This window comes from Salmo salar, chromosome ssa16, assembly GCF_905237065.1.
Source record: "Salmo salar chromosome ssa16, Ssal_v3.1, whole genome shotgun sequence".
NCBI lineage: Eukaryota > Metazoa > Chordata > Actinopteri > Salmoniformes > Salmonidae > Salmo > Salmo salar.
The window spans coordinates 37,799,101-37,943,279 of record NC_059457.1 but is presented as its reverse complement, the minus strand read 5'-3'; the positions used below and the strand labels follow the sequence as shown (position 1 = coordinate 37,943,279).

The following is a 144,179-nucleotide window of genomic DNA, read 5'->3' as shown; positions in this document are numbered from 1 at the left end:
CACAATCACTCACCGTCCAGGCAAAGACATCCCTGTCGCAGACACACTCTCCAGGAAGTTTCTTACCTACAAGGACAGCAGCCTCAGTGAGGGCATGGACATGCAAGTGCACACTGTGTACAGCAACTTACCAGTTAGTGACACGAAACTGAAGGAGATCCAAGCTGAAACAGACAAGGACTCACAACTCACACAGCTGAGGGAAGTCATACAGGATGGATGGCCTGAGGAGAGGAGAAAATGCCCTCAGAGCGTCTCAGAATTCTGGAACCATCGTGATGAACTATCACAGATCAACGGAATCATTTTCAAAGGAGAGAAAATCATTATTCCTACCAGTCTCAGAGAAGAGATTTTGACAAAGATCCATGCTGGACACATGGGCATGGAAAAGTGCAAACAGAGAGCACGGGACATTTTGTTTTGGCCTGGAATGTGCAAACAAATAGAGGACATTGTTGGTAGATGCACCATCTGTCTTGAAAGACGCCCCTCAAACACCAAAGAGCCAATGTTACCTCACTGTATCCCAGACCGACCCTGGCAGGTTGTGGCAACCGATCTGTTCACCTGGAACAACGAGGACTACATTGTAACAGTGGACTACTACAGCAGATACTTCGAACTCGACAAGCTTCACAGCACCACATCTGCAGCTGTGATACACAAGCTGAAAGCAGCCTTTGCCAGGCATGGCATTGTAGAGACTTTAATATCTGACAATGGGCCCTGTTACAAATCAAATGAGTTTGAATCCTTCACAAAAGCATGGGAGTTCACACATGTCACCACAAGCCCACATTACCCTCAAAGTAATGGCCTTGCTGAAAAATCTGTGCAGATTGCTAAATCACTCATGGACAAAGCAAAAGCAGACAAGAGAGACCCCTACCTCAGTCTCCTTGAATACCGCAACACTCCAGTTGACAATTTCAAATCACCAGCCCAGCTGTTGATGAGCCGCAGACTTCGCTCAACCCTTCCCAGCACCAACCAGCAGCTGCAACCTGAGGTCGTCAGCTACAAGGAAATGCATGAAAAACGTGCACAGAGACAACAACAACAAAAGCGATACTACGACAGGTCAGCTAGACCACTGCCACCACTGATCGGGCGGAGAGTCAGTTAGAATCCAGGAGCATGGCCTCTGGAAACCAGCAGTCGTCATCCAGCCAGCTGACACTGAACGTTCATATCACGTCCGCACAGCAGAAGGAGCAGTGTACCGCCGCAATCGTCGTCACTTACTGAACACAAAAGAACAACACACTGATGAGATGAACTGTTCCCCTGAAAGAGAACGTGATGGACTAAACACACACACAGCACAACATACACCACACTTACCTGCAACACCACAAGAGCTGTTGACTGACACAGAAGCATGCTCAACATCATATCGCACAAGGTCAGGAAGAGAGGTCAAGCCCAGAGCTGTCCTCGACCTGTGAAATGTCAAAGGGTGTAGGCGGATCGCTGCCCTAAAAGCGTTCCAGACTGTAAACTTGTTATTGAAAGTTCACTTGACATGCTTTGGTATTGTATTTGTTTGAAATGTTAAGATGTCATTTCTACAGTGAAAGCTGAGTTGCTGAGAATCCCTTGTTTGAAAAGTTGGATCATTGTTTCAGAGTCTATGTTGATTCAGTTGGTGTATTATGCAATATAAATGGTTACTTACCTTGAGTTCAAACTACAGAGCATGTATCCAAAAGAAAAGCTTAGAATATGTAAAACATTTGTATTTTGTTTAAAAGAAGGGGGATGTAATATTCATATGTGAATACATACTGAATTATAATTGGATGCATTTTACCGCCGTATCATACTGTGCGGTGATTGGTTAAGACCACCCAGACGGTTAGGTCATGGGCAGTTGATCGTGGTTGGAGATAGGCTAACATGTAGTTGTAACTAGTTAATAAAGAGTTATGTTAAGAAACATCCTGTGGTTCTGCGTTTTATTATTTTGTACAAAGCGTACAAAACAAAACACTGACGGTCTGAAAGGTATGAAGTAGAACCATTATATTCACCAAATATTCAAGGGGCCGCTCTAACAATGAAAAGAAATGTCTTTAAAAATGTTAGGCAGTCGGGAAGAGGCAAGATCAGGTGGAACCATTCTAGCCAAGGAGAGGGCAGATATGCCTGTGAGCAACAGGCACAAAATCAAATCAAATCAAATTGTATTTGTCACATGTGCCGAATACAACAGGTGTAGACCTTACAGTGAAATGCTTACTTATGAGCCCCTAACCAACAATGCAGTTTTAAAAAATACGGATAAGAATAAGAAATAAAAGTGACAAGTAATTAAAGAGCAGCAGTAAAATAACAATAGTGAGACTATATACAAGGGGGTACCGGAGTCAATATGCGGGGGCACCGGTTAGTTGAGGTAATATGTACATATAGGTAGAGTTATTAAAGTGACTATGCATAGATGACAACAACCGAGAGTAGCAGCGGTGTAAAAAAAAGGGGGGGCAATGCAAATAGTCTGGGTAGCCATTTGATTAGATGTTCAAGAGTCTTATGGCTTGTGGGTAGAAGCTGTTTAAAAGCCTCTTGGACCTAGACTTGGCGCTCCGGTACCGCTTGCCATGCAGTAGCAGAGAGAATAGTCTATGACTAGGGTGGCTGGAGTCTTTGACAATTTTTAGGGCCTTCCTCTGACCGCCTGGTATAGAGGTCCTGTATGGCAGGAAGCTTGGCCTCAGTGATGTACTGGGCCGTTGGCACTACCCTCTGTAGTGCCTTGTGGTCGGAGGCCGAGCAATTGCCATACCAGGCAGTGATGAAACCAGTCAGGATGCTCTCGATTATGCAGCTGTAGAACCCTTTGAGGATCTAGGGACCCATGGCAAATCTTTTTAGTCTCCTGAGGGAGAATAGGTTTTGTCATGCCCTCTTCATGACTGTCTTGGTGTGCTTGGACCATGTTAGTTTGTTGGTGATGTGGACACCAAGGAAATTGAAGCTCTCAACCTGCTCCACTGCAGCCCCATCGATGAGAATGGGGGCGTGCTCGGTCCTCTTTTTCCTGTAGTCCACAATCATCTCCTTTGTCTTGATCACGTTGAGGGAGAGGTTGTTGTCCTGGCACCACACAGCCAGGTCTCTGACCTTCTATATAGAGATTGCATCATCTGTGGATCTGTTGGGGCGGTATGCAGGGTTTCAGTACACGTCCTGGTAATCCGTATGGCCCTGCAGCCTTGTGAATGTTGACCTGTTTAAAGGTTTTACTCACTTTGGCTGTGTAGAGCGTGATCACACAGTCTTCCAGAACAGCTGGTGCTCTCATGCATGTTTTCAGTTATTTGCCTCGAAGTGAGCATATAAGTAGTTTAGCTCGTCTGGTAGGCTTGTGTCACTGGGCAGGTCTCAGCTGTGCTTCCCTTTGTAGTCTGTAATGGTTTGCAAGCCCTGCCACATCCGACAAGTGTCAGAGCCGGTGTAGTAAGATTTGATCTTAGTCCTGTATTGATGCTTTGCCTGTTTGATGGTTCATTTGAGGGCATAGAGGGATTTCTTATAAGCTTCCGGGTTAGAGTCCCGCTTCTTGAAATTGACAGCTCTAGCCTTTAGCTCAGTGCGGATGTTGCCTGTAATCCATGGATTCTGGTTGGGGTATGTACGTACGGTCACTGTGGGTACGACGTCATCGATGCACTTATTGATGAAGCCAATGACTGATGTGGTGTACTCCTCAATGCCATCGGAGGAATCCCAGAACATATTCCAGTCTGTGCTAGCAAAACAGTCCTGTAGCGTAGCATCTGCTTCATCTGACCACTTTTTTATTGATCTAGTCACAGGTGCTTCCTGCTTGAATTTTTGCTTGTAAGCAGGAATCAGGAGGATAGAATTATGGTCATATTTTCCAAATGGAGGGCAAGGGAGAGCTTTGTATGCGTGTTTTTTTCCCTCTGGTTCCACATTTAACATGGTAGAATAGAAATCAAATAGAAATTTGGCAAAACGGTGAGCGTTTTCTTGTTTGCTTATGGCGGGATACAGCTCATTCATTACTGTCTTAGTGCCAGCCTCTGACTGTGGTGGTATGTAAATAGCTACGAAAAATACAGATGAAAACTCTCTAGGTAGGTAGTGTGGTCTACAGTTTATCATGAGAACCTCTACCTCAGGCGAGCAATAGCTCAAGACTTCCTTAGATATCGTGCACCAGCTGTTATTTACAAAAATACATAGTCCGCCGCCCCTTGTCTTACCAGACGCCGTTGTTCTATCCTGCCCGTGCAGCGTATAACCAGCCAGCTGTATGTTGATAGTGTTGTTGTTCAGCCACGTCTCCGTGAAGCATAAGATATTACCGTTTTGAATGTCTCGTTGGTACTATAATCTTCCACGTAGGTCATCTATTTTATTGTCCAAAGATTGCACGTTTACTAGCAGAATGGAAGGAAGTGGGGGTTATTCGATCGCCTACGAATTCTCAAAAGGCAGCCCGCCCTCCGGCCTTTTTTTCTCCGCCTCCACTTCACGCAAATCACTAGGATCTGGTCCTGCTCCCGAGAAAGCAGTATATCGTTTGTGACGGCCTCATCAGACTCATTAAAGGAAAAAAAGGATTCTGCCAGTCCATGGTGAGTAATTGCAGTCCTGATGTCCAGAAATTATTTTCGGTCATAAGAGATGGTAGCGGCAACATTATGTACAAAATAAGTAAAAAAATAAGTTACAAACAATGCAAATAAACAAACAAAAAAACACAATCGGTTGGGGGCACGTAAAATGTCTGCCTTCTTCTCCAATATAAACAGTTTTTTCTCAAAGCCGGGATGTCACGTGCCCTACTTATGTCAGTACACTCGTAACAAACTAAGCTTTATGAAACTTCTATTCGATCAAATAAATGAAGGTGTGGCGGAGGTGTGTCTACAGATACACAGTATTCTGACCTTGACTTAATCCCTAATAATTCCACCAGTTTTACACGCGAGGAAACCATGAATAAGGTCAGCGAACCTACCGGTTTCCAGTGGAAAAAGCATCTACTTAAAAAAAAATCTATGGAAATAACACTATTCTCCACGCACTGTAATTTACAAACTTATAAGAGCTATTGATAAGCGCTAGGTAAATGAGTAATCCATTTGAAGAATGGAATTGTAAATATAAATCACACTTATTTTAGATCAATTTGACCTGATAGTCGCTAGAGACAAATGTGAAACCAGTCATATGGCAACAAACTGATGCATACCGTATCAACATAGAAACTTTCCCACAGTAAAGTTTATGAAATGCTGTGCCATTATGCATAATTTAATTTGTACAGTCTTTTAACTTGTCTTAATTATAGACTACCCGGATTGTTTTCTATTTCTATGATGTTATATATTTATATATATTAGCCACCATCAGTATCAACCATCAGTCGGCCTAATAACCACACATATTCAACTGCCAATTTACTGTTAGTTCCTTTTAGTTGGTATTGCCTACATTATCATTCCATTTAATTCCATTTACCTTAATTTGCTTCCGCTGTTAACGCCGTCACGGCTGTGTGGTTGTTGCTGAGGATCATTAACAACAGTTGATAATATTTTAAGGCTAATTCAATAGTTATAAAGTAGAGTGCAGACCAAGCTGCAACAGTTTGAACCCGACACATGGCGCAATACTTGGTCATTTCATCACACAGTTCCATGGTTAGTGCAGGCAATAGACAAGGGTATAGCCTACTATTCTACACTATTCTCCCTATTATAATTATATGTACACTAATCTTCCAACATTACCTTGGATCAAATAACAATGTGGCAATTTTCAGAATTAATCAAAACACTGTATTTTTTTCATGAATCAATATATTTTGTGCATAAAGGCTCTCCAAACCAATTTTGTATAATTCATAAAGACTTTCCCTAAATAATTTACAAGATCAGAGTATTTTTTTATGTACAAATTGGTGCTGAAACAGAAACAAATATGCATATATTTAGATGGTTTTCTTACATTGACCCCTACTGCATTCTGAACCCGTTCTCTCGATTTATTCTAGTGAGTCTGTCAAAACAATCCTAACTAAAAGGTACACTGTATTTAAAGGGATGGCTTAAGATAAATGTACTGAAAACTCTATTGAATTAAAACTCCAGGAGAAATCTGTTGGCCAGCAAGTCGGAGGGTTTTCAGGGTTGAATTACATTTATTCAGAGCGCTCAAGGTAGCCACACCCACAGAACGCCTTCCGTGACTGAATAAGGTAAGTATGAATACCAAATACTGAGAAGTGTGTGGGAAAGACATGTATCTGAATGGCATACATTTCCTAAATCAGAATAATTAATTTTGAGTCGTCAGGCAACTTATGGACCGGGTTAAAAATGCAGTCAGTGACACTTTCAGTACTGCCTTGCACACTCGTACCTGCATCTAGCTGATCTAGTGTGTAAAAATTCATCCAAACGTTTATATTGGCCGAGAGTTTATATTGGACAAGTTCAGGTAGGTACATCCCCGTTTCATTCCATTTCCTTCCTTTTAAGAAAAGTTTTGCAATGGAATCGACAGAATGAATACACCTCTGATCACCTGCACACACAGTTAACTTTGATAGCAGACATACAAACAGCATCGTCACATCTGCGCGCTCTCCTCCTCCCACATTTTCCCTTTGCTTGTGCACAACACAACAGCTGTCTGTGACCAGGCGAAAAACTCTCAAAGCCAAACCTTCATATCATAACCAATACATCGTTGTCACCATATTAGCTAACGTCATAGTCAACATAGCTACTATAACTAACGTGTTGGTAAACCCACAATCCCATCCATGTGTACAATCGCTCATTACAGTGTACAGCAAGCTGTGTAGTTAACAGTTACACACGTCGGCCCCGGTGGCAATAAATTAATACAACTGAAAGCTTACTTTGACTTGGAAGAGTTGGAGTGTTGGATAGCCTTAGCAGCTAGCTAACATAAATAGCGTTCCACTTTGTTTGTGTCAGGTTGTTGAGTAGGCTAAATTAACTTTATTAGCGAGCTAATTAGTAAGTGAAAGTGAAAAGAATACAACAAAATATGTATCTCTCTTTCTTCTCTCTCTCGTTTTCTGCTTGTAAGGAGGTGGACCAGCTGGAGAGGTGCCAAAGGACTGGACAAGAGGATCGTTGATTTTATTTTTATTTTCAAGCAAAGGTGAATGGCTTAAAGTGCTAGAGTCCCAAAAATAAGAAAAATCTAACGTGTCAAATCAGAAAAAAATGATAAACTATAAACTCCAAGCATAAATATAATAAACTCAAATAAAAACAAAACCCATGCACTGCGTTAGCTTAGCATTAGACTAGCATAGCTGGGAGGCAGGCCGGACTGCTCTCTTGGCACTCCAGCTCTGACTGGTCCTGCCCAGCCAGTCAGACTCTTTATACCATGACAATGTGGAACAATGCAACATATTCGTTAACTTCAACATTCACCAGTTTACATGTTACCTCATTATCCTTTTCATATGTTAATATTTAACAGCTATACAATGTTGACAAATAATATTAAACATAATGACTATCAATTAAGTCTAGAAATACACATAATCACTTTTCACTACTGACTTGGCGGGAACACATTCATAAAAAGTGTCTGAATTTCACTTCCTTTACAAAACACAAGATGAGGTGAAGCAAATGGAAGGCACATCACTGTAAGTACACAGCTCAGCTTCTGAAATGCAAACTCAGTTAGCGAACAGATATTCATATTCAGAGCACAATATAAGAGATTGCTAAAATGTGTTGTCTGAATGTTCTGTTATAGATTGCTATGTGCCCACTATGTCTTCCCCTGGCTCCCAACACCTTGTGCATACGGCGGTATGCTGCACCTTACACACCAGTGCTCAATAAACAATTAAATAGTACCTTGTAATTTGTGATAATTTCTTATAGATGGTGACAGGAATGAGAACCATCACACTGCTAGTTCTCCTTAATTTTAGAAGAAATTAATTTGTTCAAAACTGTTGTCTTTCACTTTGAGTCAACTGCTCACCACATTTTATTCACTGCAGTGCTAGCTAGCTGTAGCTTATGCTTTCAGTACTAGATTCATTCTCTGATCCTTTGATTGGATGGACAACATGTCAGTTCATGCTGCAAGAGCTCTGATAAGTTGGAGGACGTCCTCCGGAAGTCGTCATAGTTACTGTGTAAGTCTTTGGAAGGGGGTGAGAATCTTGAACCTCCTTGGTTTTGTGTTGAAGTAAATGTACCCAGAGGAGGACAGAAAATAGCTGTCCTACGGCTACACTATGGTGCTAACCTACAGAGTGCTGTTAAGGCTGTTTAAATCAGTTATTTGGTGACAATAATATATTTAGAATAGTTTTATCTTTAATAATGTTTCACTAAGCTGCTTGTGACTCAAAAGTGACTTTTGACATTCAATTTGTTTCTCTGCATCTGTGTCAATTCCAAGCTGTGCTGTTCATCAGACTGTTCATGTACACTGAGTATATCAAATATTATGAACACCTTCCGAATATTGAGTTGCACCCCCCCTCTACTAGGTGTCGAAAGTGTTCCACAGGGATGCTGGCCCATGTTGACTCCAATGCTTCCTACAGTTATGTCAAGTTGGCTGGATGTCTTTTGGGTGGTGGATAATTCTGTTGAGCATGAAAAACCCAAAAGCGTTGCAGTTCTTAACACAAACTGTTGCACCTGGCACCTACTACCATACCCTGTTCAAAGGCACTTAAATCTTTTGTCTTGCCCATTCACCCTCTGAATGGCACACATACACAATCCATGTCTTAATTGTCTCAAGGCTTAAAAATCCTTCTTTAACCTGTCTCCTCCCCTTCATCTACGTTGATTGAAGTGGATTTAACAAGTGACATCAATAAGGGATCATAGCTTTCACCCAGTGGTGGAAAAATGACCCAATTCAATTGTCATACTTGAGTAAAAGTAAAGATACCTTAATTGAAAATGACTCAAATAAAAACAAAAGGCACCCACCGAAATACTTCTTGAGTAAAAGTCAAAGTATTTTGTTTTAAATATACTTACATATCAAAAGTAAATGTAATTGCTAAAATATATTTAAGTATCAAATGTAAAAGTATGAATAATTTCAAATGTCTTACTTTAAGAATAGGCAGGGGCACACTCCAACACTCAGACATCATTTACAAACAAAGGATTTGTGTTTAGTCAGTCCGCCAGATCAGAGGCAGTAGGGATGACCAGGGATGTTGTCTTGATGCGTGTTTGAATTGGACCATTTTCTGTCCTGCTAAGCATTCAAAATGTAACAAGTATTTTTGGTGTCAGGAAAAATGTATGGAGTGAAAAGTACATCATTTCCTTTAGGAATGTAGTAAAGTTAAAGTAAAAGTTGTAAAAAATATAAATAGCAAGTACAGATACACAAAAAACTACTTAATTAGTTATTTAAAGTATTTTTAGTTAAGTACTTTACACCCCTGCTTTCACCTGGATTCACCTGGTCAGTCTATGTCATGGAAAAGACAGGTGTTCTTAATGTTGATTGATAATATTCTCACCCATCAGACTATTGTCAGTTTAATCTGGTTGTTAGACTAACTCTATTATTATATGTGTGAAATTATCCTGAACAAAACTACAAACCCAACATGCACAACAATTTCAACATTTTTACTGAGTTACAGTTCATAGAAGGAAGTCAGTCAATTGAAATAAATTAATTAGGCCCTAATCTATGGATTTCACATGACTGGGCAGGGGCGCAGCACAGGCCCACTCACATGGGAGCCAGGTCCACCCACTATGGAGCCAGGCCCAGCCAATCAGAATGAGTTTTTCCCCACAAAAGGGCTTTATTACAGATAGAAATACCTCTTAGCAACCCCCCCGTCCCCGTCCCCGTCCCCGTCCCCCTGTCCCTTTCTCAGACGATCCCACAGTTGAAGAAGCCAGATGTGAAGGTCCTGGGCTGGCGTGATTACTCATGGCCTGCGGTTATAAGGCCAGTTAGATGTACTGCCAAATTCTCTAAAATGACGTTGGAGGCGGATTATGGTAGAGAAATTAACATTCAATTATCTGGCATCAGCTCTGTTGGACATTCCTGTAGTCAGCATGCCAATTGCACGCTCCCTCAAAGATATCTGTGGCATTGTGTTGTGTGACAAAACTGCACATTTTAGTAGCCTTTTATTGTCCCCAGCACAATGTCCACATGTGTAATGATCATGCTGTTTAATCAGCTTCTTAAAACGCCATACCTGTCAGGTGGATGGATTATCAAGGCAAAGGAGAAATGCTCACTAACAGGGATGTAAACAAATTTGTGCACAAAATTTGAGAGAAGTAAGCTTTTTGTTTGTACGGAAATATTTTTCTGGGATCATTTATTTCAGCTCATGAACACTTTACATGTTGCGTTTATAATTTTGTTCAGTGTAGTTTCAATATAGTTTGGGTGAGGTTTAGATGGGCCATCATCAGCTGTGCAAGCGGCGACATGGGGAAAAAATAACTACATTTAGAAATGGCAGAGTAATTAAAAAAGTAAATTCATTTTGAGTCAATATGACGCTTTCGGCTCACCTAGTGTTATGGTTACATTTGTGGCCGCCTAGCCTACTATCTCCTGGTCGTTGAGCCAGTGATCTGAGAGGTTGACAAGCCTATTGTTTCAAATGTCAAGTTTTAATGTCACGTGCACATGTACAGTGAAATGCCTTTCTTGCAACTCCAAACCCAACAATGTAGTAGTCAATATCAATGTAGCACTAAAAATAGCATAAGATAGAACAAAAACACATTAAATAAAAATAAGAAATAAGAAGAACACGAGAAAGTAAGAAGCTATTGTATATTCAGGGTAATTTACAATGTGCCGGGATACTGGAGTGATAGAGGTAGATATGTATAGGGGTAAGGTAACCAAGCGTCAGGACATGTGAGAAATAGAGTATCAGCAGCGTAAATTATGACTGTATGTGAGTGTGTGTGCATGTGTGTAGAGTCAGTATAAATGTGTGTGCATGTTATGGGCTGATCTGCGCATACTCTGAGAACACACCCTGGAATACCGTCTGGCCCCGCGGCCTTGCGAGTGTTGATCTGAATAAAGATCTTTTTCACATCTTATGACTTAGAATATGTGGACAACTACAAATACCTAGGTGTCTGGTTAGACTGTAAACTCTCCTTCCAGACACACATTAAGCATCTCCAATCCAAAATTAAATCTAGAATCGGCTTCCTATTTCACAACAAAGCATCCTTCCCTCGTGCTGCCTAACATACCCTCGTAAAACTGACTATCCTACCGATCCTTGACTTCGGTGATGTCATTTACAAAATAGCCTCCAAAACTGGATGTAGTCTATCACAGTGCCATCCGTTTTGTCACCAAAGCCCCATATACTACCCACCACTGCGACCTGTATGCCCTCGTTGGCTGGCCCTCGCTTCATATTCATCGCCAAACCCACTGGCTCCAGGTCACTATAAGTCTTTGCTAGGTAAAGCCCTGCCTTATCTCAGCTCACTGGTCACCATAGCAGCACCCACCCGTAGCACGCGCTCCAGCAGGTATATTTCACTGGTCATCCCCAAAGCCAACTCCTCCTTTGGCCGCCTTTCCTTCCAATTCTCTGCTGCCAATGACTGGAATGAATTGCAAAAAATCACTGAAGCTGGAGTCTTATATCTCCCTCACTAATTTTAAGCATCAGCTGTCAGAGCAGCTTACCGATCATTGCACCTGTACACAGCCCATCTGTAAATTGCCCACCCAACTACCTCATCCCAATATTGTTATTTATTTTTTTGCTCCTTTGCACCCCAGTATCTCTACTTGCACATTCATCTTCTGCACATCTACCACTCCAGTGTTTAATTGCTCAATTGTAATTGTTTCGTTACTATGGCCTATTTATTCCCTTATCTCCCTAATCTTACTACATTTGCACACACTGTATATAGATTTTTCTATTGTGTTATTGACTGTACGTTTGTTTTTCCCATATGTAACTATGTGCTGTTTGTGTCACACTGCTTTGCTTTATCTTGGCCAGGTCGCAGTTGTAAATAAGAACTTGTTCTCAACTGGCCTACCTGGTTAAACAAAGGTTAAATAATATTTTTTTTAAACGAGAGAGCCAGATCACCCAGTACTCTGGGTCGGTGAGGACCCTCACGCATGGTACAGTGTTGTTATTGTCAAAGCGTTGAGTTTGTCTGGAAGAGAGGCATCGTTGGGCCGATCACGGCTGGGTCTTCCTTTGTATTCAGTAATGGACAGTAGCCACTGCCATATGCAGCGGGCAGTTGAGCCTGTGTAAGATGATTGCATCTTATTCCGATATTGTCCTTTTGCTCGTTTGATGACTGTGAAGGTCGTCCTCAGCTGTAGCCTGAGGGTTGTCTGCGATAGCCCTGTTTGCGGTAGTCCTTTAGCTGAGTGCCGCCGCCAACATTGTTAATCCAGGGCCTTTGATTGGGTAAATTGCGAACCTTCACTATTGGGACAACGTTCCCGATGCATTTCCTTGTGAAGCCGGTGACAGAGGTGTTTAACTCGTTGATGTTATCGGCGAAGTCAGCGCTAGCAAAGCAGTCCGGTATTGTGATTAATACTTTCGTATCAGGGCATTATGGTCTAGTCTCATAGTCTATTAATTAAGATACACTAAGTGTACAAAACATTAGGAACACCTGCTCTTTCCATGACATAGAACGACCAGGTGAATCCAGGTGAAAGCTATGATCCCTTATTGATGTCACCTGTTAAATCCACTTCAATCAGCATAGATGAAGGGGAAGAGACAGGTTAAAGAAGTATTTTTAAGCCTTGAGACAATTGAGACATAGATTGTGGATGTGTGCCATTAGGGTGAATGGGCAAGACAAAAGATTTAAGTGCCTTTGAGGTGCCAGACACACCGGTTTGAAAGTGTCAAGAACTGCAACGCTGCTGAGTTTCCTATGTCTATCAAAAATGGTCCACCACTCATAAGACGCTGGATGTCTCACAACCGTGAGAAACATTGGAGTCAACATTGGCCAGCATCCCTGTGAAATACTTTCAACACCTTGTAGTCCATGCCTCGGCCAATTGAGGCTGTTTTGAGGGCAAAAGGGTGTGCAACTCAATTTTAGGAAGGTGTTCCTAATGTTTTGTACACGGTGTATATCGGCCTATGGTTTATTATGTATAGGTCTATGTGAGTCGCATGTTAAATGCAATAGTAATGGATTAACGTAGGCTTACGACTATTTTGGTCTTTAATGCGAAATCACATTAGATGGTTTGTTGTGTGCAATCGATTACAGTATGGTTTAGGGTAGGTTATGTTTTTTTGATAATTTAATGATAATTTAAGTGTCTAAATTTTGTCCCACATAAATCTTTGCTGGCCATGCCATCAATGGATTTCTGCCTACGCCACTGCTACATACCCTAATTTAGCCAAACTAGCAGAAGAAGGCCACCTTTGGTCTGGCTGTGTTCTCGGCCTTCAGCTCCTCCAACTCTTTCTCACAGGCTGTCACTCTGGCTTTCAGGGCTGCATTCTCTCTCTCCAGCTCATCCACTTTGTTATTCTGGAACTGCAGTTCAATCTTAGTGATGCTCACCTCCTTTTTCTGCTCCTTCATCTACTTCTCACTGGCTGTCACTTTGGCTCCCATGCCTGATAATTCAGCTGCTTGGGCTGTATTCTCGGTCTTCAGCTCCCCCATCTCCTTCTTGGTCAGCCTAAGCTCAAACCGTTACTCGTCTGCCTGGTCAAACCGTTGCTCGTCACTGTCTTTCAGTCTGGCCTCCATGTTGCTCAGCTCCATTTTCTATTCCACCACCATGTCTATGAGTTCCTGACGCTGCAAAAAGCTGTGGGAGAACTCAACTTTTTATTTATTTGATGTTCTCTTTTTATCTCTATAAAGCCTCTACATGTTAGCCCTGGGCTTAGTGCAGTGTGAACACAGCTTTTGTGGATCAGACAAATCAACATTTTCGAAATACTGTCTTGAGTGAGGTTTATAAATCGAACACTTTTATTCTTAGGTTTATAATCTCTCTAAACTGAAACACTAGACGTCATGAAAAATATATTGCTGAATGTAGAAATATACTTATACTGATAGCAGTGTCAACTGTCTCCCCAGCCTCCATACAGTGGAACGACAGCTACACCACTTGTTCTGATTTAGTACTGCTACTAATATATTGGTCAAATCACTGTAATTCCCAACCATGCTCACTAGATGGCACCAAGAAAAATATATCTAATCAATATCAAGTGCTTGCCATTTCAAAAGCAGGATGTGTTACCATTAAGCTGTGGGTAAAAAGCCCATAAACCTATCAGTAATTCACCATAATATTAATGAATGTATCTTAACAGTAGGTACATTGTCTGTATTTATGTGAACTTCGGATCATGACAGACCGGGAATGCTTCATTCTTGAAATCATATATCATATCCCAATGATTAAAATACAGTCAATTGTCATGGCTCCTGCAAAGGACAAATGAAGATTGTATAATGACAACAAGTCTATTATTGTAAGTGACTTATTTGACACTCAAGGAGAACTGTCACTATGAGGCTTGTACAGCATTATGTCACAGTATTTTATACGGGTGGGTCTAATCCTGAATGCTGATTGGTTAAAAACGCATTCCAGCCAGTGTCTATTCCACAAGTTACCACCGGCTAAATCTATGACATTAAAATTCCAATTTACTCTGTTCCATCTGACTGCGCAATCCACTGTCTCATCAGCCAAGCCAGGCAATTTATGAACTTTATCTCCACTGTAAAAAGCATCTAGACATTATCTCACATTTCTTTTAGACTAACATTTAGTTTTCAACAGTGGAGATTTGTATAAATCTTGCTGTCTGTCTCTCCGACATTTGCAAAATTGTTTCAATATTCAAATTCGATCTCCAGCTGTCCCGTAGTAATGAATGTGTCAGGAGTCAGGACGAGACAGACAGGCAGACAGCTTTTCTCAGCTAGTTGAAATCATGAATCAGCATAACTTTTATGGATATATACAAAACTATCGATAGAAAACAAGTCAAACCAAACGAAGTGCAGCTAGTTTGCTGTCTTTCCAGCTTCAGTTTGAAGTGATTGTGTTTGTTGTGTTGTTGGCTAGCTCCTCTGAACAAGTGTCCTGACAAGAGAGAACATTTTCTATGCCAGGCAAAATTCTGCATCAAATCACATTTGATTTGCCGAATACAACCAGTGTAGACCTTACAGTGAAATGCTTACAAGCCCTTAACCAACAGTGCAGTTTGATGAAAAAAAAGTGTTAAGAAAGTATTTACTAAAAGAAACTGAAGTAAAAAAATTATAAAATAAAACATTTAGAAGAAAAATAGAAAATAAGAAATAATTAATGAGCAACAATAAAATAACAGTAGCGAGGCTATATACAGGGGGTACCGGTACAGAGTCAATATACAGGGGGAACCAGTAAGTCGAGGTAATTGAGATAATATGTACATGTCATTAGCTCATTGTTTTGGATGTATCCAAATAAATGTCCCTAGAAAACAGATTAAAACAAAAGCAAATGCAGCTACTTTGCTATTATTCTGGCTGCACTTTTTGACGTAAGTTAGCCGTAGTTGGCTAGCTAGCAAGCAAGAGATAAAAACGTTGCCAGCCAGTATGGCAATGGAACATTTAGAACGAACGATTGGGTAGCGTCCATAGATACAGAAGAAAAAGACTGAACGACTCGGTCGCGTCTCTGGGCAAACGAACCGATAGAACGAATGACCAGCCGGCTTGGGTAGCAACCTTAAAATTGTGTCGGGACTATATCTTGTGGAAGGATTAAATTGTATGAATAAATGAATCAAAATAAAGTTTTTAATGAAAATATGTCAATCATTATTTGAGTATGTTGGTAACCCATTGTATAAAAGGGATAATGCCCTCGAAGCCAGTGTTTGGAGGATATAGTGGCACAGTTTGCCGGCCCTCGACTTTCTTCTCGGGCCTAACAACACCTGTGCCAATATATCCTCCAAACACCGGCTTCTCTGGCGTTATCACGTAAATATCCCAGAGGAACCGAGAGGAGCTCTGGGGACAGAGAATAGCCATTTTCTCCAGCTAGTTTCCAATTTGACACAAATACCCCGAGGTAGCTACCAACATTGACTATGATTGCTTAATGCTGTAGCCTCTTTGATATTAGTATTGCTAGTTGCCAACATTATAGCGAGGGGGTGAATTCCCAAGAGCATGGTTAGGCTATGTATGCATCCTCCATCTGTCTACTTGTTGAATGACTTTATTTTCCTGATGGCACTTTAGGAAATTATGACTTGTGGCCAATACAAAGTAATTACACTTATTGTGCCTCGGCCCAGATGAGATTCAGCATTAATAATGAATTGAGAGTTGGAGGCTCTCTCTCTCATACAGCAGATGTGCTTCCTTGGAACAGTAGTCATACAGGAAACAACAACTTGGTTTTATTGACAATGGCTGCCCAGGGCTATCAGGGATAGATTGAAGAGTAGATATATCAGCTGAAGATACACAACAAGAAGTTGGGGTATGTAGAATATTTGTCATAGATTCACAACAGAGCTTAGAATATAATTATTGAGTGATATTTTTTACAACCAGGAAATTATGGATGCTTGATGAATGATGCTTAACATCTTATTAAACTAAGATGTAACCTAAAATGCATTTATTGTAATTGCACTAAACTAAATTGTTTGTTATTCAATAATAATTTCCCCGCAACTCAATTCAACCAAATAAGGATGCCACTAAGTTGGGAAGAGCTGGATCAAGTTTTAATTTTCAAAGTTTATTTGTCACGTACACAGGATACAGCAGGTGTAAAACAGTACAGTGACATGGTTACTTGCAAGCTCTTTCCCAACAGTAATTTTTTCAGAGTTCTATATGCTCAATTTAGTGTTGATATATTTAACTCTGTGTCATTGTGTTTCACTCTGTGCAGTATTATTGAAAAAATAACAGTCATTTTAACTCTGCAGTGTTGTTCAGTATTTTAGAGTTAGTTATTAGAGTAATGTAACTCTCAAAATATAATCACAAGAGTGAATTCAACCCCTATGCAGTCAAACAACACTATTTGTGGGTTTACATGGTTCGATATGAGGTGTAAAGTCTCATTTAAATATATCTTACTGTGTCATATTATGGTGTCTTGCAATGTGACATCCAATCTCTATTAGTATCCATTTAAGAGGGAGGATGTCCAGCAATTTTACATCACCCACAATTTACATTCACAATGCATGTCAGTGCAGAGACCAGATTACTATTGTTAGAGACTACCTACATCATGTCAACTGGAACAGCCTTCTCAGTAACGGTTGCAATAAATCCAACCAAATACAGATTAGATTAGTTTAGAAAAATGTATGCTACATATCAATGTGTCGCATCAGATTTTTTAAAATCTATGTAAATGTGAAAACACCCCTCCCACATCTGTGGATACGCCATAGTTTTAACTCCCAGTCACGGTTTACTCTTATGGAGTGAAAAGTACTCCTTCTCAATCAACACTAACTCCAGGCAGCGTATGACTCTGTTGAGCGTTAAGATAACTCCAGTAATTTTAACTGTAATTTGTTCAAATCTGTGATTTCAACTGTCCTTAATTTACTGTGTGGCTGTTGAAAAAAGAAAAAAAGCAAGAGATAAAAACGTTGCCAGTCAGTATGGCAATGGAACATTTAGAATGAACGACTGGGTAGCGTCCATAGATACATATGAAAAAGACTGAACGACTCGGTCGCGTCTCTGGCAACCGAACCGATAGAACGAATGACCAGCCAGCTTGGGTAGCAACCCTAGAATTGTGTCGGGACTGTATCTTGTGGAAGAATTAAATTGTATGAATAAATTAATCAAAATTATGTTTTTAATGAAAATATGTCAATCATTATTTGAGTATGTTGTTAACCCATTGTATAAAAGGGATTAAGCCGGTGTTTGGAGGATATATTGGAACAGTTTGCCGGCCCTCGTCTTTCTTCTCGGGCCTAACAACACCCGTGCCAATATATTTGGTTGAGGTTAGGAGATTGTGGAGGCCAGGTCATCTGATGCAGCACTCCATCACTCCCCTTCTTGGTCAAATAGCCCTTACACAGCCTGGAGGTGTGTTTTGGGTCATTGTCCTGTTGAAAAACAAATGACAGTCCCACTAAGCCCAAACCAGATGGGATGGCGTATTGCTGCAGAATGCTGTGGTAGCCATGCTGGTTAAGTGGGCCTTGAATTCTAAATTAATCACAGACAGTGTCACCAGCAAACCCCCCCACCACCATAACACCTTCCCCTCTATGCTTCACGGTGGGAAGTGCAGAGATCATCCATTCACACACACCGTGTCTCACAAAGACATGGCGGTTCAAATTTGGACTCCAGACCAAAGGACAAATTTCCACGGGTCTAATGTCCATTGCTCGTGTTTCTTGGCCCAAGCAAAGTCGCTTCTTCTTATTGGTGTCCTTTAGTAGTGGTTTCTTTTCGGAAATTCGACCATGAAGGCCTGATTCACACAGTCTCCTCTGAACAGTTGATGTTGAGATGTGTCTGTTACTTGAACTCTGTGAAGCATTTATTTGGGCTGCAATTTCTGAAGCTGGTAACTATAATGAACTTATCCTCTGCAGCAGAGGTTATGCTGGGTCTTCCTTTCCAGTGGTGGTCCTTATGAGAGCCAGTTTCATCATAGTGCTTGATGGTTTTTGCAACTGCACTTGAAGAAACCTTCAAAGTTCTTGACATTTTCCGTATTGACTGACCTTCATGTCTTAAAGTAATGATGGACTGTCATTTCTCTTTGCTTATTTGAGCTGTTCTTGACATAATATGGACTTTTACCAAATAGGGCTATCTTCTGTTACCACCCTTACCTTGTCACAACACAACTGATTGGCTCAAACACATGAAGAAGGAAATAAATTCCACAAATGAACATTTAACAAGGCACACCTGTTAATTGAAATGCATTCCAGGTGACTACCTCATGAAGCTGGTTGAGAGAATGCCAAGAGTGTGCGAAGCTGTCATCAAGGTAAATGGTGGTTACTTTGAAGAATCTCAAATAAAAAATATATTTCCCTACCGCTGAAAAACATCCACACAGCATGATGCTGCCACCAGCCTGCTTCACCGTAGGGATGATGCCAGGTTTCCTCCAGACGTGACACTTGGCATTCAGGCCAAACAGTTCAGTCTTGGTTTCATCAGACCAGAGAATCTTGTTTCTCATGGTCTGAGTTTCCTTCAGGTACCTTTTGGCAAACTCCAAGTGGGCTGCCTCTTACTGAGGAGTGGCTTCCAACTGGCCACTCTACCATAAAGGCCTGATTGGTGGAGTGCTGCAGAGATGGTTGTCTTTCTGGAACGTTCTCCCATCTTCACAGAGGAGCTCTGTCAGAGTGACCATCGGGTTCTTGGTCACCTCCCTGACCAAGGCCCTTCTCCCTCGATTGCTCAGTTTGGCTGGGTGGCCAGCTCTAGGAAGATTCTTGGTGGTTCAAAACTTCTTCCATCTAAGAAGGATGGAAGCCACTTTGTTCTTGGGGATGGAGACCACTTTGTTCTTCGGGACCTTCAATTTTGCAGACATTTTATGGTACCCTTCCCCAGATCTGTTCCTCGACACAATCCTGTCTCGGAGCTCTACGGACAATTCCTTTGACCTCATGGCTTGGTTTTTGCTCTGACATGCACTATCAACTGTGGGACCTTAAAATGACAGGTGTGTGCCTTTCTAAATCATGTCCAATCAATTGAATTTACCACAGGTGGAATCCAATCTATTTGTAGAAATATCTCAAGGATGATCAATGGAAACATGACGCACCTGAGCTCAATTTCGAGTCTCATAGCAAAGTGTCTGAAATAATTAATTTCATACATTTTGTAATAAAGCTGTAATGTAACAAAATGTGTCTGAATACTTTCCCGAATGCACTGTATGTGTGTATGTCCTCTATATATGTTTATATACACTACTGATCAAAAGTTTGGGGTCGCTTAGAAATGTTCTTGTTTTTGAAAGAAAAGCACATTTTTTTGTCCATTTAAACAACGTCAAATTGATCAGAAATACAGTGTAGACATTGTTAATGTTGTAAATGACTATTGTAGCTGGAAACGGCTGATTTTAATGGAATATCTACATAGGCGTACAGAGGCCCATTATCAGCAACAATCATGCCTGTCTTCCAATGGCACGTTGTGTTAGCTAATCCAAGTTTATCATTTTAAACGGCTAATTGATCATTAGAAAAGGCCCATGTGAGAAATTGCAAAGAAACTGAAGATCTGGTACAACACTGTGTACTACTCCCTTCACAGAACAGCGCAAACTGGCTCTAACCAGAATATAAAGAGGAGGGGGAGGCCCCGGTGACCAACTGAGCAAGAGGACAAGTACATTAGAGTCTCTAGTTTGAGAAACAGACGCCTCACAAGTCCTCAACTGGCAGCTTCGTTAAATAGTACCCGCAAAACACCAGTCTCACCGTTAACAGTGAAGAGGTGACTCCGGGATGCTGGCCTAGGCAGAGTTGCAAAGAAAAATACATATCTCAGACTGGCCAATAAAAAGAAAAGATTAAGATGGGCAAAAGAACACAGACACTGGACAGAGGAACTCTACTTAGAAGGCCAGCATCCCGGAGTTGCCTCTTCCCTGTTGACAGAAGAGAAAGTTGGACCTGTAGCTAACTCTAGTGCTGGGTACGTTCCTAGCGGTTTGAACGTTCTGCAAACACTAGGTGGAAGATGGTGGACAAGAAAAAAAAGAAGGAAAGTGGAAGATAGTATGAGTAAATATGGAGTGTGGGATTGCACAAGCCCTTTGGAAGATCTAATGAAGGAGAAGATGGCGGACAAGGTAAAAAAGGAGAAGTGAGTTTTGAGTGAATATGGAATGGAGGATCACACAACTTGACGAGTGTGAGGATGAATTAAATGAGGTGGCAGGTGCAGTGATGACCACCTAGAAGGAGCTAAGTGTATAGGGAAGTGGTGTGGTGAGGAAGGTTCGTGTCAAGTATAAAAAGAGGGATACGTGCTGCAGTAGCTCAGAGATGGAACCTGACGAGAGTAAGGAAGAAGTACCTGCGTTGAGGACCGCCGAGTTCAAGCATCCCAATGATACGAAGGATTCTGGCCCAGTGTGGGTGAGCTTTGGGGAGAGAATGGATCCTTGTATTCTGGCTGATCCATATGTGATGTCAGGTTGAGTGGAGAAGAGTTTGGGGACTGATGAGTTGTTTAAAGTAACGCGAAGTGGATTTGTGGTGATGTTTTTTGTGTCTTCCATCCAGCGGGCTCCGAACCAAGCGACTAGGGACAAGAATTTACTTGCTTTGCTCTCCAGAGAAGAGCACCTTTGAAAGGAGTGATAACGGGAGTGGCATTAAATGTTGAGGAGGATCAGCTGAAATGGAAGATTCCTGGTGTCTGTGATGCCCGCCGTTTGGTGCGACGCAGACCAGATGTAGAGCGTGGTGAAACGGAGAAGACATTGTCTGTCTTGCTGATTTTTGATGCAGAGTATTTGCTCGATCAGGTCAAGGTAGGCTTTGCCAGTTATGCCGTGAGAGCTTTTGTTCCAATAATATTACAGTATTTTAGATGCCAAGCTTATGGTCATGTTGCAGCAGTGTGTAGGAGGGGGATTTGTAGATGTGAGAAGTGTACAGTAGGGAATGAGACAAAGGAATGTGTAGTATTGGTGGAGAAAGTTGTGTGTAAACTGTGGGAGTGCCCATGGGGCTGGAGATCGGAGGTGTCCGATGAGAGAAAGGCAGGTTGTGGTTACCAGGGTCAGAGTAGTACAGAAAGGGTTGTATGCTGAAGGAGTGAAGAGAGTGGTAGAGAAAGATGGGGTAAGGGATCCTGAGAGGATTCCTGTGAGTAGGCAGAGACCAATATAGAGGGATGGGAATAATATGTGCTTCAGGAAGGTGGGTGTCTTAGCATTCATAGTCATGGTTGTCAATTTAATGCAGAAATGGAATATAAGTCACAGAAAACAGAGGTTGCGGTGATAGCTGCAGAGAGTACTTGGGATTGCGAGGTTTTACTGCAGAACAGTTGCAGGGGTGTTGAGGGGTCGTGTTCTGTCCTCCCAGACCATTGGCCTAGAGTAGGATTAGACAGAGTTAAATAGTGGAATGGGTGGTGGGTTTTTTATTGAGGGTTATTAGCTGGAAGGTTCATTTTCCTTTCCCATTTTTTATATGTTCTATAACTGGAATTGAATGTAGGTAGGCCGTGACTGGCCTCACACTCCAGTACAGTAGGTGACCGTAAATGCACCTACAATTAGGATGTGATCCGCCAACCAAATCCCAAAGAAGGAGAAGAGACATAGATTATGTATGTGTGCCATTCAGAGGGTGACTGGGCAATACTAGATTTTTAAGTGCCTTTGAATGGGGTATGGTAATACTGTAGGTGCCATGCGCACTGGTTTGAGTGTCTCAAGAACTGCAACACTGCTGGGTTTTTCATGTATCAACAATGGTCCACCACCCACTGGACATCCAGCCAATTTGACACAACTGTGGGAAGCATTGAAGTCAACATGGGCCAGCATCCCTGTGGAACGCTTTCATCACCTTGTAGAGTCCATGCCTCGACGAATTGAGGCTGTTCTGAGGGCAAAAGGGGATGCAACTCAATATTAGGAAGGTGCTCCTAATGTTTTGTACACTTTAATGCGCGTTTTGGATTAAGGCCAGTTCAAGGCATTTTCAGCCAAAGACCACAAGGGGGCTTATTGGTCCTATTTCATTGGCTATATTCTCCTTTCCTTCCCACCCTGAAAGCGGGTACCCTCGCTCGTGCAGACTGCTGAACAGAGCGTCTCGGGGACTGGTGAAACTTGTTTCGTTACAACTAGGCTATTGCCTACCCACTTGTGTTGCCAACGGACCGATGCCTGTGTAACAGACCTGTAACGGAGTTTGTACTGAATGGAATAATATCTCTGGCGTCCAAGTTCTGAATCTGATGCGGTTTTCACAGGTGTGGGATTTGTAACACTGCGCTGGTGTGACATCGTTCGCATGTAAACCGATTGAGCAGGATTGACTCTTGGAAGTGGACAAAAGATGGACTACTGTTAATTTTTATTCACAATGGGATTAAAAATATTTATTTGCCTCGGTTTATTCTGCGTCACCTCAGGTAGGACACACATTTGCCATTGACCATAATGTCTTGTAGATAAAAATGTAAATGACTTGAGACACCCATTTTACAACAAAGTATGGTATAGGCTTTCATAAAACGGTATTGTTATCGTCCTGTAGTTTAGTTTTTATCCTATCCATTTTCACCTATTATTCCAAATTGCTGGTTTAAATATCAGCTGGAATTCTGTACAGTTTGATGCGCATCTACCTAGCACCAATAATCGTTAGGAAACAGGTCACTGAATTGATGCTATGAATTGTGTCCATGCGTACTGTGTTTGTTTCTGTAACTTAAGTTTTAGGGTTCGGGATTGATCCTGCTCTATGCATCAATGTTTTCGATGAATTGACGCTTGGAGATGGTTTTGATGGAGTTACTCAAGTCCAGGGCTTCCACAGCGAGTCTCGGGCGTTCCACTTTCAAGGTAAGATGCACCCATAAAGAAACCTAATAGGCTATGCTATGTGGTATGTTGAAGGCGAGAGGGCAACAATGGTTAGTTGCAGTTTTTTCCTCGTCAGAATGAGACAACAAAACAGCAGGCATTATGAGTTCAAAAATTCATGGCAAGGGAAAAAACGTGTTTCTTCCCATATATTATTAGATTGACTGTCATGCGTGGTGAATGGGTGTTGATGCTTTTGGAAGCTCTCACATAAAAGGAAAACATTCCATTTATACATATTGTCCACAATACAACCTGTTTGTTTGCAGAACCATTTATTTTGACATACTTATCCTAGTGTTGTCATTTTCTCTCTGAATGATGCCAGGGGCCCTGGGATGCCACCTGCCCAAAGCAAAGAACAGTGTTCCCACAAGAGAGGGGGACACAGACATGCAAAGAATTATGGAAAGACTGGACATAATGAGAAGTCAGCAACATAACCCCAGGCTCATGGCGATGTATGGAGTGTGGTTGATGTTGAATGAGCCACTCTACAGGCCCCAGCCAGACTGGACCTTTAATGACCACCCTTTGTCTGAGGTCTATGGGTTGTCTAGCCTGAACCTGTTGTTGGCGATTCCTACAGAGGACCAGTATGAAAATGTATTACTACTGTAAATCGCTCTGGATGAGAGAGTCTAGTAAAATGTAATTCTATGCTCTAGTTGTACATCCTACTGCTCTGCCCTCGCACCTCTCAGAATATCACTACATGATACATAATGTTTCCATGGATAAATTCTCTGGAGAAGAATTTCAACCTGGACAAATTGGCACCTCAAGCTGTAAGCATCCAGATCAATGTATATAAAATAATGAGTTATGGCTTCAAAAGGAACGCTTGCCATCTTATAGCACATCATCCTATATAAAAGTAAAAAACATTGTTATAGGAATACCTAATTTCCAAATCCTTTTACGTGTACCTCGTATCTTCTCCTGCCTATGCTCACATCTACTTCTCTGTAGCGACGCCAGCACAGTTACTGTATGTATAGTGCAGCTGGAGCCCCTCTTCCTCTTTGAAGACAGGGGGACATGATGTCCCGTCCTCTACTCCAACGCTTATGCATTCCACCAAGGCGGGGTTCCACCCGCCCTCTCTCCTTCAGTTTGCCATTAATGTCAGAAAATGGAAACATGACTCGGACATCCCCGTACATTCTTCAGCGTTGCCCCTTGTTTCATTTAGGATGTCTCTGTTAAGTAAGTAATGCTGGGTGGAGGCGCGGTGCGGAGCGGCAGTCAAACCTGCTGGCCTCTGTGTAGTGTAGTCACTGAGCAGGCTGTCTAGAGCGAGGGGAGCTGTCTGAGTCAGGAGAACATTCCCTAAATGTCAAACAGAAATTACCCAGAACGTGGTTGCCATGTTCTCAGAATATAAGATATTAATGTTCTAGACACGTTTCATGGGAACATTGCAAGAACATTCCTGTGTTCAGTTTTCTGAGGGTTAGGGGAATATTCCATCAATGTCCCACCAAACATACACAGACCATAGTTGCCATGTTCTCAGAACATAAGATATTATTGTTCTAGACACATTTCATGGGAATGTTGCAAGAACATTTCTGTGTATCAGTTGTCAGAACGTCACCTGATGGTCCCAAAGAACTGTTCTCCCCAAAACATTTTGTTTTATTACTGTTGCTGAACCCATCAAGACCCTGATGAGTTTACCGCTGATCTATTCACAGCTCTTTGTCAGTTGGCAATGTTAGGGACACGCATGGTGCTTTTAACAGTGCATTCTATTGACATACATGATTACATTGCTCATGTTCATTTAGAGTAATTATTTTTCAGCATGTCCTCAATTGGGATTTGAACTCAGAACCTCTTGGTTCACAGCATTCCAATTGTTCTGCTACGCCACCATGTCTGTCAGTTATCAGTTAATCTGACTTTTCTCATTGATTTGATTTTCTTATTTCAGCTATTTTGGTGTTGGTGGGGCATTTTACCCTGTTTTAATGTTAGTTCCTGATTCACTATGATCAATAAAATAGTTTTTATTGTGTATACTTTTAAACAGAGCTGAGATTTACTTCAAAGTGTGTTTCAAGAAGATGACGGAGAGATGCTCAGCTATATATAATTAATAAATACTCATAAATTATGAGAGGTAGTGGAAATGCCATTTGTGCTCAAGGGGTAATCTTACAGATTCCCTTCTTACAATGATAAACTGATTTTAATTAGATCAGTTAGGGGTGTTGTATATGTTACCAAATAATGACATTAACATGCATTGCTTAGAAAGTGAGAGTAGTGTGACACCCCTTGCGGGTCTCAAACCCATGCCACCAGCACCAATGAAGAACAACCTAGCCACTCTCCCAATAAGGGAATTCCCCTAGAGTGTACAGTATGTGCTTATTGGGCCAAAATAGTTAGGTCCTGTCCTGAAGCCAACCCTAACTCCTTCTCCCTAGGCACTTGTGTAGATCTGAAACTGGGTAGATATAAGCAATAGGGCAAATTAACTTTGAAGTAAATCTCAGCTCTGTTAAAAGTACACAACAAAAATGATTTTATTAATCATTAAAACAGGGTTATGCCCCACTAACATTATACAACTACCGTAAATTCCGGACTATAAGCTGCAACTTTTTCCCAGGCTTTGAACCTCGCGGCTTAAACAATGACGCGGCTAATATATGGATTTTTCCCGCTTTCAAATTTTTTTTCTCTCCAAAAAAACACATTCTGTGACGTGCTCAGTTTTTTGGCGGCATGAAGTTTTCATTAGACCAATGAAATTGCCGAACGGGTAAAGGTCAAACAACTTTTTGGTTTACTGTTTAGATTAAAACGAGCGCTCTCAAACTTCCCATCATTCTGATTACGGTAGTCATTTTGTCACCCTCATCATGGCAAAGACACGGAGAAATGCATATGATGCAGCTTTCAAGTTGAAGGCGATTGATCTGGCTGTTGGAAAAGGAAATAGAGCTGCTGCACGGGAGCTTGGTCTTAATGAGTTGATGATAAGACGTTGGAAACAGCAGCGTGAGGAATTGACTCAGTGCAAAAAGACAACTAAAGCTTACTGCTAATTTTTTATTTTTTGTTACAAGCTGTGTTTCGTTATAGCCTATTTATTTTTGTTACAAGCCGTGTTTCGTTAAAGCCTGTGTAAAGTTCATTTGTTTCAATGTACCGGTAGGCACCTGCGGCTTATAGACATGTGCGGCTTATTTATGTTCAAAATAAAAAAATTAAAAAAAATCAGTGGGTGCGGCTTATATTCAGGTGCGCTTAATAGTCCGGAAATTACGGTATACAAAAGCCCTTAAATTGCTGAAATAAGTAAATCAATTCAATGATGAGAAACTGCTCATTAACTGATACAGACATGGTGGTGTAGCAGGATGATCAAAATGCATTGAACCTGAAGGTTGAGAGTTCAAATCCCAGGGCTGGATATTTTGAATAATAATTACTGTACAAATGAACATGCACAATATAATAATTGATGTCAAATGTAAGTTAAACACTGTTAAAAGCATTGTTTGAGTGTACCTAAACTTGCCAACAAACAAAGAGCTGTGGTTCACCAATCAGCCTTGATGGGTGTTTCTAGTCCCGTGTGGCTCAGTTGGTAGAGCATGGTGTTTGCAATGCCAGGGTTGTGGGTTTGATTCCCACGGGGGACCAGTACACAAAAAAATGTATGAAATGTATGGATTCACTACTGTAAGTCACTCTGGATAAGAGCATCTGCTAAATGACTAAAAATGTTTTAAAAAAAGAAGGTAAAAATGTAATGGGCTTGGCCACAGTAACAAGGGGTGATGTGTAATGATGAAACAAACATCTTTGGGGACCATCAGGCAACATCCTGAACACTGATACACATTAATGTTCTTGCAACATTCCCATGAAACGTGTCTAGAACATTACTATTGAATATTCTGAGAACATGGTAACCAATTCCGGGTAAGTTATGTTTGACATTAAGGGAATGGTCTCTTGGAAACAGTCCTTGCATGTCACTGGAACATTCCTATGAAAACGTTAGGTAATGACCTAATGAGACTCTTAAGGGAACGTTCTCTAAAGTTGTTTCATTCTTAAAGTTGTGTGAACGTTTGTTGTTAGCTGGGTGCCTGATTGCCCATGGGGATGGCTGGTATCTCTAGGAGGGGGGAGAAGAAGGATATGTGTGTGTGCACACACTGGCTTGCATGAACTATGTGTGTGTGTGTTTGTGAGAGAGCTGGGAAGGTGGGGATTACATTTTAGAACTTCTCACCTGCTGCAGATTGCCTTTGAAATGACTTGTCAGCCGTACAGTGAGTGGCAGTACTGTAGGTAGGCTTCGGACTGATATGATAAAGCTGGAGGAAGGAATGTCCCTGTGCTACATTTGAAGCAGACGGCCACAACCAGAGCACTGAACTAGGATCAGACTCTGTCCTAACTGATCCTGGAAGAGGAGCCTACCATGGTCACGACAGCAAGCAGCCAATGAGCAGTATCCTATCTACACAGCTGCATGCATGTGAGCCCAGAGACCCACGTGCTGATTTTATGTCATCACCAGTGTCAGAAAGGCATTCGTTGTTGTTGAGTGTTTGAGCACTGAGCAGCACTGCCGGTGAAGTGTTTCTGTGGTGGTGGTTATGCTCCTAACTGCAACTGCCCTGGAAGGTAGCGGGATGGAAGAGACTCATTTGTTATACAGCAGCGCTCCCTGTGTGTGTGTCAACCAAATAGGAGGCAGCTAATGGGCTAACCTCTGGGGCTACAGCCACCAATGGCAGCTACCAAAGCTATTCTGGCAAAAACACTGCATTCCTTTCTGACTGATTCTATGATAGGACTTGTAACAGTAACTTGGAATCCAGGTGTTAGCCCTCTTAGTCCAACCAGATCCTTTATTCCAGAAGTGCTTATGGTGGTTGAGTGATATTTGTGTCATCTCCGGGCCACCATAAATAGAGTGTTTACACTTAACCTTTTATTTAACTGGGAAAGTCAGTTAATAGCAAATTCTTATTTACAATGACAGCCTAGGAACAGTGGGTTAACTGCCTTGTTCAGAGGCAGAACAACAGATGTTTACCTTGTCAGCTCAGTGATTCAATCTAGCAACCTTTCGGTTACTGGTCCAACGCTCTAACCACTAGGCTACCTGCCGCCACCATAGATATAGGACTAGTGGCTGACACCAGCTGAAAGACTCTGAATGTCAGACAGCCAGTGGCTGACGGTCAGTGCAGAGTCGATCAGAGAATTTGGGAGAAAGTGCTGCCCCAGCAGTCCTGGAGGTGCCCTTGGCTCAGTTTAGTATTTGTTCCAGTAGAGCGGACACACAGTGGAGGGAGAGACCATCCTCCGAATGCAGATTTCCTGAGCCAGTCGGAGCTGGAGCTGGTATTGGAATATTCAGGGTGTAGGCTAGCAGAAAGGGGGCTACGTGAGGGTTTGGAGTTGCTGTTGAGTTTATTATTAATGTAATCCCCCTAGAGAGATGTTCTCAAGCCCAACCCTCCCACGCAGATGCCTCAGCACCGATGTTTAAAGCAGAGTGTTTTGAAAAAATGCAATGTCATTTTCTAACTGGCAGTGTTACGCAATGTTGAGTGAGTCATGAATATATTTATTGTCTACCTGTGGTAGAGCTCTGCTAGCCGACATTATACATTGTGTAGGGCCTGTTTTTTTCCATCAATAACTAGGGTATAGGTAGCGCTCGGGCATCATTAAATTGATCACTAAGATTTTGAAGCTGAGCCAGTACAGTCATATCTTACTAAGATCAAAACATGGTGTCCGAAGTGCTTCAACCTCGTCAAATATAAGACAGGAGAGATTATTTCACAGAAAATAATAATGTTCCTTGAGTTTTGTCTGGGTTTACAGTGACAAAAAGTAGTTAACAGCTCACTGCTCTGTCTCGTCATTGAGCAGAGAGGCCCAAGCGGAGCTGTTGCTATGGTTACTCACAGACTCAGAGCCGCCATGAGCAGAATGCATGCAGAGCGAGCCTCCTGCGCACAGGGAGCCAGTGACCAACAGAGAGGAGCGGCTAATGGATTTACGGTCATGGCTAGAAGAAATCCAGCTTTTGTCAAATTACCTTCAGATTTGACTTTTCGTAGCAGGTTAGGAGAATTAACGTAGCAGGTTACGTGAATTAGGTTAAGGTTAGGAAAAGGCTTAGGGTTATTATTGGCTAAACAATTGAACTTTTGACGATAATTCTACAAAAGCTGGATCCCTTCTAGCCATGAGTTGTATTTACTAACTGAGGAAGTCATTTCTGATTTCAGGCAGGGCTGGACTTTAAATTTGGCAGAAGCAATCGGACCTGGGTAGGGTAGGGCCTGAATGTCGCAGGCATGGGTAGGGGTCGGGCTAAAAATTAATGCCTATGCAGAGCTCTAATCTGTTGTATATTATTTGTTCTCTAATATGGCTGTTTAGGATTTTTTTATGTTTGGACTGACTGGTCACACTTGGTCATTCTGTGCCAAGGATATTTATGCAACTCACAATAATAGCATTTCATAATAAACAAATTCAAATACCCTGGGTTAAATAATCTATGGGTCTATTTCAATACCTCAGGTAAAATCACGTTCTCCCTTCTATAGTATCAATTATCACCAGTACAGTTCAATTCAGAAAATGACATTCAAATACAGATACAGTATTTCAGTCTTATCACATAACATGGGGTGATCAGTTACTGTTCAATTGAATGTTAGAATGGGCTAAACGAGTGACTTAAGTGAATTTGACTGTGGTATGATCGTCGTGCTAAGCACGCCAGATTCGGTATTTCAGAAACAGCTGCCTTCCTGGGCTTTTCACACACACAACAGTGTCAAGGGTTTACATAGAATTGGACGACAAACAAAAAAACATCTAGTCAACGGCTGTCCTGTGGGCGAAAACAGTTAGTTGATGAGAGAGGTTCGAAGGCGACAAACACAGTAGAGCTGTGGAGAATAGTGTACTTCAAGAAAAGGTCCTCTTGAAAAGATGTCTTCAGATGTCTTCTTTGTTCTGCATGCAATGGCAGATGTCGTTCTCTCTGGGTAGGCTCGCCATCCAAGAAGACTCAAACTCCATCAAAAAAACGGCCAAAACTTACACTCATGCATACTATGGATTAATAACCTGTACTTGGCTCCAAAAGGGGGCTTCGCCCCATACCGCATTGGTAATAAATCATAATTTGTTCGACCACAACTTCTGGGGTAGCTAGCTTTAGCTTGGTACCTAGCTAGCACCAATACAACCAGAGTGAAAACAAAGACCAGTAGAAACTGCAGTCATTTTCATTATTCTTAGCAATGATTTAGGAATCCTTGTGAGTAAGTATTAGCTAGGTTGCCACTTGTTGTTCGCATTTTGAAATTGAACTTCAGTTCATGAAAAATAAATAGCTAGCCAGCTACTTAACCCTGTTGCCCAAAGCTAACATTATAAGGAGCCAGCTAGCTTCATCTGGCTAGTGAGGCTTGACCGGGTTTTATGTTGTGAAGCTCGCCACAATAAGGATTAGGCACAATAATGGAATTTGTGGTTTGCCTTCAAAATAAAAGTATATCATTGACAGTGATGCAAATGAATACAAATAGTATAATTATGCCAGACTTTTATTTTGAAGGCTAAGCGCAAAGTCCACTATTGTGGCTAATCTTTATTGTGGCTAGCTTCACATAGATGGGTCCGACCACCATTAATCAAATGAGAACTGTCTTATAAATTAGGGTTATTTTAGATGATGACACCTAGCTATATAGTTAGCTAGCTAGCTAACTATATAGCTACTGAAACAGGTTGTCGTTTTGCTATGTTTTTGGGGAAGAACATTGTTTGCATCCATGAGCTAGCTAGCTTTTTTTTATGACCAGCGCTGTAGGTGCGCGAGACAACTTTACCACCATCATAGCATACGTATCAATGAATTGTTGTGACATAGTAAATACGAATGATTGTGTAATAACTACAGTTGAAGTCGGAAGTTTACATACACTTAGGTTGGAGTCATTAAAACTCGTTTTTCAACCACTCCACAAATTTCTTCAAATTTCTTGACATCTACTTTGTGCATGACACAAGTAATTTTTTCCAACAATTGTTTACAGACAGATTAATTCACTTAATTCACTGTATCACAATTCCAGTGGGTCAGACGTTTACATACACTAAGTTGACTGTGCCAGCTTGGAAAGTTCCAGAAAATGATGTCATGGCTTTAGAAGCTTCTGATAGGCTAATTGACATCATTTGAGTCAATTGGAGGTGTACCTGTGGATGTATTTCAAGGCCTACATTCAAACTCAGTGCCTCTTTTCTTGACATCATGGGAAAATCAAAAGAAATCAGCCAAGACCTCAGAAAAAAATTGTAGACCTCCACAAGTCTGGGTCATCCTTGGGAGCAATTTCCAAATGCCTGAAGATACCACGTTCATCTGTACAAACAATAGTACACAGGTATAAACACCATGGGACCATGCAGCCGTCATATCGCTCAGGAAGGAGACACGTTCGGTCTCCTAGAGATTAACGTACTTTGGTGCGAAAAGTCATGTTGTGGGGGTGCTTTGCTGCAGTAGGGACTGATGCACTTCACAAAATAGATGGCATCATGAGGGTGGAAAATTATGTGGATATATTGAAGAAACATCTCAAGACATCAGTCAGGAAGTTAAAGCTTGGTCGCAAATGGGTCTTCCAAATAGACAATGACCCCAAGCATACTTCCAAAGTTGTGGCAAAATGGCTTAATTACAACAAAGTCAAGGTATTGGAGTGACCATCACAAAGCCCTGACCTCAATCCCATAGACAAGTTGTGGTCAGAACTGAAAAAGCTTGTGCAAGCAAGAAGGCCTACAAACCTGACTCAGTTCCACCAGCTCTGTCAGGAGGAATGGGCCAAAATTCACCCAACTTATTGTGGGAAGCTTGTGGAAGGCTACCCAAAACGTTTGACCCAAGTTAAACAATTTAAAGGCAATGCTACCAACTACTAATTGAGTGTATGTAAACCTCTGAACCACTGGGAATGTGATGAAAGTAATAAAAGCTGAAATAAATCATTCTCTCTACTATTATTCTGACATTTCAAATTCTTAAAATAAAGTGCTGATCCTAACTGACCTAAGACAGGGAATTTTTACTAGGATTAAATGTCAGGAATTGTGAAAAACTGAGTTTTTATGCATTTGGCTAAGGTGTATGTAAACTTCCGACTTCAACTGTATATACACTGCTCAAAAAATAAAGGGAACACTTAAACAACACAATGTAACTCCAAGTCAATCACACTTCTGTGAAATCAAACTGTCCACTTAGGAAGCAACACTGATTGACAATAAATTTCACATGCTGTTGTGCAAATGGAATAGACAACAGGTGGAAATTATAGGCAATTAGCAAGACACCCCCAATAAAGGAGGTGGTGACCACAGACCACTTCTCAGTTCCTATGCTTCCTGGCTGATGTTTTGGTCACTTTTGAATGCTGGCGGTGCTTTCATTCTAGTGGTAGCATGAGACGGAGTCTACAACCCACACAAGTGGCTCAGGTAGTGCAGCTCATCCAGGATGGCACATCAATGCGAGCTGTGGCAAGAAGGTTTGCTGTGTCTGTCAGCGTAGTGTCCAGAGCATGGAGGCGCTACCAGGAGACAGGCCAGTACATCAGGAGACGTGGAGGAGGCCGTAGGAGGGCAACAACCCAGCAGCAGGACCGCTACCTCCGCCTTTGTGCAAGAAGGAGCAGGAGAAGCACTGCCAGAGCCCTGCAAAATGACCTCCAGCAGGGAACAAATGTGCTTGTGTCTGCTCAAACGGTCAGAAACAGACTCCATGAGGGTGGTATGAGGGCCCGACGTCCACAGGTGGGGGTTGTGCTTACAGCCCAACACCGTGCAGGACGTTTGGCATTTGCCAGAGAACACCAAGATTGGCAAATTCGCCACTGGCGCCCTGTGCTCTTCACAGATGAAAGCAGGTTCACACTGAGCACATGTGACAGACGTGACAGACTCTGGAGACGCCGTGGAGAACGTTCTGCTGCCTGCAACATCCTCCAGCATGACCGGTTTGGCGGTGGGTCAGTCGTGGTGTGGGGTGGCATTTCTTTGGGGGGCCGCACAGCCCTCCATGTGCTCGCCAGAGGTAGCCTGACTGCCATTAGGTACCGAGATGAGATCCTCAGACCCCTTGTGAGAACATATGCTGGTGCGGTTGGCCCTGGGTTCCTCCTAATGCAAGACAATGCTAGACCTCATGTGGCTGGAGTGTGTCAGCAGTTCCTGCAAGAGGAAGGCATTGATGCTATGGACTGGCCCACCCGTTCCCCAGACCTGAATCCAATTGAGCACATCTGGGACATCATGTCTCGCTCCATCCACCAACGCCACATTGCACCACAGACTGTCCAGGAGTTGGCGGATGCTTTAGTCCAGGTCTGGGAGGAGATCCCTCAGGAGACCATCTGCCACCTCATCAGGAGCATGCCCAGGAGTTGTAGGGAGGTCATACAGGCACGTGGAGGCCACACACACTACTGAGCCTCATTTTGACTTGTTTTAAGGACATTACATCAAAGTTGGATCAGCCTGTAGTGTGGTTTTCCACTTTAATTTTGAGTGTGACTTCAAATCCAGACCTCCATGGGTTGATAAATTGGATTTCCATTGATTATTTTTGTGTGATTTTGTTGTCAGCACATTCAACTATGTAAAAAAAAAGTATTTAATAAGATTATTTCATTCATTCAGATCTAGGATGTGTTATTTTAGTGTTCCCTTAATTTTTTTGAGCGGTGTATGTGTTCTATTCTACTGTATTTTAGTTAATGCTAGTCCAACATTATTCAACCTAATATTTATATATTTCTTAATTCCGTTCTTTTACTTTTAGATTTGTGTATATTGTTAGATAGTACTTCGCTACTGGAGCTAGGGACGCAAGCATTTCGCTACACACGCAATAACATCTGCTTAAAATGTGTATGTGACCAATAAAATTTGATTTGATTTACTCTTCGAGCTCCTTCCCTGACTGCAGTCAGAGACTGATCTACCTTGCAGCTGCTCGTATGCATTAAAGATTTTTTCTATCTTACAATTAAATAGTCTCTGCCTTAATCTTTGGATCTAATTTTCCACAATAATAACAATGAAATAAATGTACAAATAGAATAAAATGCTATTAAAATGTCTTCTATGGTTACACAACATGTGCATCTCAAAAGTTACCATGAAATGGCATCTGACAGCCTGCATTAGCTAGTGCTTTGTACGGTTCAATGTGTCACTCAACTAACAAATAACTTTGAACAAAGTACCAATAAGTTTACTTTTCTACAATATATTATTGACACCAAATGCATCCATTTGATATATTGTTCACTTGGGGAAATTATTATTACTGCTACAAAAGTTTGCTTAGCAATTAGCATAAGTTATACCATTTACATTCACTAACATATAGAAAAGTTAGCATTGGCCCGCTAACGTGGCGCTAATACAATAGCTTCATTAATGAAAATAAAACTCATCAAGTAAATGGTCCACAAACGCATTCAACCACTTCTCAAGATGTTGCAATGAATAGAGCATCAATTATCAGTGTTTTTCTGAAGATATATCCATGTTTTACTCATTATTTTTGCTTTAGAGCATAGGAGAGAATGTGCCATAAATGGCGCTTCCTCTACATGGCTTGCTCGACATTGCAACGATTGAACTGTCAAAGGTGGGACCTAAAGGATTTGCACACTTCTGATTGGGTGATAATTGAATTGGGTTGTTTGCTCACAATTACATAAATATTTCACCCATTGTTTTGACCTGGGTTACACACAGTTGCATTTTGAGAGCTGGAGAGATGACATGAAATGTTGGAGAGGAGTGTTATAAACATGACCAGTGTTATTTCGATCAGAACACTGCTGCGATCTTTTACTTGCTGTTGTTGCTTTGTTATGGGTAAAGTCAGGCATCTTCATAATTTGAAACCAGGGCGAAATTTATTTAAATGTTTCCCAGTGAATTCATATTGACCTTGAGAGGCTGTTTACATCTCAATAAACTAAGTTCTTCCCTGTACAGTATACAGTAAAGAAGTCACTCTGAAAATACAGGAAGATATGGGAGCAGAAAAGATTATGTGATAGTTCGGTTAATGTACTGTAGGGCAGCTTTTCAAATCGAGCTTTTAAAGGCACCTTATCTAAATAGTAAACATATGAACCATTGATGAGATTGGCTGTATTTATTTTGCAATGGCAGGGAAGCATTCACTGTTGTACACGGATTTAGAGTTCAGACCGACAAAATAAGGTATTATTACTCAGTGACAGATTAGAGTCAATACCTATGATGGAGACTATCGCCTGGTATGAAACCATTTAAAGCTGTTTATACTGGATCCTGCAGATAAGATTAGCGTGCCGGCAAGGTTACCACAAAGCTGTGCTTCCCAGGAACACTTTGAGACTTTGGACTTCTCACTCTGTCAATGCATTTCTTGATTCCTGAAAATGTAAATGTTTTCTTATTTTTTTCAGTAATTATCTGTGTGCATTAGTTTTCATGACACATTGAAAGCGGTGCTGATGTGAGATAAGGTATGCCGATGTAAATTGATTGGTATTGATTTGGTGGTGGGGGTTGGATCTGGCCCTCTCATCAGAGCAGAGTCTCATCCACTCCTCTTTCATGTGGAGGGTATTTGGGAGGGTGACTGGTAGGGTACTACTGTCTGGTGGTAATCTTATGCCATGAGTGAGCAGCACCGATGCAGGGGTCCTATCTCTGTGCTTTAAATGCAGGCTTCTCCAAGGACAGCCGTGCTTATCAGTAAGTCCTAGTAAGGGGTCCGGTGAGCCCCACTATGCCCCTCCCCCTACTTGGGTGTCTCCCCATCCTTCATGGGGAGGCAGGCTGTGTCCTGGAGAAGAGAAGCTACTAACAGATCAAAGGCTGATGGCTTTCTGTGGAGCCCTGTGGTGAGGCTCAGTCCCAAGGTCCCTCGGCCCAAACTGCCCCCTAACCATTGTGTCTGGGATTGAGGTATCACTGTGGTCCTCCCCTTGCCTTGCCCAGTCACACCCGTCATGCTTAGGTCTGGCACATGACTGACCAGCACGGCACTCTACCATCTTCGGGCTGTAGTCTTTTGCTTGACTTTAGTTTTGTTTCAAGTCTGACAAATGGCTTATTGTATTTCTGTTGTAGAAAATGCCACGGGATCTGACTGCAATTGTATCATTTTTCCAAAAGGGAAAAAATGCACCAAACCCTTTATGGGTCACTCTATTTGATCTGTAATTGTGATTCAATGAGGTGGTCTACTAAGATACTTCAAAGCATTAATCATTTCCACCAATATACTACATTATTATGAAAAGTGGTCACTTATATTCCAAGATGGCGGAGCAGTCAGATGTCTTGTCGTGTCCCATGTGTATATGTATATTTACATCTTTTCTTCGCATATCTTTTTATATCTTTTTTTCTAAAAACTCAACCTCAAAACACTCTCCTGCAACCCGCCTTACCAATTTAAAAAAACAAACAAATAAAAGGATTATTTACCTAAAATCTGAAATCTACAACAGAAGCTAGAGCGGTTAGCCAGAGGTTGGCCAGTTCACTGGCTAACGTTGGAGTTCAGCTAGCCACGGTTGGCGGTCATCAGCTATCCCTTAGCTCGAAAAGCTATCGCCAGTTTTGTACAGCGTGACTCAGACCAGAGCATACTGGACCTATTTTCTACTGCAGGCTCTGGACATTTACACCTGGATCTTGCAGCTAGGTAGCTGCTACCCAAGTGACTATTGGCTAACGTCGGTCCCGGAGCTAACATCAATTATTGCGGAGCTAGCCAGCTGAAGAGTTCCATCAGCCACTCCTGGGCTACAATCACCTATCCGGACCCGTTTTTACTGCCGATGCGGAGCCCCATCGGGCCTTCACGACTGGACTATCGACGTTATCTGCCCGAGGGAGTTATCCAACTGGCCCCTCCGTCGCGACGTAACCTGAACGCCCATCTGCGGCCCGCTAATCGTTAGCTGTCTTATCGGCTGCTATCTGAATAGGTCTATCGGACAATTTTCTTGGGCCACTATAACTATTTTGACAATTGGACTGGTCCCCCCTACCACACGGAACCCCACTAATCTACAGACGGAAACGCACGTGGTGGCTAAAAACAGACCTCCCTCCATCTTCTGCCAGCTGCACCTATGGCCCTGCTAGCTGTCTGAATCTCACGGGACCCTTGTGATCACTCGGCTAAGCATGCCTCTCCTTAATGTCAATATGCCTTGTCTGTTGCTGTTCTGGTTAGTGTTTATTGGCTTATTTCACTGTAGAGCCTCTAGCCCTGCTCATTATAACTTATCCAACCTTTCAGTTCCACCACCCACACATGCTATGACATCTTCTGGTTTCAATTATGTTTCTAGAGACAATATCTCTCTCATCATCACTCAATGCCTAGGTTTACCTCCACTGTATTCACATCCTACCATACCTTTGTCTGTACATTATACCTTGAAGCTATTTTATCGCCCCCAGAAACCTGCTCCTTTTACTCTCTATTCTGGACGTCATACACAACCAATTCTCATAGCTTTTCGCAGTACCCTTATCCTACTCCTCCTCAGTTCCTCTGGTGATGTAGAGGTGAATCTAGGCCCTGCAGTGCCTAGCTCCACTCCTATTCCCAGGCGCTCTCTTTTGATGACTTCTGTAACCGTAATAGCCTTGGTTTCATGCATGTTAACATTAGAAGCCTTCTCCCCAAGTTTGTTTTATTCACTGCTTTAACACACACTGCCAACCCGGATGTCCTAGCCGTGTCTGAATCCTGGCTTAGGAAGTCCACCAAAAACTCTGAAATCTTTATCCATAACTACATCATTTTCAGACAAGATAGAACGGCCAAAGGGGGTGGTGATGCAATCTACTGCAGAGATAGCCTGCAGAGTTCTGTACTACTATCCAGGTCTGTACACAAACAATTTGAACTTCTACTTTTAAAAATCCATCTCTCTAAAAACAAGTATCTCACCGTTGCCGCTTGCTATAGACCACCCTCTGCCCCCAGCTGTGCTCTGGACACCATATGTGAACTGATTGCCCCACATCTATCTTCAGAGCTCGTGCTGCTAGGTGACCTAAACTGGGACATGCTTAACACCCCAGCCATCCTACAATCTAAGCTTGATGCCCTCAATCTCACACAAATGATCAATGAACCTACCAGGTACCACCCCAAAGCCGTAAACACGGGCACCCTCATAGATATCATCCTAACCAACTTGCCCTCTAAATACACCTCTGTTGTTTTCAACCAAGATCTCAGCGATCACTGCCTCATTGCCTGCATCTGTAACGGGTCAGCGGTCAAACGACCTCCACTCATCACTGTCAAACGCTCCCTGAAACATTTCAGCGAGCAGGCCTTTCTAATCGACCTGGCCCGGGTATCCTGGAATGACATTGACCTCATCCCGTCAGTAGAGGATGCCTGGTTATTTTTTTTTAAATGCCTTCCTCACCATCTTAAATAAGCATGCCCTATTTCAAGAAATTTAGAACCAGGAACAGATATAGCCCTTGGTTCTCTCCAGACCTGACTCCCCTTAACAAACACAAAAACATCCTGTGGGGTTCTGCATTAGCATCAAACGGCCCCCGTGATATGCAACTTTTCAGGGAAGTTAGAAACCAATATACACAGGCAGTTAGAAAAGCCAAGGCTAGCTTTTTCAAGCAGAAATTTGCTTCCTGCAACACAAACTCAAAAAAGTTCTGGGACACTGTAAAGTCCATGGAGAATAAGAACACCTCCTCCCAGCTGCCCACTGCACTGAGCATAGGAAACTCTGTCACCTCCGATAAATCCACTATAATTGAGAATTTCAATAAGCATTTTTCTACGGCTGGCCATGCTTTTCACCTGGCTACCCCTACTGCGGTCAACAGCACTACACCCCCCACAGCTACTCGCCCAAGCCTTCCCCATTTCTCCTTCTCCCAAATCCAGTCAGCTGATGTTCTGAAAGAGCTGCAAAATCTGGACCCCTACAAATCAGCCGGGCTAGACAATCTGGACTCTTTCTTTCTAAAATGATCTGCCGGAATTGTTGCAACCCCTATTACTAGCCTGTTCAACCTCCCTTTCGTGTCGTCTGAGATTCCAAAAGATTGGAAAGCAGCTGCTCTCATCCCCCTCTTCAAAAGAGGGGACACTCTTGACCCAAACTGCTACAGACCTATATCTATCCTACCCTGCCTTTCTAAGGTCTTTGAAAGCCAAGTCAACAAACAGATTACCGACCATTTCGAATCCCACCGCAATCTGGTTTCAGAGCTGGTCATGGGTGCACCTCAGCCACGCTCAAGGTCCTAAACGATATCGTAACCGCCATTGATAAGAAACAATACTGCGCTGCCGTATTCAATGACCTGGCCAAGGCTTTCGACTCTGTCAATCACCACATCCTCATCGGCAGACTCAATAGCCTTGGTTTCTCAAATGATTGCCTCGCCTGGTTCACCAACTACTTCTCTGATAGAGTTCAATGTGTGAAATCGGATAGCCTGTTGTCCGGGCCTCTGGTAGTCTCTATGGGGGTGCCACAGGGTTCAATTCTTGGGCCAACTCTTTTCTCTGTATACATCAATGATGTCGCTCTTGCTGCTGGGAAGTCTCTGATCCACCTCTATGCAGACGACACCATTCTGTATACTTCTGGCCCTTCTTTGGACACTGTGTTAACAACCCTCCAGACGAGCTTCAATGCCATACAACTCTCCTTCCGTGGCCTCCAACTGCTCTTAAATACAAGTAAAACTAAATGCATGCTCCTTCAACCGATCGCTGCCCGCACCTGCCCGCCCGTCCAGCATCACTACTCTGGATGGTTCTGACTTAGAATATGTGGACAACTACAAATACCTAGGTGTCTGGTTAGACTGTAAGCTCTCCTTCCAGACTCACATCAAACATCTCCAATCCAAAGTTAAATCTAGAATTTGCTTCCTATTTCGCAACAAAGCATCCTTCACTCATGCTGCCAAACATACCCTCGTAAAACTGACCATCCTACCGATCCTCGACTTCGGCGATGTCATTTACAAAATAGCCTCCAATACCCTACTCAATAAACTGGATGCAGTGTATCACAGTGCCATCCGTTTTGTCACCAAAGCCCCATATACTACCCACCATTGCGACCTGTACGCTCTCGTTGGTTGGCCCTCGCTTCATACTCATCGCCAAACCCACTGGCTCCAGGTCATCTACAAGACCCTGCTAGGTAAAGTCCCCCCTTATCTCAGCTCACTGGTCACCATAGCAGCACCCACCTGTAGCACGCGCTCCAGCAGGTATATCTCTCCGGTCACCCCCAAAGCCAATTCCTCCTTTGGCCGTCTCTCCTTCCAGTTCTCTGCTGCCAATGACTGGAACGAACTACAAAAATCTCTGAAACTGGAAACACTTATCTCCCTCACTAGCTTTAAGCACCAGCTGTCAGAGCAGCTCACAGATCACTGCACCTGTACATAGCCCATCTATGATTTAGCCCAAACAACTACCACTTCCCCTACTGTTATTTATTTATGTATTTTGCTCCTTTGCACCCCATTATTTCTATTTCTACTTTGCACTTTCTTCCACTACAAATCTACCGCTCCAGTGTTTTACTTGCTATATTGTATTTACTTTGCCACCATGGCCTTTTTTGCCTTTACATCCCTTATCTCACCTCATTTGCTCACATTGTATATAGACTTATTTTTCTACTGTATTATTGACTGTATGTTTTGTTTTACTCCATGTGTATCTCCATGTGTTGTTGTATGTATCAAACTGCTTTGCTTTATCTTGGCCAGGTCGCAATTGTAAATGAGAACTTGTTCTCAACTTGCCTAACTTGCCTACCTGGTAGAGCATGGTGTTTGCAACACCAGCATGGTGTGTGCAACGCCAGGGTTGTGGGTTCGATTCCCACGGGGGGCCAGTACAAAAAAATAAATGCATGAAATGAAAAGTATGCATTTACTACTGTAAGTCGCCCTGGATAAGAGCGTCTGCTAAATGGCGTAAATGTATTTCAGAGGTTTTCTGTTGCTACCATCATAACTGCATAAAGTGAAATCTAGACAAGCCTAAATATATTTTGAGTGATAATTCATTTTTTTAAATAAATCCTCACCAAGCTAAAATGATCTAATCTCATTGGCAAAAATGGGTAACATTTATAGAAAAATTATCTTAAAATATGGGGGGGGTTAAAATAAGCACAAGTATCTACCAATGACGTTAGCTAATTTAGCTTGGTAATAGACACTAAGTGAATTATCACAATGTAAGATATTTAGGCTTGCTTAGATTTCCCTTTTTGCAGTGCAGGTTATTGCTTTAGCAGACTACTCTTGTACATGTCATTGCACCATCTGACCCACCTCAGCCAATAACACATTAAAAATAGTAGCTCTGTTGAGGATGTACTCAAGCCCTGTATCTGTCTAGTTGACCTAAAAACCAGACAACCTTTTTGTTTTGACAGAAACGACTCAAAACGTGGCCTCCCCATGGAGTAGCCTAGCCAGGATCAGACAGATGCTAATGCTAGCAGCACACGCTACACTCCTTCTCTGAAGACTGTATAACGTGCTTCTCTCCAATCACACGCATTGAAGCCTCTACTCTGTGTGCTCACCATGCACAGTGCCAGGCTTCATCATGGCCTTTTTAGCATTTTCATACTACATTGTGTTAATTGACTACTCCCACCAGCTGGAAGTAAAATGTTTATGCGCTGACGAGAAGAGAGGCGGCGATGCTAGCTTAGCTTCCTGTAGCTCTAACGTGTGCCATGGCATCATGCGTGCATCCCCTGGCTGGGAGTGAACCCTTTGATGTGATTTGCTTCTGAGAAACATCATCATTTATTGATGCTTCCATTAAAGTAGCATAGATGTCTGGGTGGAGTTAGGGGGAGAAGGTGGCACACTAGTGGGACTGGAGAACAGAAGACTAGCTACAGACTAGCCAGGCTACACAGAGATCTGAATGTCCACCGCACTTCTTCCTTCTTTCTTCATCTTCTTTAATCTTTCTTCTTCCTATTTCTTCCTTCCTTTTTCTTTCTTCTTCAAGCTGAGCTCAAAACGTGCAGCTCTGAAGCTGCTTATCGGAGATTGTTCAGCTTCAGAGGAGCTGACGTCTTTTGTTTGTATTTTCTAAAACAGACAGATGTGTTCTGCTGTAATTTCAAGAGTGGATAGTTTCAAGCTGTGTTGAAATACTTATTTTAACTGTCTGTACCAACAACTGACGCATTTGTGAATCACGCTAACGTGGGTTTGTTTCTCTGTTCTGGCTGTTTGGCTTCAGTTGAGACACATTTACATTTTAGTAATTTAGTAGACACTCTTATCCCGAGCCACGGTGTAACACTGATCTATCTCCCTGTTATTAATCTAAACACATTATACTGGTTGAAATAATCCTTAATTTCTAATATGGCACTATGGTTGAACAATCATGAATATCCTTTGTATTTTGCAACAATGATAACCTGTAATGAATGAAAGCACATGGAAATGAAATGCCTACATAAATAATGCTAATGTATTTGAATGCTCAAGTGCTACTACAATATTGCCTTTTTAATGACCAAACTGCCAACCACCCTTTCCCCAGGTTCGTCCAGAGAGGTGAAGGCTCCTGAGGATGTGTCTGAGCGGATGCTCCAGAAGCTGAGGGGCCGGAGGGAGTTCACCGTTGTGGTCACCCTGAAACAGGAGCACTTCAACTCTGGGGTCATCCTCTCCATCCACCACTCTGAACAGAGGTACGGCCAGAGCCATTACAAATACGTACTGAATACAATGCTAGAGTCCTCACAATACCCACTGACCACAATGCCAGAGTCCTCATAAAACACACTGGTCAGAGTATGAATGGTTCACCTTTGCAGTGAAGTCCTTTAAACAAAATATGGGATTGTCATTTGTGCGTAAAATGTGTTGAGGGTACATACAGTATTTTTGTGTTTTTGTAAATCTGTTAGTGCAGCAGGAATCAGATGACAAAACAGACTAAAGAATGCTGTACAGAAAAAGCAAATTACACCAACACTTTATTCCTAGTACATCACCAAACTAAACACACAACCGTGGTGATTGTGAACAGTTAGTTAGCTAGTATGCTGATCTGTTTTCCAGTCAGGACGCCACATAATGTGTTGATTGAACTGTGTATATTAAAGTCAGCGCAGAGTAAAGACCTCATAGCGATGTTAATGACTTTCCCCAGCTCTGATTAGCTGAGCCAGACTGTGTGCAGGATGTGTGTTCACGCTACAGAACCATTGTTTCTTTTGGTTTAGAAATGGGTTGTTGGGTGATCTCGGCAGGCAGTGTTACTGGATTTGTGCAGCTGGTATATTGTGCATGGCTGGAGGACAATAACTCATTAGATTCGGTTTGTAGATAAATCCACTCCACCGCTACAGTTCTTCTAAATGGCTGTTTTTCTTTTGAATAATGCTTTGAAGTGAGTAGAAGTCTTTAAAGCCAGAGCTGTATTGGCAACTCTGTCAGCTCTTTCCATTAGTGTCGCTACTTCACATGGGGAATCTCAACGGACTAGACAGAATGAAGGCAGGGGTTTCCTGGAATACAAATGTACCAATGAGTTTACTCCTCTCACTCACATTACACATATGCATTAGTGTTGTCTCGCTGAAGCTGTCCTTGACAGCCGTTGAGGAGCATTAAGCTTGCACTTCAAGTGATTGGATCTTGAAAGGGTTTGCAGATCTACAGAGGAATGTGTCATGATTCTTTGAAACAGGGTGAAGCACTTATAATTTACCATGGGGTGAGTGCGGTGCACAATCCACTTTACTGGAAGGATTCTGATTCAGGGAATGAACAGGAAATGTTCAGCTATCTGTAGAGTTATGGGTGTGGTCTGTCCTCAATTTTACTGCCTTTTTACCTCTGTTAGTGATGTTGTGGTTGAATTGGGTAGTGTGTGTGTGCACGTGCACTACATGGCCAAAAGTATGTGGACACCCCTTCAAATTGGTGGATTTGGCTACTTCAGCCACAGCCGTTACTGACAGGTGTATAATATCGCGCCCACAGCCATGCAATCGGCATAGACCAACATTGGCAGTAGAATGGCCTGTACTGAAGAGCTCAGTAACTTTCAACGTGGCACTGTCATAGGATGCCACCTTTCCAACAAGTCAGTTTGTCAAATTTCTGCCCTGCTAGAGCTGCCCCGGTCAACTGTAAGTGCCTTTATTGTGAAGTGGAAATGTCTAGGAACAACAGCTGCTCAGACGCGAATAGGTAGGCCACACAAGCTCACAGAAGGGGACCGGCGAGTGCTGAAGCACGTAGTGCGTAAACATTTTCTATCTATTGGAAAACCTTCCAACAGCTGCTGTTATATCAGCAAAGGGGGGACCAACTCCATATTAATGCCCATGATTTTGGAATGAGATGTTCGACGAACAGTTAGTTGTCCACATACTTTTAGCCATGTAGTGTATGTGCGTAGCATTTTCTCTCGCCATATTCCATCTGATCATTCTTTCAGGATCCACTTTAGACAAACTTGTGTCCATATCAATTCGTCTCTCCATCCATATTCTGTCTGCTCGTCCCTTCAGGTTCCTGGAGTTGGAGAGCAGTGGGCAGCGCAATGAGGTGCGTCTCCACTACCGCACCAAGGGTCAGAAGGCCCACACCGAGGTGTTTCCCTACAGCCTGGCAGACGGACAATGGCACAAGGTTTCTGTGGCTGTCAGCGCCTCCCACATCATACTGCACGTTGACTGCAACAGGTAGACTAAATGTACTGAGATATAACCATGTTTCATTTAATCCGGTATTATTCCCAGTATGAACTACCTATAATAAGTAGGGAATATGATGACTGAAGAGGGTGTATTTTAATGTTAGAGGCATTATTACCAATCAATTTAATCAAATATGTGACTCACCTGGATTTGGTCTTATGTAGCAACTTTTTTTTAAATTCTTTTTTTTACATTGGATAAAAGTAGAGACTCAGAGCTACAAAATGGTATATCATACACTGCATTTCTGAGGAACAATGGGAAAGTAATTATGCTTTGAAAGTTGATAAACTTGTAAACTCACGTTTGAGAATGTTTTCTGAATGTTTTGGTATCTAGTGAAGAGCTCTTCTTTGTCTACACCCATTCAGCATCGTTCACACCCTCTGAAGCTTGAGCCCCACCCATCTCGTTTCGCTCTCGGAGCGTTCAAAGCGCACACTTGATGATTTGTTTAACTCTGGATAGCATGAAAACAGCCTAACCAGCTCTGCTGGCAACAATTTCATGACGCTTTTTTGCCGACGTTTGCTGACACCGGCCATATTCAATGGGTGTTTTATACTTTAGCTTAAGACATGTAGCTAGCTAGCTAGGTAAACAATGAACCTAGCTAGGTTAACAACGTATAAGATCACACACGTCACGTAACGTTAGCTAACGATCCAGCCAGCTAACGTTAGCTACAATGAACATCGTGCCAAATCATGTCGCTAGTACCCTGCATGAATCTGCTGGGAGCTAACCAACCAGGTTCAATGTTAACTAGCTAACGTTAGGGTCTAACTAGCAAAGCAAACGACTCTGGGATACGAATAATAACGTCATACACGTAACGTTAGCTAGGGAGCCAGCCAGCTAACGTTAGATAGCTAGCTAACAGTACACTTTAGCTTGAAATGAAAACACTTTCTGACAAAATTAGAAACTTGTAATATCTGAAAATGTAGCTAGCTAGACTATCTTACCCATATACATCATCATGCATGATGGATGCGTCTCCCTGTCACGGATGCCATGCCACGGTTGCCCTTAGTTTGAAGATGTAATCCGGTGTTTTCTCCATCTCTTTAGCTATCATACTCCAATTCCACTGATTTCAAAACTCGATCCTCCAGAAAGTGGTGAGCAACACTTACGCAGCTCCACTACACAATACATTTTAAAAAAGCCTCGTTCATCAGGATTACCAACACAGACTGACCAACTCAAATAGACAGAAGCCCTTTATATGTCAGACCAATCCGAACTCCTCTTTCGGCATGTCTAGCCCACTCATTATCTCAGCCAATCATGGCTAGTGGAAAGGTTGCTGACTTTTTCTGTGGCTTAACCAACAAGGCTCATAATTGTAAAGTTGTATGCGTATTTAGAGATGGCATATACGTTTCTTATTAAGGCACATGAAAGTTTACATGTTCCAGAAGGCATTTCTACCAAAAAAACACATTTTGATTAAGAAAAAAAAGAATGGCTCTCCTGTGAAGTCATGACTTGCGACAAACGCCTAGTTTCCTGAAATGGGTCACATATTATTACTGTTACAAGCTTTAGTGGTTATTGTATTAGAAGGTGTGGTGTGGTTGGCAAATACAGTATGTTTTATGATGAGCAGTAATCATGTTTTGCTGACCCGTTCCTGTCTTTCCGTCTCTGTAGGATCTATGAGAGGGTGGTGGAGATCCCATTCATGGACATCCCTGAGGACACAACTTTCTGGTTAGGGCAGCGGAGCAGCACCCATGGCTTTTTCAAGGTAAATATGACATGTTTTGTAAAGCTGAAGACTCTTCATGGTGGCTTAGGTTTGACGGTGTGGCATAAACGGTGCTGATGCTGCTTGATAAATTATTCAAATAATTGAAGAGGAAATTAAGCGCGTTGGCTCATGGACGTTGTTTTCCCACATGCCACCCTGGTACATACCCAGCACCCCCCTTCCCATCCTCGGTTGTTTAGCCCTGGACGTGTTTTATTTATTATGGCTGGGAATTTAATTGCTCACATTTTCTCAAGACTGTCAATGTAATTTGTGCATTCTTTCTCCTTTCTCTCCCTCACTGCTAAGAATACATTTACATTTTTGTCCCATAAATTGTTTCCCCCTAGTCTGCCGCTCTATGCATTGCTGCCGTAATTATCCCACTAACACTGATTTGGGAGAAATCATTAAACTCTCTGGACCGTGCTCATTAAACACGGTCCATTGTTTATCAGATGTGAAGACATGTATCACCAATCACAGCGGTTTAATCCACATGGGAACATCCTTCCCATATTGATAACTTAGAGTATAATGTCAGCTTTAATGTCGGATTTTACCTATTTTAACCACACTGGTACTACTTTTTGTTTGCTGTCAGGCAGAACGTGTTTGTGTGTCTGTGTGTTGAACTGCGTGTGTATAATTTTGTGTGACGCTCCTGGCTGTTGCATTTCCTCTGCGTTAATTGGCAGATGAAAGAAGACTTGGAGGTCACCCACTAATCTTGACGTGTGCCCACCACACCTCCCCCTTTCGTGCCTCTGAAGCCCTGATTAGTGCTGGGAAAGGAAAGCCACATCTCATCTAAGGGAAAACTCCTTCATTAACGATCAGACATTCTTTCTCTCGGTTTGGATGGGGGTTTAGAGGAAGCAAAAATTGCATCCCCAGCAGTATAGTGGCAAACACTTTTATCACAGAGATGGGATGATACCCATTCAGCAGTTCGATATTATAGCATCCTACATGTATAATATACCATGATGTGTGTGAAGGAGAAGTCCATAAGATGAATCATTCACAATTGATTACCAATTTAGTTGCATTTAGATCTTCATCTTTCATTAGAAGACACTGTGTGTGGTTTACAGCTGTAGTCTACATCTGGAAAGTAGCTAGTTAGTAATCATACACTCAATAACCTTTCACACTAAATGCACACATTCATCAGTGATACATACATGCATTATCGTCCCTAGTCTAATGGTTTTTCAGCCTTCCACTGAGTTAGTCTAAATTACCGGGAGATGGAAACATGTTTAACAAAACATGACTCATGCCTGCTTCCATCTCGCATGATGTTGCCATAAGGAATCAGCTAATTGGTTTCTTTGGATTTTAATTCATGGCCAGTAAATTAAAGTGGCAAGACAATAAAAAAAATATATATTCTCATAAGTTGCGTGGCTCCACTTCTGTAAGAGAAGTACATGCACTCAAGGAATGAGATGGGCCAGGTTTCCATGGTTACTGAGTGTCTGGATTTGTGCTTCGACCATACGATGATAGGCTATACAATGAGGATACCTATGAATCAAATTTAATGTGTATCTCATAGCTATGCTTATCAAAGGGAATCAGGAGAAAACAGAAATTGCAATTACATTCATTATTGGTTCAATTTACATCCCATTTCAGTCCAATTATCTCAACAGACATCAGGCTGTACCAGTCCAGAGAGCACATTAACTCAGAATAAACTTGTCAGACTCCCTCCCTGCTATTGAAACATACATTTCCAGTAACAGTAAACTTCACTAAATATTTAATACATTTGTTTACTTATAGCACAGTATTTATTGGTGTGTGTGTGTGTGTGTGTGTGTGTGTGTGTGTGTGTGTGTGTGTGTGTGTGTGTGTGTGTGTGTGTGTGTGTGTGTGTGTGTGTGTGTGTGTGTGTGTGTGTGTGTTAAGAATATTAGACCATCTCTCATCTATTTTCTACCTATTGCACATGTAGTTGTCCTAGCTTCTCTTTATATAACACCATCCACTGCACTGTGATGACGGCTATCCTCTCATTTAGGGGTGCTATCTGTGATCAAGTAGGACACATTTAGTCAGACGAGACATTACGCTCTGTGCTCACTGTAACTAAGCCACTGTTTTTTTTCTATGTGTGTCTGCAGGGTGTAATGCAGGACGTTCAGATATTAGTCATGCCTCAGGGATTCATCTCCCAGTGCCCAGATCTCAACCGGAGTAAGTCCACACTGTAGGAGGTTGCTGAGGGGAGAACGGCTCATAATAATGCCCGGAACGGAGCAAATGGAATGGTATCAAACACCTGGAAATCATTTGTTTGATCTATTTGATACCATTCCACTACTTATTGGTGCAGTCATATTACAATTTTATTCACCTGTAACAACGTTATGTGTAAACATGTTGTCTCTGTGGTCTGGTCTTTTCTAGCTTGCCCAACCTGCAATGACTTCCACGGACTGGTGCAGAAGATCATGGAACTGCAGGATATCTTAGCCAAAACATCCAGCAAGGTACTGTAATGTATCCTGATCATAAACCTTTGTTGTCAAGGCTGATACCTCAGGCTATTCATTTCTGTTTCAACAAGTTTCATTTACCATCAAAGGGCATCTATTGTCTACCTACAGTGCCTTTGGAAAGTATTCGATATTTTGATACGTTACAGCCTTATTCTGAAATGGATTTAAAAAAAAATAAACCTCAGCAATGTACACACAATACCCCATAATGACAAAGCGAAAACACGTTTTTAGAAACAGAAATACCTTATTTACATAAGTATTCAGACCCTTTGGTATAAGACTCAAAAATGTTTCCATTGATCATCCTTGAAATGTTTCTGCAACTTGATTGGAGTCCTCCTGTGGTAAATTCAATTGATTGGACATGATTTGGAAAGGCACACACCTGTCTATATCAGGTCCCACAGTTGACAGTGCATGTCAGAACAAAAACCAAGCCATGAGGTCAAAGGAATTGTCCATAGAACTCCGAGACAGGATTGTGTCGAGGCACAGATCGGTGGAAGGGTACCAAAACATTTCTCAAGCATTGAAGGTCCCCAAGAACACAGTGGCCTCCATCATTCTTAAATGGAAGAAGTTTGGAACTCCAAGACTCTTCCTAGAGCTGGCCGCCCGGTCAAATTGAGCAATCAGGGGAGAAGGGTCTTGGTCAGGGAGGTGACCAAGAACCCGATGGTCACGCTGACAGAGCTCTAGAGTTTCTCTGTGGCGATGGGAGAACCTTCCAGAAGGACAACCATCTCTGCAGCACTCCACCAATCAGGCCTTTATGGTAGAGTGACCAGACGGAAGCCACTCCTCAGTAAGAGGCACATGACAGCCCGCTTGGAGTTTGCCAAAAGGCACCTAAAGACTCAGACCATGAGAAACAAGATTGACTGGTCTGATGAAACCAAGATTGAACTGTTTGGCCTGAAAGCCAAGCGTCACGTCTGGAGGAAACCTGGCACCATCCCTACGGTGAAGCATGGTGGTGGCAGCATCATTCTGTAGGGATGTTTTTCAGCAGCAGGGACTGGAAGATTAGTCAGGATCGAGGCAAAGATGAACAGCGCAAAGTACAGAGATCCTTAATGAAAACCTGCTCCAGAGCACTCAGGACCTCAGACTGGGGTGAATGTCCACCTTCCAACAGGTCAACAACCCTAAGCACACAGCCAAGACAACACAGCAGTGGCTTCGGGACAAGTCTTTGAATGTCCTTGAGTGGCCCAGCCAGGGCCCGGACTTCAGATCCCGGACTTGAATTCGAAGGAACATCTCTGGAGAGACCCTGAAAATAGCTGTGCAGCAACTCTCCCATCCAACCTGACAGAGCTTGAGAGAATCTGCAGAGAAAAATGGGAGAAACTCCCCAAGTACAGGTGTGCCAAGCTTGTAGCGTCATACACAAGAATACTCAAGGCTGTAATTGCTGCCAAAGGTGCTTCAACAAAGTACTGAGTAAAGGGTCTGAATACTTATGTAAATGTGATATTTCAGTTTGGTATTTTAAATAAATTAGCAAAAATGTCTAAAAACCTGTTTTTGCTTTGTCATTATGGGGTATTGTGTGTAGATTGATACATTTTTAGGGGGGTTCAGTTTTAGAACAAGGCTGTAACCTAACAAAATGTGGAAAAAGTCAAGGGATCTGAATACTTTCCAAAGGCAATGTATATGAATCTACTTTGATGATGTCATACACTGTAGATCTCCATTAGTGCATGGTTGACTGTAACAAAGTAGAATGCGTTTCATGTGTATATAGATCAGTGGTCACCAACCTTTTCTGAGTCAAGATCGCTTTCTGAGTCAAAATGCAAGCTGAGATCTACCACTCAGATTTTTTTTTACATAACTTAGAAAATGTAAGCTTATGCAACATTAACCAATCAAAAACAGTTCTGTAACAATGACGTTTGTGCAGTAGGCTATAGGCCCAATACATTATCATTGCATATTGGCTAAGCTTGAATTGACTTGCCATTGTTGTTCTTCTCAGACCATTTTGAAATTATATTTACAAAATGTAGGTGTATGATCACACTGGTAGTAGATCATTTGTTGTATTACTTATGAGGCACCGCTGAGAGAGCATAATAATAATAACAACGCAAGCTTATCGGAAATAATTTGCTATACTCATTCATTGCAGTGCTGGTTGTATCGTGAGTGGAAGTAGCGAGAACGTGCATTTTATGGCTTATAAAAGTGTTGAACAAAGTGTTGACAGTGCTGAATAACAATTTAAACATGAACATACTTTTAAAAACAGCAGCCGTTTTCTATATGTGTTGAGTCTCTCTCTAGTCATGGTTTTAAGTTTTGCTGTGCGTTCGAGATTTCTTTTTACAGTCTATGGCTCAAGGAAACTGTGCAGACACAGATAGCTCAGTGGTCTGAGCTATCTGATTGGCCAGCGGTAAGCCTATGGGTTCACTTGATCTTCTCTGGGCCTGCCCGGTAGGCGGAGTTCTACCTTCAGACACATGAAATGGTTAAAAATGGGAACACTTTGCCTTTCCGGGGCTAGGGCTGCTGAATCAAGTGCCCCTCCAGCCAACAGCACAAAACAAATAAAAAACATAGGAACGCAAGGCTTTACCGTTGGGTTTTTACAGAAATGTTTGGGGATCAACTAGGAATGCCTTGGAGATCAACAGGTTGGTGACCACTGATATAGATGGATTATATGCACCGATCTGAGACCCTCTCCCTCCCTCCATCCCCCTCCCTCCCTTTGTATCTGGGCCTGGCTTGGCCAGCTGTCCAGAGCAGAGGAGATGATGAATGGTCTGGATGGATGCTACTGTGAGAGGACCTGCAGCGTCAAGGGGGTCGTCTACAGAGAGGACGAATCATTGACAGATGGCTGCAGGAACTGCACATGCACGGTGGGCTATGTGTGTGTTTGTGTGCGTGTGTGTGTGTGTGTGTGTGTGTGTACAGTATGTGTACACTGACTGTACAAAATATTATGAACACCTGCTATTTCCATGAAATAAACTGACCAGGGGAGTCCAGGTGAAAGCTTGGATTGTTGATGTCACTTGTTAAATCCACTTTCAATCAGTGTAGATGAAGGGTAGGAGACCGGTTAAAGAAGGATTTTTAAGCCTTTAGACAATAGAGACATGGATTGTGTATGTGTGCCATTCAGAGGGTAAATGGGCAAGTCAAAAGTTTCCCGTGTGTATCAAGAATGGTTCACCAACCAAAAGACATCCAGCCAACTTGACACATCTGTGGGAAGCATTAGAGTCAACATGGGTCAGTATCCCTGTGGAACGCTTTTGCCACGTTGTAAAGTCCATGCCCCAATAAATTGAGACTGTTCGGAGGGCAAAAGGGGCGGGGGTGCACTCAATATTAGGAAGGTGTTCTTAATGCTTTGTACACTCATTGTATATAACTGGTGTGTGTATGTGTGCTTGCATTTGGTTTTACTATCCTTGTGGGCTTCAGAAGTGCTGACATTTCACCAGTCCCCATAAGGAAAAAGGCTATTTTAGTGATTGGGGTCATGGTTAGGGGTTAGGGAAAATAGGATTTTGAATGGGAATCAATTTTTTGGTCCCCACAAAGATAGTAAAACAAACGTGTGTGTGTGTGTGTGAGGGATTCAATCCCATTGTTGACCCTGCCTATGTTTTTGTCTTCTGTTAATCAATTGTTGGTGGGGGGGGGGGGCAGTACTCCATTGTTGATGGCTTATGTTCTCATTACTTCATTGGTTTGAGAGGAGTGTTGCCCTAGATATTTAAAGAAAACAGCACAGAAAACACTGAGGAATTATAGAAAACATACACAGTAACTAGGATTAAACAGAGCACCAGGACTAAGCTATGCTGGACAGACCCTCTCAAGGGTCTACTTTCCTCTTCACCAAGTATGTCAAAGGAGCGTGAATACTTATGAGAGGGCTGGGGTTATTTACCACATCAAAAGAGATTTCACCTCTGTCACTCTCCCAGCTATAGGACATGCATTACTTTCTATGCCACTGGACTCCTGAAATGAGCCAATGGGGTGGATCTGTGGCTTAGCACCTGCAGCTGAGATAAACTGAGGAGATCACATATTTCTCAGTACATTACATTGGTATAATGTGAGTAAATCACATCTCTCACTACATTGCACCTAATTACTCTCGACAGATGATAATTGTCGTCTGCGATTCGTTCCGCCCCGTTCGTCTAATGAATCATCGGTGCTCATCGACGTGTCACTTCCCTGATGCAGACTGCAATTATGCCATTAGATAGACGTGTTCGTTACCTTATGTGTGGCAATTAGCCGCGACCTTTGAAACTCAAAGGTCACGGCATTAAGATGTTATCAGTTATGGTGGATCAGTCACATACAGTGGTTCTTCCTTTAAAAGTTGCATCATACTGCAGCACAGCTTGCAGGGTGCTGCAGAATGGTGTGGCACGTTGGAGTGCATGACGTCATAGTATTTTACTCTCAGCCATTGTCTCCATTAATGCTAGTTAATGCTAGTTGGACCAGCAGAGGACATCTTTGAGAAGTTAAGTTATTGAAATTACATGGAGCTGTAGACCTAAGTGTCTTGTTTACTGTAGTTGTTTTAGCGTAACTTACTTATTGGCATAAAGGCATACATCAATATAAAGTATATCAATCAATCATTCATTAATTTGTGCGTGTAATCACACAGCATACAAGTCATCCATGTCTTAAAATACATTAAAGCATTTTAGTTCTAAAACGATATAACAAAGGGAGCCTTGAATAATTAAACAATGAATAAACCGCAACACAATTGAATTCACAAATGCATTTGACTGTTTTTAATATTGGTTGTACTTGAGACTAGAGGTCGACCGAATGGCCGATTTAATTAGGGCCGATTTCAAGTTTTCATAACAATCGGTAATCGGTATTTTTGGGCACCGATTTGCCGATTTTTTTACTATTTTTACTATTTTACTATTATTATTTTTTAAATATATTTAAATGTATTATTTATTTATTTTTTATATATCTTTTTTTTATTATTATTATTAATTTATTTTTTATATATATTTTTTTTATTTATTTTTTTTATTTTTTTTATTACATTTTTATATATATTTTTTTTTTACCTTTATTTAACTAGGCAAGTCAGTTAAAGAACACATTCTTATTTTCAATGACGGCCTAGGAACGGTGGGTTAACTGCCTTGTTCAGGGGCAGAACGACAGATTTTTACCTTGTCAGCTTGGGGATGCAACCTTACGTTAACTAGCCCAACGCTCTAACCACCTGCTTTACATTGCCAAGGTAAGTTGCTAGCTAGCATTAAACTTATCTTATAAAAAAACAATCAATCAATCATAAACACTAGTTAACTACACATGGTTGATGATATTACTAGTTTATCTAGCCTGTCCTGCTTTGCATATAATCAATGTGGTGCGCATTCGCAAAAAAGGACTGTCTTTGCTCCGACGTGTACCTAACCATAAACATCAATGTCTTTTTTAAAATCAATACACAAGTATATATTTTTAAACCTGCATATTTAGTTAATATTGCCTGCTAACATGAATTTCTTTTAACTAGGGAAAATGTGTCACTTCTCTTGCAAACAGAGTCAGGGTATATGCAGCAGTTTGGGCCGCCTGGCTTGTTGCGAACTGTGAAGACTATTTCTTCATAACAAAGACAGCAGACTTCGCCAAACGGGGATGATTTAACAAAAGCGTATTTGCGAAAAAAAAGCACAATCGTTGCACGACTGTACCTTACCATAAACATCAATGCCTTTCTTAAAATCAATACACGGAAGTATATATTTTTAAACCTGCATATTTAGCTAAAAGAAATCAAGGTTAGCAGGCAATATTAACCAGGTGAAATTGTGTCAGTTCTCTTGCGTTCGTTGCACGCAGAATCAGGGTATACAGAATCTGGCTCGTTGCGAACTAATTTGCCAGAATTTTACGGAACTATGAAATAACATTGTAGGTTGTGCGATGTAACAGGAATATTTAGACTTATGGATGCCACCCGTTAGATAAAATACGGAACGGTTCCGTATGTCACTGAAAGAATAATGTTTTCGAGATGAGAGTTTCCGGATTTGACCATATTAATGACCTAAGGTTTATTATATTATAGTTAAGTCTATGATTGGATATTTGATAGAGCAGTCTGACTGAGCGGTGGTAGGCAGCAGCAGGCTCGTAATAGTCAAAGGTATATGATTTAGAGAGAAATAGTCGACGCGTCATAATTCCTGTAATAACTTGCGGCTGAACTTGAAAGGGGTTCCTTCGTTATTTTACCGTTCATGTCTTCCATAGAGAATGTCTTGATCTACTTCAAATAAGGTCTGTGTTTTGTGCTTAAACCGCCTCGGCTTTTTGATACCCGTGTAAATCTCACTAGGTAACGTTTGTCAACATATTTTCATAAATTCACTCTACAAAATAAATTATCTTCGCTTATATTGATCAGAGTTATATCCTATGGATATCTACACAGTTATAAAATTGGCAAGGTGGTGTAAGCCTAAACCAAACACAGACCTTATTTTAAGTTAATCTAAAAATATCCTATGGAATAAATGAAGAAACCGCTTTTCAGATTTTGCTAGAAGGTGTCATGGGAATTATGACTCGCACTTTGGTAGTCAATTCTTACCATACCCATTATTAAAATAGGATTTCCTGCATATAGAAATTACCGTTTTTGTTTTCAGCATTCATCACAGGTAACTTAAACTCGATTTTTATTATTGAGAGTATTTGTCTCCTAAGCAGACTCTTCAGAATCGTTGTCACTTCAGAGCTGTGTGTGTGTGTGTGTGTGTGTGTGTGTGTGTGTGTGTGTGTGTGTGTGTGTGTGTGTGTGTGTGTATATATACACACACACACACTTTTGTTCGATAAAGTTCATATTTATATATAAAAACAGCATTTTACATCGGCGCGTAACGTTGACTAACTATTTTCCCTCAAATGCATCCGGTGAAACAGCGCTACAATTTACTAAATTACTATTCGAAAACATTTTTAAAATGTAATATTGTCATTCTAAGATTTATAGATGAATATCTCTTGAAAGCACCTGTAATGCCAGATTTAAAAATAACTTTACTGGGTAATCACACTTTGCGATAAAAGGGGATGCGATACTCAGAAAATAGGCTAGCAATACAGGTCAGCACCATCTTGGAACAATCCCATATCAAATCTAGTCTTGTATACTATTGTCAATAATCCCTTACCTTTGATTGTCTTCATCAGAAAGCACTTCCAGGAATCCCAGGTCCACAACAAATGTATTTTCGTTCGAAAAAATGAATCCTTTATGTTCCAATAGCTTGTTCTTGTTAGCGCGTTCTGAAGGCTGCTCCAAAACTTCCGTTGTGCGTGGGACAGCTCTTTCGAAAAAATTCATTTTTTTTTTATTTAGGTTCGTTCAAACATGTCAAACGTTGTATAACATAAATCTTTAGGGCCTTTTTCAACCAGAGCTCCAATAAGATTCAAGGGGGATGATTGCATTGTCTTTCAAAACGTTTCGAAAGGGGAGGGTAGCCAGGGGCGCCGGCGTCATAATGGTGGTAGCCCTCCTCATGTGACCACGTTCCACTGCGTCTCATTCATTCAGTTTTCACAGTAGAAGGCTCAAATCACTTTGTAAAGACTGGGGACATCTAGTGGAAGCAATAGGAAGTGCTCAATGAACCATTGCTCACTGTGTGAATTACAGGCAAAGTGGTGAAGTTGAGTCCGCAATTCAGAATTCCACATCCTGTTACGATCGGTCTCGGGGTTTTGACTGCCATATGAGTTCTGTTATACTCACAGACACCATTCAAACAGTTTTAGAAACTTTAGGGTGTTTTCTATCCACAGGTAATAATTATATGCATATCCTAGCTTCTGAGTTTGACTAGGAGGCCGTTTCAAATGGGCACAATTTTTTTTCAAAAAGCGCTGTAGCGCCCCCTATCCTAGGCGACCGTCAAGAGGTTAACCCACTATTCCTAGGATGTCATTGAAAAAAAGAATTTGTTCTTAATGGACTTGCCTAGTTAAATAAATAGGGCTGAGTGACTCACTCATTTCTGGCTTCCGTTCAAAATAAGTTATATTATACTGCGAAGTTAAAGACACTCTTTCTGATTGTCTTTAGCATGCTGTCTCTCCTCTCGCTACAGCTAATTTTGTTTTAATTACTATGTGGATTATAATAGGTATTGATGTAATAGTAGGGATTGATGCATTTGATATAATAGTAGGGATTGATGCATTTTTCGTAAGGGTAAATCTGGTCTGTGATATTGAGTACTTTGGAGTACTTAAGCATCAAATACATTGCAAGTTTGCCCTTTTTTTGGCCATTAGGCTACACTTCACAATAGGACTCGACTCTGACTGACCACAGTATCTATCGGTAGTCTAAACTGTGGCACAATTTGGGGGCTTTTTCACACCTAGCCTAGCTATTAGACTATCCTTTTGTAAATTAATGGAGGTATAAATGTTTGTCAGTCTTTCTCCTATCACACTAGAGTCCTGCATCAGGCTTAACAAAATCAGCTGGTGGGTGGTCCTGGAGTTGAGAGAACTTTGGTAAATAAAATGGCGCAATTACACTTGACATGTGGACTGACAATTTTAGAAAAATAGGATACTTGTGCCTTACATACAGCCCATTACATAAATGAAGAGTGGATGTTATCTACCACAGAGTAGGGCAGAGCAGCTCAAAAATGCAGATCACATAAGACCAGCTATTGTGAAAGAATACTTGTGGATCTTGTTGATTTCCTCTATCGCTTCAAGAGGCCTACTGTCCACCTGGTAATTGTGTGGTTCCAAAGGATAAAGGGTCACCTTCAGATGGACGACATGAATAGCAGTGCCTTGCGAAGGTATTCACCCCCTTGGCATTTTTCCTATTTTGTTGCCTTACAACTTGGAGTTAAAATAGATTTTTGGGGGGTTTGCATCATTTGATTTACACAACATGCCTACCACTTTGAAGATGCAAAATATTTTTTATTGTGAAATAAACAAGAAATTAGAAAAAAAACGGAAACTTGAGTGTGCATAACTATTCACCCCCCAAAAGTCAATACTTTGTATAGCCACCTTTTGTAGCAATTACAGCTGCAAGTCTCTTGGGGTATGACCCTATAAGCTTGGCACATCTAGCCACTGGGATTTTTGCCCATTCTTCAAAGCAAAACTGCTCCAGCTCCTTCAAGTTGGATGGGTTCCGCTGGTGTACAGCAATCTTTAAGTCATACCACAGTGTCACGACTTCCGCTGAAGTTGGTCCCTCTCGTTGTTCGGGCGGCGTTCGGCTGTCGAAGTCACCGACTTTCTAGCCATCGCTGATCCCCTTTTCATTTTCCTTTGGTTTTGTCTTGTCTTCCATCACACCTGGTTCCAATCCCATCAATTACATGTTGTGTATTTAACCCTCTGTTCCCCCCTCATGTCCTCGTCGGTGATTGTATATTGTAAGTGCTTGTGCACGTCTGTCCTGGTGTGCGTTGGGTTATGTACCCATTTATTTTATTATTCTGTTTTCCGGTGGGTTTCGTTAATAAACTGCGCCGTTGGAAACACAGTTATTTCTCTCCTGCGTCTGACTTCTCTGCCGCCAGTTCACACCCCTTACACACAGATTCTCAATTGGATTGAGGTCTCGGCTTTGACTAGGCCATGCCAAGACATTTAAATGTTCCCCTTAAACCACTTGAGTGTTGCTGTAGCAGTATGCTTAGGGTCATTGTCCTGCTGGAAGGTGAACCTCCGTCCTAGTCTCAAATCTCTGGAAGACTGAAACAGGTTTCCCTCAAGAATTTCCCTGTATTTAGCGCCATCCATCATCCCTTCAATTCTGACCAGTTTCCCAGTCCCTGACGATGGAAAAACATCCCCACAGCATGATGCTGCCACCACCATGCTTCACTGTGGGGATGGTGTTCTCGAGGTGATGACAACAAGATCCACAAGTATTCTTTCACAATAGCTGGTCTTATGTGATCTGCATTTTTGAGCTGCTCTGCCCTACTCTGTGGTGGATAACATCCACTCTTCATTTATGTAATGGGCTGTAAGGCACAAGTATTCTATTTTTCAAAAATTGTCAGTCCACATGTCAAGTGTAATTGCTTGTAAGTTGCTCTGGATAAGAGTGTCTGCTAAATGATGTAAATGTAAATGTAAATGATGAGAGGTGTTGGGTTTGCGCCAGACATAGGGTTTTCCTTGATGGCCAAAAAGCTCAATTTTAGTCTCATCTGACCAGAGAACCTTCTTCCATATGTTTGGGGAGTCTCCCACATCCCTTTTGGCGAACACCAAACATGTTTGCTTATTTGTTTCTTTAAGCAATGGCTTTTTTATGGTCACTCTTACGTAAAGCCCATCTCTGTGGAGTGTACGTCTTAAAGTGGTCCTATGGACAGGTACTCCAATCTCCACTGTGGAGCTTTGCAGCTCCTTCAGAGTTATCTATAGTCTCTTTGTTAACTTTCTGATTAATGATTGCCTGGTCCGTGAGTTTTGGTGGGCGGCCCTCTTTTGGCAGGTTTGTTGTGGTGCCATATTCTTTCAAATTTAAATTAATGGATATAATGGTGCTCTGTGTTCAAAGTTTCTGATATTTTTTTATAACCCAACCCTGATCTGTACTTCTCCACAACTTTGTCCCTGACCTGTTTGGAGAGCTCTTTGGTCTTCATGGTGCCGCTTGCTTGGTGGTGCCCCTTGCTTAGTGGTGTTGCAGTCTCTGGGGCCTTTCAGAACAGGTGTGTATATATACTGAGATCATGTGACAGATCATGTGACACTTAGTGCACACAGGTGGACTTTCTTTAATTAATTATGTGACTTCTGAAGGTCATTGGTTGCACCAGATCTTATTTAGGGGCTTCATAGCAAAGGGGGTGAATACATATGCAAGCACCATTTTTACGGTTTTTATATTTTTATAATTTTTTAAAACATCTTATTTTTTCATTTCACTTCACCAATTTGGACTATTTTGTGTATGTCCATTACAAGAAATCCAAATAAAATCCATTTAAATTGCAGGTTGTAATGCAACAAAATAGGAAAAATACCAAGGGGGTGAATACTTTTGCAAGGCACTGTACACGGTACACTGAATCGGCAGGATAGAACAGCAACCTCTGGTAAGACAAGGGATGATGGTCTATGAATATTTGTAAACAACAGCTGGTGAACGATATCTAAGGAAGTCTCGAGGTTTTGCTCGCCTGAGGTAGAGTGTCTCATGATAAGCTGTAGACCACACTATCTACCTAGAGAGTTTTCATCTATATTCTTCGTAGCTGTCTGTTTACCACCACAAACCGATGCTTGCACTAAGACCGCACTCAATGAACTTATATGGCCATAAACAAACAGTGAAACTCTCATCCAGAGGCGGTGCTCCTAGTGGCCGGGCACTTGAATGCAGGGAAACTTAAATCGGTTTGACCTCATTTCTACCAGCATGTTAAATGTGCAACTAGAGGGATAAAATCTGTAGACCACCTTTACTCCACACACAGAGACACGTACAAAGCTCTCCCTCGCCATCCATTTGGCAAATCTGACCATAATTCTATCCTCCTGATTCCTGCCTACAAGCAAAAATTATAGCAGGAAGCACCAGTGACTCGGTCAGTAAAAAAGTGGTCAGATGAAGCAGATGCTAAGCTACAGGACTGTTTTGCTAGCACAGACTGGAATATGTCCTGGGATTCTTCCGATGGCATTGAGGAGTACACCACATCAGTCAATGGCTTCATGTGCGTACAATGACTGTACGTACATACCCCAACCAGAAGCCATGAATTACTGGCAACATCTGCACTGAACTAAAGGGTAGAGCTGCCGCTTTCAAGGAGCGAGACTAAACCGGAAGCTTATAAGAAATCCCACTATGCCCTCCGATGAACCATCAAACAGGCAAAGTGTCAATACAGGACTAAGATCAAATTGTACTACACCAGCTCCGACGCTTATCGGCTTGCAAACTATTACAGACTACAAAGGGAAGCACAGCCGTGAGCTGCCCAGTGACACGAGCCTACCAGACGAGCTAAATTACTTCTTTGCTTGCTTCGAGGCAAGTAACACTGAAACATGCATGAGAGGATCACCTGTTCCAGACGACTGTGTTATCATGCTCTCCGCAGCCGATGTGAGTAAGACCTTTAAACAGGTCAACATTCAAATAGATTACCAGGATGTGTACTCCGAGCATGCGCTGACCAACTGGCAAGTGTCTTCACTGACATTTCCAACCTCTCCCTGTCTGAGTCTGTAATGCCAACATATTTCAAGTAGACCACCATAGTCCCTGTGCCCAAGGTAACCTGCCTAAAAGACCACCGTAGTCCCTGTGCCCAAGGTAACCTGCCTAAAACTACTAACCCGTAGCACTCACATCTGTAGCCATGATGTGCTTTGAAAGGCTGGTCATGGCTCACATAAACACCATTATCCCAGAAACCCTAGAACCACTCCAATTTGCATACCGCCCCAACAGATCCACAGATTATGCAATCTCTATTGCACTCCACACTGCCCTTTCCCACCTGGACAAAAGGAACACTTATGTGAGAATGTTATTTATTGACTACAGCTAAGTGTCCAACAGTATTGGGCCCTCAAAGCTCATCACTAAGCTAAGAACTCTGGGACTAAACACCTCTCTCTGCACCTGAATCCTGGACTTCATGACGGGCCGCCACCTAGGTGGTAAGGGTAGGTAACAACACATCCGCCACCTGATCCTCAACACAGGGGCCCTTCAGGGGTGTGTGCTCAGTCCCCTCCTGTAGTCCCTGTTCACTCATGGCTGCACGGCCAGGCACGACTCCAACACCATCATTAAGTTTGCCGATTTTATTGTTATTATTATTTTTTCACCTTTATTTAACCAGGTAGGCTAGTTGAGAACAAGTTCTCATTTGCAACTGCGACCTGGCCAAGATAAAGCATAGCAGTTAGAGACATACAACAACACAGAGTTACACATGGAATGAACAAAACATACAGTCAATAATACAGTAGATAAAAAGAAAACAAAAAGTCTATATACAGTGAGTGCAAATTAGGTAAAATAAGGGAATTAAGGCAATAAATAGGCCATGGTGGCAGGGTAATTACAATATGGCAATTAAACACTGGAATGGTAGATGTGCAAAAGATGGATGTGCAAGTCGAGATACTGGGGTGCAAAAGGAGCAGAATAAATTAATACAGTATGGGGATGAGGTAGATAGATGGGCTGTATACAGATGGGCTATGAACAGGTGCAGTGATCTGTGAGCTGCTCTGACAGCTGGTGCTTAAAGCTAGTGAGGGAGATGGGAATCTCCAGCTTCAGAGATTCTTGCAGTTCGTTCCAGTCATTGGCAGCAGAGAACTGGAAGGAAAGACGACCAAGGGAGGAATTGGCTTTGGGGGTGACCAGTGAGATATACCTGCTGGAGCGCGTGCTATGAGTGGGTGCTGCTATGGTGACCAGCGAGCTGAGATAAGGCGGGGCTTTACCTAGCAGAGACTTGTAGATAACCTGTAGCCAGTGGGTTTGGCGACGAGTATGAAGTGAGGGCCAGCCAACTAGAGTGTATAGGTCGCAATGGTGGGTAGTGTATGGGGCTTTGGTGACAAAACGGATGGCACTGTGATAGACTGCATCCAGTTTGTTGTGTAGAGTGTTAGACGCTATTTTATAGATGACATCGCCGAAGTCGAGAATCGGTAGGAGGGTCAGTTTTACGAGGGTATGTTTGGCAGCTGATGACACAACAGTGGTAGGCCTGACCACCGACAACGATGAGACAGCCTATAGGGTGGAGGTCAGAGACCTGACAGTGTGGTGCAAGGACAACAACCTCACCCTCAACGTGATCAAGACTAAGGAGATGATTGTGTGCTACAGGAAAAGGAGGACCGAGCACACCCCCATTCTCATCTACGGGACTGTAGTGGAGCAGATTGAGAGCTTCAAGTTCCTTGGTGTCCACATCACCAACAAACTAACGTGATCCAAGCACACCAAAACAGTCATGAAGAGGGCACAACAAAACCTATTCCCCGCTCAGGAGACTGAAAAAATTTGGCATGGGTCCTCAGATCCTCAAAAGGTTCTACAGCTGCACCATTTAGAGCATCCTGACGGGTTGCATCACTGCCTGGTATGGCAACTGCTCGGCCTCCAACCACAAGGCACTACAGAAGGTAGTGTGTACGGCCCAGCTTCCTGCCATCCAGGACCTCTATACCAAGCGGTGACTGTTCTCTCTGCTACCGCATAGCAAGCGATACCGGAGCGCCATGTCTAGGTCCAAGAGGCTTCTAAACAGCTTCTACCCCCAAGCCATAAGACTCTTGAACATGTCATCAAATGGCTACCCAGACTATTTCCATTGCCCCCCCCCCCCCCTCTTTAAAGCTGCTGCTACTCTGCTATTATCTATGGATAGTCACTCTAATAACTCTACCTACAAGTACATATTACCTTAATTACCTCGACTAACCAGTGCCCCCACACATTGACTCTGTACCGCTACCCCCTGTATATAGCCTCGCTATTGTTATTTTACTGCTGCTCTTTAATTATTTGTTACTTTTATTTATTTTTAGGTATTTTTCTTAGCTGCATTGTTGGTTAAGTAAGTAAGCAAGTAAGCATTTCACTGTAAGGTCTACACCTGTTGTATTCGGCGCATGTGACAAGTACAATTTGATTTGATGTGTGGTTTCAGAGCGAAGCCAGCTGCGAGCCTGCGACCAGGCACGGTGGATGACATGTTTCTGCTGCATAGCAATTTGAAGAAATCCTGTGATGAATGGACTGTTTTTTTGTTTTAGTATTATTATTTGTTTTCTAATATTAGAAGATTCTTTAAAGCAATTTGATTTGTCAATGTGCCATATTGGATTATGAAAAAAAAAAATCTGTTCTTAATTTATGGCAAGGTTTCTTATTAGCCAAATGTTGAACAGACATGCAGACAAATTCAATAATGCAGGAAAATAGGAATAATAGCATACTGTCTGTCATACTGAACTCATTAAGAGGTGGCTTCTATCTTCAATATAATCATTCATTCAGAAGGTTAAACCCATAGGTCTTAATCCTGCATAAATAAAATTAGATTACCAAGTTCATTTTTCGTTAGGTTATAATAATCCATGCCTTCGGAGAATGTTATGAAGTCCAAAAGTTATGGGACGAGTTAGAAATGTGGTTGTCAGAAGTATTACAATGGAAATTAACTTTTAATCCATCTGTCTGCATATTTCAAGACATGGCATGTAAAGGTGCAGTGAGATGGGTTGGACGATACTTTTCTCGTCAACCATCTTGAAAAAACGTATACTTAAACAGAAAATCAACCAATGTCAGCCTTTAAATGTTTATTTGGGGGGGGTTGCCTGATGCAGGACTAGCGGCAGACAAGAGAGACTCTTGGACTGAAACATTCACACCTCCATTCATTTCCGAAAAGATAGTCAATTTGTTCGAAAGTTCTGACTAGCGATAGATCAGCGTTCTAACTCCCCCTTGTGATAGTGTGGTGCAATGACAGAATGACGCAATTTACCACAATCTGCCACCATCTACCACAAATGGTCGTGGCATATTTTTTTTATTTTGGTTTATGTTACCTTTATTTAACTAGGCATAAGCTCAACTTTTTAATTGAGGCACCACTGTACATGTTCCTTTTGAGCAAAGTTGAATTATCTGGGAGGAATGGGGTGAGCTACAGAGGTAGAGATATGCATCTCATACTTATTTAATTCTTAAGACTGAATACTCCCCTGACCACTTATATTAAGATGTGTTTAATTCTGTTGCCTGTCAGTTTGAGTGACTTCCTGTCTTTTCTCTCTCCTACAGAACGGCACGGTGCAGTGTGAGACTATCTCCTGCCCTCCCCCTCAGTGCCCAGCGGACACCACGCCTGCCTACGTGAAGGGTGCCTGCTGCATGGAGTGCCAACGTGAGTGAAGTGTTTTAACTTAAACACGCAGAGATGGACACACGTATGCACACACACACACACACACATAAACACTCCTCTTCTCACACACTCAACACAGAAACACCAGAGACACACATAGCACGCCTCCACAACGGCTGCTTGGCAACTGACCACAGCTCTGCGTTACTAAGCTGCTCCCCAACACACCTCCTGAGATGCTCCATACTTTTGCATATACATGGAACAATCAATTATTCAACAGCCAGCTTCTCAACAGAGGTGCCCACATTGACACAAATGGGAAACAGAAATCAGGGGTCGCAGGATGTGAGATGAACTAGTTCCTGTTTACAATAGACAGGATGATGCTATGAGCCGGGAGCTCGTCCCGGACTTTCAGGGAGTTTTCTTTCTAAGAAAAAAATTACAATTATGAAATGGAAGTTGGAAGCTGTTGGAGTATCCTTGTGTCTGGCTGAGTGGACTATGAAACATTAAGATAAATGTCTGTGTGTTTTGTATTTGATCAATAGCCGTTTGCTATATACGCTAAAACTTGTAGTGTATTTGAGGTTTAAAACTGCTTCTGAAGTTTGTAATTTCCACTTGATTTTCCCTGACAAAAAATTTATCAACCCCTACAAAAATGTTCATTAATTATAATCCACATAATAATTCACATTTCCTTCTACTGCGGGATTATTTTCCTGCTGTAGCAAACTGGCTCAAATTAAGATCCTATATCTGTACATGATGTATGTCACATATTCAAAGGTTCTCTCAACTTTGTTTGCTCTCAATAAGACATGGCTCTTGTTTTTGTCTCGTGTGTGGCTACCTATACCTTTATATATACAGTACCAGTCAAAAGTGGGTTAGTACCCGCAAAATACCAGTCTCAACGTCAACAGTGAAGAGGCGACTCCAGGACACTGGCCTTCTAGGCAGAGTTGCAAAGAAAAAGCCATATCTCAGACTGGCCAATCAAAAGAAAAGATTAAGATGGGCAAAAGAACACAGACACTAGACAGAGGAACTCTGACTAGAAGGCCAGCATCCCGGAGTCACCTCTTCACTGTTCACTTCACACTTCACGGACGTTGAGACTGGTGTTTTGTGGGTACTATTTAATGAAGCTGCCAGGTGAGGACTTGTGAGGCATCTGTTTCTCAAGGTAGACACTCTAATGTACTTGCCCTCTTGCTCAGTTGTGCACCGGGGCCTCCCACTCCTCTTTCTATTCTGGTTAGAGCCAGTTTGCACTGTTCTGTGAAGGGAGTAGTACACAGCGTTGTACCAGATCTTCAGTTTCTTGGCAATTTCTCGCATGGAATATCTTTAATTTCTCAGAACAAGAATAGACTGACGAGTTTCCGAAGAAAGTTCTTTGTTTCTGGCCATTTGAGCCTGTAATCAAACCCACAAATGCTGATGCTCCAGATACTCAACCAGTCTAAAGATGGCCAGTTTTATTGATTCTTTAAATCAGAACCGTTTTCAGCTGTGCTAACATAATTGCAAAAGGGTTTTCTAATGATCAATTAGCCTTTTAAAATTATAAAATTGGATTAGCTAACACAACGTCCCATTGGAACACAGGAGTGATGGTTGCTGATAATGGGCCTATGAAGATATTCCATAAAAGAAATCAGCCGTTTCCAGCTACAATAGTCATTTACAACATTAACAATGTTTACACTGTAATTCTGATCAATTTGATGTTATTTTAATGGACAAAAAAATAGCTTTTCTTTAAAAAACAAGAATTTCTAAATGACCACAAACATTTGAACGGTAGTGTATATGAAGCCTGGGTGGGTTAAACAGTACATATTCTCACATGTAAATTGAATTCACTTCAAACTCACACTCTACAAAACCTCCATTAGCTTAGCTAGCTAATCAGGCTGTGTTGATGTAAACACTCTCACTCCATACCCACTTCATACCCAGCTGCACTGCGTTGTGGCGGGTGAGTGGGTCATAAGTCCTGTAAGCATCCTAATCTGACATCAACACACTGGTATTAATCCTCCTGCTACTGTCTCTACCGTGTCTCTGTGTACAGCACTTATCTCACTTAGGTAGACAAACACAGGGTTTATTAAGCTCGCTTTGGTGTTAGACACAAAGACACAGCTCCCTCTCCAAATTAAAACCTTATCTGTTCACATACTGTACAGTACCCTCCTCCACGGAGCGGGAGGCAAGGAGCTAGGTTCTCATTTTGATGACTTGTCAAACACAATGTTTAATTGCGTTGTGAAAAGTTCATCATTGATTTTCCTGGTAATCACCATTCTAACATACTGGATGTGATGTATCAGTTTATTCAGTTTTACTACTGTAGTTCTTGTGCAGATGTAGGAATTCACAGTTTGATTGAAGTGTGAAGTGGCTTAGGGCTAGTCCTATATAGTGCTTTCCTCCAATAATTCTGATAACCAGGTAGCCTATCCACTCAAACCTCCACATCAAACTGACACATTTAATACGATGTTCTGCCCAAGAGTGACATTGAAGTCCAATGCTCCAATTCTATTTTCTGATAATAAAGATTGCCATGTCTGATCCCAGTGTGTCTCCACAACACCACATGTTGTCACAGACTGCCATACTGAAAAGTGTGTGTGTGTGTGTGTGTGTGTGTGTGTGTGTGTGTGTGTGTGTGTGTGTGTGTGTGTGTGTGTGTGTGTGTGTGTGTGTGTGTGTGTGTGTGTGCGGCGTGTGACTATTTCCAGCTGTATGCCATTTCGGAGAAGAAGAGTTGGTGGAGGGAGATCAGAAAGCAGTGCATTATAACTCTGGCAGATGCCAGCTGTCCGAGTGCAGGGTGAGTAACTCGGCAGCCCTAATGAAAACATACAACTGTTTTTCTGCAGTACTGCTTGCTTAAAACTCCTTCAACTCTTCTGAAAAAATACAATCATTTAAGCAAACAAGCGCTAAAAGTGTATTTCAGTGTTTTCATTTTCATCTTGATGTGTATGACAGCCTCATTAAATACTGATTCCAGACTGGAGCTGCGCTCCTCAGGCCAGGGGCTAAATCAAGCCTGAATGAGAGACTGTGGTGGGCCGTCAACATCAGCTAAATGTATTGATCCGTTGGTTGTCAACTCTCCATTTTTTCTATTGCACTCAAAGGGGAAAGTAAATGGGCAGAACTGAGTAATTGAGTTTCCATAAGAGTACCAAACTGTCACAGCATGTCAATCACTCCAGTGTTTTGATCCATCCTCATCAAATAGATCTCATGTGGATGCATGGCCCTATAGATTTTATTTAAAAAATATATATATTCTGCATTGTTGGGAAGTGCACGTAAGTAAACATTTCACTGTTAGTCTACACCTGTTGTTTACGAAGCATGTGACAATTAAGATTTGATTTGAGACTGATGGATGTACACTCTTAGAAAAAAAGGTGCTAAGTACTGTACAACCATGCAGGGTTCTTCGGGTTGTCCCCATAGGGGAACCCTTTTTGGTTCTGTTTAGAACCCTTTGGAGAGGGTTCTATCTAGAACCCTCTATGTAGGGTTCTTCAAAGAAGCACCTGCATATGGTTCTACCTAGAACCCTCTATGAATGGTTTTGCCTAGAACCCTCTATGAAGGGTTTTACCAAGATCAATTTTATCATCTAAAGGTTCTTCCTAAAACCGTCTATGAAGGTGTCACAGCTGTCGTAGAGAGGGAACCAAAGTGCAGCGTGGTTGTAGTTCCACATTTTATTAAATCCGTGAAACTTTGCAAAACATAAATAACTGAATATGACAAAACAACAAACCGTGATGCAGAGAGAAACAAACACTACTCAAAAGATAATAACCCACAAAACCCAATATGATCTCCAATTAGAGACAACGAGGACCAGCTGCCTCCAATTGGAGATCAACCCAAAACAAACCAACATAGAAATAGAAAAACTATAACTTAAACATAGAAATACAAATCATAGAAAAACACTAAACACCCCCTGTCACGCCCTGACCTACTCTACCATAGAACATAACCTCTTACTATGGTCAGGATGTGACAGAAGGGTTCTACTGAGAACCCTTTTATCTTTGGTGGGTTCTTCCTAGAACCCTCTATGAACGGTTCCACCAGCGTTATTAGCCTTTAACATGTATAATTTATGATAATACATTACATATCTCATGAGGCCTTTTTTAAGGCCTAGTTATACCCTAACACAGCAGTGTTAGGAATCTCCTGGTTGACAGGCCACATCAGGCCTGCAAGTCACATTATGCTGGCTTGCAAAAGTGATGTGTAATTCTATTGAAATTGAGCCAGAGTTAGGATATCCAAGAAGGGGAATTGTTAATCACCCACAACCTGCATTCAGGGTGACTGCCAGGGTAGGAAAGATTAAAAACTGAGACGACCTACAATCATCTAAACTGGAACATCCATCTCAGTAACGGGTGTAATAAATCCAACTGATTGGATTAGTTTAGAAAACCGTATGTTATTAATCATTGTGTAGCATAAAATGTATCAACCAATCAATGTACATGCACAAACAGATATTACAGTAAAACAACCAATTCTGAAAATCGCCCTGCAATAGAGCATGCAGGGAAATATTATATATGGTTCAATGTAGAACCCTTCTTGCCTTCCAAAGAATCATCAACTAACCCTTTCTTCCAAAAAAGTTTGCTATGATGTTAAAGGTTCTAGGTAGAACTCTTTGCCTTAAAAAAAGAACCCTTGCCTTCCAGAAAGTTTTTTTTCTGATCAAAACAATTCTTGGTAGAACCCTATCCCTCCACGAAGAACCCTTTTGGAACCCTTTTCTTTTCTAAGAGTGTATGGTGAGGTCACTCACTTGGCCCAATGGCAGCCCCTGCTTTCTGACAGCACAGATACAGACATGGATAGAGATACAGCTACAGACAGACAGACAGACAGACTGAGAGAGAGACATAGATAAAGACACAGTTACAGACACAGATATAGACATACAATATATAAAGATACAAACAGAAAGATACAGACTCAGACAGACACAGGCTACAGACAGAAGCTGCAGATCCAGACATCAGCTGCAGATGAAAGGACTGGGTGATGGCAATAGTCATCCTGGTCCTCCTGTCTCAGACAGGTGGCCATCTGGCTACTTGTGACAGCTGCCTGTCATGTCTTATGTCTCTGATCTCATGTCTGACTGCTGCTGGTTGAAGGAGGTTTCTGGGGAGAGAGTGACTAACATAGAGAGACAACTATTAGATGTATCTCTATTTTGACTGAGCTGTGTGGAACGTAGCTAGTCAGAGATTAGTTCTAAGTTGGTTTATTAGTTTGGTTTTCTCTGGTTGTGTGTTAATGATCATGAATTGGCATCAGTCAGGTAGACAGAGTGGAGAGGAGCGGAGCTGTTGAAGAGATGGTGGGAGAGGGAGCCCCCGTATAACATTACTGTCTAATCACACAATTGGGGACAAATACACTGGTTTCGTATCCTTCTCTGTTCAATTGGATATCATGCTCATACTCATCATGAATCTTAAAAGACGGGTTGGTTGTTTAGCATCAAAACCAACTTGTGTACAACTATGGGGCAAAACAGAAAGGGTTGGCTTATAAGCTATATTTCCTCTCAAATGTTGATTAAAAACATAAATACTTTTGCACAATGAGCACTTGTTGTTGCTCAAATGCATAGTTAGTTGTTGGTTAGCTAGCTAGGGAATTTTTGCCTTATTAGCAGAGACGTGACATGAGTCAAAACATGACATCAATAACAAGCTACAACGTGCTGAAACGAGACACCTACAATTCTCCACATGGCAGCTTCTTGTCATTGTTTCTAGCTATCTGACCATTCAGAATCATAACGTCACACGGCCTTCTACCTCATCGATGCGAGTGCATAATTTTCGTGACGTTGTCAGCCAATCCATCTATAGGTAAGAGAATCGACGTGCAGAGTTTACAACATCGCTAAACACTAACCTGAAATATGTAGACCTTACTGCTATTGACCCATTATGTCACTTTAGTTGGGAAGATGTGCACAGTGAGGAAGGAGGCACACAATGGATGTCTAATTGCCTCTAATTAAATTCAAGCCTTATCAAATCTGTGGGAAACTAGCAGCTGAGCTAATCTAACCCTCCATTGGGTTGGGTCTCATATTGTTTCTCATTGGTTCCCTGTTACTAGGAGAGGACCATGCATCGGGTCGTCATGACTAGCCCCTGTCCTGAACTCAACTGTCCAGAGTCCGAGCAGATCACCCTCACCGACAGGTGCTGCAAAGTCTGCAGAGGTATTGGAAAATACATTCACCTACCTATATTCTACAGCACAGATGTAAACCTTAAAATAATCTGCAAATCATGACTGGAATCATTGCAAGAAACCCACCTGGACTGTTAGACCCAGTCTGAGAGGAGTGACCTGTGTGTAACCTCCATAGAGATGGATAGAAGATTAATCTTTGTTTCTGTATCATTATAGCGTCTGTTACAGCATGGGCAGCGCCATTGAGGCTATCTCCATTTTAAAGTAGTCAATTTCTTCTTCTTCATTGGCTGATTGCTCCCAAGTCATAGGAATCCCTACCCAGTTGACTGCTTTAAAATGGTGGAAGCTATCAATGGCAATGTCCATGCTAAAACGGCTTATATCCATGATGAGTCCTCTATCTATCTCTATGGTAACCTCTGACCTCTGTGCCCTAGGTCACGACTTCTGTGCGGAGGGCCACGGCTGTGTGGAGCACTCTGACTGTATCAACTTGGAGGCTGGGGCCTGCTGCAGCTGCAAGGACGGCTTCCGCCCGCTCCGAGACGACAACGCATACTGTGAAGGTACATAAAGGATTCTAAAAGAATAATAATAGAATTGATAACAAACACCTCCCATTGAAGTACTGTTTTCCTCCAGGATCATTTATTTTGTAGATCCAGTTTGCTTTTCCTTTTGTGCACTTTGGTTGAACTGTGAGATACTTGTGACAGCATAATTCTTATTTCACAACAAAACTACATCTTCCAACACTTTGAGAGATGACATACTGTTAAACAGACTGTCTGCTATGATTTGTGTGGAGGTATTAGACATAAGTACAGTGTCCGATCCAGGGACTTACTATCACTGACATTCTCACACCACTCTTGTCCCTTTGTCTGCTTGTGGTCAGTCTCTACTGTCTATTGGTATGAAAATACAGAACGCTCCCTAGCTGTGTTTATTGTATCACTGTCAAGAATGCATCAGTGATATTTTATGAGCAGAGACGCTCATAAGTAGTGCTGTCATGTAAGTAGTGTTACACTATATATACAAAAGTATATGGACACCCCTTCAAATTAGTGTATTCGGCTATTTCAGCCACAACCGTTGCTAACAGGTGTATAAAACCGAGCACACAGCCATGCAATCTCCATAGGCTAACATTGGCAGTAGAATAGCCTGTACTGAAGAGCTCAGTGACTTTCAACGTGGCACCGTCATAGGATGCCACCTTTCCAACAAGTCAGTTTGTCAAATTTCTGCCCTGCTAGAGCTGCCCCGGTCAACTGTAAGTGCTGTTATTGTAAAAGTGGAAACGTCTAGGAACAACAACTGCTCAGCCGCGAAGTGGTAGACCACACAAGCTCACAGAATGGGACGACCGAGTGCTGTAGCGCGTAAAAATAGTCTGTCCTCGGTTGCAACACTCACTACCAAGTTCCAAACTGCCTCTGGAAGCAACGTCAGCACAAGAACTGTTCGTTGGAAGCTTCATGAAATGGGTTTCCATGGCTGAGCAGCCGCACACAAGCCTAAGATCATAATGCCAAGCGTCGGCTGGAGTGGTGTAAAGCTCGCCGCCATTGGATTCTAGAGCAGTGGAAACGCATTCTCTGGAGTGATGAATCACGCTTCACCATCTGGCAGTCCAACGGATGAATCTGGGTTTGGCAGATGCCAGGAGCACGCTACCTGCCCCAGTGCATAGTGCAAACTGTAAAGTTTGGTGGATGAGGAATAATGGTCTGGTATTTTCATGGTCTGGGCTAGGCCCCTTAGTTCTAGTGAAGGGAAATTCTAGACAATTCTGTGCTTCCATCTTTTGGTAACAGTTTTGGGAATTCCCTTTCCTGTTTCAGCATGACAATGCCCCTGTGCACAAAGCGAGGTGATTTGGCCCTCCACTTTTGAAGATTGGAAAACGTGTTAATACATCAAAGTCATTATAATTTCACATGGGTTGCCTGCTAAAAAAAACATGCTCGTAAATGCTATATAACATACACTGTGAATATAGATGTCTTCGCCCCTCCTCCCCTCCTCTGTGGAACTTCCCACATACAGTACATGTATGCTTCTTACTATACGGAATCTTCCTGGGATGATCAAAGACGAGATGACTGCTTCATCTGCAGTGATGTCATGCTATAACATCTACAGTGCTTACCCCAACTCATAGTAATACATGTGGGATTCCGGGAGCTAAATCTAAACATGACGTTGATGACTAGTGCAAATAAGCCATTAAATCTTGTCTCCATATCCCTTTCTTCCTCACTGCCTCACTCCGTGCCTGTGTGCATACATGCCCTACTTTTAGCAAGCTGACAAATTCCCTCCAACTTCTCTCTTCTGTCACCTTCACCAAGATCAGTGGGATGTCTTTGGCTACATGTTCGTTGGCGCTGACAGAGATAACCAAGGAGGGAAAGGCATGTGTGTGAGAAAGAGAACAGTTATTCCTGACCTCATGTCAGTCTGTTTTAATATGCTGAATATGACCAGTTGGTCAGGTAATTACACTATCTCTGGGAATCTGCATAATTGAAGATGCCATCAGCCCCCGGTCTCAAATTAATGGAGTGTATGGTCTCTGGGCTTCAGGTTAAGCTCTTGCCACATGGCACCACCTCCACGCACTGAAATAGACTGTGACCTCCCTCCGCTGTGTACATGCAGCCCTACAGGCAGCTTAACCCACTATATGTTGGCGGGAAGAGTTTTGCTAAAGGCTTTGCAAAATCTGTGAGGAAGACGTGTCCAATGTTTTTGCACACCTATTGCGTTATGAACATGAAGGTTCAAATTAGGTGTGGATATTTCAGTTTAGAATTGAGCCATATTAGGTTTTTTGTGTGTTTTTATTTTGCTTTATCTTGGTGTTAGGAAATTAGTATGTTTGGAAATTGACCATATTCATGACTGTATTCAGTTGTTCACTGAACCATTCCATCAAAGGGGCAATCAGCAGTTAAAACGACAACAAAGCGTTTTCCCTGCCACTGTTTCGGTAAAAGGCTGAGAGATGCGGCTGGAAGAATGCAATCACTTTTACATTCATAGACTTAGCTATGGATGCATGGACCGGCCCACTCACCTCGAGAGTGACCCAGGTCTCTGTATGAAATTGGATAGGGGTGTGATCTGAGAACTGCATTTGCATCTGAAATTGTGTAGGGACCAAATTGACTATTGTAACTCTCACAAAATAAATGTATTTTTGGGGGTGCTTCTGGAAATCACTTACATTTTGAGTACTGTGCCCTGCCAAAATAAGTGGACCCGTCAACATACACTGTAGTTGTTTTGAGGATCACACAGGTGTATGAGAGAATGTTGTTGTTCAGATAATAGTCTGGACAAAGGTAGTTATGCCATTTTGCTGTTGAGGGTTGGTATATGTCAGTAGACAGATGCACACAGACATTGAAATTGGCAGGTTCCAAATGTTTGTCAGCTTCATTATCAGATCGCAGAAGAGATGAGATGGACTCTGATCTCTTGCTGCACACAATGTACATACAGTACACAATACATAAAGTACATACAAAATACCCCAATACAGTTCCCTGCACCCATCAGGCAGGAGTCAAATAGGGCTAGGTATATCTCTGTCTGGAGGAAAAGACACACAAACGTTAGCTCTTTAAAACAGTCCTAGGTCACTGATGTGCTGAAAATAGCGTATGAGATCACTCCTGTGTAAATGTTTCATAGAAGCAGTGGTAGCAGAGACAAAAGGGGGGGAGATGCACTCCTCTCCCAGCCTCTCTCAGCTCTGTGAGATAGATCAAGTGCTGTTCTCTCAGACAGAAAAGCACCAGAACCCATCTCAAGGTTGCGTCCCAAATGGCACCGTGTTCCCTATATAGTGCTCTACTTTTGATCAGAGCCCTATGGCACCTGTTCAAAAGTAGTGCACTACATAGGGATTTGGGATGCAGTCTCAGTCCCTCAGAAGGCAGACATTAAGAAGGCTCCTGAACAGCTTTTACCCCCAAGCCATAAGACTGCTGAACAGTTAATCAAATTGCTACCCAGACTATTTACATTGACCCCTTTTATTAATATTCTTATTATTTTGTTTGCACTGGCTGTATGAACACTCTAGACTCTACCCACACACTCACACATACTACACTGAACCTCCAACACACACATACATACACACTACATACGCTCACAAACACACACACACTTGCATATTGACGCCACACACACCCACACTCACTCGCACATAGACACACTTTCACACTCCTTCACACTCTTCACATATGTTGCTGCTACTCTGTTTATCTATCCTGATTGCCTAGTCACTTTTCCCCTTACTTACATGTACATATTACCTCAACTACCTCGTACCCCTGCACATTGACTCGTTACCAGTACTCCTTGTATCGCATTGTTATTTATTGTTACTGTTTCCTTTTATGACATTTTTTTATTTTGCAAATATTTTTCAACTCTGCATTGTTGGGAATGGGCTCGTAGGTAAGCATTTCAAGGTAAAGTGAAATTTGGCGCATATGACCAATTTTGATTTGTATTTTCCAACACAGCTCCATGTGTTGGGGTGTATTGAACATCAATGTTAGAGTTAGAGCCAAGCTGCTGTGGCTATGTGATGGACTGTGTGATTGGCTCTAAATTGAGGCATCAGTAAAGCGCTCTAAAGGTTGAAGCTAGTCTCATTATTAGTATTCTTACCACAGGAGAAAAGGCAAGGGGCAGATCGTGTAGGTTTTTCTCATACGGAAATCATTATTTTCTGGGTCTCTGAAAATTACTGTAGTATCACTTTTCTTTTTATACCTCAAAAGGACAATTTTAAATGCTTCTCTATTTTGAAGTACACAGTAATGTAGTCAACTATCGGCATTTGCACATTGCAAACCTCACAAGAGATTTATCGAGTGTATGATTACCATTCAGAGGGACTGTGTGTGTACAGAAGGATAGCGGTTGTGTACCATCCAGTGCATTGTGACCTGGCCGGTGTATTTTGCAGCGTGTTTTAACGTCACAAGGTGGAGGGAGGCTAATTGGTGTTGACTGAGGAGCACAGCTCAATCACTGCTGGGATGAGCCTGACCCACACAGCGTGCAAACGCCAAAACTGCTGACAAACACCCTGTGGTGCTGAAAACCAGGCCAGTCTGTAAATAGCAACAGCATATGACAGCAACCGTGCTCCTACTGTATCCTTCATCACCAGAGACAATTCCCCTGTGTTTGTCAGGCAGCATTAGAGACAGCTACAACTATTAGCACCTGTTATTCAGAGAGAAGGATGATAGATGATGGTGATTCATTGATTCATTCAAAGAGGCAAGATTCCTCAAGATTAATGAGTGCCGTGAAGGAGCGTAAGCCCACTCACTCCCTCAGACAAATCCCCCATCATTCCTTACATGCTTGATAGCATAAGCAAGGAGTTTATTCTGTAAAATACATTAGCATTCATCTAGCTTGTCATGACACACACACACACACACACACACACACACACACACACACACACACACACACACACACACACACACACACACACACACACACACACACACACAGTGCATTCCTCAGTGTCTGCAGAGTTCATTCATACCAGTCCATTATTCTAAACTCAGGTACTGTAGTGGGATGATTCCTCTCACTTCATTCTCGCTATGATTTATCACTTCTGGTTGTTGCCTTGAAAAGAGACAATGGCTGTACTGCTTTTTAAACAGAATTGAGACAGAATTGTTGTTGCATCCCAATGTGCTTCTGTTCACGCCATTGTGTTAATTGTTTCGCTTTTCCATGTTTGTTTTGGTCTTTTTAAAGATTACTCATTGCCTGGTTTTTGAAAGAGATGAAAAGATGTTGAGCATTGTCTCTCGCCCATTAAAACACAAGCAACAAAGCATATAATCTCCCCACCAATGTTTAGGCAATTGTTCTGAAGAAATACTAATGGCTTCCTAGTTGTTTTACTGAGAGGCCTGTTTGCGTAGAGTGATTATAACATATAGCTTGAAAATAATCGGAGACTCTTGGGATTTTAACAAAAGGAGCCAGATATTTTTTCCTCTATCAATTACGGCTGCAGACTCTGCTGAATGAAGGAAATGGAGTTGCATTTACTCTCCCTCCTAATATACCATGCTCTGCCTCCTTCGACCCAAGCAATATATTGTGGAAATTCTTACACAGGGACGCTCAAAGTCAATCTTAAATTAATCATTGTTTATTGTCAGCATGCTTGAGAGGTTCCAACAAAGTTAATGCCCCATAGTGAACGTCTGTCAGAAGCTCGAACTGGGCAGTCCCTTATATACTGACAAGTCATATTTGCATGACTTAGCTTATTCACTGTTCCCCGAGCGCCGAAGACGTGGATTAAGACAGCCCCCCCGCACCTCTCTGATTCAGAGGGGTTGGGTTAAATGCTGAGGACACCTTTCAGTTAAAGGCATTCAGTTGTACAACTGACTAGGTATCCCCTTTTCCCTTTCATAATTAATTAATCATTAACGTTTGCTTCATTCATGTGACCGACCAATACTGGGTCATGCAACTGACAGACCAATACCTCACGAGGCTTCTTCTCTCTAAGCGGAGACCTTAAAACTGAGATATCTCTAAACAAGGTTCTGTGTGTACTGCCAAATTGCAGACACTGATAGTGAGGATTCATTCAATCAGTCACTTGCATGAACACAAAAATTGGTTTATAGAAAAGCACAAACATAGAAATTGGTAAATTGAAAAGCTCCAACATAACATTTTCCATCACAAATACATAGACAATTAACATGTAGCATCACAGTAAGTGGAGTGCTGCCTAGAGAGAAACCAATTGAGGACCTATTTTTTTATCGTAATACGTTGAATCGTTTAAAAACATAATACATATGGAAAGCAGTGGTACCTACTGAATTGTCTGAAAGACAGAAATGTCTGAAAACTCTCCAAACAGAATAGCCTATCTATATACTGCAGCTCCGTCCACCGAAGGTGCTTCAACAAAGTACTGAGTAAATGGTCTGAATGCTTATGTAAATGTGATATTTGTTTTTGCTTTGTCATTATAGGTTATTGTGTGTAGAACATTTTGTTACATTACAGCCTTATTCTAAAATGTATAAAATTATTTTTTCCCCCTCATCAATCTACACACAATAACCTAAAATGACAAAGCAAAAACAAATTTCACATTTACATAGTCATTCAGACCATTTACTCAATACTTTGTTGAATGTGGAAAAAGAGAAGGGGTCTGAGTACTTTTCGATTGCACTGTATACAGTAGATCGCTGGTTGTTGGTTGAGCTCTGTTTGCATTGCACTGCGTTGAATCACAATATGAGCATTTTATTTACCCCAGCAGTTTTTTGAGATTCTGCATGTTGTGTATAATGCTTTTGACAGTTTTTTTGTTTGTGTACTTCACAAAGAGTTGCTGTGACCACTCTCCAAGGGTCTTTCAGGGGGATGCAAACCCATTTCACACCTCACACCTGTACAGGTTACCCACTTGTACATACAGTGAAACAGGACTATATAAGCACCCCCTAATTATTATTAATTATATTAGCTAATGGGGTTAATACATTTATAAAAGATTGAATCTACTGCCTTGTGGTGAGTCATTATGCATAAAGAAAATACACTGCTCAAAAAAATAAAGGGAACACTTAAACAACACAATGTAACTCCAAGTCAATCACACTTCTGTGAAATCAAACTGTCCACTTAGGAAGCAACACTGATTGACAATAAATGTCACATGCTGTTGTGCAAATGGAATAGACAACAGGTGGAAATTATAGGCAATTAGCAAGACACCCCCAATAAAGGAGTGGTTCTGCAGGTGGGGAGCACAGACCACTTCTCAGTTCCTATGCTTCCTGGCTGATGTTTTGGTCACTTTTGAATGCTGGCGGTGCTTTCACTCTAGTGGTAGCATGAGACGGAGTCTACAACCCACAGAAGTGGCTCAGGTAGTGCAGCTCATCCAGGATGGCACATCAATGCGAGCTATGGCAAGAAGGTTTGCTGTGTCTGTCAGCGTAGTGTCCAGAGCATGGAGGCGCTGCCAGGAGACAGGCCAGTACATCAGGAGACGTGGAGGAGGCCGTAGGATGGCAACAACCCAGCAGCAGGACCGCTACCTCCGCCTTTGTGCAAGGAGGAGCAGGAGAAGCACTGCCAGAGCCCTGCAAAATGACCTCCAGCAGGCCACAAATGTGCATGTGTCTGCTCAAACGGTCAGAAACAGACTCAATGAGGGTGGTATGAGGGCCCGATGTCCACAGGTGGGGGTTGTGCTTACAGCCCAACACCGTGCAGGACGTTTGGCATTTGCCCGAGAACACCAAGATTGGCAAATTCGCCACTGGCGCCCTGTGCCCTTCACAGATGAAAGCAGGTTCACACTGAGCACATGTGACAGACGTGACAGTCTGGAGACGCCGTGGAGAACGTTCTGCTGCCTGCAACATCCTCCAGCATGACCAGTTTGGCGGTGGGTCAGTCATGGTATGGGGTGGCATTTCTTTGGGGGGCCGCACAGCCCTCCATGTGCTCGCCAGAGGTAGCCTGACTGCCATTAGGTACCGAGATGAGATCCTCAGACCCCTTGTGAGACCATATGCTGGTGCGGTTGGCCCTGGGTTCCTCCTAATGCAAGACAATGCTAGACCTCATGTGGCTGGAGTGTGTCAGCAGTTCCTGCAAGAGGAAGGCATTGATGCTATGGACTGGCCCGCCCATTCCCCAGACCTGAATCCAATTGAGCACATCTGGGACATCATGTCTCGCTCCATCCACCAACGCCACATTGTACCACAGACTGTCCAGGAGTTGGCGGATGCTTTAGTCCAGGTCTGGGAGGAGATCCCTCAGGAGACCATCCGCCACCTCATCAGGAGCATGCCCAGGAGTTGTAGGGAGGTCATACAGGCACGTGGAGGCCACACACACTACTGAGCCTCATTTTGACTTGTTTTAAGGACATTACATCAAAGTTGGATCAGCCTGTAGTGTGGTTTTCCACTTTAATTTTGAGTGTGACTCCAAATCCAGACCTCCATGGGTTGATAAATTGGATTTCCATTGATTATTTTTGTGTGATTTTGTTGTCAGCACATTCAACTATGTAAAGAAAAAAGTATTTAATAAGATTATTTTTTTAATTCAGATCTAGGATGTGTTGTTTAAGTGTTCCCTTTATTTTTTTGAGCAGTATATATTGACAGTTCTGTGAAGTTGACTACATGACTACTTGGCTTCTCCAGTACAACAGCAGGGATAGGCAACTGGCCCTCCTTTTGATGGCCCTCAATCAAAAATATATCTCACTCAGATATCATATTAAAACCTGCAAACATTTCTCTCCACCCTATCGGAAAATATGTAGAATTGCAGGAAATTAGCTGTTAAACGGCAACATTTTCTCTTCGCCTCATGGCAAAATGTGTAGAATTGCACGAAATTAACTCTAAAATGTAAAAAATGTATCTTCTGTCAAAAGTGGGCTGCTAAAATGTTTTGCTTGCAATGTGGCGGTGGTGGGGGAGAGGTACGCACATGTGGGTATGCAGACCTGTGAGCAACTGCCGCCCTTCAAGATTTTTGATGGCCCCCACCCCCATCAAAGTTGCCCATCCCTAACCTAAAGTATGAGTAAAGGATGTTGTTCTTTGAGTACATGGAAGATCTAGAAGCACAGCCTCCAGTGTCCCCCTCCATCTCCCCAGGGTCTCCACTGATGAAGAAAAACTACACTTTAGCTCTCCCTCCTTCCCTAGCTTTGTATGAGGACTTAAGGCTGATTCTTTAGTAGAGCCCCAGTTAGAGGATCCTAGGGTGGGCCATGCATGACCAGCTGTCCTGTCTTTACACCTCTCCCCAGATATCGATGAGTGTGCAGAAGGGAAGCACTACTGCAGGGAGAACACCATGTGTGTCAACACCGCCGGCTCCTTCATGTGTGTCTGCCACACGGGCTACATCAGGATCGATGACTACTGCTGCACGGGTGAGTCCTTTCTTCTGGCAGACTCTTATAGCTGCTAACAGGAGAGACCCATACTGCCCTACCAAGCAAAAAGGCAGTAACTGCTAATTTGGTCGAAAATGAGTTAATGTCATTCTTGCTACATTAAATACATGCTTAATCATGTGGACAAGTGTCCTTCCACTATTGTTTCTTGGAGAAAATGGGGGTCATGTCAGCAGTAATTGTATAAAGTTATTGTGAAACCACGGTAATAAAAGCCATTTTTCTTAGTTCCACGCTATGAGCAGTTACTGCCTTTTTGCTTGGTAGAGCAGCATACTGTACTTGTTTCATGTTTATGACTTCGGACTACACCGTTGAAAGCTGCAGAGGGGAGCCTTTTCAACAGAAGTTATTGGAAGGGATATTATTTAATAAGGTAACTTAGCTGTGCTCAGTGTGTGCGTCAGCGTTTGTGTGTGTGTCATTGTGCGCGCACAATTGTGACTCATGCTTGTGAGCCTTTTTAAAACATTTTAGAACTATCATCATGTAATGAAAACACTTCAAACACTGCATAGCCATGTACAGTTGAAGTCGGAAGTTTACATACATCTTAGCCAAATACATTTAAACTCAGTTTCACAATTCCTGACATTTAATCCTAGTAAAAATTCCCTGTCAATTAGGATCACCACTTTATTTTAAGAATGTGAAATGTCAGAATAATAGTGGAGAGAATGATTTATTTCAGCTTTTATTTCATCACATTCCCAGTGGTTCAGAAATTTATATACACTCAATTTGGTAGCATTGCCTTTCAATTGTTTAACTTGGGTCAAACGTTTTGGGTAGCCTTCCACAAGCTTCCCACAATAAGTTGGGTGAATTTTGGCCTATTCTTCCAAACAGAGCTGGTGTAACTGAGTCAGGTTTGTATAGGCCTCCTTGCTCGCACACACTTTTTTCAGTTCTGCCCACAAATGTTCTATTGTTACGCCCGTTGTTTTAATGACACCAAGGTGCAGTGTGGTAGGCGTACGTTTTCATTTATTTCAAATGACACCGGGAAAACAACAAAATACAAAAACAAACGTAAAGCTATATGCAGTGCAGAAAGCAACTACACACAAACAAGATCCCACAATCACAGGTGGGGAAAAGGGCTGCCTAAGTATGATCCCCAATAAGAGACGACAAGAAACAGCTGCCTCTGATTGGTTCCCAATCTAGGCCAACAAAGAAATAGAAGCATAGATATGCCCACCCAAGTCACACCCTGACCTAACCAAATAGAGAATAAAAAAGGTTGTCTAAGGTCAGGGCGTGACATCTATAGGATTGAGGTCAGAGCTTTGTGATGGCTACTCCAATACCTTGACTTTGTTGTCCTTAAGCCATTTTGCCACAACTTTGGAAGTATGCTTGGGGTCATTGTCCATTTGGAAGACCCATTTGCGAACAAGCTTTAACTTCCTGACTGATGTCTTGAGATGTCGCTTCAATATATCCACATAATTTTCCTTCCTCATGATGCCATCTATTTTGTGAAGTGCACCAGTCCCTCCTGCAGCAAAGCACCCCCACAACATGATGCTGCCACCCCCGTGCTTCACAGTTGGGATGGTGTTCTTCGGCTTGCAAGCATCCCCCTTTTTCCTCCAAACATAACGATGGTCATTATGGCCAAACAGTTTTATTTTTGTTTCATCAGACCAGAGGACATTTCTCCAAAAAGTACGATCTTTGTCCCCATGTGCAGTTGCAAACCGTAGTTGTGACGAGCTTGTGTTTAGAGGTAGGTGAAGGAGTCAAGCGCAGGAGAGCAGAGATGTCCGAGATGCGTATTTTAATAGGCAAGTCCACAAACATACAGGTCAGGTACAATATCAAAATAAACGCCCTTGACAACAGAGAAACCAGTACTCACGGAAGGAGGGAAAAAAACAACGCTCCTAACACTTGGTATAATACGTGAAAACAAATAAGGCTCAACCTTAACGAGCAACATCACATGAATAATCCCGCACAAACCTAGGCAGGCAACAGGGGTAATTATACACACATATCCAATTATACGCTCCTCCGTATCATACAGTGCGTCTGCCTTAGTGTTCTGGGAACCTGGTCTATATGATATAGTAAATCTAAACCTGGCGAGGGTTCAGTCTCCTCCCCTCCCGGATGTACTCCAGATTACGGTGGTCAGTCCAGATGAGCAAAGGCTGTTGAGCCCCCTCAAGCCAATGTCTCCACACCTTCAGAGCTTTGACAACAGCCAACATCTACCGATCCCCCACGTCATAGTTTCGCTCCGCCGGGCTGAGCTTCCTCGAAAAGAAAGCACAGGGGCGGAGCTTCGGTGGCGTACCCGAGCACTGTGAAAGCACGGCTCCAATTCCAGCCTCAGACGCGTCCACCTCCACTATGAATACCAAAGAGGGATCTGGATGAGCCAGCACGGGAGCCGAGGTTAACAGAGCCTTCAGGCGACCAAAAGCTCTGTCCGCCTCAGCCGACCACCGCAGACGCACCGGTCCCCCCTTCAGCAGTGACGTGATGGGAGCAGCCACCTGCCCAAAACTCCGGATAAACCTCCGGTAGTAGTTGGCAAACCCTAAAAACCGCTGCACCTCCTTTACCGTGGTTGCAGTCGGCCAATTATGCACGGGTGCAATGCGGTCACACTCCATCACCAACCCTGATGTGGAAATGCGATACCTTAGGAAGGAGACAGCCTGTTTGAAGAACAAGCATTTCTCAGCCTTGACGTACAGGTCATGCTCCACCAGTCGCCCAAGTACCTTGCGCACCAGAGACACATGCGCGGCGCGTGTAGCAGAATAGACCAGAATGTCATCGATATAAACCACCACACCCTGCCCGTGCAGGTCCCTGAGAATCTCGTCTACAAAGGATTGGAAGACTGCTGGAGCATTCTTCAACCCGTACAGCATGACGAGGTACTCATAATGGCCGGATGTGGTACTACACGCTGTCTTCCACTCATCTCCCTCCCGGATATGCACCAAGTTATACGTGCTCCTGAGATCCAGTTTTGTGAAGAAGCGTGCCCCGTGAAATGACTCAATCGACATGGCGATGAGAGGTAGTGGGTAACTGTACCCCACCGTGATGGAATTTAGACCTCTATAGTCAATGCACGGACGCAGACCTCCCTCCTCCTTCTTCACAAAAAAAGAAACTCGAGGAGGCAGGTGATGTGGAGGGCTGAATGTACCCCTGCCACAGAGATTCAGACACATATGTCTCCATAGCCACCGTCTCCTCCTGTGACAGGGGATACACGTGACTCCTGGGAAGTGCAGCGTCTACCAGGAGATTTATTGCACAATACCCTCGTCGATGAGGTGGTAATTGGGTCGCCTTCTTTTTACAGAAGGCGATAGCCAAATTGGCATATTCTGAGGGAATGCACACGGTGGAGATTTGGTCTGGACTCTCCACCGTCGATGCACCGATGGAAACCCCTACACACCTGCCTGAGCACACCTCTGACCACCCCTTTAGAGCCCTCTGTTGCCACGAAATCTTAGGGTTGTGACAGGCCATCCAGGGGATCCCCAGCACCACCAGAAACGCAGGAGAATCAATGAGGAGGAGACTAATTCTCTCCTCATGACCCTCCTGCGTAACCATGCCCAGTGGAGCCGTGTCCTCCCTGACTAGCCCTGACCCTAATGGTCAGCTATCTAAGGCGTGCACTGGGAAGGGTTTATCAATCTGAACAAGGGGGATCCCTAAAGTATGCGCAAAACCGCGGTCAATAAAATTCCCTGCTGCGCCTGAATCTACTAGCGCCTTATGTCGGGAATGAGGGGAAAACTCAGGAAAAGAAATCAGCACATACGTGACCAACAGGGGACTCTGGGTGAGCCTGGTGCTGACTCACCTGGGGTGTCCGAGCAGTGCTCGGCCTGACGTCTCGGCTCCCAGAAGAGCCCCTCCAGCACCGGTCAGCAGTGTGCCCTCTACCACCACAGCTGGTACAGGAAAGGGCTCCTCCTCCAGTCGCCCTCGCTGAAGCACCTCCTAGCTCCATGGGCATTGGAGCGGAGGGGCTGGTGGATGAAACTGACAGGGCCCGATCTGGACGTCCACGGGTCACCAGCAAGTTGTCCAGCCGAATGGACATGTCTACCAGCTGGTCCAAGGTGAGGATGGTGTCTCAACAGGCTAGCTCCCTACGGACGTCCTCGCGAAAACTGCACCTATAGTGATCGATCAGGGCCCTGTCGTTCCATCCCGTGCCGGCGGCCAAGGTCCGGAACTCTAGGGCGAAGTCCTGTGCGCTCCTCGTCTCCTGCCTTAGATGGAACAGATGTTCACCCACCACTCGGCCCTCAGGTGGGTGGTCGAACACTGCCCGGAAGCGGCGGGTGAACTCTGGGTAGTGGTCCCTCGCCGAGTCTGGATCGTTCCACACCACGTTGGCCCACTCCAGGGCTTTGCCTGAGAGGCAGGAGACGAGGGCGTTCACGCTCTCACCTCCCGAAGGAGTCGGGTGAACGGTTGCCAGGTATAGCTCCGTCTGGAGTAATAACCCCTGGCACCCGGCCGCCGTCCCATCGTACTCCCTCGGGAGCGCAAGTCGAAATCCACTGGGACCAGGCGACGAAGGAGAGGGTTGTGGGACTGGTTGGAGTGTGGCTGGTGGAGGTGTAGAAAGGCCACCTCTCTCCCATCTTTCCATCGTCGCCATCACCTGATCCATCGCGGTCCCCAGATGGTGTAATACTGCCGTGTGGTGTCAGCTCCTGACTGGTGCGGGATTCTGTGACGAGCTGTTTAGAGGTAGGTGAAGGAGTCAAGCGCAAGAGAGCAGAGATGTCCGGATGTGTATTTTAATAGGCAAGTCCACAAACATACAGGTCAGGTACAATACCAAAATAAACACACTTGACAACAGAGAAACCAGTACTCACGGAAGGAGGGAAAAAAACAACGCTCCTAAACTTATACACACTTGGTATAATACGTGAAAACAAATAAGACACAACCTTAACGAGCAACATCACATGAATAATCCCGCACAAACCTAGGCAGGCAACAGGGGTAATTATACACGCAGAAATTAAGGCAAATGAAACCAGGTGTGAAAGAACCACAGACAAAACAAACGGAAAAGGAAAAAGGGATCGGTGATGGATAGTAGGCCGGCGACGCCGAGCGCCGCCCGAACAGGGAGAGGAACCACCTTCGGTGGAAGTCGTGACAGTAGTCTGGCTTTTTTATGGCTGTTTTGGAGCAGTGGCTTCTTCCTTGCTGAGCAGCCTTTCAGGTTATGTCGATATAGGACTCGTTTTACTGTGGATATAGATACTTTCGTACCTGTTTCCTTCAGCATCTTCACAAGGCCCTTTACTGTTGTTCTGGGATTGATTTGCAGTTTTCGCAGCAAAGTACATTCATTTCTAGGAGACAGAACACGTCTCCTTCCTGAGCGATATGACGGCTGCATGGTCCCATGCTGTTTATACTTGCGTACTATTGTTTGTACAGATGAACGTGGTACCTTCAGGCGTTTGGAAATTGCTCCCTAGGATGAACCAGACTTGTGGAGATCAAAACATTTTTTATGAGGTCTTGGCTGATTTCTTTTGATTTTCCCATGATGTCAAGCAAAGAGGCACTGAGTTTGAAGGTAGGCCATGCACAAAGTAGATGTCCTAACCGACTTGCCAAAAATATAGTTTGTTAACAAGAAAAACGAGTTTTAATGACTTCAACCTAAATGTATGTAAACTTCCGACTTCTACATACAACCTCAAATAACCGGATTGACTCTGTATCGGTACCCCCCTGTACAGTGGGGGAAAAAAGTACTTAATCCCCTGCTGATTTTGTACGTTTGCCCACTGATAAAGAAAGGATCAGTCTATAATTTTAATGGTAGGTTTATTTGAACAGTGAGAGACAGAATAACAACATAAATATACAGAAAAACGCATGTCAAAAATGTTATAAATTGATTTGCATTTTAATGAGGGAAATAAGTATTTGACCCCCTCTCAATCAGAAAGATTTCTGGCTCCCAGGTGTCTTTTATACAGGTAACGAGCTGAGATTAGGAGCACACTCTTAAAGGCTTGTTACCTGTAAAAAAGGCGCATGTCCACAGAAGCAATCAATCAATCAGATTCCAAACTCTCCACCATGGCCAAGACCAAAGCGCTCTCCAAGGATGTCAGGGACAAGATTGTAGACCTACACAAGGCTGGAATGGGCTACAAGACCATCGCCAAGCAGCTTGGTGAGAAGGTGACAACATTTGGTGTGGTTATTCGCAAATGGAAAAAACACAAAAGAACTGTCAATATCCCTCAGCCTGGGGCTCCATGCAAGATCTCACCTCGTGGGGTTGCAATGATCATGAGAACAGTGAGGAATCAGCCCAGAACTACACGGGAGGATCTTGTCAATGATCTCAAGGCAGCTGGGACCATTGTCACCAAGAAAACAATTGGTAACACACTACGCCGTGAAGGACTGAAATCCTGCAGCGCCCGCAAGGTCCCCCTGCTCAAGAATACATATACATGCCCGTCTGAAGTTGGCCAATGAACATCTGAATGATTCAGAGGACAACTGGTAAAAGTGTTGTGGTTAGATGAGACCAAAATGGAGCTCTTTGGCATCAACTCAACTCGCCGTGTTTGGAGGAGGAGGAATGCTGCCTATGACCCCAAGAACACCATCTCCACCGTCAAACATGGAGGTAGAAACATTATGCTTTGGAAACATTGTGTTTTTCTGCTAAGGGGACAGGACAACTTCACCGCATCATTTGACAGGGCCATGTACTGTCAAATCTTCCCTCAGCCAGGGCATTGCAAATGGGTCGTGGATGGGTATTCCAGCATGACAATGACCCAAAACACACGGCCAAGGCAACAAAGGAGTAGCTCAAGAAGAAGCACATTAAGGTCCTGGAGTGGCCTAGCCAGTCTCCAGACCTTAATCCCATAGAAAATCTGTGGAGGGAGCTGAAGGTTCGAGTTGCCAAACGTCAGCCTCGAAACCTTAATGACTTGGAGAAGATCTGCAAAGAGGAGTGGGACAAAATCCCTCCTGAGATGTGTGCAAACCTGGTGGCCAACTACAAGAAACATCTGACCTCTGTGATTGCCAACAAGGGTTTTGCCAACAAGTACTAAGTCATGTTTTGCAGAGGGGTCAAATAAATATTTCCCTCATTAAAATGGAAATCATAACATTTTTGACATGCGTTTTGACATGTTGTTATTCTGTCTCTCACTGTTCATATAAACCTACCATTAAAATTATAGACTGATTATTTCTTTGTAAGTGGGCAAACGTACAAAATCAGCAGGGGATCAAATACTTTTTTCCCCCAATGTATTTAGTCTTGTTATTGTTATTTCACTGCTGCTATTTAATTACTTGTTACTGTTATCTCTTATTCTTATCTGTATTTTTTGAAACTGCATTTTTGGTTAGGGGCTCGTAAGTAAGCATTTCACTGTAAGGTTTACATTTGTTGTATTTGGCGCATGTGACTTGAATCGCTTTGAGATTCTTTGAAAGTGCTATATCATTTGAACAAATTGGGGCAGGCAGGGCATGCATGTGACAGTTAGAGTGGGGAGGGAGAAGCGGCAGCCAAGTCAATCTATACTGAACAACAATATAAACGCAACATGCAACAATTTCCACGATTTTACTGAGTTACAGTTCATGTAAGGAAATCAGTCAATTGAAATAAATTAATTAGGCCGTAATCTATGGATTTCACATGATTGGGCAGGGGCACAGCCATGGGTTGGCTTGGGAAGGTATAGGCTCACCCACTTGGGAGCCAGGCCCACCCACTGGGGAGCCAGGCCCAGCCAATCAGAATGAGTTTTTCCCCAAAAAAGGGCTTTATTACAGACAGAAATACTCCTCATTTCCATCAGCGGTCCAGGTGGCTGGTTTTAGACGATCCCGCAGGTGAAGAAGCCGGATGTGGAGGTCCTGGGCTGGCGTGGTTACAAGTGGTCTGCAGTTGTGAGGTCGGTTAGACATACTCTACCCCAAATTCTCTAAAACGACGTTGGAGGTGACTTATGGTAGAGAAATTAACATTAAATTCTCTGGCAACATCTCTGGTGGACATTCCTGCAGACAGCATGCCAATTGCACGCTCCCTCAACTTGAGACATCTGTTGCATTGTGGTGTGTGACAAAACTGCACATTTTAGAGTGGCATTTTATTGTCCCCAGCACTGTTTCTCTGTCAGCAGTACTGTAGCCCTCCATGTTCAGGTCAGCCAGTTCTCTTCACACCAGATTGAAATGCCACATGGTGACACAGTTACTACTGACACAAGCACTCCTTTTCTGTAGAGCTACCCTTAGAGCTGTGTTCCCTTAGAAGGTATAGGCTCACCCACTTGGGAGCCAGAGTTGTGTTCCCTTAGATTGTTTCAGGCAGTGAGTTGAAGAAACAGACTTTGGGGAAGATTTACTAAGTTTGCATCAATAAAGTTTGTGGTTTTCAGAAGAGAATGATACTGCAGCTAAAAGCTTACAATTTCTTCTATAGTCCATGTTTTTACCACGGATGTCATATGTAGGTGCAGACCTTGAATAGATAAATGGCAAATACACTACTTGAACTTGAGTAGACCTTTGTGACTACACTCAGGCTTTAATGAAGGTCATTTGATTATGGCCCTGACTTCTTGATGACCCACAAACTGTTGACGAACCACCATTGTTCCATTAGTCATTTTAATCAGTCTTACTCTTCACAACAAACAATATCACAAAGATAAAGAAAGAAATCAAATATTTAAATTAACACCATGACTAAAATTGTTACTGAACAGCAGGCCCATGTCTCCTTCCAGTTGTAAAGATGACTCAATGGTATACCCATAGAAACAGTATGTAGCATGGTCGTCATGTTCGCTGTGAGTGCATTACAGTGCGAGTTATGAGGCTAAGTAGATCCCTGTGTGTGTAGTCTCTGAGGGGGACACAAAACATTTCCTCTTCGTCTGTAATTAAAAAAGCAATTACCACTAATTCAAACTAACTCAGCACGGAGAGGAGACAGAGAGGAGAGGAGGTAGAATGCAGAGTAAAGGAGCAGCCTGCCTGGCTGAGACGTGCCAGAAATAGGGGCTGCATCCCAAATGGCACACTATTCTCTTTATAGTGCACTACTTTTGACCAGGGCCCATAGGGAGGGCCCATAGGGCTCTGGTCAAAAGTAGTGCACTGTATAGGGAATAGGATGCATTTGGGACATAGCCAGAGAAAGGATTCGGGCCTGCTGCGACGCTGCTTTCCTCCCCCCTCCCTCCCTCCCCTCTGAGCTTCTGGGTTTGAATTAAAGCAGTAAGAGTCTGTAAGACCCACCAAGACAATGCAACAACACAGCAGATTTTTTACATTTCCTCACTGCCACAACTATGCCCATGGTGGGTTTCCCCTTGTTGATGGGAACAGGAAACAGAAGAGGATATGGGAATGGAGGTAGTGAGGCTGTCAGTAGGTATTTTAGGAATGTTTCAGAAGGAATAATCATGAGAATTCTCACTCATCTCACACTTTTTTGTTCTCTTATTTATTCAGTGAAGAAGAGACACACACCTTGCGTACTCAGTCTTTTTCTGTAGTGTTAGTTCTCCTTAGACACACCCTGAATTACATTCCACTCACAGTTATATTTCTATGCATCTTGGAGCCGGATGCAGTATCCTATTCATTTGTCTCCTATCCTGCAACCCATTAGTTTCACCGATTTACAATGAAGATTAATACTGCAGCCCAGTGGATTAAGTTGTGTTTCTGTATTTTACATAGAATCTTATTAAAATGCCTTCAAGTCAGAGCCATGCACAACTCTGTTATGCATCATGATTAAACCGAGGCGTATTCAGGGGGCCTGATGTAACGACTTTCTGCCTGCTACAGTACAGTCAAATTACTGTCGTAATCTCTCTCTGAGTTATTGGACTATCAGTGTATATTCACAATCATTGCCTCAGCGCATGATATAGAATCGCTCATATAGAGCCACACTCCACCTCTTATCTGATATTAAAAAGATGAATTATGGTTAAATTGTACTTAATTCAAAACTTGTCCGATGGACCCATATGTGGCTAAATCAAATCAAACCGACACAATCTTATTAGAGCACATACACAAGGCACAGCCTCCGACAATATTCATGTTTATTTCCAGAGTATGCCATCTCGCCCATTCCTGTTGCACTGTGATATGTTAGCGATAGGGGCCATGTGCTAAGCTAGCCATGGGGTTCTATTCATTATTAATAGCAATCAAACATCTGTTTCTGTTTGAACAGGGTCCAGAGGGAATGGGCTACTCCCCAAGTGGCTTAGAAAGGAAATATTGCCACAGCTCAAGAAAACACAAAATATGGTATCTCCCATGTCCATTAGAATAGCTCATTCAATATGAGGATCTTCATTATTCTCCATGGATTCAAGCAATTACTAGATTGCAAACCTCAGCAGAAATAATGCACAGATAGCCTAATTATATTGTTTTTCCATAAGTGCATGTATCTATACTAGTCCACACAGTGATTAAGAAAGATTACACTTATTTAATTGAGTTACTCTAGTAACAGTAATTCTGGATTAAAAGGCTAAACCCAGAGAGATTTTCTATAGTTACATCATGAGGTTCTGGGTTCAAGTGAACATGGTATTTACATAAAACACCCCACAGTGAAGGGGGTCACTATTTAACATCCCAGCTGGTCAATGTCCAATAGAGTCAGGATAGAAAGGAGCAACCCAACTTTCCCCTGCTCTCTGACTATCATTTTAGCCTTGATCTTGAAGGTCAAGATAGCCCTCCTCTCTTCCTCCCTCCCCAAAGTGCCTGGGGTGTGCTCCTCACTCATAGAGATGAGTTGCCTTTGAATGTTATTAGAGGGCTGCTGTCCTGAGGTGTGTGTGTGGTGGGATGTGAGGTGTGTGACCCCGCTCTTATCCGATGATAACCAATCCGGCCTTGGTCTCAGAGGCAGTAGGAAATGAGGGAGGGAGGTGGGGATGAAGGGATGAAGGGAGGACGGAGGTGGGGATGAAGGGAGGACGGAGGTGGGGATGAAGGGAGGACGGAGGTGGATATGAAGGGAGGGCGGAGGTGGATATGAAGGGAGGGCGGAGGTGGGGATGAAGGGAGGGCGGAGGTGGATATGAAGGGAAGGCGGAGGTGGATATGAAGGGAGGGCGGAGGTGGATATGAAGGGAGGGCGGAGGTGGATATGAAGGGAGGGCGGAGGTGGATATGAAGGGAGGGCGGAGGTGGGGATGAAGGGAGGGCGGAGGTGGATATGAAGGGAGGGCGGAGGTGGATATGAAGGGAGGGCGGAGGTGGGGATGAAGGGAGGGCGGAGGTGGGGATGAAGGGAGGGCGGAGGTGGATATGAAGGGAGGGCGGAGGTGGATATGAAGGGAGGGCGTAGGTGGATATGAAGGGAGGGCGGAGGTAGGGATGAAGGGAGGGCGGAGGTGGGGATGAAGGGAGGGCGGAGGTGGATATGAAGGGAGGGCGGAGGTGGATATGAAGGGAGGGCGGAGGTGGGGATGAAGGGAGGGCGGAGGTGGGGATGAAGGGAGGGTGGAGGTGGGGATGAAGGGAGGGCGGAGGTGGATATGAAGGGAGGGCGGAGGTGGGGATGAAGGGAGGGCGGAGGTGGGGATGAAGGGAGGGTGGAGGTGGGGATGAAGGGAGGGCGGAGGTGGATATGAAGGGAGGGCAGAGGTGGGGATGAAGGGAGGGCGGCGGTGGGGCAGTGGGGATTAGAAAGGATGACTTCCACTGTGTGAAGTCAAAGGGCCTGGCAGATATAGAGGATTATGTGAAAACAGTGGGCCTTGACCCCCGTCTCTCCTCCCCATCCTTTCACGCTTTGTTCCCACTCTATTCTATCTCCTTTATCTCAGATATTGCATCTTATGATGACTTTGATACTCTCCCAAAGATGGAAAACAAACACTGCTATTTCAACACAGCCTTCACATTTAGAACTGTTATTACGATATGCCTGTCAAGACCCAGAATGTCTCCATTTTCCATAAAGATCAGTGAGTTCTCCATGAGTTTATAAGTAGTTCTAGATGCAGTGACTGTATTAACTGATACAGTGACTGTATTACCACGGCCTAATGCAGTTTTAGTTACAGTGTGTCGGTCAAATTGTTGGACAAAGGCTGAGTTGGCTCCAGGCTGGGCTAAGGCTCCAGTCAGTCAGTCTGCTGTAGCACACTACAGAGGGCTCCCTAGTGACAGCCTGTACATAATTGATTGTTTATCTGTCTGCAGCATGAGCAGCACTAGTCAAGAAGAAAAACCCCTACACAGGACGCAGAGGCACACACATACACAGATGGACACACGCAGACACATGTACTGTACGCACACACACACACACACACACACACACACACACACACACACACACACACACACACACACACACACACACACACAGGAAGGATAACCTCGTCGCAGACACAGACACAGACACACACATGCACCTAGTCTGCCAATTTCTCCATTCTGTCGATTCAGTGTGATGGCATACAACTCCCCTGCCCGGCAGGCATAGACAGATGTGACCTTGGGCAAATCTCCTCTCTGTTTTTACTCTCCTCTTCTGTTAGTTTTATATGCTCTCTGCATCTCATACGACACCCTGTTCCCTATAAAGTGCACTACTTTTGACCAGGTCCCATAGGGCTTTGGTCAAAAGTAGTGCACTTTGTAGGGAAAAGGGTGCCATTTGGGACACATCCTAAATACTGCCTCAGTGGGGACTCGGGGCAGGTTTTAATGCAGGACATCAGCAGGTGTGATAGAGCAGCAGGACCGGTGTTCCTCCATGTTCTTGACGCTGTCATATAGACATCATATCCTCAAAGGAGAAGCTCAACACCACATCACTTTCAATTTGTTTGAGCCTGATACTGTTCAGGAAATGTAATGGATGGGATGATGTCAATGGAATGGATGGAGCTTAGGTCTCTCCCGTGGCACGCATTCTCATTCAGATACATCCTTGTTCTCAGATAGTAAGACGTTCAGTTTGAGGGCTGTTTGGTTTTTGCTGTATTACACAATTGAAGTCTAACAACTACAGAAAAAATACTTCCACTAATTAGGAGAAAAGCACAATATATTAATACTGTACTTTATTGTCATTGTTTAGTAAGACTCCTGAGAGCTAGTCGGTCGGTGTATGAACATGTGTGAGCACAGCAAAGAGGACTTGATGCCAGGCTTAGGATGGCCCAGAAATCCACTAACACAAATGGAAGAAGTGTTACCCAATAAAATTGAACCCTCTGGAATGGTCCACACAGAATAGATTTATTCCTGTGTGTCTGTGGGATAAAGATCTCCCTGTGTTCTGCTTGGTACTGATGGTAGTGTGTGTCTGCCTCTCTCTGCTTCCTGCTGTTAAGGTGTGATTGACCTGTGTAAGGAAAAGTTTTGTTTAGGTCTTAAAGGTGCTGTTATGGTATGATTGAATGTGTAAGGTGAAGTTTAGTTCAGGTCTTAAAGGTGCTGTTATGGTATGATTGAATGTGTAAGGTGAAGTTTAGTTCAGGTCTTAAATGTGCTGTTATGGTATGATTGACTGCGTAAGGTGAAGTTTTGTTTAAAGGTGCTGTTCTGTTTGTTTGTTTTACTGTTCCAGAGCATGATGAGTGTGTGAGCGGACTGCACAGCTGCGCCCAGAATGCCCTCTGTTTCAATACGGTGGGGGGACACAGCTGCTCTTGTAAGCCGGGATACACTGGCAATGGTACCATCTGCAAAGGTGAGATCCTACTGACCAGACCCACACAGATACAGTACAGATAGGGTCCTTTTTCATTCTAGTACCCCTTCCCTAATGGATAGACCATTACTAACCATCCAACAAGTAGTGGATTAATTCTAAAATGTATATTTAATTTATCTTACTGAAATAAATTAATCAAAAAAGCTGTATGAGTTTGAAAAATGTAATCACATTGCAAATTGACCCCATGGACAGTACACTCTTTGAAAAAAAGGTGCTATCTAGAACCTTAAAGGGTTCTTTGGCTGTCCCCATAGGATAACTATTTTTAGTTCCAGGTAGAACTCTTTCTACAGAGGGTTCTACATGGAACACAAAATGGTTTTACCTGGAACCAGAAAGGGTTCTCCTATGGGGCCAGCTGAAGAACCCTTTTTGGAACCCTTTTTTTCTAGGCCTAATTAAAATGTTAATCGAGCTAAATGAATGTTGAATACCGACTTTGTGGTACCTGTGTTCTTCCTCTAGCGATGTGTGATGGCCTGTGCCAGAATGGAGGAACCTGCATCTCCCCTAATAACTGCATCTGCCAGCTAGGCTTCACAGGGAAGATGTGTGAGACAGGTAAGACTTCCTCTGTCCAGTCGGCAGTCCTCTGATTTAAACACTGCATCAAGACCACAGAATAGAAAGTACGAGGGAAGAGGTGAAGTGTGGAGTTCTTTATATAGATTTGATTTGTATTTCAAAGGATCAAATATGATTTTTTAAATCAAATCAAACCAAATCAAATGTTATTTGTCACATGCGCCGAATACAACAGGTGTAGACCTTGCAGTGAAATGCTTACTTACAAGCCCTTAACCAACAATGCTTTAAGAAGTTTTAAGAAAAAGAAGTGTTAAAGTAGTCACTCTAGACTACTTTAAAGTAGTCACTCTTGCTGAAAATAAAATCTTAAGAGGATACTTTCAGTGTTATCATCGCTTTGGTGCCAGAGTTTATTTCATTCTCTAGACATACCAGAAAGAGCCCATTAAATCATCTGCATCTTTGTTTCAAATAAAACCAATGTCTTGTGTTCAATTGGAACACATTTGACTGAGACAATCAAATGAGACTGTTGTCCATTTTAAGTGTTGACCTGGCCCTGTCTGTACTTAGTGACTGTCTTTATTTACTCTGACAGTAAAATGACGTGATATTACTGAGATATTTTCACTATACCCCAGCTGGGGTATTTGGAGCTTGCAATAAAGGCATTTCACTGTACTTGTGACATTAAAACTTGAAATTATTCACAAAAAGCACCCGTCTTCAGTTTCTCCAGTACTGTTATCCATAAATACATGGCTCTTAGTTTCCCCATTTCCCCTGTTCATCCTCCTTCATTACCTATGTGTTCTGTTCTGTGGTGACTAATAAGATAGTCTCTGTTCCAATGTGCCATTGGAGGATTTTAACTGCAGTCACAGCACTATGGGAATGACTGTCTGCATCACACCAGATATTATTCAGTATGGCCTTTTCTTTTACAGGGCTTTAAACTTTCTCACTTTCAAATGACAATAGCACACAAACACTAATGCACTGAGCATTATAGTGCATCAAGCATTATACTGTAGATTTACCACTATGCATCAAACTCATCCTATATTGATGTCTATCATTTGTAATCTGTTTTCGTATACATTTCCATCTGCGGTGGTGTATATGTAAGCATCATGGGGAGAGGTTGAAACGGCGTTGACATGCTCATGTAGCAGCTTAACACTCCTTATCCCTGATCTATACAACAGATGCTTTTCTCTCAGCCTGTCGTACGTAGAGAATAGCTGTCAGGACAAGACAACATGGAAAGCTAATAAATTAAAAAAAACACAGGGCCCTTACAGTTTTAGACTGTCTTTAGGCTCTCAGACAGGGCAGACAGAACAGAAACCGAGATCTGCTGAGCTGAGCCGCTGCCCACTCATTGGTGCAGGTATTGATTGCACATAAAGGACCTTTATGAGGCGTACCCTTTTACTACCTGTCTTAAAGCAAATTACTTTTCTCAAGGTGCTGTTCTGTCCTGTTTTGTGATGCTGAGGATGGCTGAAGGGAAGGCCAGAAAGCTGGCTGGTGTTATGACCATAATAACCAGGATCTCTTATCACTCCATCTGCTCTCTGCAGTGGACCAGCTCTGATGACCATGTACCCTAGTAATGATATGGCCAGAGCTCTCAACCATTTCATTACCTTCACTGGGCTTTGCCTTCACTAGGTTTTCTCTGTAGAATCTGCAATTTTCTGTTCTGTAGATCTAGCAATAGTGAGTAGCAGGGGACATGGAATTGTGAGAATGTATTTTCTGTTTAATAGAACAGTTTAGAACAGAATGCTTAAAGCCTAATTAGTGACAAACAAATAGTTGTGGTGCAGAGTGACTTTGTCAATCTAATCACAGAATGAGGGAAAACAGTAATGATGAGGATGTGGAGCTCAGGCCTCTGTTTATTTTGGGCTCCTTCCTTCCCAACAGTTAATCATCAACGTTGATTTTAATTCACACACACACACACTCAAACAAATTCCCAGAGAGGGTGCCTCAGGTGACAAGGCTTTTGTCACCACCTCTGCATCTGTTTCTCTCCTCCTTTCCCCTCTGAGAGTCTTCCCCTCCTTTCCCCTCTGAGAGTCTTCCCCTCCTTTCCCCTCTGAGAGTCTTCCCCTCCTTTCCACTCTGTCTCCAGCCCCATCAGGCTTGTGACAGCTCCTTTCCTCACGTGCCCATTGTGCCCTCAACAAATAGCTGGAGCCACCTCTGGAGTTGCCTGACGACTCAAACTGAATTCTTCCACTGCTCTAAGTTCACTACATAGTTGAAGTAATTTGTGGTGACGTCAAAATTAGGCATGTTGCACAAAACATCAGCGATTGGATCATCTCTAACCAATCGGAGTATCAAAGCCAATGACGCATTCTTTTTTTTACCCCCTTTTTTGTGATATCCAATTGGTGGTTGCAGTCTTGTCCCATCGCTGCAAATCCCGTACGGACTCGGGAGAGGCAAAGGTCGAGAGCCATGCGTCCTCCAAAACATGACACTGCCAAGCCGCACTGCTTTTTGACACATTGCTCACTTAACCCGAAAGCCAGCCGCAGCAATGTGTAGGAGGAAACACCGTACAACTGGCGACCAAAGTCAGCGTGCATGCGCTCGGCCCGCCACAAGGAGTGGCTAGAGCGCGATGGGACAAGGACATCCCTGGCCGGCCAAACCCTCCCCTAACCTGGATGACGCTGGGCCAATTGTGCGCCGCCTCATGGGTCTCCCAGTCGCGGCTGGCTGCGACACAGCCTGGGATTGAACCCGGGTCTATAGTTACGCGCCACTCGGGAGGCCCCACCAATGACACATTTTCTAAACACTGCTTTACCCACGTATGAAACCCATCGGTTTCTGGAAATAGTCTGGTGGTACTCAGATCCAGACACATTGAGGAGAAGAAACTAATGTCCATGGGCGTGACGCAGCATTAGGCTAGAGCAAGGAGTTTAGGCAACCAGGCAACCTCTGGAGGCCTCTGCAGAGACCTCATCAGGCAGTCAGTGGATGGACTGGAGGAGTCAGTGCTCATGTGCTTATGAGAGCAGAGAGAAAGAGAGAAAGAGAGAGAGAGAGAGAGAGAGCTCCATCCATCCAGCCTGGGGAGCAAGGGTAGTCGAGGTCGAGCAAGGCTTGGTGACTGAACATGGAAAAGCTTTCACACCAACCCACCGTGCTGCTTTTAGAACCCCCCCACCCCCGGACACACACTGCCTCCAGAACAGTGGCAAGCTACCTGCCTGTGACAGCTGAGAGTGAGGTCCTAAAACACAGACCGAAGATACGCACACACATACATACATACATACATACATACATACATACATACATACATACATACATACATACATACATACATACATACATACATACATACATACATACATACATACATACATACATACATACATACATACACAAACACAAACTACATATTTCTTTTGTTTTTAGCTCATTATCTTCTCCCTTAATTTATAGTCAAAGCCAATCCAAGCTTGTTAGGCTTTATTGTTTTTTTTTTATCCTCCACTCTGATAGCCCACTGTGCCTTCAGTCGCTAATGGCAACCCGTTGTTGCCCTTGGCGGCGGTTATCTGTGGTTACAATAAGACAATGAAAGCAGCCAAAAGAAGAGTGGTCTTGGTGTTGTAGTGTCTCACTCCCTCTGTTTGTGACTCATCTTTACACTAAAATTGTTCTTCAAGGACCAAGATAAAGAAATAGGGGCTTGTGTTAGATGTTATTGATGTGCTTTAGAAACAACTCTGCTCGACATATGGAGAACAACCTGGTGGAAAACTTTGAAAAGCTTGTAACTATTCAAGGCTCGTTATTTTTGTACTATTACAGTAGTTACATAGACTTTCATACTCGTCTTTCTACATTTAAGAAAGGTCCGGAAGGTCTTAAACACGCTTGATGAACCTTTCAACATCCTCAGGTAACTTCATATTTGAGGCTTTTTTTAGGCTCTATTAAATGAGAGTTGTTGCCTGACTAGAGAAAGAGAGGAGAGGATACAGCACAGTTCTGTTACAGACCAGACCAGACAGCAGAAGAGCCCAGGGGTCACTCTGACACATCAACTAGGAGGGTGGATGGGTGCAGACAAACAGTTTGTTACTACAGACCACATTAACATGGAGGACAGACAGACAGACAGACAGACAGACAGACAGACAGACAGACAGACAGACAGACAGACAGACAGACAGACAGACAGACAGACAGACAGACAGACAGACAGACAGACAGACAGACAGACAGACAGACAGACAGACAGACAGACAGACAGACAGACGCTGGAGGAGACATCTTCTAGTCAAATCAAATGAAATTTTATTTGTCACACATACACATGGTTAGCAGATGTTAATGTGAGTGTAGCGAAATGCTCTCTCTTCTATTCACATAACTGTTTCCTTACACCGTCTGAAGTAGGGAGTGAGTGTTTTGAATAGTATTGCAGTGATTGCTTTTCCTCCCTCAACAGCCCCCATGAAGCCTCTCTCTCTCTCTGTCTCTCTCTCTCTCTCTCTCTCCATGCGGCCCAGGGGTGCCCGCTAGTTGATCTCAAACGGGTTTTTTAAGCACAATGATTATTACTTCACTTCGCCATACTTCTCCTGTTTCCAAGTGACTCACTGTTCATTCTCTACCATGTTGTATTGTTACTGTACATGCTAATGTTCATTTAATGTGTACAGAGTATTTTAACACACTCCTCTATTGCCCAGACACACCCCCAGGATCAGTAATCAGTAATCTGTCATAAATCCACTTAACGCCAAAGCATGTATACAGGAGAGGACACCAGAATCATATTTGAAATAGGATTAGGAAGTGTTATAAATAAGAGCAGCAGATCAGGATTCTAGTTAATTTCCCTGTGAAAATGGAAATACTGTAATCATATTGCACAGTATGTAAGATCTGACTGTTCAGGCCCTGATGTTCTGCGGTCGAGAGAGAGAGAGAGAGACTCTCTCTGGGGTCCAAACAGGAATAAAACAATAGTCTACATCATAAATAAAACAGTACATCAAACTACAAATTAGGCATTATACATATTGGCATTGCTCCATTACTACAAATTTACAGTATAAAATGTGTGTAGAGTGTATGTGTTAGAGTGCGTGTGTGTCTCTTCACTGTCCGCTTTGTGCCGTGAGGTGTTCCATGTAGTCATGGCTCTATATAGTACTGTGTTTCCCAGAGTCTGTTCTGGACTTCGGGACTGTGAAGAGACCCCTGGTGGCATGTCTTGTGGGGAATGTTTGGGTGTCTCAGCTGTGTGTTAGCTGTTTGAACAGACAGTTCGGCGCTTTCAAGACGTTGATACCTCTCGCAAAGACAAAAAGTGATGAAGTCCTCTACTTTGAGCCAGGAGAAATAGACATGCATGTTATTGAAATGAGCCCTCTGTGTACCCTGTTCTGTTCTGGGCCAACTGTAATTTGCCTATGTCCTTCTTTGTGGCACTTGACAATTTAACTGGGCAGTAGTCCAGGTGTGTTAAAACTAAGGCCTGTAGGACTTGTTTTGTTGATTGTGATGTCAAGAAAGCAGAGCAGCATTTTATCACGGACAGACCTCTTCCCATCGTAGTTACTGTTACATCAAAAATGTTTTGACTATGTCAGTTTACAATCTTGTGTTACACTAAGCAGTTTAGTCTCCTCAACAGGTGAGACTAACGACTGAGTATTGAGGCGACAGGTGCAACACATCCTGACCAATGAGGATGATTCCAATCAGTGTGTGTCCACACCTGAATAGAACCAACCTTGAAAACCAAAGCCTGTAACAATGAGGATTAGGGTTTAGCAAATAATTTGTACCAAATACTATGCTTTTAGTTTTTGATATGTTTAGGACTACCGTAATACTAGCCACCCATTCTAAAACTGACAACAGCTCTTTGTTAAATGTTGCAATGATTTTACTTGCTGTGGTAGCTGACGTGTATAATGTTGAGCCATCAGTGTACATAGACACACAGGCTTTACTCAACGCTAGTGGTAGGTCATTAGTAAAAAATGAAAAAAGTAAGGGGCCAAGACTCTACCTGGTTTACTTTAGGAATTCCTGATTCTACCTGGATTATGTTGGAGAGGCTTCCATTAAAGAACACTCTCTGTGTTCTGTTAGATAGGTAACTCTCGATCCACAATATGGCAGAGGATGTGAAGCCATAACACAAGATATTTTCAGCAGACTATGATCGAAAATGTCAAAAGCTACACTGAAGTCTAACATAACTACTTCCACAATCTTGTTATTTTAGCCAATTCTTTCAGCCAATCATCAGTCATTTGTGTCAGTGGCGTACATGTTGAGTTAGCTGACAATGTCATGAAAACGATGTGCACGCTTCAAAGCGGCCAGATAGTTAGCAACAATGACAAGAAACTTTTATGTGGGGAATGGCGCATTTCAGCTCATTTGATCTTGTTCTTGATACCATGTCTCGTTTTGAGGTGTTTTGACTGATGTCTCGTCTATGCTAATATGGCTAACATCTGCTAGCTAGCTAGCTAACCAACAGTTGTAATGATGTATTTGAGTGCTCATTGTGGAACTTTAGTTATGTTTTCAAAAAACATTGTAGACTAAATATAGTTTACATGTTAAAAACAATCTGAGCCATCCCCGTCTGTTTTTCCCCGTAGTTGCGCACGCGTCAGTTTTGTTGCTAATCAACCAACCCATTTATATATATTTTTTTATTTATTTAACCTTTATTTAACTAGGCAAGTCAGTTAAGAACAAATTATTATTTACAATTATGGCCTAGGAACAGTGTTGTTCAAGGGCAGAATGACATATTTTTACCTTGTCAGTGTGCTGAAAGTCAGTTAATACATTTACTGTGAAATAGCATTGTATCTGGTTAAAAAGTTTACTAAAGGTCGGTAGCAGGCTGCTCCTCGCACTTGCCGTGCGAAAGTGAGCATCCGGCCAAGACGGGTTGTGCTGGCTCAGCGCTCCTGGTCTCCAGTACGCCTCCTCGGGCCAGGATGTCCTGCGCCGGCTCTACGCACTGTGTCGCCAGTGCGCCTTCACAGCCCTGTGCCAGCGCCCCGCATTTGCCGGGCTAAAGTGAGCATCCAGCCAGGATGGGTTGTGCCAGCTCTACGCTCCAGACCTCCAGTACGCCTCCTCGGTCCAGGATATCATGTGCCGGCTCTACGCACTGTGTCGCCAGTGCGCCTTCACAGCCCAGTGCGTCATGTGCCAGCGCCCCGCACTTGCCGGGCTAAAGTGAGCATCCAGCCAGGACGGGTTGTGCCAGCTCTACGCTCCAGACCTCCAGTGCGCCTCCACGGCCCAGTATATCCTGTGCCAGCTCCACGCATCCGGCCTCCAGTGCGTCTCTCCAGCCTGGTACGCCCTGTGCCTGCTCTACGCACCCAGTCTCCAGTGCATCTCCCCAGACTGGTACACCCTGTGCCGGCTCCACACACGAAGCCTCCAGTGATGATCCATGGCACGAATGCTGCAGCGGCGATCCATGGCCCGGAGCCTCCAGCGGCGATCCATGGCCCGGAGCCTCAAGCGGCGATCCAAGGCCCGGAGCCTCCAGCGGCGATCCACGGCCCGGAGCCTCCAGCGGCGATCCACGGCCCGGAGCCTCCAGCGACGATGCACGGCCCGGAGCCTCCAGCGACGATGCACGGCCCGGAGCCTCCAGCGACGATGCACGGCCCGGAGCCTCCAGCGACGATGCACGGCCCGGTTTCACGTAAGTGGGGGGAGCCTCAAGCGGAGCGGGGTCTGCGTCCCGCACCGGAGCCTCCACTGAGAGGAGATGCCCACCCGGACCCTCCCCTATAGGTTCAGGTTTGCGGCCGGAGTCCGCACCTTTGGGGGGGGGGGTACTGTCACGCCCTGACCTTAGATAGCCTTTTTTATTCTCTATTTTGTTAGGTCAGGGTGTGACTTGGGTGGGCATATCTATGTTTCTATTTCTTTGTTGGCCTAGTATGGTTCCCAATCAGAAGCAGCTGTTTATCATTGTCTCTGATTGGGGATCATACTTAGGCAGCCCTTTTTCACACCTGTGATTGTGGGAACTTGTTTGTGTGTAGTTGCTTTCTGCACTGCATATAGCTTTACATTCGTTGTTGTATCTTGTTGTTTTTTGCAGTGTAATTTTTATTGAAAGAAAATGTACGCCTACCACACTGCACCTTGGTCCAATGTTTACGACGAACGTAACACCCAGTGACCAACTGATTTTACCTGTTCAGGTGCCGAAAATTGTTATGTTTCTTCACATATGATGGTGACATATCTGAGCATACATTTGCACCATATTCAGTAGTAGGCTATACAAAGCACAGAAAGGCGAACATCATCATATTTAATCCAAGTTGCTATTTCCAAAGCACATCTTTGCTATTTCTGTTTAAAATATGCAGCACAGCAAATACATCACAAAATTGCAAATGTATGCAAATCTTTGCTAAAAAGAAATGTTTATGTAGCCCTCTCCTGCAGTCGAGTGACCAAAGAGCTCTCTAGTGGCCTCATGGTGGAATGTTATTCATATTTATCACAATTTCATAATTAATAAACACAACAACATAAAATACTAGGGTGTTTCTATCTCAAACAAGTCTTCTGTGATGTATATGAAGTGTAATATTGAATACATTTCAACTCTATATTTGACATGGTACAAAACCATATGTGTGAGGTGTATACTTTTGTTTCAAAGTTGATTTGTTTAAGACTACAAAGAAACACTCTGTGTGACATTGATTTAGCCCACTGCAGTTAAAGGTTTGACAGTATGTCCAACCGGCCTCACAACCGCACACCACGTGTTTGGCGTCGTGTGGGCGAGTGGTTTGCTGATGTCAACATGGTGAACAGAGTGCCCTGTGGTGGTGGGTTTATGGTATGGGAATGAATAAGCTACGGACAACAAACACAACTGTATTTTATCATTGGCAATTTGAATGCACAGAGATACTGTGATGAGGTCCTGAGGCCCATTATTTTAAGGTACAGTGCACTTTGAAAGTATTCAGACCCCTTGACTTTCCATATTTTGTTACTTTACAGCCTTATTATAAATTGATTAAATAAAACATTTTCCTTATCAATCTACACACAATACTCCATAATGACAAAGCTAAAACAGTTTTTTTTAAATGTTTGCAAATATATAAAAAAATAAAAACAGAAATACCTTATTTACATAAGTATTTAGACCCTTTGCTATGAGACTCGAAATTGAGCTCAGGTGCATCCTGTTTCCATTGATTGTCCTTGACATGTTTCTACAACTTGATTGGAGTCCACCTGTGGTAAATTCAATTGATTGGACTTGATTTGGATAGGCACACACCTGTCTATATAAGGTCCCACAGTTGACAGTGCATGGTCAGAGCAAAAACCAAGCCATGAGGTCGTTGAAATTGTCCGTAGAGCTCCAAGACGGGATTGTGTCGAGGCACAGATCTGGGGAAGGGTACCAAAACATTTCTGCGTCATTGAAGGTCCCCAAGAACACAGTGGCCTCCATCATTATTAAATGGAATAAGTTTGGAACCACCAAGACTCCCAGCCAAACTGAGCAATTGGGGCAGAGGGGCCTTGGTCAGGGAGGTGACCAAGAACTCGATGGTCGCTCTGACAGAGCTCCAGAGTTCCTCTGTGAAGATGGGAGAACCTTCCAGAAGTACAACCATCTTTGCAGCACACCATCAATCAGGTCTTTATGGTAGAGTGGCCAGACGGAAGCCACCCCTCAGTAAACGGCACATGACAACACTCTTGGAGTTTGCCAAAAGGCACCTGAAGGACTCTCAAATCAAAATCAAATCAAATTTTATTGGTCACATCCACATGGTTAGCAGATGTTATTGCGAGTGTAGAGAAATGCTTGTGCTTCTAATTCTGACAGTGCAGCAATATCTAACAAGTCCCGTGTGGCTCAGTTGGTAGAGCATGGTGTTTGCAACGCCAGGGTTGTGGGTTTGATTCCCATGGGGGACCAGTACGGGGGAAAAAATTTATGAAATGTATGCATTCACTACTGTAAGTCGCTCTGGATAAGAGTGTCTGCTAAATGACTCAAATGTAAATTCCACAACAAATACCTAATACACACATCTAAGTAAGGAATGGAATTAGAATATATACATATAAATATATGGATGAGCAAGAGGACAAGTACATTAGAGTGTCTACCTTGAGAAACAGATGCCTCACAAGTCCTCACCTGGCAGCTTCATTAAATAGTACCCACAAAAACACCAGTCTCAACATCAACAGTGAAGAGGCGACCCCGGGTTTCTGGCCTTTTCGTCAGAGTTCGTCTGTCCAGTGTCTGTGTTCTTTTGCCCATCTTAATCTTTTATTTTCATTGGCCAGTCTGAGATATGGCCTTTTCCATTCAAAATCTGTTGTTTCCAGCTACAATAGTAATTTACAACATTAACAATGTCTACACTGTATTTCTGATCAATTTAATGTTATTTTAATGGACCAAATTTTTTTTTTCTTTAAATAACAAGGACATTTGTAAGTGACCCCAAACTTTTGAACAGTAGTGTACATATGAGATGAGTAATGCAAGCTATGTAAACGTTATTAAAGTGACTAATGTTCCATTAATTAAAGTGGGCAGAGATTACAAGTCTGTATGTAGACAGCGGCCTCACTGCTAGTGATAGCTGTTTAACAGTTTGATGGCCTTGAGATAGAAGCTGTTTTTCAGTCTCTTGGTCCCAGCTTTGATGCACCTGTATTGACCTCACCTTCTGGATAGTATCGGGGTGAACAGGAAGTGGCTCAGCTCGTTGTTGTCCTTGATGATCTTTTTGGCCTTCCTGTGACATCAGGTGTTGTAGGTGTCCTGGAGGGCAGGTAGTTTGCCCCCGGTGAAACGTTGTACAGACCGCAAACCCTCTGGAGAACCCTGCGGTTACGGGCGGTGCAGTTGCCATACCAGCCGGTGATACAGCCCGACAGGATGCTCTCAATTGTGCATCTGTAAAAGTTTGTGAGGGTTTTAGTTGACGAGCCAAATTTCTTCATCCTCTTAAGGTTGAAGGGGCGCTGCTGCGCCTTCTTCACCACACTGTCTGTGTGAGGTGGACCATTTAAGTTTGTCAGTGATATGTACTCCGAGGAACTTTCCACCTTCTACAATGCTGTCTCGTCGAAGTGGATATGGGGCTGCTCCCTCTGCTGTTTCCTGAAGTCCACGATAATCTCCGTTGTTGACGTTGAGTGAGAGGTTATTTTCCTGACACCACACTGAGAGCCCTCACCTCCTCCTTGATGGCTGTCTCATCATTGTTGGTAATCAAGCCTACTACTGTTGTGTCGTCTGCAAACTTGATGATTGAGTTTTGAGGCGTGCATGGCCACGCAGTCATGGGTGAACATGGAGCAGTCCTTGGTAGCGGGCCGCGTCGGTGGTCGGTGGCACTGTATTATCCTCAAATCGGCCAAAGAAGGTGTTTAGTTTGTCTGGAAGCAAGACGTCGGTGTCTGCGACGTGGCTGGTTTTCCTGTTGTAGTCCGCGATTTTCTGTAGACCCTACCACATACATCTCGTGTCTGAGTCGTTGACTTGCGACTCTACTGTGTCTCTATACTGACATTTTGCTTGTTTAATTGCCTTGCAGAGGGAATGACTCCTCTGTTTGTATTCTGCCATATTCCCAGTCGCCTTGCCATGGTTAAATGAGGTGGTACGTGCTTTCAGTTTTGCGCGAATGCTGCCATCTATCCACGGTTTCTGGTTAGGGTAGGTTTTAATAGTCCCAGTGGGTACATCCTCTTCTATACACTTCCTTATAAACTCACTCACCGAATCAGAGTATACATCGATATTATTCTGAGGCTACCCAGAACATGTGATCAAAACAATCTTGAAGCGTGGATTATGATTGGTCAGACCAATATTGAATAGTCCTTAGCACGGGTACATCCTGTTTGAGTTTCTGCCTATAGGAAGGGAGGAGCAAAATGGAGTTGTGGTCAGATTTGCAGAAAGGAGGGCAGGGGAGAGCCTTGTATGCATCGCAGAAGTTAGAGTAACAATGGTCCAGTGTTTTTCCAGGCGAGTGCTACAGTCGATATGCTGATAGAATTTAGGTAGCCTTTTCCTCAAATTAGCTTTGCTAAAATCCCCAGCTACAATAAATTCAGCCTCAGGATATATGGTTTCCAGTTTGCGTAAAATCCAGTGAAGTTCCTTGAGGGCCGTCGTGGTATCGGCTTGAGGGGGGATATACATGGCTGTGACAATAACCGAAGAGAATTCCCTTGGGAGATAATACGGTCGGCATTTGATTTTCAGGAATTCTAGGTCAGGTGAACAAAAGGACTTGAGTTCCTGTATGTTGTTACAATTACACCATGAGTCGTTAATCATGAAACATACACCCCCGCCCTTCTTCCTGGAGAGATGTTTACTCCTGTCGGCGCGATGCACTGAGAATCCCGGTGGCTGTACTGACTCGACAACATATCCCAAGAGAGACATGTTTCCGTGAAACAGAGTATGTTACAATCCCTGTTGTCTCTCTGGAAAGCAACCCTTACCCTGATTTCGTCAACTTTGTTATCTAGGGACCGGACATTAGCGAGTAATATACTCGGAAGCGGTGGGTGGTGTGCACCTCCGAAGTCTGACTAGAAGACCGCTCCTTCTCCCTCTCCTCCGGCGGCGTTGTTTTGGGTCAGCCTCTGGAATCAGTTCTTCCCGGCTGTATGTAATAACACTTAAGATTTTCTGGGCTGACAATGTAAGAAATAATACATAATAAAAACAAATACTGCAAAGTTTCCTAAGGACTAGACCATGACTAACAATATACTCTGGTCTGATGAAACCAAGATTGAACTCTTTGGCCTGAATACCAAGCTTCACGTCTGGAGGGAACCTGGCATCATCCCCCCAGTGAAGCATGGTGGTTGCAGCATCATGCTGTGGGGATGTTTTTCAGTGGCAAGGACTGGGAAACTAGTTAGGACTGAGGGAAAGATGAACAGAGCAAAGCACAGAGAGATCCTTGATGAAACCCTGCTCCAGAGCGCTCTGAATATCAGACTGGGGTGAAAGTTCACTTTCCAACAGGACAACGACCCTAAGCACTCAGCCAAGACAACGCAGGAGTGGATTCAGGACAAGTCTCTGAATATCATTGAGGGGCCCAGCCAGATCCCGGACTTGAACCTGATCGAACATCTCTGGAGAGACCTGATAATAGCTGTGCAGCAACGCTCCCCATTCAACCTGACAGAGCTTGAGAAGATCTGCAGAGAAGAATGGGAGAAACTCCCCAATTACAGGTGTGCAAAGCTTGCAGCGTCATACCCAAGAAGACTCGAGGCTGTAATCGTTGCCAAAGGTGCTTCAACAAAGTACTGAGTAAAGGGTCTGAATACATTTACAAAAATGTCTAAACCTGTTTTTGCTTTGTCATTATAGGGTATTGTGCGTCGATTGATGAGGGGAAAAAACAATGTAATCCATTTTAGAACATAACAATGTGGAAAAAGTCAAGGGGTCTGAATACTTCCGAATACACTGTATCTGTATTTCCAGTCATGTAAAATCCATACATTAGGGCCTAATGAATTTATTTCAATTGACAGATTCCCTCATATTAACTATAACTCAGTAAAATCTTTGAAATTGTTGCATGTTGCGTTTTATATTTTTTATCAGTATAAATGGAGTGTCTTGTACAGAATAATACAAAATGCTCTGAGACCAGGTTTGATGTATACAGTCAGTATTTGTTAACATGAAGAGAGAGAATTGGATGTCATATCTCAGGATATTGAATGAGTCCATATCCGGCCATAGGAAATGTCAATATGTGATATTCGGAGCAAAAGATACATCTGGATTCAGAATTTGTCAGGATAAGGTACATATCCACAAAACTCAAAATATGCATTGGAAAGGGTCTGTATTCTCTAGAATATCAAAAACTTGTCCTGTAAAGATATCCCCTGATATGGACCCTTTACGCCCATATAGTCCACTACCATCCTTAGTAATTTTCCATCTGGTTGAGAAGGAGGACATGCCAGTGTAACAAATAGGAGGAAAGGTAAGAGAAAACATTGACCATGTAGTTGAGTGCCTTTGGAGAGTTGTTTTTAAATAGAGACTTTGTTTCAAGCCTGTTGCTCACCATAACGAGAGAAATAACCATGTCTGTCCCATCAGCTCTCTCCCACCACATCCATCCCTCTGTTCCTTCATTCATTCTTTCTTTCCTTCTTTGTTTATCCCTTTCTCTCCCCCTGTTTCTGTCTCCATCGCTATCGCTCTCTCTTTCGGTAGCCATTGTTTTTCACTGAAAATAAAATATTATACCATTTATGGCCAAGATGTACTAGAATAGGATTCACTGACTTGAATCAGACACTGCCACTGCTTATAGTGATTCACAGTCATTCTACCTCATGCATTCATATACATTTAATTTCCTTTCTCTCACCAGAAAATAGGTCATTTTCAGATGAAACGCCCATATTGTTATTGCTCTTGATGGTAAATTAAGAATTGTAATATGTAAGGGGGAATTTACACATGTGCCTTGCATTCGTGATAAGTCTAATTCAGACGTGACAGGAAGCAGTCGTTTGAGAAGGTATATTTAGACCCACCATCAATTTTACAAAGGCCTCGGAAGTGCTTTGTTGTAATTGTGATTGACAGCTGTGGTGTCACATAAAGGAAGTAGAGGGTGAAACGTTTAATTGAAAACGTGACCTCCTGTCACCATAGCAGGGCATTTAGGCATAGCAACAGAACAGTTTGAATGAATATACGCTGAAAATAGTTCAATTTGTGTATATTTAGAACTGCATTCCCTCTAAGTTGGTTATAAATAGTAACTTCATCTTTCTTTGAACAATTTCATACAGTTATATTGGAGAAAATATAATTTAAATAGATTCTTTTTTTCCCCCTTCCCCATCCTGGCTTGAGACCACATGCCGCTTCTCTATTTCAAAGCATGCCAAGCTCTGTCAACTGAAATTCACTGGCAGCAAAGAGCATGAGAGATTTCACTTTATGACTGAGAGACGAGAGAATATGCTTAATTTCAAGGCTGGTTATTATTTTTGGTGTTACCATATGATTTTAGGTGACAAGGTGGCTGTAAGGGTCTGTATTTATTTTCTTAGTCAACCTTGTGTTCTGTTTCGTTGTGTTCTTGAACGTAGCTCTGTTTCCCTGTGTTCTTGAACGTAGCCCTGTCTTTCATTTTTGTTCATTGATTTCACCTGTGTTAGTTACTCACCTGCTCTCATCAGCTCCTTATTTAGTTCAGTTCATTCTGTTTGTGCCTTTGTGAGGCCTTTGTCAGCTCCTTATTTAGTTCAGTTCATTCTGTTTGTGACTTTGTGAGGTATTGTTCATTTTGACTCTACTAAGCCTTTTCCTAGCTCGTTTGTTAGAACCAGTTGTAGCCTTCAGTCCTAGTTTGCTTACCTGTGTGTGATCATTGCCTGCCTGTTGACCACGATTCCTGCCTTCTGCGAAGGCGAAATAAACACCTGCCGTGCACTGCGTGTGAATTTACACCTTTTTCTCCGAGTATTCATTACAGAATACCTCACCCAAAAACGGAATGGATTCAGCGGAACTACAGCGGCGCCTAACCCAGCAAGAGGAGCGTATGGAGGAAATCTGCCATCTTCTCCGCCAGCCTATCCCTAATCCTCCGATGCCAGGTTTAACCCATAGCCCTCCTTCATTCATATCTATGCATGGACATGACAGTTCACCTGGGAAATGTCAGGGAGTTCTGATGCAATGCAGCAAATACAATGAGCACAACCCCACTAACTTTACCACCGACAAGAGCAGCGTGGATTTTGTTGTCTCTACTCACAGGCAAAGCCCTGGATTGGGCCACCGCCACATGGACTGCCAACAGCACAGAACTCGGCTCCGAGACCCATTTCCACACCCTCTTCAGAGGTATTCAACCACTCTCCTTCCGGTCATCCTATAGGGGACCGGAAGAACTTCAACAAGGACGCAATTCAGCTGCCGAGTATGCCCTCGAGTTCCGCACCATGGCTGCAGGGAGTGGATGGCGTGAGGCTGCTTTACTAACCGTCTACCAAAGAGGGCTCAACAGGGAACTTCAGGATTTAAATCAATACATTCGTATGTCCATCTCCATCGACCACCTCACCACCGAAGAACTCTGCCACCCAGGAACCTGAAACCTTCTCTTTCCATGATTTCGTCATCCCGTCCGAGTCTTCCAGAGCCCATGCAGTTGGGCCATGCTCCTCTCCCGTGTATCAAACATCAAAGGTGGATCCAAGAAGGGCTCTGCATATACTGTGGAGGGAAGGATCATCTACTCAGCCATTGCCCTGTTCACCCCCCACGGAGAGATATGGGTCCCTCCGCTGCCATGCAGTAAGGCGTGTCCTTATTTCTAAATATCTCCCAGAAGCATTTCTCCATCCCAGTATTGATAACCGTGAATGGGGTTACTAAGTACGTAGAGGGCTTGATAGATTCGGGAGCTGCAGGTAATTTTGTCGATCACCTGCTAGTACAAGAGCTTGACATTGATCTAACACCTGTCACCCCTCACTTAAGGAATAACACCCTGGACGGGCAGTCATTGGGCACGGGCTTCATTACGCACCTGACACAGAGCGTCACCCTTCAGATTGGAGTCTTCCACACCGAAACCCTTCAACTCATGGAACTCTCATCCTCGGACACCCTGGCTTTGTCGTCACGACCCTGCCATCTCATGGCGACAAGGTGAACTACTGTCCTGATCTTCTACCTGTTTCACCAGTTGTCCCAGCCTACCCTGCAGAGCCACCATCATTGAGTACTCTGCCTCTGCAGTGCCACCCACCATACCATCTGAATACGCCCAGTACAGAAATGTTTTCGTCAAAATCAAGGCCTCCACTCTGCCACCACATTGCCCAGGGGACTGTGCTATTGACTTACTCTTTGGAGTGTCCCCACCGACGGGCCCTGTTTACCCCCTATCTATCCTGGAAAAGGAGGCAATGGAGAACTACATTGATGAAACACTCAAACGGTTTCATTCGTCCTTCTTCCCCGGCTGCGTCCAGCTTCTTCTTTGTTGGAAAAATTACGGTGGTCTCCGTCCATGTATTGATTACCGTTCCCTGAATGATGTCATGGTCAAGAACCGTTTCCCTCTTCCTCTGATCCCAGCGACCCTTGAACAAGTGGGCCGCGCCAACATCTCTACAAAACTCGACCTGCGAAGTGCATATAACCTTGTCTATATACGTGAAGGCGACAAATGGAAGACGGCCTTTATCACCACACGAGGGCACTACGAATACCTGGTCATGCCCTATGGCCTTACTAATGCCTCCGTCGTCTTCCAATCCTTTGTGAACGGGGTTTTCCAAGATATGATCAACCGCTTTCTCATCGTCTACATTGATGACATCCGGATTTACTCCCACTCCCTGAAGGAACACATACAGCATGTGCAAAAGGTTCTTCAATTGCTCCTTGACCATAACCTTTATGTGAAGACTGAAAAGTGCACCTTCCATGTAACCTCAGTAAACTTCCTTGGTTTTGTACTGACACCTGGAGGGGTCAGCATGGATGAGAACAAAGTCACCGCCATCAGTAACTGTCCCAAACCCACCGCCGTTAAGGAACTCCAATGTTTCATTGGGTTCTCCAACTACTATCACCGGTTCATTTGGAACTTTAGTTCTACTGGCGCTCCCCTCACTGCCCTTACCAGCCAAAAGACCCGGACCCTTCAATGGACTAATACCACCCTGACTGCTTTCAACAACTTGAAGCGCCTCTTCACCTCAGCTCCTGTCCTTCGCCAACCTGATCTGACCCTTCCTTTCATCTTGGTGCACGCCCCCAAAGTAGGAGTAGGAGCAATACTCTCTCAGCGGGTTGGAACACCTCCAAAATCACATCCATGTGCCTTCTTCTCCAGGAAGTTATCCTCCGCTGAGAGGAATTACGATGTAGGGAACAGAGAACTCCTTGCCCTCGAGTGGCCCCACTGCTTGGAGGGCACACAACATCCCTTTCTTGCCCTAACAGATCATCGTAATATGGAATATATCAGAGGGGCCAAGAGGTTAAACTCCAGACAAGCCTGCTGGGCTCTCTTCACATGCTTCCATTTTCATGTTACTTACATTCCTGGAAAGAAAACCATAAAAGCTGATGCTCTCTCCCGCCAGTTTGACCTTCCAACCAGTTACTCAGATCCTACATCCATTCTTCCTTCCTCCTGCATTTCAGGACCGGTACAGTGGGAGGTTCACTCTGCCATACAAGAAGCCCTAACCTCAGACCCGGCTCCTCCTGAGACACCAGCTGGGAAGAGTTACGTACCAGCAGCTGTTAGACCCCAACTGATGCAATGGTGTCACACCTCCTTGGGGTCAGGACATCCGGGCATTACACAAACCACCGAAATTCTGTCCCGTAAGTTCAGGTGGTCCTCACTGGCATCCAACGTAAGGGATTCCGTACTCTGCTGTCGCATCTGCGCCCAAACCAAAAGCCCTCGCATTTCTCTTCCGGTAAGCTTCAACCTTTGCCTATCCCTCACAGACCCTGATCCCACATAGCTGTTGACGTCATCACAGACCTTCCTGAATCCTCTGGTAACACCACCATCCTTGTCATAGACCGTTTTTCAAAAATGTGTCTTGTTCCTCTTTCTCATTTACCTAACGTCATGGAATTGGCTGAGTGTATGTTCTAGCAGGTGTTCTGGCTGTGTGGGATTCCGGAGGACATCGTCTCTGACCACGGGCCCCAGTTTGCAGTTTGTCTCCCGCGTGTGGCGAGCCTTCTGTGACTGACTGGGGGTCGCCCTCAGCTTCTCCTCCGGGTACTATCCCCAGACCAACGGGCAAACGGCACGCCTGAACCAAGAAATAGGGAAGTACCGCCGCCAACAATGTTCTGCCTCTCCACACGACTGGAGTCAGTATATGGCCTGGGCCGAATACGCTCAGTCACTCATGCATTCATCCCTCTGCCTTACTCCGTTTCAGTGTGTACTTGGTTACCAACCCCCCATGTTTCCCTGGGAGGCGGAGTCTGGTACTGTCCCAGCTGTCAACGACTGGTTTCGGCGTGGGTATGGGAGACCGCTCACCGGCATCTGCAGGAAGCCTCTAATACCCAGAAATGCTTTGCCGCCAACCTACGCCACTCTTTCACCCCGGACAGCGTGTGTGGCTCTCTACCAGAGACATCCGGCTCCGCCTCCCCTGCAAAAAAATTCTGTCCTCGCTTCATTGGTCCCTTCAAGATAACCCATCGCATCAACCCTGTCACGTACCGCCTCCAGTTACCCTATCAGTATAAAATCTCCTCGTCCTTCCATGTGTCTTTGTTAAAACCGGTCACTTACAGTCCTCATCATCCTCCAGTCTCAACCCGCAGTGCATCCCCACCATTGGACGTCAGAGGGGAACCTGCCTACGCCATTCAGGCCATCCTTGATTCCAAACGCCTGGTCGGGGACCCTGGACCGGTCATTAGGCCCATAACCTTCCCAGTCCACTATCTATGTATTGGTCCCCGACCAGGTTCTGTGTTTATTTTCTTAGTTAACCTTGTGTTCTGTTTTGTTGTGTTCTTGAACATTTTGGTTCATGGATTTATTTTTTTAATTTTACCTTTATTTAACTAGCAAGTCAGTTAAGAACAAATTCTTATTTTCAAGGATGGCCTAGGAACAGTGGGTTAACTGCCTTGTTCAGGGGCAGTATGACAGATTTGTACCTTGTCAGCTCGGGTATTCGATCTTGCAACCTTTCGGTTACTAGTCCAACGCTCTAACCACTAGGCTACGCTGCCGATTTCACCTGTGTTACAGTGGCTTGCGAAAGTATTCACCCCCCTTGGCATTTTTCCTATTTTGTTGCCTTACAACCTGGAATTAAAATAGATTTTTTGGGGGGTTTGTATCATTTCATTTACACAACATGCCTACCACTTTGAAGATGCAAAATGTTTTGGTGAAACACACAAGAAATAAGACAACAAAAACAGAACTTGAACTTGCATAACTATTCCCCCCCCCCCCAAAGTCAATACTTTGTAGAGCCACCTTTTGCAGCATTTATAGCTGCAAGTCTGTTGGGGTATGACTCTAAGCTTGGCAAATCTTGCCACTGGGATTTTTGCCCATTCTTCAAGGCAAAACTGCTCCAGCTCCTTCAAGTTGGATGGGTTCCGCTGGTGTACAGCAATCTTTAAGTCATACCACAGATTCTCAATTGGATTGAGGTCTGGGCTTTGACTAGGCCATTCCAAGACATTTAAATGTTTCCCCTTAAACCACTCAAGTGTTACTTCTGCAGTATGCTTAGGGTTATTGTCCTGCTGGAAGGTGAATCTCTGTCCCAGTTTCAAATCTCTGGAAGACTGAAACAGGTTTCCCTCAAGAATTTCCCTGTATTTAGCACCATCCATCATTCCTTTAATTCTGACCAGTTTCAATGTCCCTACTGATGAAAAACATCCCCCACAGCATGATGCTGCCACTACCATGCTTCACTGTGGGGATGGTGTTCTCGAGGTGATGAGAGGTGTTGGGTTTGCACCAGACATAGCGTTTTACTTGATGGCCAAAAAGCTACATTTTTAGACTCATCTGACCAGAGTACCTTCTTCCATATGTTTGGGGAGTCTCCCATGTGCCTTTTGGTGAACACCAAACATGTTTGCTTATTTCTTTTCTTTAAGCAATGGCTTTTTTCTGGCCACTCTTCTGTAAAGCCCAGCTCTGTGGAGTGTACGGATTAAAGTGGTGCTATGGATAGATACTCCAATCACCGCTGTGGAGCTTTGCAGCTCCGTCAGGGTTATCTTTACTCTCTTTGTTGCCTCTCTGATTAATTCCCTCCTTGCCTGGTCTGTGGGTTTTGGTGGATGGCCCTCTCTTGACAGGTTTGTTGTGGTGCCATATTCTTTCCATTTTTTAATAATGGATATAATGGTGCTCTGTGGGTTGTTCAAAGTTTCTGACAAATAAATATATAACCCAACCGTGATCTGTACTTCTCCACAACTTTGTCCCTGACCTGTTTGGAGAGCTCCTTGGTCTTTATGGTGCTGCTTGCTTGGTGGTGCCCCTTGCTTAGTGGTGTTGCAGACTCTGGGGCCTTTCAGAACAGGTGTATATATATATATATATATATATATATATATATATATATATATACATACATACATACATACAGTGGGGCAAAAAAGTATTTAGTCAGCCACCAATTGTGCCATTTCTCCCACTTAAAAAGATGAGAGAGGCCTGTAATTTTCATCATAGGTACACTTCAACTATGACAGACAAAATGAGAAAAAAAATCCAGAAAATCACATTGTAGGATTTTTAATGAATTTATTTGCAAATTATGGTGGAAAATAAGTATTTGGCCAATAACAAAAGTTTCTCAATACTTTGTTATATACCCTTTGTTGGCAATGACACAGGTCAAACGTTTTCTGTAAGTCTTCACAAGGTTTTCACACACTGTTGCTGGTATTTTGGCCCATTCCTCCATGCAGATCTCCTCTAGAGCAGTGATGTTTTGGGGCTGTCACTGGGCAACATGGACTTTCAACTCCCTCCAAAGATTTTCTATGGGGTTGAGATCTGGAGACTGGCTAGGCCACTCCAGGACCTTGAAATGCTTCTTACGAATCCACTCCTTCGTTGCCCGGGCAGTGTGTTTGGGATCATTGTCATGCTGAAAGACCCAGCCACGTTTCATCTTCAATGCCCTTGCTGATGGAAGGAGGTTCTCACTCAAAATCTCACGATACATGGCCCCATTCATTCTTTCCTTTACACGGATCAGTCGTCCTGGTCCCTTTGCAGAAAAACAGCCCCAAAGCATGATGTTTCCACCCCTATGCTTCACAGTAGGTATGGTGTTCTTTGGATGCAACTCAGCATTCTTTGTCCTCCAAACACGACGAGTTGAGTTTTTACCAAAAAGTTATATTTTGGTTTCATCTGACCATATGACATTCTCCCAATCCTCTTCTGGATCATCCAAATGCTCTCTAGCAAACTTCAGACGGGCCTGGACATGTACTGGCTTAAGCAGGGGGACACGTCTGGCACTGCAGGATTTGAGTCCCTGGTGGCGTAGTGTGTTACTGATGGTAGGCTTTGTTACTTTGGTCCCAGCTCTCTGCAGGTCATTCACTAGGTCCCCCCATGTGGTTCTGGGATTTTTGCTCACCGTTCTTGTGATCATTTTGACCCCACGGGGTGAGATCTTGCGTGGAGCCCCAGATCGAGGGAGATTATCAGTGGTCTTGTATGTCTTCCATTTCCTGATAATTGCTCCCACAGTTGATTTCTTCAAACCAAGCTGCTTACCTATGGCAGATTCAGTCTTCCCAGCCTGGTGCAGGTCTACAATTTTGTTTCTGGTGTCCTTTGACAGCTCTTTGGTCTTGACCATAGTGGAGTTTGGAGTGTGACTGTTTGAGGTTGTGGACAAGTGTCTTTTATACTGATAACAAGTTCAAACAGGTGCCATTAATACAGGTAACGAGTGGAGGACAGAGGAGCCTCTTAAAGAAGAAGTTACAGGTCTGTGAGAGACAGAAATCTTGCTTGTTTGTAGGTGACCAAATACTTATTTTCCAACATAATTTGAAAATAAATTCATTAAAAATCCTACAATGTGATTTTCTGGAATTTCTTTTCTCATTTTGTCTGTCATAGTTGACGTGTACCTATGATGAAAATTACAGGCCTCTCTCATCTTTTTAAGTGGGAGAACTTGCACAATTGGTGGCTGACTAAATACTTTTTTGCCCCACTATATATATATATATATACTGCTCAAAAAAATAAAGGGAACACTTAAACAACACAATGTAACTCCAAGTCAATCACACTTCTGTGAAATCGAACTGTCCACTTAGGAAGCAACACTGATTGACAATACATTTCACATGCTGTTGTGCAAATGGAATAGACAACAGGTGGAAATTATAGGCAATTAGCAAGACCCCCAATAAAGGAGTGGTTCTGCAGGGGGTGACCACAGACCACTTCTCAGTTCCTATGCTTCCTGGCTGATGTTTTGGTCACTTTTGAATGCTGGCGGTGCTTTCACTCTAGTGGTAGCATGAGATGGAGTCTACAACCCACACAAGTGGCTCAGGTAGTGCAGCTCTTCCAGGATGGCACATCAATGCGAGCTGTGGCAAGAAGGTTTGCTGTGTCTGTCAGCGTAGTGTCCAGAGCATGGAGGCTCTACCAGGAGACAGGCCAGTACATCAGGAGACGTGGAGGAGGCCGTAGGAGGGTAACAACCCAGCAGCAGGACCGCTACCTCCGCCTTTGTGCAAGGAGGAGCAGGAGAAGCACTGCCAGAGCCCTGCAAAATGACCTCCAGCAGGCCACAAATGTGCATGTGTCTGCTCAAACGGTCAGAAACAGACTCCATGAGGGTGGTATGAGGGCCCGACGTCCACAGGTGGGGGTTGTGCTTACAGCCCAACACCGTGCAGGATGTTTAGCATTTGCCAGAGAACACCAAGATTGGCAAATTCGCCACTGGCGCCCTGTGCTCTTCACATATGAAAGCAGGTTCACACTGAGCACGTGACAGACGTGACAGAGTCTGGAGACGCCGTGGAGAACATTCTGCTGCCTGCAACATCCTCCAGCATGACCGGTTTGGCGGTGGGTCAGTCATGGTGTGGGGTGGCATTTCTTTGGGGGGCCGCACAGCCCTCCATGTGCTCGCCAGAGGTAGCCTGACTGCCATTAGGTACCGAGATGAGATCCTCAGACCCCTTGTGAGACCATATGCTGGTGCGGTTGGCCCTGGGTTCCTCCTAATACAAGACAATGCTAGACCTCATGTGGCTGGAGTGTGTCAGCAGTTCCTGCAAGAGGAAGGCATTGAGTCTATGGACTGGCCCGCCCGTTCCCCAGACCTGAATCCAATTGAGCACATCTGGGACATCGTCTCGCTCTATCCACCATCGCCACGTTGCACCACAGACTGTCCAGGAGTTGGCGGATGCTTTAGTCCAGGTCTGGGAGAAGATTCCTCAGGAGACCATCCGCCACCTCATCTGGAGCATGCCCAGGCGTTGTAGGGAGGTCATACAGGCACGTGGAGGCCACACACACTACTGAGCCTCATTTTGACTTGTTTTAAGGACATTACATCAAAGTTGGATCAGCCTGTAGTGTGGTTTTCCACTTTAATTTTGAGTGTGACTCCAAATCCAGACCTCCATGGGTTGATAAATTGGATTTCCATTGATTATTTTTGTGTGATTTTGTTGTCAGCACATTCAACTATGTAAAGAAAAAAGTATTTAAGATTATTTTTTTCATTCAGATCTAGGATGTGTTGTTTAAGTGTTCCCTTTATTTTTTTGAGCAGTATATATTGCACACAGGTGGACTTTATTTAATTAACTAATTATGTCACTTCTGAAGGTAATTGGTTGCACAAGATCTTATTTAGCTTCATAGCAAAGGGGGTGAACACGTATGCACGCTCCACTTTTACGTTTTGTGTTTTTTAGAATTTTTTTAAAACATTACATTTTTTTCACTATTTTGTGTATGTAAATTACATGAAATCAAACTAAAAATCTATTTAAATTACAGGTTGTAATGCAACAAAATTGGAAAAACGCCAAGGGGGATGAATACTTTTGCAAGGCACTGTAGTTACTCACCTGGTCTCATCAGCTCCTTATTTAGTGCAGTTCATTCTGTTTGTGCCTTTGTGAGGTATTGTTCATTTTGACTCTACTAAGCCTTTTCCAAGCTCGTTTGTGAGAACCAGTTATAGCCTTCAGTCCTAGTTCTGGTTCACCTGCCTGTTTGCCTACCTGTGTATTGCCTGCCTGTGACCACGAGTCCTGCCTTCTGCAAAGGTGAAATAACCACCTGCCGCGCTCTGCGTGTGAATCTACACCTTTTTCTCCCTGAGTATTCATTATAGTGGCAAGGTGCTGTAGTTAGCTTTTTTGTGTTACTACTTAACATTGAGCAAATAATTTAAGAAATATGTCCTACAACCAAAAATAACATTTGGACATTAGATTGGAGGTCACTCGAGAAATTCGCCCAGAAATGTTACTTCCCTGATCTGGATCCTTTGTTTGGACTTCCCGAGGCAGCCCCATTCATCCTGGGTGCTACACCCAAATGTTGACGCCAGAGAAAAGGGAGGAGAAGTGTGGTTCTAGTCAGGCGGCGAGCAAACCTCCCACCGCGTCCAAGTATATTACTTGCAAACGTTCAGTCCCTGGACAACAATGTAGGCAAGCTCAGGGCAAGGATCTCCTTTCATTGAGACATAAGGGACTGTAGCATACTCTGTTTTACGGAATCGTTACACTGGACTTCAGCGTCAGCAAGACAAAGGAGCTGATTATGGACTACAGGAAATGGAGGGACGAGCACACCCCCATCCACATTGAGGGGGCCGTATTGGAGCGTGTCAAGAGATCCAAGTTCCACGGTGTCCACGTCACTAAGGAATTAACATGGTGCACACAAACTCACATCGCTGTGAAGAGGGTACGACAGTGCCTCTTCCCCCTCAGGAGGCTGAAAAGATTTGGCATGGGCCCTCAGAGCCTCAAAGTTCTACAGCTGCACCATTTAGAGCATCTTGACTGCCTGCATCACCGCTTGGTACGGCAACTGCAAGGCAAGGCGCTACGGTAGTGACTACCACCCAGTACATCACAGGGGCCTAGCTTCCTACCATCCAGGAGCTCCATACCAAGTGCTGTCAGAGGAAGGCACTGACTCTATGCACACACACTGGACTCACACATACTTACACTGACAGTGAAACACACTACATACGCATAACACATGCATACTAATGCCACGCACACAATTTCACACTCACCACATACGCGCTGCTACTACTGTCTATTATCTATCAAGTTGCCTAGTCACTTTACTCCTACCTATATGTACAAAGCAACCTCAATTACCTCATACCCCTTCACATCGATTCGGTACTGGTACTCCCTGTATATAGCCATGTTAACCTCTATGGGCTAGGTGGGACGCTTGCATCCCACCTACTCAACAGCCAGTGTAATCCCGTGGCGCGATATTCAAATACCTTAGAAATGCTATTACTTCAATTTCTCAAACATATGACTATTTTACACCATTTTAAAGACAAGACTCTCGTTAATCTAACCACACTGTCCGATTTCAAAAAGGCTTTAAAATGAAAGCAAAACATTAGATTATGTCAGCAGAGTACCCAGCCAGAAATAATCAGACACCCATTTTTCAAGCTAGCATATAATGTCACATAAACCCAAACCACAGCTAAATGCAGCACTAACCGTTGATGATCTTCATCAGATGACACCCCTAGGACATTATGTTATACAATACATGCATGTTTTGTTTAATCAAGTTCATATTTATATCAAAAAACTGCTTTTTACATTAGCATGTGACTAGCATGTGACTAGCATTCCCACCGAACACTTCCGGTGAATTTACTAAATTACTCACGATAAACGTTCACAAAAAAACATAACAATTATTTTAAGAATTATAGATACAGAACTCCTCTATGCACTCGCTATGTCCGATTTTAAAATAGCTTTTCGGTGAAAGCACATTTTGCAATATTCTCAGTAGATAGCCCGGCATCACAGGGCTAGCTATTTAGACACCCAGCAAGTTTAGCACTCACCAAAGTCAGATTTACTATAAGAAAAATGTTATTACCTTTGCTGTTCTTCGTCAGAATGCACTCCCAGGACTTCTACTTCAATAACAAATGTTGGTTTGGTCCCAAATAATCCATAGTTATATCCAAATAGCGGCGTTTTGTTCGTGCGTTCAAGACACTATCCGAATGGTAAAGAAGGGTGACGAGCACGACGCATTTCGTGACAAAACATTTCTAAATATTCCATTACCGTACTTCGAAGCATGTCAAACGCTGTTTAAAATAAATTTTTATGCAATTTTTCTCGTAAAAAAGCGATAATATTCCGACCGGGAGTGGTGGTTTTCGTTCAAAGAGAGAGAAAATAAAAACATCTCGTGCCCTCGTGCACGAGCCCCAGTCTGATGGTCCTCTGACAGGCCACTATCCAAACGTGCTAATGTGTTTCAGCCAGGGGCTGCCTCGATATCATTCAGCTTTTTCCCGGGTTCTGAGAGCCTATGGGAGCCGTAGGAAGTGTCACGTTACAGCAAAGATCCTAAATGTTCAATAAACAGAGGCAAGAAGCCCAAGGAATGGTCAGAGAGGGTACTTCCTGTTTGGAATCTTCTCAGGTTTTTGCCTGCCATATGAGTTCTGTTATACTCACAGACACCATTCAAACAGTTTTAGAAACTTTAGGGTGTTTTCTATCCAAAGCTAATAATTATATGCATATTCTAGTTTCTGGGCAGGAGTAGTAACCAGATTAAATCGGGTACGTTTTTTATCCAGCCGTGCAAATACTGCCCCCTATCCCCAACAGGTTAATTTTAGTGATCATTATTTGTTTTTCACTGTATATTTATTCATTTTATATACAGAACCAGTCAAAAGGTTGGACAAACCTACTCATTGTGTTGTTTTTTTGGTTTTTTTACTATTTTCTACATTGTAGAATAATAGTGAAGACATCAAAACTATGAAATAACACACATGGAATCATGTAGTAACCAAAAAAGTGTCAAAAACATCTGAGAGTCTTCAAAGTAGCCACCCTTTGCCTTGATGACAGCTTTGCACACTCTTGGCATTCTCTCAACCAGCTTCATCTGGAATGCTTTTCCAACAGTCTTGAAGGAGTTCCACATATGCTGAGCACTTGTTGGCTGCTTTTCCTTCACTCTGTAGTCCAACTCATCCCAAACCATCTCAATTGGGTTTAGGTCAGGTGATTTGTGGAGGCCAGGTCATCTGATGCAACACTCCATCGCTCTCCTTCTTGGTCAAATAGCACTTACACAGCCTAGAGGTGTTTTGGGTCATTGTCCTGTTGAAAACAAATGATAGTCCCACTAAGCACAAACCAGATGGAATGGTGTATCGCTGCAGAATGCTGTGGTAGCCATGCTGATTAAGTGTGCCTTGACTTCTAAATAAATCACTGACAGTGTCACCAGCAAAGCTCCATCACACCACCTCCTGCATGCGTCATGGTGGGAACCACACATGCAGAGATCACCCGTTCACCTACTCTGTGTCTCACAAAGACACGGCGGTTGGAAACTAAAATCTCATATTTGGACTCATCAGAACAAAGGACAGATTTCCACTGGTCTAATGTCCATTGATCGTGTTTCTTGGCCCAAGCAATTATTTTCTTTATTGGTGTCCTTTAGTAGTAGTTTCTTTGCAGCAATTCAACCATGAAGGCTTGATTCATGCAGTCTCTTCTGAACAGTTGATGTTGAGATATGTCTGTTACTCTGTGAAGCATTTATTTGGGCTGCAATCTGTTGTGCAGTTATTCTAATGAACTTATCCTCTGCAGCAGAGGTTACGCTGGGTCTTCCTTTCCTGTGGTGGTCCTTATGAGAGCCAAATTCATCATAGTGCTTGATTGTTTTTTCGACTGCATTTGAAGAAACTTTAAAAGTTCTTGATATTTTACTTATTGACTGACCTTCATGTCTTAAAGTATTGATGGACTGTCGTTTTCTCTTTGCTTATTAGAGCTGTTCTTGCCATAATATGGACTTGGTCTTTTACCAAGTAGGGCTATCTTCTATATACCATCCCTACCTTGTCACAACACAACTGATTGGCTCAAACGCATTAAGAAGGAAAGAAATTCCACAAATTAACTTTTAACGAGGCACACCTGTTAACTTAAATGCATTCCAGGGACTACCTCAAATAACATTTTATTTGCCACATGCGTCGAATACAACAGGTGTAGTAGACCTTCCAGTGAAATGCTTACTTACAAGCCCTTAACCAACAATGCAATTATTTTTTTTTTAAACGGGAGAAGAAAAAAAAAGTAACAAATAATTAGTTGAGGTAATATTTACATGTAGGTAGAGTTATTAAAGTGACTATGCATAGATAATGACAGAGAGTAGCAGCAGCATTAAAGAGGGGGAGGGGGGATAACCATTTGATTAGCTGTTCAGAAGTCTTATGGCTTGGGGGTAGCAGCTGTTATGAAGCCTTTTGGACCTAGACATGGTGCTCCGGTACCGCTTGTCGTGCGGTAGCAGAGAGAACAGTCTATGTCCAGGGTGGTTGGAGTCTTTGACAATTTTTGGGCCTTCCTCTGACACCTCCTGGTATAGAGGCGGTAATAATATTGATTTATACGCTGATTCGGTGAGTGAGTTTAAGGAAGTGCATAGAAGATGTTGTACCCACTGTGACTATTAAAACCTACCCTAACCAGAAACCGTGGATAGATGGCAGCATTCGCGCAAAACTGAAAGCGCGAACCTCACGGACTACAAAAAGGAAACTAGCCACGTTGCAGACACTGATGTCTTGCTTCCAGACAAACTGAACACCTTCTTTTCCCGCTTTGAGGATAATACAGTGCCACTGATGCGGCCCGCTAACAAGGACTGTGGGCTCTCCTTCTCCGTGGCCGACGTGAGTAAGACATTTTAAACGTGTTAACCCTCGCAAGGCTGCCTGCCCAGACGGCATCACTAGCCGCGTCCTCAGAGCATGCGCAGACCAGCTGGCTGTTTTGTTTACGGACATATTCAATCTTTCCCTATCCCAGTCTGCTGTCCCCACATGCTTCAAGATGGCCACCATTGTTCCTGTACCCAAGAAGGCAAAGGTAACTAGTCAAGGATAATATCACCTCCACCTTACCTATCACCCTAGACCCACTTCAATTCGCGTACCGCCCCAAAAGGTCCACCGACGATGCAATTGCCAAAACACTGCACAGTGCCCTATCCCATCTGGACAAGAGGAATATCTATGTAAGAATGGTGTTCATTGACTACAGCTCAGCATTCAACACCATAGTACCCTCCAAGCTCATCATTAAGCTTGAGGCCATGGGTCTCAGCCCCACCCTGTGAAATTGGGTCCTGGACTTCCTGACGGGCCGCCCCCAGGTGGTGAAGGTAGGAAACAACATCTCCACTTTGCTGATCCTCAAGCTACTTTTATGTCTATTATACACAATGGAGATATTATCTTCATGCATGCTACGGCATCCACACTGAAACTGCTGGATGCTACTTATCATTGTGCACTTAGGTTTATTACGGGTGCTAGCTACAGAATTCACCACTGTGTTTTATATCCAATTGTGGATTGGACTTCGCTGTCCATGAGAAGAGAACAACATGCTCTCCTTTTTGTCTATAAAGTACTTCTGAATAAACTACCTTCTTATTTATCATCACTCATCAACATTATAATTATAATTAATAAAACCAGGTCTCAAGCATGGATTACACTTGAGGCCCCTGCGATCTCCACAGAGTTGGCTGCCTTTTCCTGTTACGCTCCTTGCTTATGGATTAGCTTGCAGACCAAATTTAAACTTGAGACTCTTGTCCCTCTTGCCCATTTTAAACATTTATTGGAGGAGTTTTATTTTTGTATTGCTTGTAACTTCTTTGGGTAATACAAATTATTGTGCTATTAGGGGAATAACCTATGTCTAAATGTAACAATCTACTGCTGTATTTTTTTGTGTTATCTATGATCGTTTTGTTTGTCTTGTGTAATTTCTTAATCATTGTACTTAAACTGTTTATGTATACGCAGGGCCCAACTGTAAAGGAGACCTTGGTCTCAGGCTATGTTCCTTGTTGAAATAAAGGTGTAATAACACTGGGGCCCCACAAGGGTGCGTGCTCAGCCCTCTCCTGTACTCCCTGTTCACCCATGACTGCGTGGCTATGCACTCCTCCAACTCAATCATCAAGTTTGCAGATGACACAGCGATAGTAGGCTTGATTACCAATAATGACGAGACAGCCTATAGGGAGGAGGTGAGGGCACTCGGAGAGTAGTGTCAGGAAAACAACCTCTCACTCAACATCAACAAAACAGATGATCGTGGACTTTAGGAAACAGCAGAGGGAGCACCCCCTTATCCACATTGACGGGACAGCAGTGGAGAAGGTGGAAAGTTTTAAGTTCCTCGGCACATCACGGACCAACTGAAATGGTCCACCTCACACAGATAGTGTGGTGAAGAAGGCGCAATAACACCTCTTCAACCTCAAAAGGCTGAAGAAATGTGGCTTGTCACCTAAAACCCTCACAAACGTTTACAGACGCACAATTGAGAGCATCCTGTCGGGCTGTATCACCGCCTGGTACGGCAACTGCACCGCCCACAACCGCAGGGTTGTGTTCAAAGCGTCTTTTAGGCAAAGGGTGGCTTCTTTGAAGAATCTCAAATATAAAGTATATTTTGATTTGTTTAACACTTTTTTTACTTACTACATGATTCAATTAATGTTATTTCATAGTTTTGATGTCTTCACTATTATTCTGCAATATAGAAAATAGTTAAAATAAAGAAAAACGCTAGAATGAGTAGGTGTGTCCAAACTTTTGACTGGTACTCTATATTATTTTTAACTCTGCATTGTTGGAAAAGGACCCGTAAGTAAGCATTTCACTATTAGTCTACACCTGTTGTTTACGAAGCATGTGACAAATACAATACAATTTCATTGATTTGCCTTTGTGCAAACTGGAAACCACAATACCTGAGGCCACATTTATTGTAGCTGGGGTCTTTGATAAAGGAAATCTGAGGAAAACACTCCCGAAATTCTACCAACACGCTTGACCATTGTTAATCTCACTTCCGGGACAACTGCAAGGCCCACCCATGCGGCAAATCAAATCACGCCTCCATCCTGCTCTGCCCCGCCTATAAGCAGAAGCTTAAACAGGAAGCACCTGTGGTAAGGTCTTGTTCTACGTTGGTCTGAACAATCGGAATCTATGCTTCAGGATTGTTTTGATCACGGGTTGCCTCTGGGAATAGTATCAATGTATACACTGACTCAGTGACTGGGTTCATCAAGAAGTGCATAGAAGATGTTATTCTTACTGTGATGATTAGAACTCATGCAAACCAAACAATGTGGATAAATGGCAACATTTGGAAAAACTGAAATCGCAAACCACCACATTTATCCACGGCAAGGTGACTGGCAACATGGACGTGTAAAAACAGACCAGCGAGGACCTCCGTAAGGAAATCAAAGATGCAAAATGACAGTACAGCTGGCTGGAGTGTTTACAGACATATTCAATCTCTTCCTATCCCAGTATGTTGTCCCCACTTGCTTCAAGTTGTCCACCATTGTTCCTGTTCCCAAGAAAGCGAAGGTAACTTAACTAAATGACTATCGCCCGGTAGCACTCACTTCTGTCATCATGAATTGCTTTGAGAGGCTAGTTAAGGACCATATAACCTCCACCTTATCTGACACCCTAGACTCACTAAAATTTCCATACCGCCCCAACAGATCTACGGACGACGCAATCGCCATTGCACTGCACTCTGCCCTCACACTGCCCTCCAAGCTCATCACTAAGCTCAGGGCCCTGGGTCTGAACCCCTCTCTTTGCAACTGGGTCCTAGACTTTGTGACTAGACAACCCCAGGTGGTGAAGGTTGGCAGCAATACCGCCACACTGATCCTCAACACGGGGGGCCCCACAGAGGTGCGTGTTCAGCTTCCTCCTGTACTCACTGTTCGATCATGACTGCATGGATACGTACATCGCCAACTCAATCATCAAGTTTGCTGACAACACAACAGTGGTAGGCCTGTTTACCAACAAAGATCAAATCAAATTTTATTTGTCACATACACATGGTTAGCAAATGTTAATGCGAGTGTAGCGAAATGCTTGTGCTTCTAGTTCCGACAATGCAGTAATATCCAACGAGTAATCTAACCTAACAATTTCACAACAATTGCCTTATACACACAAGTGTAAAGGAATGAATAAGAATATGTACATAAAAAAATATATGAATGAGTGATGGCCGAACGGCATATGCAAGATGCAGTGGATGGTATGGTATAGAGTACAGTATATACATATGAGATGAGTAATGTGGGGTATGTAAACATATAAAAGTGGCATTGTTTAAAGTGGCTAGTGATACATTACATCAAGATGGCAAGATGCAGTAGATAGTATAGAGTACAGTATATACATATGAGATGAGTAATGTAGGGTATGTAAACATATGAAGTGGCATTGTTTAAAGTGGCTAGTGATACATTTATTGCATCAATTTTTCCATTATTAAAGTGGCTGGAGTTGAGTCAGTATGTTGGCAGCAGCCACTCAATGTTAGTGATGGCTGTTTAACAGTCTGATGGCCTTGAGATAGAAGCTGTTTTTCAGTCTCTCGGTCCCTGCTTTGATGCACCTGTACTGACCTCGCCTTCTGGATGATAGCAGGGTGAACAGGTAGTGGCTCGGGTGGTTGTTGTCCTTGATGATCTGGATGATCTCCAGGTGTCCTGGAGGGCAGGTAGTTTGCCCCCGGTGATGCGTTGTGCAGACCTCACTACCCTCTGGAGAGCCTTACGCTTATGGGCGGAGCAGTTGCCGTACCAGGCGGTGATACAGCCCGACAGGATGCTCTCAATTGTGCATCTGTAAAGGTTTGAGTGTTTTTGGTGACAAGCCGAATTTCTTCAGCCTCCTGAGGTTGAAGAGGTGCTGCTGCGCCTTCTTCACCACGCTGTCTGTGTGGTTGGACCATTTCAGTTTGTCCGTGATGTGTACGCCGAGGAACTTAACTTTCTACCCTCTCCACTACTGTCCCGTCGATGTGGAACGGGCGGTGCTCCCTCTGCTGTTTCCTGAAGTCCACGATCACCCTACAGGGAGGAGGTAAGAGCCTTGGCAGTGTGATGCTAGGGACGGGCCGCAGTGGAGAGGGTCAGAAGCTTCAAGTTCCTCGGTGTGCACATCACTGGGAACGTAAAATAGTCCCTCCACCCTGACACTGTGGTGAAGGCAGCACCACAGAGCCTCTTCAAACTCAAGAGGCTGAAAAAATTTGGCAAAGACTTCTACAGATGCATCATCGAGAGCATTCTGTCAGGCTGTATCACGGCCTGGTACGGCAATGGCAACTGCACTGTCCGCAACCGCAGGGCTCTCCTGAGGGTAGTGTGTTCCGCCCAATGCATCACCAGGGGCACACTCCCTGCCCTACAGGACATCTACAGCACCCGGTGTCACAGAAAGCCCAAGAAGATCATCAAGGACTTCAGCTACCCGAGCCACGGCCTGTTCACCCTGCTACCATGTAGCAGGCGGAGACAGTACAGGTGCATCAAAGCTGGGACAGAGTGAAGGAAAACAGCTTCTATCTCCAGGCCATCAGACTGTTAAACAGTCATCACTAGCCGGCCTCCGCCCAGTACCTTGCCCTGCACCTTAGAGACTGCTACCCTATGTACAGAGTCAATGAACACTGGTCACTTTAATAATGTTTACGTAATGTTTATTTTTCTGAAATCGTTTCTGTAGTTAGGAACAGATGAGATTTGCATTCCTGCATCATTATTCTGTTAAAATGTAATTGATCTCTGAAAAATAACTAATTGATTATTTACTTTATATATATACACATACTGTATTCTCAACATAGTTAATCTTACTGTATATATCTACTGCTGTACATACCTTTTTCCTACATTGTGACACAAATCCAATTCAAGTCATGGTACCGATATTAGCATTTTTCGCACATACAGTTCAAATCCTCTATACAGTGCAATCGGAAAGTATTCAGACCCTTTGACTTTTCCACCTTTTTGTTACATTAGACTTTTTTTTTTTAATTGATCAAATATTGTTTGCAAATGTATTAAAAATAAAAAAACAAATACCTTATTTACATAACTATTCAGACCCTTTGCTATGAGACTCGAAATGTAGCTCAGGTGCATCCTGTTTCCATTGATCATCCTTGAGATGTTTCTACAACTTGATTGGAGTCCTCCTGTGGTAAATTCAGTTGATTGGACATGATTTGGAAAGGCACGCACCTGTCTATATAACCAAGCCATGAGGTCGAAGGAATTGTCTGTAGAGCTCCGAGACAGGATAGTGTCGAGGCACAGATCTGGGAAAGGGTAACAAAACATTTCTGCAGCATTTGGAACAACCAAGACTCGTCCTAGAGCTGGCCGCCCGGCCAAAGTGAGCAATCGGGGGAGAGGGGTCATTCTGACAGAGCTCCAGACCTCCTCTGTGGGGATGGGAGAACCTTCCAGAAGGACCAACATCAGTGCAGCACTCCACCTATCAGTCCTTTATTGTAGAGTGGCCAGACGAATGCCACTCCTCAGTAAAAGGCACATGACAGTCCACTTGGAGTTTTCCAAAAGGCACCTAAAGGACTCTCAGACCATGAGAAACAAGATTATCTGGTCTGGTGAAACCAAGATTGAATTCATTGGCCTGAATGCCAACTGTCACGTCTGGAGGAAACCTGGCACCATCGCTACGGTGAAGCATGTCGGGGGCAGCATCATCATGCTGTGGGGATGTTTTTCAGCCACAGGGACTGGGAGACTAGTCAGGATCGATGGAAAGATGAACAGAGCAAAGTACAGAGAGATCCTTGACTTAAACCTGCTCCAGAGCCCTTTGGACCTCAGACTGGGGCGAAGGTTCACCTTCCAACAGGACAACGGCCCTAAGCACACAGCCAAGACAACGCAGGAGTGGCTTCGGGACAGGTCTCTGTCCTTGAGTGGCCCAGCCAGAGCCTAGACCTGAACCCAACCGAACATCTCTGGAGAGAAATGAAAATAGCTGTGCCGCGACGCTCCCCAACTAACCTGACAGAGCTTGAGAGGATCTGCAGAGAAGAATGGGAGAAACTGCCAAAATACAGGCGTGTCAAGCCTGAAGCGCCATAACCAAGAAGACCCGAGGCTATAATCGCTGCCAAAGGTGCTTCAATAAAGTACTGAGTAAATGGTCGGAATACTTATGTAAATGTAATATTCAAGTTTTATATTTTTATACATATGGTTTAATGTCTAAACCTGTTTTTGTTTTGTTATTATGGGGTATTGTGTGTAGAGGAATATAATCAATTTAAGAATAAATCTGTAATGTAACAAAATATGGAAAGAGTCAAGGGGTCTGAATACTATATGAATGCACTGTGACTTTGTTGAGTTTCACAATCAATTTTAGATACTTTTTTGATGATTTGGACACGATAACATGTACCAAGACTTGGATGAGATGTTTGCTACAAATCCTAAAACATTAGCATTTGGAAACAGTGCCAGAGAAAGTAAACCAAAATGGTGGATTGCTGTCAAACCTTGTCCATAGACTGATTACAGTGTAAGGAAACCAATATGTAATTTGGGTGAACTATCCCTGATAAGTGCCTAATATCCACAATATTTCTGCTGGATAAATTTTATTAATGGGGTGAATGCTCATTAGCCAATAGATCTTAATCCTATTACTGCTGTGGCAGAGGGAGAGGACAAGAGGATATGAAGGGAGAGGAGACGTAAGGGGAAGAGCAGAGAGGAAAGAAGAAGGGAGGGAAGGAGTAGAGTAGGGGACGAGGAGGCCTGACCTGGGCCCTCCAGGGGATCCTGCTGTGTTCTATTCTGTCTGGACTCTGGGGGAATTGAATAGGAAGGTCACTGATAGGACAGGGCAATTTTCATAATGAGGGACTCTTATAATGCATCACACACGCACACAATCATAAAAAATCCATCCATGCCCACACAGACACATTTAATCACTCTGCAACCTGGGCCCTTACATTTAGCCCCAATCCCGTAATCACTAGCTAAGCTTCTCTCATCTGGCCAAGCCAGTCTAATTAAATATTATTGAAATATTAGGGCATCTTCTTATTCAGTACTGACATAAATCCAGTTGATTTGAGATGTTTCATTTATTTGCATCTCGTTCCTTTGTAATAAATGGTTGGTCAAGGTGTTGTTTGTCTAAATATATTGTCACGGTCAATGTTGAAAATGTCTGTCAGGCAAGAATGAAGCTAAATTCGATACGCTGTTCCAAACTTAAGAGGTCTAGTCCTCACTGTTCTCTCTCTCTCTCTCTCCTGACAGACATTGATGAGTGTTTTCATGGTTTCGTGGAGTGTGATGACAAAGCCATCTGTGTCAACCTGCCCGGGTGGTACCACTGCGAGTGTCGGGATGGCTACCACGACAACGGCTTGTTCTCTACTAATGGGGAGTCGTGCATAGGTGAGTTGACTCGCTCCTTTCATCACAAGACCAAAAGAAACACTGCGGTTGTAGGCAATCTTTATTCACCTAGTCACATATGATCATTTATATTAATATCACATGCATAGAGTATACCTGCACAATTGTTTGTTTTTCCATTATTCTAGTCTAGTGTATTCTAACGTTGATCATAGCAGCACATCTAACCATTGCAGAGCTAGAAATTTCCTTGGTCTTCTTTTGACCAGTTGTTTTTGCTGTCGGTGTGGGTAATAGTATGTTTGGACTGGACATACCGGTGCATACTGGTGCATTTTCCTCAAAATCCCTGTCTGCTTTTCACTGCTCATTCAATCTTTCTGGAACATTCTCTGAAGCTGCCTGCCAAGAGCTTGTCAAATGTCAAAATGGAGGGAAACCCTTATGCAGTCACGCCTCAGTAGTGACAGTACTACAGCTCTGTGTCTGTCTGTCTGCTCTATAGACAAATTTTACCTGTCAAGTCTAGCCGATCCACACAGAGCACATCAGAGACTGTCAGAGAGGTGAACATACTGTGAAGAACAAAGCCAACTGCAGTTATAATTTGATGAAAAATGGTCTCTGGGGGGACGAAATTACAAAGTGTTTTGACAAGAAAGCCCACTTTAGTTTACTGAAGCTGAGAGCTGTTCGAATGTAATACATGTGCTTCCTTTGTATTTTTTAAAGCAGTAAGATGCATGTGAATTTAAGCATAACCTACAGTATTTGACCTGTGTTGAGCATATGCCTGAAGTCGTCTCTCTGGCTCCCTACAGATATCAATGAATGCAAGACAGGGAGGAACACCTGTGCCAATGACACGGTGTGCTTCAACTTGGAAGGGGGCTATGACTGCAGGTGCCCCCACGGGAGGAACTGCACCGGAGACTGTATTCATGACAACAAAGTCAAACACAATGGACAGATCTGGGTGCTGGACAATGATAGGTGCTCAGTCTGCTCTTGTCAGGTGAGACAGAGAGGATGATGGGTGAAAAAAACAATGGTCAGGTCAGGGGCGTTCTATTGGTTGATGTAAAGCATTATGATGACTTTATTAATTAAGTTAGTTGATGATTAATACAGGTCTGAAGAATTTAGATGTGTCTAGAACCAGTTATTTCGAAAACGTAGTTTTTAATTAAGCAAAAAACCTAACATTTATCTAATCATTATTAGGCTACAGTCTTGTCATATTTAGTCATTGAGTGTTTACTTTTGGATAATGTCTGGTGTATGGGAATGCTTGCAGGTGATTATAGAGGATTAGTATGGGTATTTAATAATCAAGCATCATATTATTCATTTAATTAAAGAGGAGGGCAGAAATGAAGCTTTAATGAAATTAGTCATTTTAATTGATTGGAGAAATTGAGAACCTGCCTGTCAGAATAAGTAGTATTGAACGGCTGAGCAAACAGATAAATTAGTAAACATGTTATTGTTTTGTAATGTTCACTGTCAGCTAGTAGAGAGCAATGGTAATGTTGAGTGTGTGTAATCAACCAATAACCAAGGTCAACAACTAGCAAATATTGAGTTTGGGTTATGGAGACTGTACTTTACAATAGTCGTTCAAATCAAATTGTATTTGTCACATGCACTGAATACAACAAGAAATGCTTACTTACGAGCCCTTAACCAACAATGCAGAGTTTTAAAAAAGTAAGTTAGACTGTACTTTACAATATAGTAGCTACAAACTATACTTTGTAGTTTGTAGTTTGAGTTGAGTGTTACTGTCAGTTGATTGACAGACAGTGTATCGCCCCCCTCCCCTCTGTGCAGACTGGCCGGGTGATGTGCAGGAGGATGGTGTGTGACTGTGAGAACCCGACAGCTGACCTGTTCTGCTGTCCAGAGTGTGACCCTCGCCTCAGCAGCCAGTGTCTGCACCAGAACGGCCTGCTGACCTACGGCAGTGGAGACACCTGGGTGGAGAACTGCCAGCAGTGCCAGTGTCTGGTGAGTAACAATAAAACACACCCTATAAATAGATAAAACACACTGTACTGGACTCTGCTTTAAATCAAATCAAATTGTATTTATCACATGCGCTGAGTACCACCGGTGTAGACTTTACAGTGAAATTCTTGCTTACGAACTTTTCCAAACAATGCAGAGTTTAAAAATAATAATAATAATAATAATAATAAATAGTATCTAACACAAGAGGAATAAAATAAAATACACAACAATGGAGCTACAGTATATACAGGGAATACCAGTACCAGTACTTTCGTGATTAATGTACGGGAGATTGTGTGTGTGTGTGTGTGTGTGTGTGTGTGTGTGTGTGTGTGTGTGTGTGTGTGTGTGTGTGTGTGTGTGTGTGTGTGTGTGTGTGTGTGTGTGTGTACTGTATACAGGTTTCTATGTCCACAGGTCTCTATGCCTTGCAATATATATAACTGAATCACGATGTGTCAAGAGCGTTCTCTATTGAATCTACTCAAAGAAATACGCACTGTTTGCATTGACTCTCTCCAATGTTGACCTTTTCCAAAGTTCCCGCATCCCTGCTGTTCAAACAACAGGAAGGCTTTTTTCCGAGGATTTCACACTAAATCTGGCAGAACATCACATCCTACCGCCTTCAATAAGCCTTTCAGACGCTCTTCACCACCAGCCATATGTTTATTAAATGCAAATGTCACACTTGGCATTCACCCTGGCCATTCCACTCCCGGATAAAAGTAACACTTAGCTGCATTTGTGTCAATCTGCCTTTGCGTCGGCCCATAAATCATCTTTAGCTTTGTTGTTCTGCCAGCTCTCTCCCGCCCGCCCGTTCCCTCGGAGGAGTGGCATTACCGTTGGTTCTTTTTTCCCTCAGATCAAACAGAATGTTGTAGCCACACATACAGCCTTCCCACCTCACTCTTCTTCTATGATTAGCATATGCATGCACACACATACATCATGTTGCACACACACACATCATGTTGCACACACACACACACAAACACAGCTACCAGCCAAAATGGTATAAACAGCAGCACACAAAAGAGAGGAGTGGAGGAGAATGGTGAGAGATACGCGTGGGATCTAGTAGCGTGACCGCGACATGAAATGAACCTTGAATGCCTACACAGTTAGCAGAGCCAGAACCATACTGGCCCTGCTCTGCTCAGCAGGGAAACGGACAAGCAATTCTCGAAGACAATGATCCAAATCCCCTTTTAAATTACATGTATTTTTGTGAATATTTGAATGACAGAATATGTCTCTTTGACGTATGTATCTCTGAGTTGCTACTATAGGGCGTAATGGGTATAGGATACTATATTAGCCTTAGATTTGCAGGAATGAAACATGGCTGTTGTTCGCCATGCTGTTGTCTAACCAAGGCAAATTTCTGGCAAAGCTCCCTAAACCAAATGTAATTCACCGGTAAATGTAATTCTCCTGAAACACGCAGCAACATTTCTGCCTTTTTATAGGACCATCTTCTGTAAAGCGTACTGAGATCTAGAAACATGATTCTTTTTAAGAGAAAGAGTGGCCTATTTAGAAACATATCAGTGCCTTACCCACCTGACAGGGCTCATGTAAAGGTAACTGAAGGACATCACATACTCTATCACAGGGTTCTTCAACCCTGTTCCTGGAGAGCTTCCCTCCTGTAGGTTTTTGCTCCCACCCCAGTTTTGACTGACTTGATTCAGCTTATCAACCAGCTAATTATTAGAATCAGGTGGGCTAGATTAGGGTTAGAGCGAAAATCTACAGGACGGGAGCACCTGCTCTATCATGTTACACGTCAATATGCACAGATACTAGTCTCCCTTTTTCTAGATGTGATGGAGACCTGAGTCTACAGCTACACCCACTGCCTGTGGCTATGATGAAAAAATTCTGCTACAGAGGAACCACACTTCAAATGTTTACAATGAATGAATGGAGCACACATTAGCATGGCATGGGTCTGTATTTTATAGTCTGACTAATTTACTACAACATCACATAAATGCCGAGCTAGCTGATTTTCGGGTATATTAAATATCCCAATTGGAAACTTAAATCAAGTCAAACTCTTGGCTGTTTGGAGTGTGTGTGTGTGTGTGTGTGTGTGTGTGTGTGTGTGTGTGTGTGTGTGTGTGTGTGTGTGTGTGTGTGTGTGTGTGTGTGTGTGTGTGTGTGTGTGTGTGTGTGTGTGTGTGTGTGTTCACATTCGCGCCCATGCGTGTGTGTGCAGGGGTGTATTCATTAGTCGAAATCCGTTGCAAAATGTTTAGTCTGTAAACCATTCATCGTTTACTCTATGAACCAAATGGAAGCAAACGGAACAAAACGGGGAGCGCCAGAGCAAAGGAGCAAACAGAGCGGCTGCATCCCCACTTTCAAAATAGATGCAAACGTATGTTTTTGAACCCCGACATTCCCACAGGCTTCCACAAGCAAGCGCCATTGCTGAGGTTACTGCCTTTTTGAAGATTGTGTTCCACGATAATATAACCAGTTGATATTATGGTTTCATCAAATCAATTTTAAATGGCACTTGTTTTTTTTAAATTCAGAACAGCCTCGATTCGTCGGCATGGGCTCTACAAGGTGTCAAAGCGTTCCACAGAGATGCTGGCCCATGTTGACTCCAATGCTTCCCACAGTTGTGAAGTTGGCTGGATGTCCTTTGGGGGGGTGGACCATTCTTGATACACATGGGAAACTGTTGAGCGTGAAAAACCCATCTCAGAACTGCAACGTTGCAGTTCTGGACACAAACTGGTGCGCCTGGCACCTACTACAATACCCCATTCAAAGGCACTTAAGTCTTTTGTCTTGCCCATTCACCCTCTGAATGGCACACATACACAATCTATGTCTCAATTGTCTCAAGGTTTAAAAATTCTTATTTAACCTGTCTCCTCCCTTTCATCTACACTAATTGAAGTGGATTTAACAAGTGACATCAATAAGGGATCATAGCTTTAACCTGGATTCACCTGGTCAGTCTATGTCATGGAAAAAACATTTCTGGCCATGTGTTCTAAAAATATATTTTTTATTTGAGTACTTGAGTTCAATATAATTTATTATGGCAAAACCTAATATCACATTTAATTTTTTCCGAACCCCGAATTTCAGACAGTCTGCCACCCATGGAGGGACCTACCTGCATTTGTCCAATAGAAGCTCTTGTTTTCATTGCAAAACGTTTTCCGTTTTGAGTGAACGGTTTCCTTTGCAAAACGTTTTGCAACAGATGAAATGTTTTGCAATGGAATCCGACTAATGAATACACCGTGTGTGTGCGTGTGTGTGTGTGTGTGTGTGTGTGTGTGTGTGTGTGTGTGTGTGTGTGTGTGTGTGTGTGTGTGTGTGTGTGTGTGTGTGTGTGTGTGTGTGTGTGTGTGTGTGTGTGTGTGTGTGTGTGTGTGTGTGTGTGTGTGTGTTCTTTTTCCCAGGAGGTGTAAACCACAAAAGCTCAGGGATGAAAATGTTAACAGAACTAGGTCATGCAGAATCATAGCTTAACCAGGATCTATAAAGTTGGCCAGAATATATGACATGTATTCACTGGTTTATTGAAACGACTGCTGGAGAAATCCAATAAGGCATTCTCTGCTGCAACTGTGTAATGATTAATATAAGAGGGAGAATGAACGGGTGACCAAAACAACTCCATTAGGAAACACAGAACATTTTTAGCACAATGTCTGAAAATGTCTTTCTTCTCATACTGCTACTCCTACGCAATGACATATTCTTAGCCCCATGTACTGTACATCTATGATGTATCAGGACAAAATGTCTATGTTTACATGATAATGACTGCATCAGGGTGGTATAGAAGTATGCCTAAACATTTGGCAAGGGACAGGATCTATTCAATACAATTGTAGGGGTGATGGGCTGCACATACCAGTGGAGGCTACTAAGGTGAGGACAGTTCTTAATAATGGCTGGAATGGAGTCAATGGAATGGTATCAAACACGTGGTTGATACCACTCCATTGGCTCCATTCCAGCCATTATTATGAGCCATCCTCCCCTCAGCAGCCTCCATGGGTATGTATCATTGTATTGTCCCAGTGATATGACTCCAGTCTGTCTTTCTGTTTCGCCCATCCACAGCAGGGGCAGGTGGACTGCTGGCCCCTGTTGTGCCCCCATGTGGACTGTGAATTCACGGTGGTGCCCGAGGGCGAATGCTGTGCCCGCTGCGTCACTGATCCCTGTCAGGCCGACACCATCCGCAACAACATCACCAAGACGTGCATGGACGAGCACGGCATCCAGCGCTTCAGCGGCTCCTCCTGGGTCAAACACAGCACCGAGTGCACCCTCTGCCAGTGCAAGGTAACAGCCATGGATATTCATTATATCTATGCAGACTTCGGCCAACTATACCCAATGTTGGCGATAAAACACTCCATGACTATCGAAATTCTAAATGTCAAACCAAGTTTGCCTTTTCGTGAGAAATAACAGAACATAATAACAGAAGAACTGTATTGTGGATAAAGTCTAACAGTGACCCACTCTAAAGTCTCTCTCTCCTCCTCCTCTCTTTCAGAATGGACATATCTGTTGCTCAATGGACCCCATGTGCCTTTAGTTCCTGAAGATCTGAAGGTACCTCCCTGTACAGTGTTATCCATGTAAAAACAACCAGCGTTTTCCACCCTCCAGCCCAACTTCTTTATACCAAATACAAAACATGTATCATAGAACACAGATGGACTACAGTACCCACAAGCCCCCCTCTGTGTTCAGCCTCACTAATCAGGGTGACCCATGTGCATTGAGGAACACCCCCAAATCATCTGCAACATGACGCTGTAAAATACTATTATACTGGCATGAATGTGCTCGATGTAGAAACATTTTGCTAATTTCTAAACTCTTTAAATCTCAATGATATCCTAGATAGTGGTTGTTTTAGTGTAAGTTTCCTTTGCTAAATTATTAAAGTCGTCTATATTTTGTGGTCCTCTAGCATTATTTTCTATTCATCTTTTACATTTATTTCCAGGCTTGTTAATGTGTAATGGTGAATAAAGTATTTCAATTTACATGAATTGTTTGAGCTTGTATTTTTTAGGATGTTGTTGTGTATTAGTCATTGGAAACCATCAATCTCCTACTTAACCACGACTTGTGTCTGTATTCATATGAAGTCAAAAACTCATCCTCTCAGGTCTCGTGTACCCGAAAATTCAATCAACACAGATGACAAATCACTTGAGCTTTGCCTTCCCAGACCTTCCCACTTCCTGTGAAGAGGATAGCGAGGTGAGAGTTAGTTCATGTCAGAACACATGTTTGTGTGACAGTGTGTTAGAGGAGAGGAAACTCAGCCTGACACCAGCAATCACAGCCTATCAGTGGTACCTACACATCATCACGCCTGACCTTTCACATCAAATATTCATTGAGCAGGTGGACTTCCTCTGTCTGCACTGCTGCCGATGTACATGGTGCTGGTGATGATTACATAGTACAGTGCAGGATCAAGAACCATCCAGATCAGTCTGATTTTGAATGGATAATTGGAAGGTGTTTGAAGTTTAGGATTTTAAGGATAGCATTTTGAGGGTTTGCCAATACACACACAGTACTTGATTGAGTACCGGATTTGATTGAGAACTTTCATTTGTTCAATACATTGAGCATCTGTGATACAGTATACACAATGTCCCAATTGGTTTGCTTTGCTTCCTTCCACTGGTTCCAGAGGTAATGGTAATACTTGTATGATTCAGAGTACAGTGCTTAAAACTCCTAAAATAATTAGCATATCAATATACAGGCTGGCTGGGAGGAATGAGTTGTGCCTGAAGAAGACTAACCAACTAATTCCCTGGGTCTCCCTAGCAGCAGCTTCTTACAGGAACAAAAACAAAGCGGAACTGAATCATGGAGCACATTGGTATTCTACCATTTCCTCTCCTCCCTCAGTGGAACATTTGCCATCTCTCTCTCCTTCGAAACGTGTTATACCTGTCAAATGATGAATATAGACTACTGTGAACGTGTGCCTGACTGCAATGAAAGCGTGCGTGTGCGCGTGTCTGGTTTGTGTGTGTGTGTATGTGCGTCCACAGTGGCTGGAAGCACAGTGGCAAGGGCACCATCTGGCAGGCTTTGGTCCAGTGACTGCAAGCCGGTGGTGACTCCTAGCTGGTGGTGGCTCCTAGCTGGTGGTGGCTCCTTGCCAGGGGCACAGGGGTAGTGGCACAGCGGGGCAGAGTGGTTGTCCATGTTGTAAATGTCCAATTTTCCATGGTGGGGTAAGTTGAACTCACCGCAACAGATGTCTCCGCCCACATTACTGCCTGTCCTGTGTTCATTACTAATGGACACTCATATTATTGGGTTTGGCAAAGGCAGGAGGACTAAAGCAGTGGAGCAGCGCAAGAGTTTTACGTGGAGATCTGTAAACACTGTAGCCTTCATAAACCATTAGTTTACAACATGCGTGTTAGTTGACATTGACAACTCTCAAGGCATCAGAAGGGTAATGTATTGGAGGTCAGTCATCAGACATTATTGAACCCTTTCATAGATCTTGGACGTACAGTGTAGAATGCTACAGTAGCTTGATTCCTCTGTAGGGGGCCTGGTTCATATTCTCTGTGTGTCAGAGGGAGCAGCAGAGACTCAACCTCAACTCTTTAATTATTAATTGGCAAATTTGTTAATATGTAAATCCAACACAGTGCTGACTCTTATGTATAGCAAAGTCTCCAATTATCCCTAATATGTCCGGATTTAGCCTACATTTAACTAGATATGACATGCAGTATGTGCTTATTTGGCAAAATAGTTGGTTGGTTGGTTGGTTGGTTGGTTGGTTGGTTGAATGCACTAAAGCTGCAGTCACTTATTTTTGATTCTCCCAACAAGTGTTGTGTATTGCATCAGTAAGTAAGTTACTGTAGGTGTCAACACTCAAGGCTATACTAGCTGAGAAACCACCTCCGCTACATAGCCGTACAGTATATGTGCAGGTATTAGTTCTACAGTGTGCAACCACCATTGCTTAACTCAAAGCACTTCATCCTCGCTGATAAAAATGAACTCTCGCCACCTCTCTGTTCCAAAGAAAAGGAAGCAGAAGAAAATCAATCGGAGTAATACTTTTTTTTGTCCGTCAATCTCTCTTCCAAGCGAGTGACTGGATATAGGCTACCCAGGGACTAATCTGAGCCCCCCATCTCACTGTTAGGCATCAGGCAGGGATAACATCATCACCCACAGCGCCAGACACAGCTGACAGACTGAGACTGTCTTCAGACCTGTCAGTCTCATGGGGAAACCACCCTGCCTCTGTCCTGACTGATGGATTCACAGGAGACTCACAGTTCACAGACATGAAGTTGAACTAAAATTTGTTTGAAGCCAATTCTTGCAAAGTTGCATGACTATTCCTCACTTACAGAAGGGCCTACTTTACCCATTGCAGTAACCATCTCATTTTGGGAGTACACAACTTGGGCACAGACGTCCCACCTTTCTCATCCCGAACATTATTGAAACTCTTGGTTTGATGATTTCCCTCACTTACTGCATACACCCATAAATCAATATCTAATTTCTCACTGCAGTGGCACACCGGGATTGGCTTCAGCGTAAGACCTAGCACTCCAGCTGTAAGAAATATGTTTCCCTTATCCAACAAACTACACGGTAAACAAACTACACAGTAGAATGACTAGTTGATGGTTTGACTGCCCAGTTTGACTTTTAGAAGCATTCTTGTACAGCTCCGTGCCCCCAATGTTTGACATGGTCTGTATCTTTGTAAACTAGCAACAGTATACTGTATTCTGTATCAACAAACGACTAAACTACGGAACGTCATTAGTGAGAAGAGGGCTAATCATGGCATAATGGCATGAACAGGGCTTTAAGTGTAGATAATATCTTTCTCTCATATCTTAACTTGTGTAAATACAGTACTAATATAATTATACTATCTCTGTCGTTTTCCAAGTTTTATTAGTTGTATGTACAGGATACACCTGGTATACACCGTCCAATGAAATGTTTACTTGCAGGTTCCTTCTTGACAATGCAACAGTAATCTTACATATTCCATGTAATTGGGTCAGCAGCTGTATGAAGTTGACCTGAGGAGTTGCTTGGCAACAGTGTCAATGTGCGCTATATCTACTGTATATAAAATATGAACTAGTTTCAGCATTGAGGTTATGTAACAGATAGGCACCTCATACTATCTCACACTGATATTCTTCAATCCCACAAAGTATATCAGTTAATAAGGGCATCGGAAACCTAGTATGTAGCAAAATGTATACATTTTATTGATACCATTACTCGGCAGACATTTATTGCGTCAACATGTTAAAAAGAGATATTCTTTGTTTAAAAAAACACACAACCACACACACAAGAATGCAAAATAGCTGTCAGTTATGAAACACAAAACCATGTATAACAGCAGGGGGAACATTCATGTCAAGGTTGTTTGTAGAGAAGGACCAAGGCGCAGCGTGA

General features: G+C 43.2%; 1 protein-coding gene across 1 annotated transcript; it reads left to right on the top strand.

Moving 5' to 3' along the window:
• Positions 1 to 22,850: 22,850 nt before the first annotated feature.
• On the top strand, positions 22,851 to 140,731 carry LOC100380741 (protein kinase C-binding protein NELL2). The gene is made up of 20 exons (XM_014148812.2): positions 22,851 to 23,219; positions 23,524 to 23,652; positions 43,385 to 43,535; positions 45,369 to 45,542; positions 47,217 to 47,313; positions 49,452 to 49,524; positions 49,738 to 49,820; positions 52,583 to 52,711; positions 65,722 to 65,824; positions 68,548 to 68,639; positions 71,984 to 72,089; positions 72,505 to 72,633; positions 81,957 to 82,082; positions 95,761 to 95,883; positions 96,376 to 96,471; positions 133,566 to 133,706; positions 134,489 to 134,682; positions 135,501 to 135,677; positions 139,791 to 140,015; positions 140,233 to 140,731. Exons 1-20 carry the CDS (start codon positions 23,171 to 23,173, stop codon positions 140,272 to 140,274), a joined length of 2,439 nt encoding a protein of 812 aa, XP_014004287.1. The 5' UTR covers positions 22,851 to 23,170; the 3' UTR covers positions 140,275 to 140,731.
• The last annotated feature ends 3,448 nt before the right edge of the window (positions 140,732 to 144,179 follow it).

Excerpts from the sequence above, each read along its gene's own strand:
- LOC100380741 (XM_014148812.2), top strand. The coding sequence starts at position 23,171 with ATGGGATTAAAAATATTTATTTGCCTCGGTTTATTCTGCGTCACCTCA. Across the intron at positions 95,884-96,375 it reads CAATGGTACCATCTGCAAAG|CGATGTGTGATGGCCTGTGC; the intron begins GTGAGATCCTAC and ends TTCTTCCTCTAG. Across the intron at positions 96,472-133,565 it reads AGGGAAGATGTGTGAGACAG|ACATTGATGAGTGTTTTCAT; the intron begins GTAAGACTTCCT and ends CTCTCCTGACAG.